Consider the following 144,179-nt stretch of genomic DNA (forward strand, 5'->3'; position numbering starts at 1 on the left):
CGGTCCAGCACTCTGGTGAGGGGACTTCAAGGAGTGGAATCTTGCCTCTGGAGGCCCTGGAGGAGTCAATCAAAGTTTGGGGGGGATTAGAACTTCGGAAAATTATACACTGCATAGTGCCCACAGGTCCCAGGGTGTTGGCGGTTTGCAGCTTGTGAAGGTTACAGCTTGTGGTGGGATGGCTCAAAATGCAGGTTATCTCAAGACTGATTAGTCCCAGTAGTCTAAGGGAGAGAGTCGCCTGCTTCAGCGTTCTCTTGATGCTTTGAAGGAGGGGTCGCACAGCAGCAGTTACTCAGAAAGAATCTCTAGTCATCTGGAAGTTGCTGCGGGCATCTTTCCTCTTCTTCCTTGTCGTTTCTTCCGTTCCAGGGGTCAGCTTGTCTTCAGCCTCAGAATCCATGCCTTTTATGCAGGAACTCAGCCAATCAGCACCCATGCACCATTCAGACTATGGGTGGTGGCTGTCCTGCTGGGCCTAGAAACCCCAGCTACTCCTCACTGATGAGGCCCAACAAGGCCGAAACATGTTTGGGGATGCTTGCGGTCTCGTGCAGAAGGGATGTGACAAAGCAGTTCGGGCTGTACTGCCCCTTTTGGGATGGGACCAGGCCTGATTTGCATATGGTCTTTCCCCTTTTGTAATGGCTTGGCAGGCGAAGAACGATGGTGTGGAGGGTTGTCCAGAGCAATGCCAGAGCTTAGGATTAATTCCAAACCTTCCAGCCATCACCTATGTTGTTTTGGGTATGTCCTTTCATGACAGACAGCTCACCAGTTGGAACTGGTACCGGGCAGGCACATCAGAAGACAAAGAACAGCAAAGTTTCAGACTTCTCCTGAGTTTCCTGTCCTTACAGACATGCTGGAGCCTTGGCAGGCTTCACAAAGGATTCCCGCCGAAGACAAAAGTCAAACAAGGACCTCCCCCATCCAGTACGGCAGAAGAAGGACCAAGAAGGGAAAAGCAAAGGAGAAATGTTGAAAAAAGAATACAGCCACCATTTTGGGTCAATGGTGACCTTTCTGTGCACTGCCGCGGCTGTGAGTACAGCCTGGAAGTAAAACTTGCACAAAAGTAGGCAGGATAAACCACTGCCACCAGCCATTCAGATATGCTTGCCACTGTAACCAAAAGGTCACAGGAGCAGTGAGAAAGGGGATACAGTGTAACGGGTTGCGTGCATTTCCATGCAGAGGGGACCTGGTTTAGCAGTTTGGGCAGGGCTGCTCCCATTGGTGGCAGTTCCTGACTGATCAGCATATGGCTGGACCCCATTTGCAATGGCGCATGTGTGCTAAAAAACAGTGGTGTGGAGGGTTGCCTGAGATTAATTCGAAACCTTCCACCCATCACTTTTTTGGTTTTAGTTTGTTGCCCTATGTGAGAAAGGGTATGCCCAGACGTGGGACCCTTGCGCGCTGCGCCATAGGGACCCAAGCTGCACCTCACTGAGGAGGCCCAACAAGGCCGAAAAAAATGTATGGCGTTGCTTGTGTTTCCGTGCAGCAGGGACCTGGCCTAGCAATACAGGCAGGGCTGCTCACATTGGTGGCAGTACCTGGCTGATTTGAATATGGCTGGACCCCATTTGCAATGGCGAAGACGGGTTTAAAAAACAGTGTTGTGGAAGGTTGCCCAGAGTAATGCCAGTGGTTCAGATTGATATTGATATTTAATTTCTATCGCGCTCATACCAAGTGTTTCAGAGCACGACAAGACAAGGGAAGGGGAACAGGGGAGAACAAAAACAACGATCTTACTAGGTCCAGTGACATTGAGAACGTGCAAGTGCGCAGTAGAGGGAGAAGGGGGAGAAGTGGATGGAAGGGGGAACAAAAGGAGAGTGCGGAATGAGAAGGAAAAAACAAAAATAATAATAAAATAATAAATAAAAAGGCAACAAATAATGGGAGTGCAGCCAGCAAGTGGCAAGTGCTGGGTTTATGGCAGCAGGCCATGTAGGTCTGAAAGTGCAGGAAGGCAAGGGGAGGGCTTTATGGGTACAGATACAGACACCAGTGCAGGGGATGGCCCAGAGGCAGTGCGTGAGGGTGGCAAGATGAGCAGGTACCTGGGCCCGGAGGACAGAGGGTGGCCAGGTGCATGGTGCCGAGGGAGAGTAGAATCAACAGGGGAGAGGGGAGGAGAAGACAGAAGCAAAGAGAAGGCAGATTAATTCAAAACCTTCCACCCGTCACTTTTTTGGTTTTAGTTTTCACCCCTTAGCACTCCACATAAGGTGGTGTGTGCTGATCTCACAATATAAAAATTAGGAAGGATACTAAATATCCCCCTGCCCATGGGAACATTAATTCTCGCAAGGAAAATAACAGAAAATAAAAAAGGAAGCCCAAGGGCTCCCCGCCACACCGCACAGAGTGCTGTGTGTGTAGCAAAGTTAAATGACAGGTGCGACAGAACTTGGAGGAAAGTATTTCTCCAAGAGAGTTACAAAAAGATTTTTTTAATTTTGTTATTATCAATGTTTTAGTTTGCATACAAACTTTTAAGTTACATTTTTTATCATCAGATATAGCATTCATTAGGTTTCATTAAAATTTGGGGTGTTTCTCTTATTTACAATTTTGATTTGTTGTGATAAAATTCCAAAATTGGATTATAATGATTAGTCTCTTGTTTTTGCCTGATATTATCTGAAGCCACATTTTGTTTTCTCTGTAGCTTGTTCTTTGTTGGTTCGTCACATTATTGAATTGGATCCTGCGCTCGATGAGGGTGGGACATTTCATTAGAATGTGGTAAATCATTTCTTTTTGGTTGCTTTGTTTGCCAAATCTGCAGAAACTTTCTTAGTCAGATATCGATTTAATTGCTTCCAGGTATTCTCTTGTGGGCAAGATGTTGAGACGAAGTCTTAAGTACAGATCTCCGATTGTTCTGGATGGAAATCTTGTCAGATAAGATGGTAGCTCGTTGAGAGCTCTAGTTTCCAGCTCAGAGATTATGTTCATTATATACAAAGCCTTATCTTGTGTTGTTTTTATCCAATCGTTGTCTTTGATTCTTTTTTTCACTTCCAGAGGTCTGTCAATCAATGTCTCAATTGTCGTTTTGGTTAAGTAGAGATAGGCAGGCGTCTTTCCATGTATCTAGGATGGAAGTGTTTGATGTTGTCTCTGCTTGTGTCAATATATTAATTGCTGCAATATCATCAATGTTGATGATCTTTTGGTAGATGTCTAGCTGTTTCCAATTTCTGATGGAATCAAGCAATTGAAGGGCCAGTTCATGTTGTATTCTAGGCATCGTAAAAGATGGAGCTAAAGAAAGAACCTTGCACCACAATAGGCCTTCCAACACGGTCCAGACATTATGTGGTATGTTAAGTAACGTTTCACTGCCGTACAATAATAATGCGACAACTTTCTGCCTGTAAAAGGCTATTGACCATATCTCCTATGGATGATCACACCTTGTCTGGCTAGGGTGCATGCTTTGTTCTTCAAATGGATGGACCAGTTCAGCTCGACGTGAGAGTTGTTGAGCAAGATGCCGAGATATTCATTTAATTTCCTGGACTACCTTGAGTTTTTTTCCCCTTGAGGTATAGGCATTAGGAAGCATTTTGCTTGTTAGTGCAGTCGCCTAAGGACATTACTTGAGTTTTGTTAGGATTTATTTTCATGTAATTTCCCTTGATGTGGTTGTAGAGGATGTTCAGTCTTTTTTGGAGGCCGACCCTGGTCTTGTCCATTACTACAATGCTGTCCGCATGAAGTATGTAGGGAACAGGTGTCGCATTCAGTCTCGGAGGATTAGTGGCCGGGATTATTTGATTCTCGCAAATGTCAAGAAGATAGAAATTGAATAAAGTGGCAGCCAGTGGGCACCCTTCTTTAAGTCCATTGGTAGTTTGACTCGCTACAGAAAGAGTTCCGTAATAGGTGAACCGAACTCGGATGGTGGTGTTTTACTGTATAGAGCTTTTATGGGTTCCAACAGCTTGCTGGGACAGTTATGTTGTTGGAGTTTCTTCCACAGATTATTTCTGCTGATGCTATCGAACGCCATTTGAAGGTCGACAAAAATGGCGTGGATGTTGGACCGAGTTCTGAGAGATTCTTGTTTCAATAAGTTGAGAATCAGTAGGTTGATATTGGTGCCTACATTACTGGCAAACCCGGTCTGGCGAGGATCTTGCTTTTTATTTTTCTTGCTCCATTCGTTGAATCTCTTGACCACGATGGAATCACAAATCATGTGGTCGAGCATTGCCAACGGGCGATAGATTTTTGGTGGATTTCGTTTGCCTTTTTTGAAAACCGGTATTATAATCACTGTTTTCCATGTGTCGGGTATACATTTGTTTTCCGAGATTAGGGTGAAGATTATCATGCATAATTGGGCCCAAGCTTTTGACTGGTTTTTCATGGTGTTGTTGCTTAAGCCATCAGGGCCAGGAGCTCTCGAGGTGTTTAATCCTCTGATGTATAGAAGAATTTCTTCATAATCCCATTGTTTGTACCAGTCTTTATTATTGTAGTTTGTGTTATTATTGGGGCTTTCGTGGTCCAGGTTGGTGTTGTATAACAGTCTGAAATGGTCGACCCATTCGCTCTCATTCACATCAATGATCAGTCGATGTTGGAGGGCATGGTTTTGATTGAGCAAAGTCCAGAGATCCTGAGTATTTCGCTTGTTTAAGGCTTTCATCATGGATCCTGCATCATTTGGAGCAATCATGGCTCTAGTGTTTTTGAGCCAATTTCTATATTTTTGTTTTAAACTGTGAAGTTTTAGCATTTCATCTAGATAATCAATTTTCTTGACTGTTCTTATACTCTTCCTTAATTGTTTTTGCACGGGCGATTTCTTCGTAATAAGCATGCAAATGGTCTGTATTGTACAAGAATACATGGTTTTTCTTGCGCTGTTAGGGTATCAGGAGCCATTCATAGTTGATTTTTTATTGTCATCTTTGTTGGAAATCTTGAACACTTCTTCTAATACTTTCACCTGGTGGTCGGATATGCGTAGTCTATTAAGACCAGTGTTAATTGTTATTTTTGGGAACATCATTTTGTCCATGCACTGACGTGGAGTGGTCCAAGTCATTATATGTTTAGTATGATCGCTGTGTGTATCGATCCTGACTTCTATTTCTAAGATGTTAGAGATCATGTTAGGTGAGGTGTAGATATAATGAAGGTGTCTCTTGGAGTTCCCTCTGTGCCAGGTTGGTATGGCTGGTTTGTCCCCTTTGGTGTTCCCGTTAAGGAGTGTAAGGTTTCGTCTGAGTGAAGCAGCTGACCATAGTTTTGCTTTAGAGGTCAGCTTGGTGTCAAGTATTTTAATGCCACCTTCCTGGAATAAATGAAGATTAAAGTCGCCACAGATGATAAGTTGCACCTGTTTGTATTTTGTATAGAGGATATCGATGTTGGTCAGTATCTCATCTAGGAATTCTTCATGCAATGGTAAAGACGGGCTCCAATAGATGTTCATTATGGCCATCGGGCATTATTCTTTTGTTTGGGGGTTTTCCGGCTTCTCCAAGTGTCTCTGTTTGAGAATGGTTATTTGAGACCAGTAATTTGGGGCCAGAGCTTCAATTAATTGAAAGTTGCCTTGGACTTTCCAAAATGTCAGAAGGCCTGAGCAGGGACATCCCTTTGTACCTGTTATAGCGGGGGTTATTTGAATCGTGTATCCATCACAAAGTAGTTGTTTAGAGAGCCAAGTCTCCTGGAGACATATTATTTCATAGTTAGCAAGATAATTGTTTACTTTTTCGAATAAGTGCGTGGAACCCCGGGTGTCTTCATGTTCCCTATCTGTTGGCATTATAGGTAAGTGGTTGTTTCCTTTCCCCTGGAGCCCTCTTGAGTTGTGTTCTTGGATGGGGCTGGTGGATAAACTCTCTGGATACTGCTTTGGTTGTGATTATTGATCTGTGTTCTTTTTTGTTCCCAAGAAGTCTTCTTTGGTGCTTCATGATGATCAAAAGATGGATGGTGTTTCCATCTTCTATTTTTGTTCATTAGTGTGGGAAGAGGTTCCTCATTTCCACTTCTAGTGGATAAGTTGTTTGGCGTGTTTAAAGTGGCAGAGCATTTGAACACAAGTCTTTCCAGGTGTTTTGTTTGCTCCATAATTTTGTCCATCAAGTTACGTGAGTTGAATTGAATTATTATGGGGTCTGTTTGTTCGTCGTGTGGAAACTCTACCACTTTTATGTCGTCTGAATTGATTTTGTGAGCGGAGGAATGACATGGAGCAATCTCAGGAGGTTTGTCCTGTTCAAGATTAGACCATCGTCTAGCGGTTTTAGTCTTTGAATCTCGATCATGTTCTTGACTAATTGTGCTCATGGATCGATGAAGATAGGAAGTTTCATTGAATTGTTCGGATTCACAAAGTTATGAACTGAGGCGTCTGGGTTCTCTTCCCTTATCCGCGCTTGTCGAGCTTCATTTGCTTCATAGCTTTCTGTGTGTGTTTGTGTTGATTCATGGTCCGTAATGTTTATACAATCATCATGTTCAACTGTAAATCTTGACCAATCAGCTTCAGTGTTGGAGACTTTATCACAAGTAAGTATTCTGTTGTTGCTCGTCATTGTGTTGTGTTCTGTGTATTCATCGACAATATATAGTGATGAAGTGTCACTGGAAAAGTCTGACAGCTGGTTGATCGTCCTTTCCATGGGGGGCTTGAGTTATTTGTTGCTTTAGGTTCGGAGGGACTCTCTTCATATGTTGATAGGTTCATCAACAATTCCAAGTTTCTCTCATCCTCTCAAATCTGTTCGTTTGAATTGGTGAATTTTTCTGTGGACTTGTGTTGAGTTGTGGAAGGCTCTGTTTTCTTGGGAGCAGCCAGTTTACTTTCCTTTGGTGTAGCTGCTTTGGTCGTTATTTGGGGCAATGTCAGATTTCTTAGGAATGCTTCTGAGCCTTTCCTAGATATTTTGGCAACGATTTTTGTTTTCCCATGACTGTTGTTAATTTTCTTTTCAATGTTACTCATAGTTTTTTTTGTCTGGTCGAACATTGGGAAAGTATCCATCAGTTCCGAATGCTGATGGTATTTTCTTGTTCTATGTTTCTCGAAGGGGTATTGGCTGTTTTGGCAATCTTATTATCGATGTGCATAGGGGTCTTCTGTGGAATGGACAGTACTGGGTGCGGCAAAGTTTGTTCATTTGTCGAGGACACAATGTTGACATTCACCGTGGTGTCTTTGTGCTTTTCCTTTGTGGATAATTTACTAGAAGTGGGATTTCCTGTAGTAGATTCTTGGTTGTGTGATTTTTCTTGTTGTTTTACAGCAAGTAATCTGATTAAGGTGTTAGTGATTTGTTCCTTTTCCACACGGTCGTGTCTGGCAATATCAAAGAGACGGTTTTGCCATGTATTGCTAATTTACGCTTCTGTATCGAAATTGTATTTTGTTGGCCAACGTTTCCATATATATCTGTTTCGTATGCATCATTGCGATCAGAGTTGCTTGGTCGCGCATGACCTCATTAATGGACTTGTATAATTTGATGAATGGAATAAGAGCCAAGTTTGAGGCTGCTATCATGGAACTCTGTAGTTCGGCCATCGATGTTGGTATTGGATTGATATGTTCTTCATTCAGGGTGTCACAATGACATTTGAGATTCGTCTCTTCGTTCTTGTTCACGTCCAGTGGATTTTGCAAGTCCCTGTTTTTCTCATATTGCGAGGTCGGGGTGGTGGTGCCATGTGAAATGGGACTGTCTAGTGCTTTTTCTGGTCGAGGAGTAGAGGTCTTTTTTTTTCCGATTCTCTTAGTTTGAATTTGGTAGATGGCAAACTTCCAAAGATTTCATTTCCCTTTTCCTGGTCATTCATGATCATCTCAATTTCAGTAATGTCAAGAAATAGCCTAGCAAAGCGATTTCGAAATTGGTCAGCAGACGGCCGCAGTTTGTGCTTTCCATTTGTAATTTGTCGTAATTTTGTTGCCAGGTTTTTTTTGCCAAGAGCACATTTTTTTGTATCGTGAGTGGTTCCTGTGTTGGGTCGTTTGCATCATGAATTGTGTCTTTATTGCAGGCAGACCTCACATTTTTGTCAGGATCCTCAAAGGACTCCTTCTAATTTCCTTTGATGTTTTGGTTGTGGCAGGAGAGATAAGTCTGGTCATTAAGGTCTTTTCGTTGGAACTCTTCAGTAGAGGGCTTATGCTGAGGTGGAAATTCCCACATTTCGTAGCTTGTGCTTTGTTTCCTTTCCACAGCTTTTTTGTTATTCTGGTTTAAAATGGGACGAAGAGTCCAGATTTCAGTTTCTTTCTGGGGGTAGCATCAAGTGAGGTACAATGATGAGTAGAAACGTCCTGCGTTAATTCACGGTTGGAAATCAAGAAGTGTTCACAGCACAATAGTGGGTTTATCTGTGTTTTCTCGATGTCTTTAGGGGACAAGGTTTCCGAAGCGTGATCAGTGCTACTGTTTTTTTTACGTCTATACGGAAGCCAGGAGGGGAGACTGGTGTTGAGCTTGCAGCAGATTAGTTGATTTCGACATCAATCAATTGGCTCTGTGATGTGCACATTTCGCAGTTTACGCTTTCTGATCTGAGGTTGATGGCGCTCGAAGGTTCCGGTTGTTTGGCGGTTGATGAAAGCAAATTACAGCACGAGCAGGGGAGTTTGTTAGTGGGCAAGACAGTTTCGCATTTTGGGGTTTCTGTGAGCGGAAGAAGTTTCGCTCGTAGCCTGGTGTGTGGGCCGGTTGTAACAACCATGCTGCAGCGTGGAAGGTGGGAAGGAGCAGGGGTTTACCGGGGCAGGCAGAAAGTTTCCGTGGTCGCCAGGTCAAGGGGCTCCCCGCCACACCGCACAGAGTGCTGTGTGTGTAGCAAAATTAAACGACAGGTGGGACAGAACTTGGAGGAAAGCATTTCTCCAAGAGTTACAAAAATAAATACAAAGTATCCCAAAAGATAGGGTAAAAGACTCATGACCCTTTTCACCACTTTTCACAGTTGTGCAAATCGGGCGGGCATTTTTGCGCATTTAAAATCACATCCGAATTTACAAACTGGACACACTTTTAAATGTGAAGAAAACTAAGGCAACCCCATAGGTCTGCCTTGAAGAGGTGCATGGGGTGCACACTGCATGACACAGACTTTCCTCACGCTGCCATGCAACTTAATTGTTTAAGTGTGACAGCAGAGGTATGAACCACTGATGCCTCACTTGCATTTCTGCTCCTCAAACGGGATAGAAATGTTTTTTTAATTGTATTTTGCAGTGATAGGCTCCTGAGCGGCTTTTCGCAGTGAAATGTGCTAGTAGCCTGCAGAACGCTGTCGGGAGAGCGATTCTTTTCAAGGCAGCTGGCCAGTGCATCATTTGCGCTACAGCTCAGCCCCGTGGGAATGTACATGTCATCTTTGAGAATAAGGGGACCTGCTAATTTCCAAAAATGTATTATCTAAATAAAGCACATCCTCTGCTCTATTTTTTAGATGCCCCATTTTTTGAGGATATGGGCCAAATAGTCACAATATCCGAGGACGGGGAAGAGGAATGGGAGTGATGGGCCAGATGGGGAGTGATAGGCAAAAAAGCAAAGGGAGAGCAGTGGGCCAAAGGGGGAAGCAGTGGGACAGAGGGGCAGCGGTGGGCCAGAGGTGCAGCAGTGGACCAGGAAGCAGAGACGTGGCGCAGGCTTCAGGGGGAGTGGTGAGCCAGGAAGCAGAGACCGAGCAGTTGGTCGGAAAGAGGCAGCGACCCGCAAATTGGAAGAAAGGATGAGGGAAGTGTGCGGTAGAATGGGAGAAAGGATGTAAGATGTAGAAGTAGGAAGAAGGAATGAAGGACTGTAGAGGGAATTGGGGAGAGTAAGGTGTGAGTTGGTAGTAAGGATTGGAGTGTGGCAGAGACTGGGGGAATGTGAGTTGTGACTTGGTAATGTAATAGAGCATGTGGGTATGCACATGAGTGAAAAAGTGGGAGTGTAAATTGTGATGAGAAATTGGCAAGTGTGAGGAGTGTTGGTGGGAGACGTGTTTCGGGGATTCGAGACCCTGGAAGGGGAATATTTTCACCATTACAACTGATAATGATCGTAGGTATGCACATTAAACCAAAAATGTAGAGCAAAACAAATACTGTTCTGCCACGCCAGGAAGATCAGGGACTCTTCCTATTCAATTCATCCAAAAGGTACAAATACTGACATCCTGGCTCTATTGTAGCCTCACACACTGCCTCTTTCCTGCAAAGTGCCAATCTTACACCCTCAAGTCATTAATAAATGTCCCGCCAAAATGCGCCATGAGTAATATTTTGTGCCACAAAATGTGCTTTTTTGTGCCATAAAATGTTCCATTTCATGCCGCAATATCCTGGAGGGTCTGGGTGGGGGGCACTGAAAGAGATGGAAGTTGCAGGTGACAGATAGGGAGTGAGAGATGTAATCAGGCACAGGCTGCTGATGTCAGTTCCAGAAACTGCCCATCCGTCACATGCCCAACGGGGTGTCTTTTAACTGTAAGTGTTTGTTGTAGCGGAGCGAAGTTCTTTACAACTGGGCTACAATGTATACACAGCACTGAGACCGGCCTTTGCATTTCAGACATTTTGGCAAGCTCACTTTTTTTTTTTTTACTTTATTTTTATTGACATTGTACATACAAGGTAGGGTGCGACGGCAATCCCCACCGACCATACAATAGGCTTACAGACAAGGATGCCAACGTTTTTATCTTTTAATCTCATTCCCTCACCCCCACCCTCCCCACCCCCCCCAACTTTGCAACATACCAAGTTTTGAGGTTTTTTGCGAGTTATAGAAGCTGCAGAGAGAACTTTCAAACATCGTTATATGCCTTTGTTATACAATTTGACATCGTGGGATCAGCGTGGTTCAGAGCTAAATGAGGGTCAAGCTCCATTTCTAGGGCGGGTGCTGGGAAAAGCCCGGAGGATTCATCATGAAACATATCTTTACAGACGCATTGAGACACATTCGTCATGGAGGAGAACTGCGGTCCATTCCTGTGTGAAATCCGAAACTTTGTCATTTTTCACTGCTGTAAGCTTTTCATACGTAAAAATCACCCTTAGTTTACAAAGCCATTCCTCCTTGGTTGGTGCTAAGGCGCTTTTCCAGTTTTGGGCCAATGCTAGCCTCCCCGCCCTCAGCATGGCCCCGATGACCCTCGGGAATGCACTCTGTTCCGTTTCCGGCATGGGGGTCCCCAGGAGGATTTCTAAGGGGAGTAGCGATGGACTGAACCCCTCTATATCCTTAATCCAGCTGAGAAGCTCCGACCAGTACACCTGAATAACCGGACATCCCCACCACATATGGAACCATGTGCCCCTTTGGTGACATAACCTAGGACAGTAGGGGGATACTTCTGCGAACATTCTGGACAGGGTGGCCGGGGGGCGATGCCAGGAGTGGAGAATCTTGAAGCTGTGCTCCATGGCTGCGGTGTACAGAGTACCGGTAAATATAGTTTTGAAAATTGCCCTCCATGTATGGTCATCCAACGTCATGCCCAGCCTTTCTTCCCATATTCGTTTGAAAGGTTGCCTACCCTCCAAGTTAGCCGTTATCAGAGTACTATAAAACTTGGACAGAGAGCCCTTTCGAGAGACTCTTTTAGCTATTACTTCTTCAAAGGGGGTGAGGGGGCGATTTAAGTTGTCAGCCCACTGAGGGTGAGTCAGAATTCCCTTCAAACGCAAATACTCAAAGATCGAGGGTGGTTTGTCACCCAGTGCTTCGGTCAATTGTTCGTAATCTATGAAGCCCTCCTCGCGGGAGAGTTGGGAAACCCTCTCCAAACCCATGTCCGACCAAGCTTGAGTGTCGCGGAAGCCTCTGGTGTCTAGGTTGATAGGGGGACCCCATAACGATGTTAGAGGGGACGGCCAGGATGACAGCATTTTGTTATCTTTATTCGGTTTCCAGACTGCCCATAAGACTGCTAGTGTGGGGTGCACTCTAAGGTGGGAGGGGATGGTTTTAGGGGAGGCCCATAGTAGATCTCTAACTTTTTTCGGGTGGGTATGGTTATCCTCAATGTATGTCCAATATGTCCTCATATCCTCTCTCATGTGCTCCAACATCACCCGGAGCTGAGCTGCTTTATAGTATAGTCTGAGGTCAGGGAGGGCGAATCCACCGTGTGACTTCGGAAGGGTCAAGGTGGAGAATTTGACTCTTGCTCTCTTCCCGTCCCATATAAACTGGAGGACTCGGGCATGTAGAACCTCGAAGAAGGATTCAGGAATGACCACAGGGAGGGCTGCAAAAAGATACAATAAGCGAGGTAAGATGTTCATTTTAACCGTTACTATACGCCCAAACCAAGAGAGTGTAAGAGGCGCCCAGCGTTTGAGATCGCTGCTAATCTTGGCCAAAATCTCCGGGAAGTTACACTGATATAGTAGCGAAAGGTCCCTATGAACGCAGGTGCCTAGATACCTAGTGGACACTCGTTCTATTCTCACTCCCAATAATTCCGAGCGATCCCCAATGTCTTGGTCCCCGGGACCCATAGGCATAATACTAGACTTGGAGGCGTTTATCTTAAGCCCCGAGAAGGCCCCATAGAGGTTTATAAGATCGAATAATCTAGGTAGTGAGACCTGGAGATTGGTTAGATACCCCAAATATCGTCGGCAAATAGAGAGATTTTAAAGTCGCAATCGCCACAACGTATCCCTGTAATTTCCTGGTCTGCTCTGATCGCTATGGCCAGGGGCTCCATTGCCAGAGCGTATAGAAGGGGGGGAAAGAGGACAGCCTTGCAGGGTTCCTCTAGATAAGGCCAGGGGTTCCGACGTGCCACCATTGACCAAGACTCTTGCCGTGGGGCTATTATATAGTGTCGAGACCCACCTACAAAAATTCTCCCCGAGGCCCATTTTCTGGAGAACTCTACCCATATAAGGCCACTCGACTCGGTCAAAGGCCTTTTCAGAGTCTAAAGCGAGCAAGTAGCCTTCTACCCCCTGCCTCGAGGCCTCATGCATGAGGCCTAGGGTCTTCCATATGTTATCGGAACACTGGCATCCCGGAATGAACCCTACCTGGTCTCCATGTATTAGTGAGGGGAGGAGCTTCGCCAGTCTGTTCGCCAGAAGTATGGCCAGGATCTTAACATCCACGTTAAGAAGGGAAATGGGGCGATACGATTGACACTGGGAAGGGTCCTTCCCCTCTTTGGGGATTACTACTATCAATGCTGACATCATCGAGGGTGGGAGGGTGCCCTGATCAAGTGCTGAGTTAAACATTTTGGCCATAAACGGGGCTAGCGTTGACCGATAGGTCTTATAAAACTTGACTGTGAACTCATCGTCGCCTGGGGCTGTTCCACTCTTCAGGGAGGATATGGTATCTATTATCTCCTCTGGGGATACGGGAAGATACAGTATGTCTGCCTTTTCGGGTGAGAGGCCGGGAATCGGGAGGGAGTCCAAGAAGTTGTCGATCTCGGTTCCGTCTCCTGCGTATTCTGAGCCGTACAGGCGTTCATAATACTGCCGAAAGTGTTCAGCTATTTTATTATCTCTTACAGTAGACTCCCCTCCCGGTGGCCGGATGGAATTAACCCTCCTACTATTTCTGAGCTCCCGGAACCTCCAAGCTAATATTTTATCTGCCTTTTCCCCCTTTTCCATGTACTTCTGTTTCAGGAAGGACAGCTTCCTTTCTGTTTGTCCCACATGGAGGTCTGCCAGGCTTGAGCACAACCTTTGGAGTTCCTCCCACTTTCCGGGGAACATTTGTGTTTTTAGTTTCCCACCCGGTTGGATAGCCTCTATCTTTTTCCTCAATAATTTCTCCTCTTGGCCCCTTTTCCTCTTTTTTCTTGAACCTGTCTCCATGAGAATGCCCCTAATGGTCGCCTTGAATGCCTCCCATACACCCATAACTCCGACCTCCCCATTATCGTTGATAGAGAAGTATTCTGTAATAGCTGTAAGGAGGGATTCCCGTACCTCTTTGTCGTGCAGAAGGAGGTTGTTACATCTCCATAGGGACCCAGGTGGCGAGGCCGGGGGCATACCCATTTTTATTCTAACCATGTCATGGTCTGTCCAGGGAACCACCTCTACCCCTGATTCCGTGACCTCGCCCCGGAGCGTGGCGTCAACCAAGATATAATCAATACGGGAAAAAGTAGCATGGGGTTTCGAGAAAAATGTGAAGTCGGGGTCTCAATCTTGTTTTGTGTGGTGTGTGTCGCTCAAGCCCAGATCTTCATTAACTGTTTGAAATGCCTCAGCCAATTTTTTTTTTGAGGCGTTGATTAAGACATGGGTTGGGCGAGCTCCTGTCTCTGTCAGGGCAAAGAACCATGTTAAAATCCCCCCCAACCAGTAAAGTACCCTCAGAAAATGCTACAATTTTCTCTCTCATCCCCATCCAGAAGCCATCTTGCGCCTCATTTGGAGCATAAATACAGACCAGGGTGAACAGCCGACCCCTCACCTCCCCTTTAACCATGATATATCGTCCTTCTGGGTCTGACCTCTGGGCTTTGAGAACGAAGTGTGCCCCAGGAGAAACCAATAGGGCAACTCCTTGTTTCTTGGCCTGGAAGGACGCTGCATACACTTGTTCAATAGCTTTAGCTCTCAGCTTTGGTTCCTTGTCCCTAACCCAATGTGTTTCTTGTACAAATAACAATTGGAGCCGGAGCCTTGAAAATTCCCTCACCAGCAACGATCTTTTAGTGGGCGAGTTGAGCCCCGGCACATTTAATGAACCCACTGTCAAAAATTGAAAGGAATCATCCATCATAGCGATCGTAAAAGCTTATGTCTCCCTTCTCGGGACGGCTAGTTCCAGTGCTCCCGCAGTACTTCCGCCCCCCGCTATAGTCAAATAACAAACTTGCAGTTACAAAACAGACCAGAAAACTTGGCTTGACCCAACTAAAATCCTTTTGAACAAACCCCAACTTTTCCCTCCCCACTCCCTCCTCCCCCTGAACGCCTGGTGGACCAGCGGCTTCATCCTGTCGCTGAGCCAGGCCACCAGGGTCTCCCTCCTCTGGGCTCTTGAACTCTTCAATAACCAATAACCACAACTTTAGCCCCCCCTCCCCCCTGTCATATTCGGATTACAAATAATTACAGTGCTTCCCCCAATGGCATGAAAAACAAACTAGACAGTGAAGCTTCCTGGGGTTCCTCAAGTGTCAGGTTGACCAGGGGATGTCGGAGCCACTCTTCTGAACTTCCTGTGGCCTCGGACTTTACGTCTCTCCTGTGAAGCCTTAATTCTCCCGGGTCCAACAGGCTCCCTTCCGCGCTCTTGCTCTTCCACTTCCATGTTTGGTTCTCCGAGAAGTTTGCCCGACACCCTACGAATGTCATCCTCCGTGACCAGGGCATATTTGTACCCTTCCAGTTCAAAGGAAAGTGAAAAAGGGTATCCCCATCTGTATCTGACCCCCTTGGTTTGGAGCATTTTCGTGAGCGGGGAGCAAAGTCGACGTCTTGCCAGGGTGAAGGCGGACAGATCCTGGTACAGCGAAATCCGGGCCCCCTCCCAGTCCACCGGGCCCTTCTTACATGCCAGTTCCAGAATTTTGTTCTTCTCCGCGAAGTAGTGGAAACGTACGAGAATGGACCTGGGGCCTCTGTTGACCGCTCCCGCCCTGTGAGCTCTATCAATAGTGGGTTCATTCGTGTTCGCCCCCTCAAAGAGAGATCCCACCACCGCGTTTACAGCTTTGATTATGTCAATTTGCGTTTCACCTTCCCGCTCCGGGAACCCCAAAAAGCGAAGATTACAGCGTCGTTCTCTATTCTCTAAGTCATCAAGCTTTAGGGAGCATTTATCTTCTCTACTCTCGAGTTCCGATAGGCGCATGTCGAATTGCGTCTCGAATATGTCGTTCGAGGCTGTGTTGTTTTCAAGCGCTTGGACCCTGTCGTCTATATTGTCCACTTTTTTATCCAGGGTATCCAGCCGTAGCGTTATGTCTGCTCTGAAGCCTCTTATTTCCTCCAGGAGGGCAGCCATACCTTTGGTGACTGTGCTAGTAACAGACATATCCAGGTGTGTCGGTGCCGCCATCTCAGGGCAGGTTGTTGATCTTGGGGGCAGGCGCCGAAATTTCTGTAGGTCCTCTTTCCAGGTCATAGGCTCTCCCCTATCATCTCCACAAGGGCTCCCCCCGGACTCCACAGACCAGGCGGGCTGCGCCGTTGGACCCCCCCCCAACACTGGGGTGCGCGCACCGGGGGGAAATCTCTGTATACGGCCTTAACTTTACACTCTCCGTTGAGGCGGGGGGGGGGTTACTCGAGGCAAATCGTGAAGGTTGACTTGGGGTGCTCTCATGCCACGTGGGACTCGCCGAACTTTCGTCTCACCCCACCTGTGAAAAGCAACGTCCGGGGAAGGCCGGACGCGGAGGGGGCTAAGGGACCGCTGCGGGCCCCTCTTGCTTGATTCGATGTAAGTTGCCCAGGAAATTGTTCTGTTACCCTTTCTGTTGTTTTCAGCTGCAAAGTACTGTGCCGAGGAAGATGGAGACCTGTGGATTGAGGGTTACTATCCGTGGACGGCTGACGCTTCTCGGGTATTTTCCTCAAGCTGCCCTAGAGCGTAGGAGACGGGCCGCTTCTCCACGCGGAGGCGGAGGCATGCGTTTCGGCCCTCTTTGCCAGCGCAGCCCCGGTAAAAATGCTCTTCCTGTCGGGTCGCGTACGCCGCCGGGGTCGCAGCCTGTCTTGCCCGGGCTCTCGCTGTGTCGGGGTCCCCATGTCTCTCCACCGACTCTACTTCCCCAGCGATCTCCAGGTCGAAGTGCAGGCAATGAGATTTGTACGCTCGACGGAGTTAACAGCGACTTTAAGGTAGTCGCAGGCCGCCTTCCTGGCCAGAGATGTCGCAGGGTACAGGCCCCAGTCGCTTCACTCCTCCGGGCTCTTCTTTGGGCCCCTAGCAGCCGTCGGGATTCCGGGATTCCAGGAAGCCGCAGGCCTCAACCCCTACGCGGCTCTCCGTTAGTTCCTGCGGAGCCGCGGCGCGCGGGAAGGCGGAGCTCCCTCTCCCTCCTCTCTCGAAGGGCCCGATCTAGGCGAATTCTCCACTCCGGAAGATCGGAGTTGGGGTCCGCGGGGGCTCCGCTGCGACAGCAATCCGTGGGGGGGTCGGCACTGTACTCCTGGCGCTCTGGGGGGGGGGCTCAAGTCCCTCTTACGGCGCCCTTTGGAGGAGACCAGTGGGGATGCGTCAGTGCATCTCGGCGCCCCCTGGTGGATCCTCCAAGCTCACTTTTTACATTTAGATGTTGAAAGGATGCGTACAATTTTTTTTTTTGCACTTATGCAGCATTGCCTGCCATTACATGTACAATGCAATGAAAACACAGGGAACGAATTTCAAAGTAAAATGCAGTGCGTGCTGTAGGAACGTTCCAGAACACGTTCTGCAGAGAACGAGTTTGGTGCCGTTTTAGGCCAGTTTTAAAATCAACCCAAATCCAATGTATACTTTTTGCTGGACTAACCGGAAATATGATAGTGAGATGGCAGATGCAATAGCTTTCGAAGTCCCTGACTCTTACTCAGATGGTGGTCGCACGATAAATGAACAACAAAGAACATTTTCCACAGAGCTGGACTTTGCTTTCACATAGAAAGAAAAAAGAACTAAAGACTAGGGGTTTTCCCACTTAAAACTCCATTGGCTGCACTAAGAATTATGCAAGGAATTCAGTCCTGAATTAAAGGGCCATAAATTAGAAATACACATAAATAAATACTCATATACTGAAAGCATTGCAAAGCAGCAGTGACGGGGGGGGTTCGCGCTAAACGTCCAGTAAACCTCAATGATTCGGGTCACTGTCCTGTGCAGCCATTCATAAACCCAGATTAGGGGGGTTGGGAGTGATTCCTAGGCACTCCCTCGCCCACCGCCTGGCCTGGAGGCATGAAGCCCCGGCCCCGTGCTCACTCCTGCTGCATGCGGTCGTGCGGCACGTGGGCAAGGGAGGGAGGCAAAGCAGCCCTTGCTCGCTGCCCCAGCCGCGCTGGGACCGCAGGCTGTGCTAAAAAAGGGAAGCGGCCCGCCATCCTTGGAATGAAGAGTTTCTAATCTGGGAATGCGGTGACCTTTGGCGCTGCCTGCATCACCACCTGTTATCCGCGGCAGCCAATGGCAAGGGGGCTCGCAGAGCTGATATAAAGCCCCCCGTACAACGGATCCCTTTCACCAGATTTGAGAGCAGCCAGCGCCGGGCACCGAGGGTCAGCGAACTCTGCACCAGCAGCCCGAAAACATTCCCCCCACCAGCCAGACGGAGCCGCCATGCTGCGCGTGAGATGCGTGAGAGGGGGGAGCCGGGGAGCCGAAGCCGTGCACTACATAGGCTCAATGGTGCGTGCCGCGACGTGGCGACTGGCGCTGCATGGTTCCGCGCATTAACAACGCCCCATTTGCCCAGTGGGTGCGATATCTATTGATGAAATCCGCTCCTGATCGTCCTTGACCATCCTGGGGGATAGGAGCAGCCTGGCCGGTGGCAACCCTCCTTTACTAACCACGCATGGCTGCTTATCTACCCTGCGCCACCGCGGTTCCCCTGCAAACTCTCCCCTCCCCCCCCCCCCAAACCTCGCCATTTCTCTGTTAACCACCCAGCAACTGGCCACACCACCCTGCTTCAAATGAAACACACCCAACTTGCTGCTTTTCTTCAAATTCATGCTGCCACTTTTCTGCAAACCCACACCGCCGCATTTCTGCAAACGCCCTGGAGCCTTTTTGCGATTCAGTCGCCCCGCACCCTCTGCAAACGACACCCGACAAATAATGCTCTTGCGCGCGCCCTGCTGCTTCTCTGCACACCCGCCTGATCCTGGGCAACATGCACTCCACTCGTTTCTGTGTTTTCAAGCCGTTGCTCCGCTGCAAACCCTCCCTGTCAGTTAACAGTTAAGCACGGGCTGTCCATGCACAGGTTCTGACCCAGGGGAGCTGTTCGGGCAGCACCTACTGGGATCTGGGTGTGTGGTATACCCACAGCCTGCTTGGTTTGTGTAACATGCCAATGTGCGCCTTAGAAATGTGGTTTTGGGTCCCAGCTGTGTGGTAGCATGCGGAGGGGTTGTGGTTTCTCGCCGTGGCAGTGCATTTACGAGTGGGGCGGTAACGCTTGCACTTCCTGCAGGTTTTTTTTATGCGTGAGATGTCTCCATATTTTGTGCATCTATCAGCCGGCCCGCCCCTCCCCCCGTGTCTGTTATCCCACTCCCCATGCAAGGATCGGCGTGAGAGAGCATTCCACTGCGCACCTTCTCATTTCAAGTACGGTGTTTTGGTGCCTGAATGCGAAGCCCTGGTGGCTGGCTCGCTGGTCTTAAAGCGGCAGGCCATCTCTCTGCCCCTCCCCCACCCGCTCCGGAACTCCCGCAGCGGGTGTCCCCCTCGTGTGCATGATGACCTCGGAGCTCAAAATGGCAGGGCCTTGGGAAGAGGCGGCGAAAGAAGGCGGGAAACCCCTCACAGCACCTCTGCCTCAAATGTGGGCACCGCATTTCCGCATCCCACAGGGGTGTCACCGGTGGCGCGTGCTTTTAAAAACATATTTTGCGTGCTGGCGTGTTTATGCGCTCGCTCATGTGCCTTTCAATCAATCAAAGTTTAGCCAGAAGCCTCGTTATCACACCAAGTTGACCCCCGAGCCAGGGAAGGCTGTGTGTGGTTGTTGAGCACAGGGGTGTATGGTTTATGCTGAAAACTTGTTTTACCAAAAATGTGCAGTGACTAGGGGTGTTGCTAGGTCTGGAAAAGACACGGTTGATGTTGGGACTGTCGAGACTCTGGGCTAGCTAGCCTTTTGGTTGTAGCTCCTGAGATTCTATCGGGGCTACAACCAAAAGATCACGGGCTATAGCTCCCTTAGCCCCCCCCCCACCTAGCAACGCATCTGGCTGTGACAAAATGCATGACCTTGTCAGAAAAATGCAATAGAACATTCCCACGTGTGTTCTGTGAGCCTTTGGGCGTGGGTTACTTGACCATGCCACTTCCTGCTGTTTCACTAGATCAAACAGTACTTAGGGGGAGCCTCTCAAAAGAGTGAGCATTTTGTAATATATTCAAGTGCTGCCATGAGTGACGGCAATGACAGCCAGTTCATAAGGAGAATAAAAGTGATTACTGTTGGCCTCCTACCAGAAAGGGAATCCTTTCAGAAAAAAGAAGCGTTCTCCTGGTTATGTCCACTAGTGGAAATGTAAACAATTGAAAGGGGGATCCCACAAGGGCTGAGGTGGGGGTGAAGTTTGGAGGAGGAGTCAGGGTTCCAAGGGGGCAGAGTTCAGAGGGGGCGGAGCAGGCTGTTGGACGCTGCTCAAAGGATATGTTCAAAATAATAGTTTTAAAATGGTGCCATTTCTTTCATGCTGCTTCTTTCCAGTAACTATGCTGGCAAAATATAAAAGGTGCTTGCCTTTTAAATCCAGCAATCTATAGTGTAATATTCCCTGGAAAACAAAAGATCCAAATATGAGACCTGCTTTCATGACAGTTTTGTGTGGTCTTGTGGGTAAGCGGCAACACTGGGAACACGCAACCTGGGTGAAATCCTGGTACCCAAACACTGCCTGCTGAAAAAAGTGACACTGTCCACCCACATGTATCCTTTCTTGTGCCCTGAAAAGCAGCACAGGGCCATAACCAGGGAAAATAACTGCCCCAGTCTCCAGACCTGTAAACTCCCTTGCCACATGACATTCTGGGCAAAAATTCACAACTCGCTTGCACGCTCATCTCCCCTGACCCCTGTTTAGCTTTCAGCTTTCAACAATGCTCTGCTTTATAAAAGATGGCCTGAAAAGTACACAAACCATTGTAAGGTACCAACCAAATATACTTAAGGAATTATATATGTGTGCGTACCTTACCATGCTTTCTGTACCCTCAAGTCATCTTTTATAAACATTAGGAGAAATATGGTAGGCAAAACATGTACAATTGTGAAATTCCCCCCATTTTGACTGAGACTACAAATGCTAGAATCTTTACTGGCATATTTCACTGAGCCTCGACGAAACTGGCGACTTGGTAAAGTAATCTCTCTGTGTGCGCTTGCACAGAGCAGATTAGATCACTGAGCCGCCAGGCCCAGCCTGAGGCAGGCCGGGTCCCGTGATCCAGTCAGATATCCGATGTCGGACCCGGCAAGAGCCCAGTCCATTGGCCAGTGCTGGTTATGTTCATCACCTCTGCAACAGCCAAAACGCTAGGGGTATACCTAGACTCCACTCTCTCCATTTCTCGTCAAGTGAACGCCATTGCTCCCTCTGCTGCTCTAACAACTAAGATCATTAACGCTGTTAAACCCTACCTCTCCCCCAAAAACTGCCTATCTATAGCCAGACCTACGGTGTGGGCAAAGTTAGACTATTGCGACGTCCTATTCCTAGGCACCACAGGCAAAAACATGAAGAAACTACAAACCATACAAAACAACGCACTCTGAACATCCCTCAGCATCCCCAAGAGAGAGCACATTTCCCAAGCTAGACAGGACACACAATGGTTCCCTCTGAAAGAGCGCATCCTCCTTAAAACCCTCTCCATTACACAAACCAGCCCGTCCCAAACAGCACCGTCCTACCTATAGGAATCTATTCACTGAGCCACCTCTAACAGACCTAGGTGGACCCAACACTGCAACCAACTCGCAGTCCATTCCTTCAAAAGACAAATAGCTGGAGGCTTCAGCTTTCTCGTCCTAGCTCCTAAAATCTGGAATGCATTACCACCCGCCATCAGGAAAGAGACATCCCTCATTTCATTCTGGAAGGCCCTCAAAACACAACTTTTCCACTAAACTTCACTGCCTAATGCGTACATAACTGTCACTTCTACTGTACTACACTATTGTACTGCACACCGTAGACCACTCTGTAAGCTGCTGAAATACTGCTGATATGTAAATTATGTAAATCATGTCAACTGTTTTTCTCTGTAACCATCAATACGTCTAATTTGTTGTGCTCCTAAGCAAGTATCCTGTAACAGCACAGCGATGCCCGAGGGCTGTTAGAGCTTTATGAATCCAAATAAATGTTGCATAAAATCAAATAATCTTTCTGGAAGGAAAGACTGTCCCCATGCCTTTATATTTCAAAAGTGTGTTTGCCTTTTTGACATGTGGGCGGATCTATGTGCAGGTGGGCAGTCTTGTGTGGCTATGGGCGGGGAATACATCTCAGGATTTCTGATTTTCAAATGTAGGCAGGTCTGTGCTTAGGTAAGTTCAGAGTATCCACACTGAGTAGAGATGGACCAGAAATAATATTGACACATGGCCATAAAGTAAGAGCATAAGAAAGATACACTAAAAGGAGAGGCCCTTTTATCATCTGTACATAAAGTCCATTGTCTTTAAATTAACTGGAAGCACCCTCATGACTAAGTCAAGATGGCTGCCGAAACAAGAAAGGGAAGATGCTGGTCTGCATTATAAAAGAACCTATCTTGTAGTGTGCGAAAACTCATCCCTGGATCAAAGACTGAAACACTAACAAGAACGCAAGTGCAATCCAACCATCACGTAGGCTATCCTTAGCACCAGTTCTGCTCTAAGCAGCCCAGAGCTGCATAACAGATTTCATTACATATCAGTATAACACTGACTGTGCATGCACGAGTAGTCTCGAGACAATGTCGCAGACTACCTTCTTTCACAGGCCCACACACACACACACAGCAAAAGTCCGACATCAGTCAGATCAGCTGCAGCGGCCTAGCCTGTGCTGCCGCCGGATGATGATGGGTGGATCTCGGCTCGGGGGCGTCAGCCAAGTCCTGAGGGCAGCCAGGGCCGGCGATGCCGTTTGCACAGATGGGCCAGCAACTGTCTCCAACAAGAGACACTGAAGTCGCAAAGTTAGTCACTGCGACCAGCTGTAACTTACTGAGCTCGGGCCGTCACAGGAATCCAAATTTGTGCCATTCCTGGGTCTCACCGCTCAGGCCTCCACCCGAATGGCAACTAATGATCTTTTGTAGCCAATTGGATAGAGGCATTGGCGGAGCCACAGCAACTATGGGCCAGTCGCCGGAAAACCTGTAGACTCCAAGCTCTTCCCCGGAGACGAGCATAAAACCCAGAGCCTTCAGGCTAAATCCGGAGGTCTGTTTACACACACACACAAACTCTCTCCCTCTCTCTCTCTTCCTCTTTCTCTCGCTCTCTCTCTCAGGGCATACGTGTGTTTATTGGATACAACTCTGCGAAAAAAACCAGCACCTGTTTTAAAAGCACAAATAGCTACATAAATGTCCTTAATTAAGAAGACCAGTACCATTTAATGTGCTATTCTGCCCCGCCCCCTCTAACCCCAAATAAACAGGTCCGATCGCCCCCTCCCCTGAGCAGGGATTCTTCCTCTGCATGTTTGCACATTAGTGGGCTGCCCTGTGTTTTGGTCTTCAGCACTCTTTCGCCCTAGCTTGCATAGTCAACGGTGAAGGATCATGGGAGTTGTATATCAAAATATCTGGCCCATACAATGATTATTCGTGCTGGATATTTGCACCCACTAACTCACCCCCCTTTTTCGGATCCACCAAAGCCTTAATGGCCACATAAATGGCAGCGGAGCACTACATGAATCCTCTTAACGTAATGAAATTAGATGTGGTGTCCACCCCTCTTAACTGCGGCCTACAGAGAGGGTCAACCCAGGGGAATGCCCAGATGACCCACTTGCAACTGGCAAGACTTGGCGTTGTTATTATTTGTAATTCTTTCTATAGAAAAAGTGGGCACAAGCCGGGCTTACAAAGCACATGCATCTCTGGCCCTTCCCCATCCCACTGCAAATAATGATTTGCAACACCACAACATGTCCACTCTAATACACAGTATATCACCTTGTGTGTGCCACTGCCAAAGAGCTCATAGTCATTGTGAGCACAAGTAACACAAAAAAACAATGAATATCATTATGAAAACAGAATTGATGAATTGCAGACAAAGGAGAAGGTCAGTAGTGGCACATGACTTGTTAACATGTGTGTCTCCCACCAACACTCTCGAGCAGGTCTTCAAACATTAACCGCAAACACACAATTATTAATATTCAAGAGTATTTGGTATAAATGTGGGTGACCCCTGAGATTGGACCCAAGAGTGGGGGGGAGGGGGGTCAACCCCTGAGAGTTTACAGGTGTGATAAATATTCGCTGTCTATTTGTGGTCATTGGACCAAAAGGAAAATTGACAGGCAAAATGGAAACGGCCTCAAGTCAAGAGACCCTACATGGTTAAAAATTGAGATTCGATGAGCAGGATCTAAAACCAGGCACCTGGGTGTCGGGCATCACCCTGTAGGCAGGAGCTACTGCAGGGGAACCAGGAGCTACCAGAGATGCTCCTTTAACATTGTGTCCATTTTGTAGGAACCATTGTGTTTAAATGTGTATTAGATGTGTTCTAATTCTTCTTTATTAACATTCTTAAATACTCAAAGTTAATGTCACATTTGCATGTTTGGAAAGCACTAGTTGCCCATAGGAGCCAAACTTAGCTCCTGGGAGATGTTGGTTTCAAGCTAAGTAGGCTCTACAATGCCAGAAGCAGAAGCTAACTATAACATTGAGCTCCACTCAATTTCGAACCCTGTGCCAGCTCGATTCATGGAATCTTTTTTCCCGGTTCAAAGTGACTTTGCACTGCTGAAAAGTGACATTGCACTGTCGACACAAACCCTGATTCATGGAACTGTGCAAAGTGTATTTTTGCAGTGCAAAGCCAGTGCAGTCATTTTTGCAGTACAACATGACTGCACCGACGTTGCACTGCAAAAATACACTTTGCACAGTTCCACGAATCAAGGTTTGTGTCAGAAGTGCAATGTCACTTTTCAGCAGTGCAAAGTCACTTTGAACCGGGCAAAAAAATTCCATGTATCCGGCCCTAAACAACTAGCTCCAAGATGCACTTGCAATCTTCTCCAGAACTAGGGGCTGGTATTTGCAAAAACAAAATTGGTCTTATGTTTTGCCTTAGAAAAACCTATTTGGCCCCAGGATGTTTAGCGGGGGAATGCTTCAGTTCTTGTTGAATTGATCATGTTTTTTTATCATCGTGCATTATAGTGACTGAATCATAGCGGGGCAGCTTGCTAAATGTAGTTTGCAGAGCTTGTGAGTGAAAGGAGTCTGACGGGCCTGCTCTCAGTAATCCCCGCCCATTAATGCAACTTTACAATGCATGTCATTGTTTTTATTTCATTTATGGGGCTTCTAGCGCAAAAACTGCACACACCTGCAGGCCGATTCATGGAATAATTAGCGCGGCGCAAGTGGGCAAAAACGTGCGAATCGCAGTGGAATAGCGAAAATCGCAGTGCAATTGCGAAAATCGCACGAAAAGCAGCGCACGTCGATTCATGGAAGGCCGTGCGCGAGAAAACCAGCGGATGTGCAAAAAAAAGTGCGCGGCGCACGTTGGCGCACAGGCCATCTAACAGCGTGCGCCAGGTCCCTGCGAAAATCGCACAGGCCACAGCGAAAATCGCACATAGCGCGGCGCACGCAACAAAAGTAGGCGGAACACGGGCGTAACACTCGGAATGGGGAACAACTTGCCAAAACGTGGGCGACACGGGGGAAGTACAGGGCACAAGTGCGCGGAACGCCCACACGCTCGCCTACAACACGTATTCATGGAATAGAATAGGGGAAAAAAGCGCACGCTCAAACCAGCGCACAGGCACAAACACGACCGCCACAAGAAAGCAGGCGGTAGCGTCTCTGCGGCTGTAAGAAATGTGCGCCAAAAGGTGCGCCAACAAATCGCACCTATATACTGCCATGATGAATGTCCCATACTGTGGCCCTCCAGGAAAAATGACGTGCAAAGGGGTACCCACAAACACGGACACCCGCTGACAAAAAATACGTGTGCGTGTATACCGGGGTGCGCGGGAAGTCTAACACGCGATTTCAGCAGGGTACGTGCATCACAGGGGTTCACGTGAAGTTTCACACGCGATCGGGTCTGGGGGAGCGGGCTACGTGTATATCAGGGGTTCGCGTGAAGTTCCACACGCGAACAGCCTGGGCGCGTGTATTTCAGGGGTGCGCGGGAAGTTCCACACGCGAACAGCCTGGGCGCGTGTATTTCAGGGGTGCGCGGGAAGTCCCACACGCGAATAGCCTGGGCGCGTGTATTTCAGGGGTGCGCGGGAAGTTCCACACGCGAATAGCCTGGGTGCGTGTATTTCAGGGGTGCGCGGGAAGTTCCACACGCGAATAGCCTAGGCGCGTGTATTTCAGGGGTGCGGGGGAAGTTCCACACGCGAATAGCCTGGGGGCGCGTGTATTTCAGGGGTGCGCGGGAAGTTCCACACGCGAACAGCCTGGGCGCGTGTATTTCAGGGGTGCGCGGGAAGTTCCACACGCGAACAGCCTGGGCGCGTGTATTTCAGGGGTGCGCGGGAAGTCCCACACGCGAATAGCCTGGGCGCGTGTATTTCAGGGGTGCGCGGGAAGTTCCACACGCGAATAGCCTGGGTGCGTGTATTTCAGGGGTGCGCGGGAAGTTCCACACGCGAATAGCCTAGGCGCGTGTATTTCAGGGGTGCGGGGGAAGTTCCACACGCGAATAGCCTGGGGGCGCGTGTATTTCAGGGGTGCGCGGGAAGTTCCACACGCGAACAGCCTGGGCGCGTGTATTTCAGGGGTGCGCGGGAAGTTCCACACGCGAATAGCCTGGGCGCGTGTATTTCAGGGGTGCGCGGGAAGTTCCACACGCGAATAGCCTGGGTGCGTGTATTTCAGGGGTGCGCGGGAAGTTCCACACGCGAATAGCCTAGGCGCGTGTATTCCAGGGGTGCGGGGGAAGTTCCACACGCGAATAGCCTGGGGGCGCGTGTATTTCAGGGGTGCGCGGGAAGTTCCACACGCGAACAGCCTGGGCGCGTGTATTTCAGGGGTGCGCGGGAAGTTCCACACGCGAACAGCCTGGGCGCGTGTATTTCAGGGGTGCGCGGGAAGTTCCACACGCGAATAGCCTGGGCGCGTGTATTTCAGGGGTGCGCGTGAAGTTCCACACGTGAATAGCCTGGGCGCGTGTATTTCAGGGGTGCGCGGGAAGTTCCACACGCGAATAGCCTGGGCGCGTGTATTTCAGGGGTGCGCGGGAAGTTCCACACGCGAATAGCCTGGGCGCGTGTATTCCAGGGGTGCGCGGGAAGTTCCACACGCGAATAGCCTGGGCGCGTGTATATCAGGGGTGCGCGTGAAGTTCCACATGTGATTTGACAGTGTGGGTCCTCCCAGGTGTACCCTGTACACCCTCCACGGCCCCTGCAGGCAGCCCACACCACAGGGGACTACCCTGCATCCCTGGTCATGTCCCGCAGGCAGCCCACCCACCATGGGCATGCCCCCCAGCAAAGGCACATGTCTCCTTGAACTAATGAACACCAACTCATGTCCCCTTGCACCCCCACCCCCCAGCACTGTGGGGCACCTGCCAGCAGGCCCCCACCCATGTCCAACTCATGTCCCCCACCACCCCCACCCCCCAGCACTGTGGGGCACCTGCCAGCAGGCCCCCACCCATGTCCAACTCATGTCTCCCACCACCCCCACCCCCCAGCCACCAGGGTCAGCCTCCACCAGGCCCCCACTCATGTCTCCCACCACCCCCAGCCACCAGGGGCACCCTCCACCAGGCCCCCACTCATGTCACCCACCACCCCCACACCCCAGCAGTGCAGGGTCACCCTCCACCAGGCCCCCACTCATGTCTCCCACCACCCCCAAACCCCAGCCACCAGGGGCACCCTCCACCAGGCCCCCACTCATGTCACCCACCACCCCCACACCCCAGCAGTGCAGGGGCACCCTCCACCAGGCCCCCACTCATGTCACCCACCACCCCCACACCCCAGCAGTGCAGGGTCACCCTCCACCAGGCCCCCACTCATGTCTACCACCACCCCCACACCCCAGCAGTGCAGGGGCACCCTCCACCAGGCCCCCACTCATGTCACCCACCACCCCCACACCCCAGCAGTGCAGGGTCACCCTCCACCAGGCCCCCACTCATGTCCCCCACCACCCCCACCCCCCAGCACTGTGGGGCACCTGCCAGCAGGCCCCCACCCATGTCCAACTCATGTCTCCCACCACCCCCACCCCCCAGCCACCAGGGTCAGCCTCCACCAGGCCCCCACTCATGTCTCCCACCACCCCCAGCCACCAGGGGCACCCTCCACCAGGCCCCCACTCATGTCACCCACCACCCCCACACCCCAGCAGTGCAGGGTCACCCTCCACCAGGCCCCCACTCATGTCACCCACCACCCCCACACCCCAGCAGTGCAGGGTCACCCTCCACCAGGCCCCCACTCATGTCTACCACCACCCCCAGCCACCAGGGGCACCCTCCACCAGGCCCCCACTCATGTCACCCACCACCCCCAGCCACCAGGGGCACCCTCCACCAGGCCCCCACTCATGTCACCCACCACCCCCACACCCCAGCAGTGCAGGGTCACCCTCCACCAGGCCCCCACTCATGTCACCCACCACCCCCACACCCCAGCAGTGCAGGGTCACCCTCCACCAGGCCCCCACTCATGTCTCCCACCACCCCCAAACCCCAGCCACCAGGGGCACCCTCCACCAGGCCCCCACTCATGTCTACCACCACCCCCACCCCCCAGCCACCAGGGGCACCCTCCACCAGGCCCCCACTCATGTCACCCCCCACCCCCCAGCCACCAGGGGCACCCTCCACCAGGCCCCCACTCATGTCACCCACCACCCCCACACCCCAGCAGTGCAGGGTCACCCTCCACCAGGCCCCCACTCATGTCACCCACCACCCCCACACCCCAGCAGTGCAGGGTCACCCTCCACCAGGCCCCCACTCATGTCTCCCACCACCCCCAAACCCCAGCCACCAGGGGCACCCTCCACCAGGCCCCCACTCATGTCACCCACCACCCCCACACCCCAGCAGTGCAGGGTCACCCTCCACCAGGCCCCCACTCATGTCACCCACCACCCCCACACCCCAGCAGTGCAGGGTCACCCTCCACCAGGCCCCCACTCATGTCACCCACCACCCCCACACCCCAGCAGTGCAGGGGCACCCTCCACCAGGCCCCCACTCATGTCACCCACCACCCCCACACCCCAGCAGTGCAGGGTCACCCTCCACCAGGCCCCCACTCATGTCTACCACCACCCCCACACCCCAGCAGTGCAGGGGCACCCTCCACCAGGCCCCCACTCATGTCACCCACCACCCCCACACCCCAGCAGTGCAGGGTCACCCTCCACCAGGCCCCCACTCATGTCCCCCACCACCCCCACCCCCCAGCACTGTGGGGCACCTGCCAGCAGGCCCCCACCCATGTCCAATCCATGCCCCCCTGCACCTGGGTCCCAACATTCCCCAATCATGTCCGTAATGCCCATCCTCCCCTGCCAAAAGGCCCAACCAACTATCACACCCACCCACATATCAAAGGCAATTACATGTTACACCCCCAATTTAAATAATGCAATTTAACACATGTCTGTCACACACAATGGCTGCAAGTGAATGACAAAACACCCAACATGACATGCCTGAAAGCAATGAGATGATACGACACATTGAAGATTAAAAAAATAATATGTATTTAACAGCAAGTAGAATGGAAATGAAATAAGAAAAAACACAAAGCAAATCAAACAAAACAAGATGAATGTCCAAGAAAATAATCTGAAAAATTAAAATAAGCCAATGAAGAAGATCATCCTGGGTCCATGAGCCCTACCAAATTAAACCTAACTGACTACTAACTAAAAAGTGAACTATATACAAAAAAGTGGTGCATTGTCCAATCGCAACCAAAAAAAAATCAAAAAAACAAAGGAAACCTAACCCTAACTATACAACTATATACAAAGGCAGCGGGCTATTCGGACGGCTCACTGGTTGTTGTCATCGGCCAGGGCATCATCGAACTCCTGGTCAATGGCTTGGAGGCGGGCATGTTCCCTGGCCCCGAGGTCCCGCAGGGATAACGCAGTGTCAAGCTCAAACTCCCTGCGAAGACCCTCGAGGCACTCAGCCCGCCTCAGCGCCCTCCGCATGGAGTCCTCCGCCCTGACCATCGTGAGCCGTTCCTCCTCTGCCCGCTGCCGCTCCGCACCTATCCGCTGGCCAAACTCCTCCCACACGGAACACACCACCATCCCAGGGTTGCCCTGCCCTCCGGCCGATGCCTGCCCCTCTGATCTTGATGGCCCCGAGCCATGATGCCTCCCACGTCGAGCCCGCTGCTGCCTCCGACGCCACTGCCTCTGCCAGCACGACGGCATCCAGGCTGATGGAAACCACCGACGCCGTCGTGCACGTGCCCTGCCCGATGATGCCGTCACATCTTCCATCTGCTGGGGTCCACTTGCTGTGTTGTCCACCCCTGCTGGACCTCCGACTCCCAACTGTGGCAGGGATGGGATCCCCACCGAGCTGGCTGCATTGGTCGGGGCAGGTCCACAGGGGGCCCTGGTGGCATCTGGGCCGGAAGACGGCAAGGAGAACGACCGGTGGATAGCCTGCACAGAGGAGGAGAGGGCCGTCAGATTGGCCAACACATGCAGGAAACCCCCGAACATGGCCGATCCCAATTGGGCCACGTCGGCACGGTGCACTTCGTGATGACGTGCGTGCTCCTCCCGGGAAGCACGCACGTCATCACGAATCACAGCCGTGCGCATCGCGACCCCAATCAGGACCTTCTCCACGCGGCCAGGGGTTACACCACGTCCGCAGGTGGAGGGGAGTCAGGTGACATGGACATCCCCTCTACCTGCGGACGGGCCTGGGACGGGGCATCCCTGCTGGTGCATGGTGGTGCACTCACAGGGTCAGGGACAGTGACATGCACAGGCCCCTCCACGGTGACCTGTGCTGCCTCCTGCCCCTGGCCCTGGACTGCACCACTTGCACCAGCAGGGATGCTCCCACCAGGCCCCATGTGTGCACCAGTGTCGGCCTCCTCCTCCTCTGTGCAAACCACCAACCTGGATGGCTCCTCACCGTCTCCCGCCGTAGCAGGCCCCTGTGGGGGCTCACCCACCCCTTCCGCTGCAGCCGTGGGGGCATCCCCGCCGCCTTGCTCCACAGCGCCGTCTCCGCCCTCTTCTTCACTAGCCGCTGCGTAGAGGGAGACAAAGGACACAAGCATCAGGCTACTGTACAATGGTCCCCTAGACAGGAAGCAATAGCAGATGAGCACCACTGTCAAAGTACACTTCCATCATGTCCCTCCACAACACATGGGTCAGTCCAGGCAAAACACACACAGTAACAGGCATGGTGCATGCCATGGACATTTCCATGCATGTCCAATGGACTCTAGAAACATTCAATGATATGTAACTCACATGCATCATGGCTCATGCATATCACATGCACACACTTCACCTCAGTCACATCCATCTGGCCCCAAACACACCGAACACAGGCGAAACAAGGGTAAGTTGGGTGCGCCACTGAATCTGTGCATTGTCACACACATGTGTCATGCATCCATGGCATGCACAAGTCACAGACACGCAGGTCAGGCACACAGACATGGCTACCATATATGTACCTGGCATCAGCACCCATCCTTCACCCCCATCCATGTCCAGGTACAGAGACTGGCATGCTCTCATGTCCAAAATCTGCATAGGGCTCCCCATGCCGCATTTCAACACATGCAACAACCATGTGGGTCACACATCACTGGTCGCACATGCATTACCATGATGTCCCTGCACACATACATGCATACATGGCCCATGGCACACATACAGGCAAGTATCATAGAACCAGCACACCGCAACATGCCCTGTCTCACACAGTAATGCTTGGACACATACCGCTCAACTCCAGACGGGCCTCCCTCTCAAGGACCTGGGCGTGGAGCGCTGGGCGTACGCGTTCCAGGACCCTCTTCTGGATGGAACTCATGCGGCCCCGGCCCCCCTCCACGAGGCGCCGGGCCTTCACAAGGGTCCTGGCCCTCAAGTCCTCCCAGCGCTTCTTGATCTTCTGGACGTTGCGGGTTGCCACCCCCTCCGCGTTGATGGCAACCACACAGTCGGCCCAGATCCTCTCCCGTCCTTCCTTGCTGGCGCGGGACGATCCAAAGAGGGCATCATACTGCCCCAGGACATGCTCCACCAGGACACCAACTTCGGTGGCAGTGAAGCTGGTGCCCCTCTGCCCCTCTGGCCTGGGGTTGCCACTGGTGCCAGATGTGGAAGTGCCCGACATGGCAACCCCAGAGGCAGGTGTGGGTGGGCAACTGGGTCCTGGGGCTGGGCTGTGGAGCGATGTAATCCCAGTTGGGAGTCTTCAGTTCCAGCAGGGGGGGACACAGCAACTGGACCCCTGCAGATGGCTGATGTGCAGGCACCAAATGGCAGGGCACGGTGGCAGCAGGCAGGCAGGCAGGCAGCAGCAGATAGCACGTGGGAGGCTGCTCGGGGCACTGGGGGGCAGTAACTCGGCCTTCTGGGCAGGTGCGTGGTGTTCCGTGTGTTTTCGGGTGGCCAGCTTGATACGGAGTGATTTGGCACGTGAAAATCCTGCACGTCAGCGTGAAATCCGAGGAAAGGCCCTTAGCGCGTAAGCGCGTCAGCACGCATACGCGATTCTATTGGACCAGAGTCCCTCAGCGCGTAAGCGCGTCTGACGTGACCCGCACGGGCGTTCCCCACTCAGCACGTGATGACGGAACACACGTGGAAATACTGCACGTCAGAGTGTCATCGCGTGATTGGCCTATGTACGTGTATTTAATGGGTGCGCGGCCACTTACACACGCAAGTACGTCAGCGAACCTGTATCCCGTGGTGCGTGTGAATTTCCACACGCTATTGGACTGGGAACTGGATTCCAGGGGTGCGCGGGTCACACGCTGTATCCCGTGGTGCGTGTGAATTTCCACACGCTATTGGACTGGGAACTGGATTCCAGGGGTGCGCGGGTCACACGCTGTATCCCGTGGTGCGTGTGAATTTCCACACGCTATTGGACTGGGAACTGGATTCCAGGGGTGCGCGGGTCACACGCTGTATCCCGTGGTGCGTGTGAATTTCCACACGCTATTGGACTGGGAACTGGATTCCAGGGGTGCGCGGGTCACACGCTGTATCCCGTGGTGCGTGTGAATTTCCACACGCTATTGGACTGGGAACTGGATTCCAGGGGTGCGCGGGTCACACGCTGTATCCCGTGGTGCGTGTGAATTTCCACACGCTATTGGACTGGGAACTGGATTCCAGGGGTGCGCGGGTCACACGCTGTATCCCGTGGTGCGTGTGAATTTCCACACGCTATTGGACTGGGAACTGGATTCCAGGGGTGCGCGGGTCACACGCTGTATCCCGTGGTGCGTGTGAATTTCCACACGCTATTGGACTGGGAACTGGATTCCAGGGGTGCGCGGGTCACACGCTCGCCTAGAACACGCGCAAAGCATAAAATTGCGGACTTTAACAATTACAAGCTCAGACGCCAGGATGAACATACCGTTCCTAGCAGCAGTGGCAGTGGGCTACCAAAGGAGGAGGAGGAGGATAGTCAGGGCCAGAATATTCACACCCAGAACCAGCCTTTTCGGGATGCCTGATGACCAGGTGTATGGGAGGTACAGGTTTCCACCACACATCATACTGGACCTGGTGAGTGAGTGGGAGGATGACCTCACATCACCCACCCTGTGCTCCCAAGCACTCAGCCCCCTGGAGAAGGTCCTCAATGTACTGCACTTCTTAGCCACTGGATCATTTCAGCGGACAAGTGCCATAGTGGGTGGGGTGTCACAGGCCACCCAGTCACGCTGCCTACACCAGGTCTTGAACATCATGACTGCACGCCCATCAGTCCGCAGGCACATATACCTGCCCAGAACACCTGCAGAAAGGCATGCTGCCGCCCTGGATTTTTACGCAGTGGCACGATTCCCCAAAGTGCTAGGTGCCATCGACTGCACCCATGTGGCTCTACGTCCCCCCAGGGCATCTGAGCACATCTATAGGAACCGCAAGCACTGGCATTCCATCAACGTGCAGGTAGCATGTAATGCCAAGGGAATCATCACCTCAGTATATGCCAACTATCCCGGCTCCACCCACGACAGCTTCATTTACCGAATGTCCACCCTAAGCCGGGACCTAGAAGCTGGGCGGCATGGCGATACATGGCTGCTTGGTGAGTATGTATGCCACTGCACATGCATGCATGTTGGATACTGAGCAAGGTCACAACCTCACCAATGATACCAATCCCCACCTCCACAGGGGACAGTGCCTACCCTCTCAGCCCCCACATGATGACGCCAATTCGGAACCCCACCACGCCACCCCAGGTAAGATATAACACAGCCCACATTACAACCAGGGGCATAGTGGAGCGCACATTCGGAGTGCTAAAGTCACGCTTTCGCTCCCTTGACCGTTCTGGCGGGCAGCTGTTATACGCTCCCCCAGTAGTGTGCAGGATCATAGTGGCAGCATGTGTCCTGCACAACGTTGCAACACGCCGGGGCCTGGCCGTGGACATGGTGGTGGCCCCACATCCCCAACCACATGCACAGCCGCTGCGCATGGGAGGGGAAAGGGCACGGGGGGAGGCAGCCCGTACACAGCTAGTGGCTAATTACTTCACATAGAAATCACACCCCTGTGGAGTGCACACTGCCCTGGCACATTCCATCTGACAATCAATGAAGACTCAACCTGACACTGATCATGAATGTCTGGAGAATGAACCGGGAATACCATGTCAGCCTGAGATTGTTCACCTGGAAGTGTCACAATGTGTGCATCCCTACCCACACAGACACCACCAATGCAGTTTTGTGAAGTTACACATTCAAGCAGCTAAAATGAATACCCACTTGCAAAATGCAACAAGAGGACAGTGCCATGTCAGCCAACCCAACACCAGCACTGCCACACGACACACCGTGCCATGTCATGCTAATTGCAGGTAAACAAAGTAATCCCCACAACATGACATCACTCTCACTATGTACAGTGGCACTATTAGAAACCTGCAACACCTGATATGCTCACAGCAATGCCGGACCAACAACATACTTGAGCACGTAGTACCATTAACATGACATCACAAATGTTACATATTAGTAGTCTCACCACCTGGAAATGCCTGCACTCCCACCACTACCAACTGTGCAGTGTTGGCGCCATGTAGAGTTGTAGGTGCACTGCTGCCAACATGGTCCCCATCTCCAGACTAGAGGTCCTTGTGTGGACTTGAGGAAGGGACCTGCAAATTGGGAGGTAGACACAGAAGAAGAGTTACACATCAATGCAACATGCAGTGTACAACACAACAGCAATATGCACTATGAATGTATACACAGTATTGACTACAGACTGGCCACACAGCTCATGGGAGTCCAACGTCACTGTGTAATTCACTGTCACTTGGGCACACCCTTTGCAAGCCCATGGAAACGGGAAGCAGGAGGGGTGTGTGTGACTCAAACCCAAGCATCTGAACCAAATACATTACAAGCCTGCATGTGCCCAGCCACAATGCAGCGTATGCCCACAGGAACAACGGAAGCCAACAGATCGAAGCCAACAGATCGAAGCCAACAGATCGAAGCCAACACATCGAAGCCAACACATCGGAGCCAACACATCGAAGCCAACACATCGAAGCCAACAGATCGGAGCCAACACATCGGAGCCAACACATCGAAGCCAACACATCGAAGCCAACAGATCGGAGCCAACAGATCGGAGCCAACAGATCGAAGCCAACAGATCGTCCCAAAAGAAATTGGGAATAAAAGAAATCAAAATAAAAATAAAAAAAAGAAACAATCAAAAATGGCCATTGATGGGCCCCGGGGGGTTGGGGAGGCCACCCAGGAGGTCCGAGGACAGGATGCACACCAGAACCCACCTGCGTGGATCCTGGGAAGATAAAACACCTCCATGGGCTCATGGCCCACACGGCTACCCTATTGTGGGAGTATCACTGCTGTCGCTATTATCACCCTGTGCAGCTGCATCCGGAGGTGGTTGCACTATGGGAGGCAGCCCACGCAAGGCCCTAGTCTGCTCCTCCATGGCTGCAAGCATGCGGGTGTGGTAGGTCTGGTTCTGGAGGATGAGTGTGCGGAGGTCCCCATGCAACAACTCACGGGATGCCCGGACCTCCGCCCTCGTTGCCTGCATCTCAGCTGAGAGCGTACGGGTGAGACGCTCCAGCTGCTGTTCTGTCCTTTGGTGTGTTGAAGCCTCAAGCTCAACAAGAGTCGTCCTGAGGTGTAGGAGCTCCTGCCTCAGGGCTTCCCTGTGGCCCTGGGACTCAATGGAGATGGCCTCCTGCAGAGTCGCCAGTGCCGCCCGCCTGTCCCTGTTGGACCCCAACATGTCCTCCCTGTGTGACTGGCAGATGGAGTCGGTTGCCTGCTCTAGTCGCTCCATCAGCCTTTCTGGGGGGACAATGGAAGTGGCCACCCTATCCATGGCCTGAGCCATCATCTCGGATGATGCAGCCTGTTGGGTAGCCATACCGTAAATGGATTGCTCCCATGCGGTATTGCCGGGTGGCGTACGGCCACCACGTCGGCGGCCACCACACCTGTCTGGGGCAAGGCGAACTGCGCCTTGCTGTGCCGGCACTGCCTGAGGCTGCAGGACTGCATTCCCCCTCTGATCTGCTGGCCCAGGAACAGGATCAGATGTCGCGGAGTGTGACCCTGCATCCGTAACCACCTAAGGCGTAGCTGCCAACACTGACATCCCCATGGAGGGTACTGACCCTGGTGCAGGTGGGTGAGACAGAACAGAATCCCTCCCTGGAACACTCACCTGCGACGGCACGTAGGTCTCATCCGAATCAACACCTGAGTACAGCTCGGGGGAGGTGCAGCCAGAGACACCCCTTGAGAGCACGACCTGCAGCACTTGTGGGTTCTCCCCCACCACCACACCACGTCCCTCACTGGTGGTTGGTCGGCCCTGGGACACCTCCTGGGTCTGCACCATCTCCACAACCCCAGCAGTATCAGGTGCGTCTTCCCCTGCAAAGACATGAAAACAAAGAAATGGAAACAGGCATTAGCACCATGGCACACATTGAGGGCTGAGAAGCAAGAGAACCAGTACTTGATTGACACATGTCCCACATGACTAAAACCCTCCCATGCATGCACCCCCACTGCGTATGAAGTGCAGGCAAATGGCACACACTGATGACACCAAGATGGAAGATGAACAAATTTACTGCATGCTGCCTGGCAGTGGCATCACACATTGGCCTGTGATTGGCAGGTGAGACACACATGCCATCACACAGATGGCATGTACCATTGCTATTGAGTGAAGATGGAGAGGAGGGCAGCACCTATTCATTCAGTCCATTTCCCGCATGTAATAGCTTTTCTAATTCTAACAGGTCAGATTTTTCACCTGGAGCTGCCAGTCTGAAATGGTCAAATTGCACAGGGACATGTGTGTACAAATGATATCCAGGTAACAAAGTCACTCCACTTTACCATACCCATGTCAGACATGTGACTAGTGGACAGCGACATGCCTAGTGAAAGTGGTGGAATGCAAACAAACAGACTGAATGAACAGTGAAAAAGAAGCAAATATGTTGTGTCAAGGTGACACTTCAAGGGCAACTGGCGTGCAGTTGTGCTAGATGTCTACTGTTGGCAGAAGGGATACTGCTATGGCCAAATGCAGCTGCGCAGGAAGGATTGCATGAAGCACATGGCTGACCCATACGACTCAGGCGCACACACTCTCACCTGGCACCCGAACAGAAGCCCTCACACACACACCATGCACATGGATGACACACACATGCATGTGCACTCACCGGACAATGCCTCGTAATCAGCCAGATCTCCCACGCCTTGGATCTGTTCCTCCGTGACGTAGGTCCCAGCGACTGACTCATGTGGAGTGAGTTCCATGTCTACTACTGGAGACCCACCTCCAGTCACTAGAGTTGCGGCATGACTTGAGGCCAGCTTACTCTTTGCCCTGCGCTTTAGGTCATTCCAGCGCTTATAGCAATCATTGGCTGTGCGCCTCACGATTCCAAGGGCACTTACGATGTCCGCAACGGTCTGCCAGTGTGCCTGGCGTTGTGCAGGTGTGGTCTTGGATCCTGCAACAATGACCATCTCGTTGTCATGTCCGGACACATACTCGACAAGTGCATTCAGTTCGTCATCCGTGAAGCTGGGCTTCCTGGACGGGCCGGACTGTGTAGCCGTGTCTGGGGCATCAGCCTGTGCCGGACGAGCACTCTTCCTCTTCCGCTTGGAAGGTGGTGGTGATCCTGAGTGTCCTGCGCCGCTCTGGACACTAGGGGCAGGAGCCCTGGTGGACTCTGTATCAGGAGTGTGGGATTGCACACTCAGCATGGGAGTTGGTGCAGGCATTGGCTCTAGTGTGATGGTGTCAGGGGGAATGTCAGCAGCATGGACTAGGACCAACACTGTCCTGGCTGGGTGTGTGAGGGCTGGGGTGGATGGAGCCGCAGCTGCCCCTGCAGCCTCTCCGCCCTGCCTCCTTGGTGCAGCAGATGACCTTGCTGCCCCAGATCCACGTGGCATGATGGCATCAACGTGCACCAGCGCACGTGTCGTAGCCCTGCTGACCTGGAAGTCAGCCATGGAGTCAGCCAGGTCTGGTGCCACAATGGGCTGGTCCAACAAGGGCTGAGCATGGATGGTGTCAGCCACTTCAGCCTCAACGGGAGGGGGGGAGGGGGGGGATGATGGGTGCCCTTGACTGGTCCTCCACACATGGGGGGACAGGCTCACCCTGCAAGTTACGACCACGTCCCCTACCGGATCCACCACGGCCACCACTTGTGGCTCTTCCACCTTTGCCACCCTTACGGAATCCTCGCCTCCCAGCCATGGCACTGATGTTAATGTGCGTATGGGAGTGGATGTAGACTATTGTCCTGGGCAATTGGGGGTCAAAGGGGTTGGGTACCAGATGGTAATTGTACCCTAGTGCTCTAGCAAGGCTGAATGTAACCCCTAGGGAAAGATGACGGGTCACGCAACGCACAGGAGGCCCAAAAAAGGGAGATGACGTGCACGCAACCCCTCCTAGACCACGTGTGCAGAAAGAAAAACCTGCACTACGCTGTGGCACCCAGAAACACAAGAATGAACGTATGCGTGTCACACGCAGCCTAGAATGACCTCTGAAGGGGTAGGCTACACACAGGGCAAGCACAGATGTTAGATACGTGCGTGACTCACCGTCTGCCTGGTAAACGAGCGTGTAAAAGGAGCACGTTTGGTTGGCAACACCCCCGCCAAAAGAAGATTTGTACGCTGTCTGAGGAGACAGGACAACAGTAGAAGGGAACACTGTTTGAGGGAACAGGCCCAGGTAAACCAGTAAAAGAGAAAAAAGAGAAAAAGCTGTCAGAGGTAACAGGGAATACGAACTAGAAACGCCGTGAAGTAAATCGCGTGTGAAACGACAAGAAGTACAGAATTCACCCACTCGCTCTCCACGAAAAGCACGTACAAGGAAAACGTGTTCTACACGTACCTTTTATACAGGCCCACACGTCCAGCGTCACTTACGCGGCGTGTACGCGCTAGGGCCATTTCCACCTATTACATGCTTTGTCACTTCTGCGTGTAGGGCTATTTCCACCAATTACACGCTTTGTCACTTCTGCGTGTAGGGCCATTTCCACCAATCACACGCTTTGTCACTTCTGCGTGTAGGGCCATTTCCACCAATCACACGCGATTACACTCTGACGTGCAGTCTTTCCACGTGTGCTCTGTCATCACGTGCTGTGTGGGAAACACCTGTGCGGGTCACGTCACAGAAGCGCTTACGCGCTGAGGGCCTTTCCTCAGTTTTCACGCTGACGTGCAGGATTTTCACGTGCAAAATCACTCCGTACCAAGCTGGCCACGCGTACGCACACGGAATACCACGCTCCTGCCCGGAAGGCCGAACTACTGCCCCCCAGAGCCCGAGCACGCTCCCACCTGCTGCTGCCTGACTGCCCCTGCACTGCTGGGGGGTGGGGGTGATAGGGGACATGAGTGGGGGCCTGGTGGAGGCTGCCCCTGCACTGCTGGGGGGTGGGGGTGGTGGGAGACATGAGTGGGGGCCTGGTGGAGGCTGCCCCTGGTGGCTGGGGGGTGGGGGTGCAGGGGGACATGAGCAGGTGTGCAGGGTAGTCCCCTGTTTTGTGGGCTGCCTGCAGGGGAGCGTGGAGGGTGTACAGGGAACACCTGTGAGGACCCACCCAGCCTAATCGCGTGTGTAACTTCCCACGCACCCCTGTAATACACGTACCAAGCCAAATCGCGTGTGGGAATTCCCGCGCATACCTGAAATACACGTACCCTGCTGAAGTCGCGTGTAAAACTTCCCGCGCACCCCTGAAATGCATGCGCCCAGACTATTCGCGTGTGGAACTTCCCGCGCACCCCTGAAATACACGCGCCCAGGCTATTCGCGAGTGGGACTTCCCGCGCACCCCTGAAATACACGTAGCACGCTGGGAGACATGAGTGGGGGCCTGGTGGAGGGTGCCCCTGCACTGCTGGGGGGTGGGAAGGGTGGTAGACATGGGTGGGGGCCTGGTGGAGGCTTCCCCTGGTGGCTGGGGGGTGGGGGTGCAGGGGGACATGGGTGGGCGCCTGGTGGAGGCTTCCCCTGGTGGCTGGGGGGTGGGGGTGGGGTGGTAGACATGAGTGGGGGCCTGGTGGAGGCTGCCCCTGGTGGCTGGGGGGTGGGGGTGATAGGGGACATGAGTGGGGGCCTGGTGGAGGGTGCCCCTGCACTGCTGGGGGGTGGGGGTGGGGTGGTAGACATGAGTGGGGGCCTGGTGGAGGCTGCCCCTGGTGGCTGGGGGGTGGGGGTGGTGGTAGACATGGGTGGGGGCCTGGTGGAGGCTGCCCCTGGTGGCTGGGGGGTGGGGGTGCAGGGGGACATGAGCAGGTGTGCAGGGTAGTCCCCTGTTTTGTGGGCTGCCTGCAGGGGAGCGTGGAGGGTGTACAGGGAACACCTGTGAGGACCCACCCAGCCTAATCGCGTGTGTAACTTCCCACGCACCCCTGTAATACACGTACCCAGCCAAATCGCGTGTGATAATTCCCGCGCACCCCTGTAATACACGTACCTGGCCAAATCGCGTGTGATAATTCCAGCGCACCCCTGTAATACACGTACCCAGCCAAATCGCGTGTAAAACTTCCTGTGTACCCCTGTAATACACCTACCCAGCCAAATCGCGTGTGATAATTCCCGCGTACCCCTGTAATACACGTGCCCTGGCTAATCGCGTGTTAAACTTCCCGCGTACCCCTGTAATACACGTACCCTGGCTAATCGCGTGTAAAACTTCACGCGTACCCCTCTAATACACGTACCCTGGCCAATCGCGTGTTAAACTTCCCGCGTACCCCTGTAATACACGTACCCTGGCTAATCGCGTGTAAAACTTCCCGCGTACCCCTGATATGAACGTTACCCGCTTTGCGTTCCTTGTTTGGCAGCCCTGTAAACTGGTCCAGGGTTAGCGCAGCCCTTTGCGATGATTTAGCGATTTTGATGGCTTTTCCTTGCGCGAGGGCGTTCTTGGGGGCGTTACTGGCGCTGCTGCAGGGTCGCTGCGATACTCTGCGCCACGGCTGGTTTGGGAGCCTAAAATCCATGAATACGCTGTGCGCGGAAATCGGTTTTAGCGCACGTGCCTGGCGCAGACAATCGCACGCGGACACTCTGCGCCAGCCGCTTGCGACACTTTTCTGCGAAATTCTATGAATTACCCTGCTGGTGTTTGTCCCCTGCTACAGCGCTTAGACGTGGTCCATACATTAAAGTGCGCTATACCAGTGTACTCTTGTGCTTCATTCACACGTTATAATGTATTTGCTTCTATCGATGTAGCCTTTGCTTTTTGCACCATAGACACGAACAGACACGCAGTCTGGGCTGAAGGCGGTCAGAACATGGGGGTGGGCGGAATTCCGTTTCTCACTGCTTTTCTAGTTTTCTGTAGTGTGGTACAATTTTCTTGCCTTCCATGGGGATACCGTCTGCCAGCCGATGCGTATTTTTCCACAGTAAAGTAGATTTTCGCAGGACTTCCCCCCAACCCCCCATCCCCCACTACGCCAAATTGCTGTTTTAGCTGCTATGACAATTGGTTACGAATGCCGACACGACGTAATGGTTTTGAGTATTCAGTCGCGCAGCGCGCTGCACAATATGGGTTCGAATGTATTGGCTGTGGGGACGCGCAAAAGTCCACGCGTACGCATTCATGCAGCGAATTGCGCAACGAGTCAGCGAAAACACGCGCAAAGATCGCGGTAATTCCCAGCGCGGTATCTTGGTGGTTTCGAATAATCATAAATGCAGCACCCACAAACATTTATTAGAAGGTTGACCACGATGCTTGGAGGAACCACCATCAACAATTGTATGTTTTGCGGGTGTTTTAAGAGATAATATGGGAAATCCTGTGAGGTACACTCCTGTCCCCAAGAGCATATGGTAGGGCCCAAAGTCCGGGATATCCGATCTGAATCCCACAGCACCATACCCTCCCGCAAAACGCGAGGTACGCAGTTGCTCCACTGCGCACGTGTCCACGGCTGCTCTGTCAAGCATAGCAGCCGTTCCTGGCCTTTTAGAGGCGCTAGCCTTTTGGGAAATCATGACCTGCCTGCCTGCCCGGGGAGTGTGTGGGGGGGGGGGGGGCTGGGGAGCACGCCGGGGCCTCCTAGATTTGAGCAGTGCTGTCCCACGTGGACTGGCCTACGCCTCATGGCCTCTTTAGTGGGGTTACTTATTTTATTTTCACATTTCCTTATGGGAAAGGGGGTGGGCTTGTTCACACTGTACAATATGGCGCCCCTTTGCGAAATATTTCCAGGCCCTCTTTTGGTTCCCAGCCCCCTCTATGTCCCAGCAAGCCGAGGTCTCCGGTTGGAGAGTCTCAGCGCACGTCACTCCTCCAAGCAGCTGTGAACACATGCCCTGTGGTGCAGCTGCCTTCCACGTGCTCCATGGGAGCTGCGACGCCTCCAGGCATGTGTTCACAGCTGCTTGGAGAAGTTAGGCCCTGTAACCCCAGCCTTTACTTCTTTCCCGGAACCGCTCTGCAAATAGGCGCCCAGAAGAGTCGGCTTCCTTATGGCAGGCCCTGGTCACGTGTCACCCCTCGGCAGCGAGGAGACCGACGTGCTCTGCAGCACTGTGCCTGTGGCGTCCAAGGGTCAGAGTATTGACGCAGAAGATAAGCAGTGCTAACCAATGCAAAGACTGGCCAGGCTTCTAGAATCTGCAACAAGGCTGGGCTCCTAGGCCCACTGACTAGTGCAAGCTAGCCAGGCCTTCAGCAATTCCACGTGGCATGCGTATGATACAAATGTACATCTGTTGAACTGCAGTGGAGATTATTAGCGTATGCCTTTACATGCGCCCAATGGGCGAGCCCAGGACTAATCTGTACACCCGGGGCATAGTTACACCAACACACCTTTAGCGACATTCCTTAAACACACCTATATAGACATTCAGTAACAGGCACATTCAGTGAACACACCTATAGAGACAGTCAGTAGCTACACCTACAGACACATCCAGTGAACACACCTATGGAGACATTACGTAATTACACCTACATGCACATTCACTGAACACACCTATAGAGACAGTCAGTAGCTACACCTACAGACACATCCAGTGAACACACCTATAGAGACATTACGTAATTACACCTACATGCACATTCACTGAAGACACCTATAGAGACATTACATAACTACACCCACATGCACATTCACTGAACACACCTATAGAGACAGTCAGTAGCTACACCTACAGACACATCCTGTGAACACACCTATAGAGACATTACGTAATTACACCTACATGCACATTCACTGAAGACACCTATAGAGACATTACATAACTACACCACATGCACATTCACTGAACACACCTATAGAGACAGTCAGTAGTTACACCTACAGACACATCCTGTGAACACACCTATAGAGACATTACGTAATTACACCCACATGCACATTCACAGAAGACACCTATAGAGACATTACATAACTACACCCACATGCACATTCACTGAACACACCTATAGAGACAGTCAGTAGCTACACCTACAGACACATCCTGTGAACACACCTATAGAGACATTACGTAATTACACCTACATGCACATTCACGGAAGACACCTATAGAGACATTACATAACTACACCCACATGCACATTCACTGAACACACCTATAGAGACAGTCAGTAGCTACACCTACAGACACATCCTGTGAACACACCTATAGAGACATTACGTAATTACACCTACATGCACATTCACTGAAGACACCTATAGAGACATTACATAACTACACCCACATGCACATTCACTGAACACACCTATAGAGACAGTCAGTAGCTACACCTACAGACACATCCTGTGAACACACCTATAGAGACATTACGTAATTACACTTACATGCACATTCACTGAAGACACCTATAGAGACATTACATAACTACACCCACATGCACATTCACTGAACACACCTATAGAGACAGTCAGTAGCTACACCTACAGACACATCCAGTGAACACACCTATAGAGAAATTACGTAATTACACCTACATGCACATTCACTGAAGACACCTATAGAGACATTACATAACTACACCCACATGCACATTCACTGAACACACCTATAGAGACAGTCAGTAGCTACACCTACAGACACATCCTGTGAACACACCTATAGAGACATTACGTAATTACACCTACATGCACATTCACTGAAGACACCTATAGAGACATTACATAACTACACCACATGCACATTCACTGAACACACCTATAGAGACAGTCAGTAGTTACACCTACAGACACATCCTGTGAACACACCTATAGTGACATTACGTAATTACACCTACATGCACATTCACTGAAGACACCTATAGAGACATTACATAACTACACCACATGCACATTCACTGAACACACCTATAGAGACAGTCAGTAGTTACACCTACAGACACATCCTGTGAACACACCTATAGAGACATTACATAATTACACCTACATGCACATTCACAGAAGACACCTATAGAGACATTACATAACTACAACCACATGCACATTCACTGAACACACCTATAGAGACAGTCAGTAGCTACACCTACAGACACATCCTGTGAACACACCTATAGAGACATTACGTAATTACACCTACATGCACATTCACGGAAGACACCTATAGAGACATTACATAACTACACCCACATGCACATTCACTGAACACACCTATAGAGACAGTCAGTAGCTACACCTACAGACACATCCTGTGAACACACCTATAGAGACATTACGTAATTACACCTACATGCACATTCACTGAAGACACCTATAGAGACATTACATAACTACACCCACATGCACATTCACTGAACACACCTATAGAGACAGTCAGTAGCTACACCTACAGACACATCCTGTGAACACACCTATAGAGACATTACGTAATTACACTTACATGCACATTCACTGAAGACACCTATAGAGACATTACATAACTACACCCACATGCACATTCACTGAACACACCTATAGAGACAGTCAGTAGCTACACCTACAGACACATCCTGTGAACACACCTATAGAGACATTACGTAATTACACCTACATGCACATTCACGGAAGACACCTATAGAGACATTACATAACTACACCCACATGCACATTCACTGAACACACCTATAGAGACAGTCAGTAGCTACATCTACAGACACATCCTGTGAACACACCTATAGAGACATTACATAACTACACCCACATGCACATTCACTGAACACACCTATAGAGACAGTCAGTAGCTACACCTACAGACACATCCTGTGAACACACCTATAGAGACATTACATAATTACACCTACATGCACATTCACTGAAGACACCTATAGAGACATTACATAACTACACCCACATGCACATTCACTGAACACACCTATAGAGACAGTCAGTAGCTACACCTACAGACACATCCTGTGAACACACCTATAGAGACATTATGTAATTACACCTACATGCACATTCACTGAAGACACCTGTAGAGACATTACATAACTACACCCACATGCACATTCACTGAACACACCTATAGAGACAGTCAGTAGCTACATCTACAGACACATCCTGTGAACACACCTATAGAGACATTACGTAATTACACCTACATGCACATTCACTGAAGACACCTGTAGAGACATTACATAACTACACCCACATGCACATTCACTGAACACACCTATAGAGACAGTCAGTAGCTACACCTACAGACACATCCTGTGAACACACCTATAGAGACATTACATAACTACACCCACATGCACATTCACTGAACACACCTATAGAGACAGTCAGTAGCTACACCTACAGCCACATCCTGTGAACACACCTATAGAGACATTACGTAATTACACCTACATGCACATTCACTGAAGACACCTATAGAGACATCACATAACTACACCCACATGCACATTCACTGAACACACCTATAGAGACACTCAGTAGCTACACCTACAGACACATCCTGTGAACACACCTATAGAGACATTACATAATTACACCTACATGCACATTCACTGAAGACACCTGTAGAGACATTACATAACTACACCCACATGCACATTCACTGAACACACCTATAGAGACAGTCAGTAGCTACACCTACAGACACATCCTGTGAACACACCTCTAGAGACATTACGTAATTACACCTACATGCACATTCACTGAAGACACCTGTAGAGACATTACATAACTACACCCACATGCACATTCACTGAACACACCTATAGAGACAGTCAGTAGCTACACCTACAGACACATCCTGTGAACACACCTATAGAGACATTACATAACTACACCCACATGCACATTCACTGAACACACCTATAGAGACAGTCAGTAGCTACACCTACAGACACATCCTGTGAACACACCTATAGAGACATTATGTAATTACACCTACATGCATTCACTGAACACACCTATAGAGACAGTCAGTAGCTACACCTACAGACACATCCTGTGAACACACCTATAGAGACATTACATAACTACACCCACATGCACATTCACTGAACACACCTATAGAGACAGTCAGTAGCTACACCTACAGCCACATCCTGTGAACACACCTATAGAGATATTACGTAATTACACCTACATGCACATTCACTGAAGACACCTATAGAGACATCACATAACTACACCCACATGCACATTCACTGAACACACCTATAGAGACACTCAGTAGCTACACCTACAGACACATCCTGTGAACACACCTATAGAGACATTACATAATTACACCTACATGCACATTCACTGAAGACACCTGTAGAGACATTACATAACTACACCCACATGCACATTCACTGAACACACCTATAGAGACAGTCAGTAGCTACACCTACAGACACATCCTGTGAACACACCTATAGAGACATTACGTAATTACACCTACATGCACATTCACTGAAGACACCTATAGGGACATTATATAACTACACCTACATGCACATTCACTGAACACACCTATAGAGACAGTCAGTAGCTACACCTACAGACACATCCTGTGAACACACCTATAGAGACATTACGTAATTACACCTACATGCACATTCACTGAAGACACCGATAGAGACATTACATAACTACACCCACATGCACATTCACTGAACACACCTATAGAGACAGTGAGTAGCTACACCTACAGACACATCCTGTGAACACACCTATAGAGACATTGCATAACTACACCCACATGCACATTCACTGAACACACCTATAGAGACAGTCAGTAGCTACACCTACAGACACATCCTGTGAACACGCCTATAGAGACATTATGTAATTACACCTACATGCACATTCACTGAAGACACCTATAGAGACATTACATAACTACACCTACAGACACATCCTGTGAACGCACCTATAGAGACATTATGTAATTACACCTACATGCACATTCATTGAAGACACCTATAGGGACATTACATAACTACACCTACAGACACATCCTGTGAACACACCTATAGAGACATTACGTAATTACACCTACAGACACATTCAGTGAACCCACCTAGAGGCGCATTCAGAGAAGACCCCTATAGACACATGTAGTGACACACCTATAGACAGTCAATGAGTACCTTAAATGAACATGCATATAGAGACAGCCAAACAACTCATCTATAAGATGCATTGATTATGAAGCCATTATAGACACATTTGAACAGCCGAAGGATCGAGGCATAGGCCTGCAAAGGCAATCACATTAAGACTTCTGTTTACTGTGTGACGAGTGACCAAAAGGTCATGAGATGGGCGCATTCTGAGGACACACCTACAGGCATGTTCCATCACAACATCTACAGACAGGTGCAGTGGTCACAGCAACAGCCACATCCAATAAATGCTGTGATTGAAACAGCCCATGAACACACTGGGAGATATCATACAATGAGCATTCCTATTGACAAAATCAGGGAACACCCATAGAGGGGCGTGGGTCTTCAAGGACACCCCTAGAGACCTTCAAATGACACCCCTAGAGAGGCCTTCAAATGACTCTACTAGAAAGGCCTTCAAAGGGCACCCCTAAAGAGGCCTTTAATGAACACCCCCAGAGATGGCTCCAATAGACACCCCCCGAAAGGTCTTTAAAGGACACCACTAGAGAGGCCTTGAAAGGACACCCCTAGAGAGGCCTTGAAAGGACACCACTAGAGAGGCCTTGAAAGGACACCTCTAGAGAGGCCTTGAAAGGGCACCCCTATAGAGGCCTTGAAAGGGCACCCCTAGAGAGGCCTTGAAAGGGCACCCCTAGAGAGGCCTTCAAATGACACCCCTAAAGAGGCCTTGAAAGGACACCCCTAGAGAGGCCTTGAAAGGACACCCCTAGAGAGGCCCTGAAAGGACACCCCTAGAGAGGCCTTGAAAGGACACCCCTAGAGAGGCCCTGAAAGGACACCCCTAGAGAGGCCTTCAAATGACACCCCTAAAGAGGCCTTGAAAGGACACCCCTAGAGAGGCCTTCAAATGACACCCCTAAAGAGGCCTTTAGTGAACACCCCCCAGAGATTGCTTCTATGGACACCCCCAGAGAGGCCTTGAAAGGACACCCCTAGAGAGGCCTTGAAAGGACACCCCTAAAGAGGCCTTGAAAGGACACCCCTAGAGAGGCCCTGAAAGGACACCCCTAGAGAGGCCATGAAAGGACACCCCTAGAGAGGCCCTGAAAGACACTACACCCCTAGAGAGGCCTTGAAAGGGCACCCCAAGCCCCCATAGAGGGCTTGAAAGGACACCCGTAGAGAGGCCTTGAAAGTGCACCCCAAGCGAGGCCTTGAAAGGGCACCCCAAACCCTCATAGAGGGCTTGAAAGGACACCCGTAGAGAGGCCTTGAAAGTGCACCACAAGAGAGGCCTTCAATGGACAACCCTGGAGAGGCCGTCAAAGGACAACCCCTGAGAGGCCTTCAAAGGACACCCTCTGGCTTCAATGAACACCCCTACAGACGGCTTCAATGAACACCCCTTCAAGCATATTTATTGCATACACATATAGAGACACCCAATTATTACATTTATAGAGATTGACTGAACACACTACAGGCACATGTTCATAGTATGTGTGCAAAAGCAGTCACAACAAGACTTTTTTTTACTGGGGAATGAGTGATCAAAGACACTTCAATGAATGCAGCTGCAGGTGCATTCCCTGAGCACACCTGCGGGCGCATTCCCTGAACACACCTGCGGGCGCATTCCCTGAACACACCTGCGGGCGCATTCCCTGAACACACCTGCGGCGCATTCACTGAACACACCTGCGGGCGCATTCCCTGAACACACCTGCGGGCGCATTCCCTGAACACACCTGCGGCGCATTCACTGAACACACCTGCAGGCGCAGTCACTGACACACCTGCAGGCGCATTCACTGACACACCTGCGGGCGCATTCCCTGAACACACCTGCGGCGCATTCCCTGAACACACCTGTGGGCGCATTCACTGACACACCTGCGGGCGCATTCCCTGAACACACCTGCAGGCGCATTCACTGACACACCTGCGGGCGCATTCCCTGAACACACCTGCGGCGCATTCCCTGAACACACCTGCAGGCGCATTCACTGACAACCTGCAGGCGCATTCACTGACACACCTGCGGGAGCATTCCCTGAACACACCTGCGGCGCATTCCCTGAACACACCTGCAGGCGCATTCACTGACACACCTGCGGGCGCATTCTCTGAACACACCTGCGGGCGCATTCCCTGAACACACCTGTGGGCGCATTCCCTGAACACACCTGCGGCGCATTCACTGAACACACCTACAGGCGCATTCACTGACACACCTGCAGGCGCATTCACTGAGACACCTGCGGGCGCATTCCCTGAACACACCTGCGGTGCATTCCCTGAACACACCTGTGGGCGCATTCACTGACACACCTGTGGGCGCATTCACTGACACACCTGCGGGCGCATTCCCTGAACACACCTGCGGGCGCATTCCCTGAACACACCTGCGGCGCATTCACTGACACACCTGCGGGCGCATTCCCTGAACACACCTGCAGGCGCATTCACTGACACACCTGCGGGCGCATTCCCTGAACACACCTGCGGGCGCATTCATCAGGCATTTATTGAAAGAGTCATAAACATGCCTTTTAGCAGTGAAATGATTGAGGTTATGATTTTATCATGGCATTTATTTTTTGGGCATGAGTGACTAATAGTTCTTTCAGGGATACACATTTCAAGCTGCAAACTGCCCAGCGGCAACGCGCTCTCCTTGGAAGCAAGACGGCACAGAGCACCACGGGATCGATCCATGGGTCCGCGCTTAGAAACCTCTGGGTATTAAACAGTAAGTGCGTTATAACTGACCAATCACAATCATAAAGAGTTATTTGCTTCCTAAGGTATCCACATGCACACATCACCCCATATCTTACTCGCCAGGGGTTTATAGTCACTAGCCAATGGCCAGTGGCAAGTGTCAATTTGAAAGGCCTGGCTCCATCACGAAAGACTTTCCAGTTGTGGGTGACATTTGTAACTTGGCCAACCCAGCACAGCATGGAGCTTAGGGGTTTATGGATGTTACTATCACCCAACTAAATAGTACTTATTTTATCAATTGGTTAAAGATGAAAGGCAGAACGTGCCGTGCCAGAATTTTAACATATGCATGCACGTTCCACAAAGATATCTGTCCTTCTACATAATCATTAGCCTTTTTAGTTGTGCCACCCCTCCCTGGCTCTCCCCGGTATTCGCCTCTGGAGCCCTCATGCCAGTCATGTCTTTTCTGCGTTCTCTTTCCGGTGTCTTTTTAATGGCACATGTCTTAAGTGTTTTTTTCCCTTTTCTGCACACCGATTCCTTAGCTCGAAAGGGGATCACACCGCCCCAACCATGCTTCTCTTTGAAACGCGACCCCCCCCTTTACTTAGCTTCTCTGCCCGTGCCCCGCTCAACTTGTTTCCTGGTGCCCGCCTCCTGCCCCTTCCTCCCTGACATTCCTCTGTACCTGCACTGCCATTGCACCACGGTAAAGACCCATGCGGCAAAGCCGTGGAGGTAAACAAGGAAACTGGTAATGGCAGTGCGGGAAAGACATGCCAGCAGTGAACAGATGTAGACCAAGACCCAGGAATAGAATCCATCCTGGCCGGGCTCGCTCTGTGAAGAGTTGATCGTGTGGTCCCGGCTATGATTGCCTTGCACTGGTTCCCAGTTGCAGAAGCAGATTGTGTCCAAATCTTTGTACCTGGCACACAAAGAGCCTACTTCACAGAAGTGTTTTATAATGGCAGAACCCCCATTGGAAAACGCTCTGAATGAGGGCCAAAGTGTTCCATGGTAGCAAATTCACATCATGACAATGGCATAGGTTGTTAATGGCCATGACATTCGTGGGTTCTGTGAAGAGGTGCTGTGTTTTAATGGCCTGCCCTGGGGCCATGCCCCCAAATCCCCACGCCCCCGCCCCTCCAACGAGGAGAGGGTTCCCCCTTGGATTTGTTTCCATTTCCAGCACTGACCTACACCACTGCTCGTGGAACCAGAACAGACTTACCTTCAGAAATAAGCTGAAAATTCAGCTTCGCTGATCCAAACTAAGAGATCGTATGCAATTATCCAACAGCACAAAGATACTGCACTGTAGCGGCCGTACACACCCTGCAAAACACCAACATAACAGTGTGCCTATTCTCTCTTCTGCTGCGGAATATAGATCTGCCTGCAAAGTGCTGGGGGTAAAAGGTCTGACGCTAACTACTGCAACACCCACTTTTCTCACCCCATTGCCTCATTCACACCCTTGTTTCATACACGTATGATGAACCAGAACTCACACATGACATTCTGTTGGTTCTGGCATTGTTGGCTAATATCATTTTGCATTCCTGCACAGTTTATAAATACAGTACCTGAATGTAATATTATGTGAGCCTAAAGGCTAAGACTAGTTTATTATTTCACACCTGGCACGGACCAACGTGAGGCCCTTTCCAATTAGATGTACTACTTTCAATACTTCGACACATGCCAGTTCCTGTGTGCTACAGTGACATGCTCATAGTCATTATTTGACACCGGCATGCTGCAGCTTGTTTATTGCTAACATGTGTAACATTTCCAGTTCCACAATAAAGTTGAATAGGGTTTTCTGTATTAAAAAAAATCTCGTATGCGCCCTTTTAATCTAGCAGCACCACTTTGAACACAGCCGAGCTGTGGCCAGAATTGCAGATTTGGCATTTGGCCAATAAGGGTGGACCTTGCCATGTCTACGTCACTGGTGTTTGCCTTTCTGGACTTTTCAGCAAAGTCTTTTAATTCTGAGACATTAAGAAGAAAACTGAAGTGAAATGCCACGAAAGTGCATAACTTCCTTTAAAGAGCAGGGATATTGCGAGAATTACATCAGCCTCTAATCCCGAGCCATTAGGAAGGAAATCCAACGGGATGCCACCTCCAGGCCTGAAATTAAACACCAAGTCTACAGCCGCCTCTAATCCCGAGCCATTAGGCAGGAAACCACAGAGGCATTCTTGAAGGTCTACAGAAGCCTGTAATACTCAGCCATTAGGCAAGGAAACGAGGGGTCCTAGCACAAGCAAAAAAGTAGCCTTTACTTCAGAGCCATTAGGCAAGACATTGAGGGGGCGTATCAAGGGTGTGCGCCACCAGGCCTACAGCAGCCTTTACTCCAGAGCCATTAGCCAAGACACTGAAGGGGCTGTGCCACAAGGCCTACAGCAGCCTTTACTCCTGAGCCATTAGCCAAGACACTGAAGGGGCTGTACCACAAGGCCTACAGCAGCCTTTACTCAGGCGTCATTAGGTAAGGCACGAGGCCTGCAGTAGCCTTTACTCCAAAGTCATTAGGTAAGGCACTAAAGGGTGTGTGCCACGAGGCCTACACCAGCCTTTACTCCAGAGCCATTAGACAAGACACTGAGGGGGTGTGTGCCACGAGGCCTACAGCAGCCTTTACTCCGGAGTCATTAGGTAAAGCACTAAAGGGCGTGGGTCACGAGGCCTACAGCAGCCTTTACTCCAGCGTCATTAGGTAAGGCACGAGGCCTGCAGCAGCCTTTACTCCGGAGCCATTAGGTAAGGCACTAAAGGGCGTGTGCCACGAGGCCTACGGCAGCCTTTACTCCAGAGCCATTAGCCAAGACACTGAAGGGGCTGTGCCACAAGGCCTACAGCAGCCTTTACTCCAGAGCCATTAGCCAAGACACTGAAGGGGCTGTGCCACAAGGCCTACAGCAGCCTTTACTCCAGAGCCATTAGCCAAGACACTGAAGGGGCTGTACCACAAGGCCTACAGCAGCCTTTACTCCAGAGCCATTAGCCAAGACACTGAAGGGGCTGTGCCACAAGGCCTACAGCAGCCTTTACTCCTGAGCCGTTAGGCAAGACACTGAGGGGTGTACCACAAGGCCTACAGCAGCCTTTACTCCTGAGCCGTTAGGCAAGACACTGAGGGGTGTACCACAAGGCCTACAGCAGCCTTTACTCCTGAGCCATTAGCCAAGACACTGAAGGGGCTGTGCCACAAGGCCTACAGCAGCCTTTACTCCTGAGCAGTTAGGCAAGACACTGAGGGGTGTACCACAAGGCCTACAGCAGCCTTTACTCCTGAGCCGTTAGGCAAGACACTGAGGGGTGTACCACAAGGCCTACAGCAGCCTTTACTCCTGAGCCATTAGCCAAGACACTGAAGGGGCTGTGCCACAAGGCCTACAGCAGCCTTTACTCCTGAGCCATTAGCCAAGACACTGAAGGGGCTGTACCACAAGGCCTACAGCAGCCTTTACTCAGGCGTCATTAGGTAAGGCACGAGGCCTGCAGTAGCCTTTACTCCAAAGTCATTAGGTAAGGCACTAAAGGGTGTGTGCCACGAGGCCTACACCAGCCTTTACTCCAGAGCCATTAGACAAGACACTGAGGGTGTGTGTGCCACGAGGCCTACAGCAGCCTTTACTCCAGCGTCATTAGGTAAGGCACGAGGCCTGCAGCAGCCTTTACTCCGGAGCCATTAGGTAAGGCACTAAAGGGCGTGTGCCACGAGGCCTACGGCAGCCTTTACTCCGGAGTCATTAGGTAAAGCACTAAAGGGCGTGCGCCATGAGGCCTACAGCAGCCTTTACTCCAGAGCCATTAGCCAAGACACTGAGGGTGGGGGGGGTGCCACGAGGCCTACAGCAGCCTTTACTCCAGAGCCATTAGCCAAGACACTGAGGGTGGGGGGTGCCACGAGGCCTACAGCAGCCTTTACTCCAGAGCCATTAGGTAAGGCACTAAAGGGCGTGTGCCACGAGGCCTAAAGCAGCCTTTACTCATGAGCCATTAAGCAAGGCACTGAGGGGGCGGCCCCGAGGCGTCCAGCAGCCTTTAAGCAAGGCACTGAGGGGGGCGGCCCCGAGGCGTCCAGCAGCCTTTAATCCTGAGCCACTAGGCAACAAACCTCTGACGTCCATATGTCCCTTGTTTTTCCGGAAAGGTGCGCTTGCCAGCGCTCATGTGCCCTGTGAGTGGTTCCTTTTTATTTTGTTTATGTATAATGTCAGCTGTCCAAACACTGCCCCCCCCTCCATCCCCCTCCCACCCTGTCTGCCTGTAGCAGATCTACTCGCGGATCCCAGTAACCCACACTGTGATCTGTCCGCTTAGGTTAATGCTAGCCATCTGCTTTTTATTAAAAGTAGTTCAAAATGTTGGGTCCTAAACGTTTTTGAGGCTGGGAGCCTATATCAGATTTGAAAGATCTTGAATTGTCTCTGCACTACTTGCAAACCTAGTGCTTTGAGGCGCAAATGAGAAAATGGCACATTGAAATGCGCCTGTCTGTGGAAAAGACGCTACAGCTGGGAACGCTTTCGCCATTTTGATCTTTAGCTCATGCAGTAGGGTCGTGTTAATCACAGCTCTCTTTTCCGTGTGTCCATCTGCTCCTCCTAGTTGCACTGCTGCCCATGTTAGGGGTAAGGTGTCTGTCTTCTGTAGTGTGCGCCATGTCGAGCCAGGGGGACAGATGAGATCCTGTGGCAGCAGAGGCAGTGAGGGACCATTGCCATGATTTCTCTGGGAATAATGACACCGAAGGTTGTTGCTTCATGTGGCACCATGCCCTTGCCAGGACAAGGCATGGTGGTTTGAAAAGAGATCCCGACACTCGAATGAAACCCAAAAGGAGCAGCACTGTCAGAAGGGTATAAAGTACTGCATTCCATGGAATGTTGGCAAAGTTCTCTCATTAGCAAGTTCTCTCATTAGGACCCGTGTGGGGGGGAGCCAGCCAATCAGGTGGCTAGGAATGCGGGCTTGAACCGCCCGTGTAAGCCCACGTCCCAAACCGCCTGACGGCCGGCTCCCCTGCCGCCATTTTCCTCTCGTCCCCCTTTTTACATTTTTATTCGCTCTGCCCCAAACTTACCTAATTGAGTCGCACTCACCACCACAGCCGCAACTTCCTCTCTGCTCAGAACGGCCGCCGTGGAAAGGGAAGAGGGGCTCTGCTTCCCTTTCCATGGCGGCCATGTTGGTAAAGCATTTTCCTTCATACAACGGGACGCTGCAGGAAGGAAACTTAATTAGTACACTGCAGGAAGGAGAGTGGTTGGTGTGGTGGCCTCTCAGTCATTCAGGGCGGTCAGATCGGTCGCCATACCACAAGGTAAAACCCCTTCTCCGAACCGCCTCGGACGCAGGAGGCCAACATCTTTGCAGCAGAGAATCAGGCAGAGCGCCCCTTCCCCTCCTCCTCACCCCCCAACTCCAATTTCCACATCTCACTCTCTCCCCACTTAATTTGCGCCTTGTCAATCACTGGTGCCAGGAACACTGTGTTCCCGTCACGATAATGTAAAGGGAGTGTAGTGTGGTTCCCTTCTCCCTGATCAATGGCGGCCATCTTGCATTGTACTTTTTTTTTCAAGTTGAGAAATGGCAAACATGCAGTTTCTCGACTTGAAAAATACCTATTAGCATCTGGGTACAAGTACCGGGATACTAATAGCAATAAACCCCTCTGGGCGTGGCCTTTAGCATGGCAGGTAATGCCCTGGGCTAACGTTAAAGCCCTCGCTTCGCTCAGGCTTCTCAGTGGCCTGGGGCATTACTTGGCCCGGTAAAGCCCCGCTGGCCAGGGTTTATTGCTGAATTATAACACTTGCATTGTTTACTTAGCATTCCCCATTCTCAATGGAAATGCACGGGCTATCTGAAACAGTAAACTACAGGAAGCGCAGAGGGTATCATTCTGTAGCCAATTCCCAGAGACTGCCCAGGCAGATTTGTTTTAACAATTTACATATACTATATACCAGGGGTCTGAAACCTTTGGCGTGCCAGATGTTGTGGACTACAACTCCCATAAATCCTTGCCACAACAGTTCATGGAGAGAGATCATGGAAGTCGTAGTTCAAGAAAGTGTGGCACAGGTTATTATAGCTTTATAGACCCCACCCTCTGGCCATAACCACACTAAACACCCCTTCTGCGCTCATGTTTTTAATTTGGTCTTCAGGGCCCATAACAATTGGTACAGCCCTTTAACCGGGTCTGTAAAGCTTAAGTATGAAATTCGACTCATGGGCAGAGTTGCCAACAGGCCGACATCACCAGCTGCAAACTTGGGCGTTTTTAGCTATCTATCAGCCATTTGCTTGCTGCTGGCCCTTGATCATTGTAGGCACCAACGCATCCCATGTTGTGTTGGCTACAAGGCCAGGACTGAAGAAGGGGTCTCCGATGACATGTTGCAAATGCAAGCTTCCCTTTTTTCAAGCATATCATGTTGAGCGTGGGTTAAATGTGACCTGTTAACAAACCACAGTCCCACTCACCCGCCCCCTGTCAACGAATGCATTTGTCTTAATATCAGTTCACACTTATTTCTACTGTTGATCAAGGTTGGATGGGACCATGGGCAACGGGTCAGAAGAGCAGAGGGCCGTCCTCGTTTTACAGCATAGCTTATTTCAGCCATGTTGAAGGGCCTTGGTTGAGCGAGGGGAGGCTGCGGTAGTACTGAGCAAGCACCTGAACAATGGGTATTCCTAACCGAAGGGGCCTTATCTCTTATAAAGTCGAAGGCGCCGATAACCAAAGCTCCCTGCAACTCCCCTCTGCGCCTGTGATGTTTCTCTTCGATTGTAAAACAATGGCTGCCATGCCAGTGCCCTTTGAACCAACAGCCTCTTAAGTAGTGTTTATGCAGAGATAATGTAAATAGTCCCAACGATACCTTGGTTCCAAGAACAGCCTTGGGTGCACTGGGGGGACATCAATAAAGGGGACACTGTGGGAACGGAAGGCAAGTACTTATTTGTTTAATAAAATAACTCCGAGGTGCCATACAGAGACTTCACAGCGTTGCCCTAACAGTACGTCATTTCCTTTTTCAGAGATAATCCACTAGTGCCTCCAAGGTTGCCCTGTGGGGGGATCCTAAATGGAAGGTCTTCAGAAAAAAACCTTCACTGAACAAGGTGCACCGAATGTGGCCACGAGGATGTGCACATTCTGAAAACGAGTCAATGTTTTGCCCTTTTTGTGTAATCGCTACTGGAAGCCGTGTCAACCAAGAGGCCCTCGTGCATGGTGGACTGGAAACGGGAAAAACGTGGTATTTTAAATACTCCCCACTTTAAAACTACTACTCAGTTACCATAAGTGTGACTGGCATGGAATATTTATCGGACGGTGACCATATAAAGTACTGCACTATTTACCCTGTGCAGTACTTTCTATGTACCTCATGCTGTAACTAGCCATGCAATGCCACCTCGTAAATAAGAAGTATTTAAAATACAACGTTTTTACTGTTACTAGCATAATATTTATTTATTTACGTTATTTATTGTGCGTTTGTAAGGAGCTATACATCAAGTAAATTGTGTTTCAAAGCGCGCACAGGGCTACGGGGAGGGAACATGGGAATTAAAGCAAATATAATCAGAGGCGGTCCTCTCTTTCATGATTATATTAATCCGATTAAATATGCACCTATCCTCGGATTAAATATCCGAGGATAGGTGCAACACCCTCCAATCATTAATAATGAAAATACATGCGCGTGGACGCAACATAATCCCTTCCAACGAACAACCCTACTTTAAGGGTATGAGTTCTAAACAGAAGACGGTGTATGTAGGAATTCATTTATTTTATTCATTAATCAAACATAGTCATAAAAAAACATTTACAGAAAATTGCATAAAACACGTTAATACACATCTATAAAAAAGTTATCATAAACAAATCAATGATTCAAAAACACATATCACACCAACAAAAAAACTCACATCTCACATATCATTTCTCACATACTCTTTCATCCCCATTCATACAACACACCACTCGTACTTGTGCAAAGGTCGCAGTTTTGATAACTTTGTTCTGTAATCAGAAAGCCCATACAGTTGGGTTTGTACCTTGTTTACTCAAAAAGGGGCCTAATTGGCAATGTTTTTTGAAAGCCAAAGACAGGGTAAATGTTACAAAATGGTTGCTCTTGAACATATGTCGATTTACCACATTTTTTCTGTGTGAACCCAAGTTAGAGCCAACCCTGGGAGGAGCGGGCTCTATGGTGATGTTAGCATTCAGAGCGTGCAAGAGCAGAGAGAGAGCAGTGGGGGGGGGGGGTAAGTGCTAGGATTACCACAGAGGGGAGTACTAGGGAGTAAGTTGCAAGCAGCTGTTAAGTGACTGGAGAGATCACTTGGTAAGAGTGGTCAGCTGCCAATAAATACGTGCAGGCCTGTGATGGCATAGGCCAGTGGGCGCCAAGGCAAGTGCTGGGAGTGGACGGAGGCTGAAGGTGATAATCACAGAGAAGAAACCGCTAAATGGCTCCAAAGCACCCTGTATTTACGCTCTGGCAGCACCTTTATTTAGCTATTCGGGCCTGTCTGTCGCAGACTCCCTTTCATAATGGTAAAGGGCTGGTGCTCGTCCTGCCGCTGCATCAGTGCTTGCGTTTCCAGGGCACAAAACTGCACAATTCAGGTATATCTCCCCCCTCATTCAGGCCTGCAGAACCTCACCACAACGTTCAAGATTCTTTATTCTAAAAGATTTGTTAATAACCAGGATGGAGGGGATTTAATCTAATTCCCTACTTTTAATCAGTTCTGCCAAGCGACGGATACCGACCGGATACCACACCAAAAAGCTCAGTTAACGGTGTTAACCGAATTGCTACTGCCAACAGCAAATCACAGCTCTCTTGCTCTTTGTCCAAACATTGTCCTACTAACGTACCCCAGGGTACCGGGGACCACTCCAGTGGTGATAGTGCGCGGTATAAATATCCTTTACCATAAACATTAACAAGCATCGTACAATGACGATTTCAAGAAAGAAGCCTTAATCCCAAGCAAATCACCACAGATACTTCTCACTTTCTTTCCTCAGACTTGCACCAGCAATCCCCTTCTCAAAAGCGTGTTTAGTACTACGAGTACTAGCATGGGGCTGTGCTGCTGGGCCACAGCCATCTTTCTCTTCACGCCGCCTTCCTGTGCACCTTGATGGCACAGACTAATTTCCAAGCCACGGTATCAGCCCCAGACTGGGAAAATCTTTCTCAATTCCGTCTCCTGAAATAGGCGTACAATCGGAGATCACAGCACCACTACACACTCATTTTGCCACTCTAAAACTTGAGGAGAACCATCTCCAGTTCCGGAAGCACCTCAACACCTTCCCCTTTGCTTCTGCCTTTGCTCCCGCTCTCCCCTGCTGATCTGTTCTCTCTTGGCACTGTGCACCTGGCCACCCTCTGTCCTTTTGGCCCAGGTACCTGCTGACCCTGCCACCCTCCTGCACTGCCCCCGGGCCACCCATTGCACTTGCGTCTGTATCTGTACCCATACAGCCTCCCCCCTTTTTTCTTCCTGCACTTAGCAGACTTACCCTGTCTGCTGCCTTAATCCCAGCACTTGCCAATTGCTGGCTGCACTACCACTGTTTGTTGCCATTATTATTTATTTATTATTATTATTTATCTGTTTCTCCTTTTGTCCGCACTCTCCACTTCTCCCCCTTCCCCACTCCCATGCACTTGCGCGTTCTCAACGTCACTGGGCCTAGTAAGATCGTTGTTTTGTTCTCCCCTGTTCCCCTTCCTTGCCTTGTCGTGCTCTGAAACACTTGTGTACTAGCGCGATACAAATAAAATGTCAATATCAATTCATAAACGTGCCATTTTCCATTTTACAGCGGCCAGCTGCTAGGCGAGGGCGTAAGACTGCATTGCACAATTATGGTCTCATACAGGCGCGTCTCAACAGTGCGCCTTCAGTGAAGGCTATACTTGCGCCTCATGGGGAGTCTTAAAACGCAAGGTGAAAGTCCTTAATGGCAGCTTCAGGACCCAGCCACATACAGTAGCCTTTACGTCCTACATAAGGTGACTCATAGGGCCTTATCCCGAGTAGGGCGCAAAGGGATACCGGGCACCGTTAAGGACATCGGTGCTCCCTACTACGAGGTCCCTTAGCGGGAGCCGCAAAGGGACCCTATGGGGGCTCAAATGGCAATGGGGATTGCCTTTTTCAATGGGGACTTACCGGTCCCGCAAAGGTTGGACTAGACCGGTATATCCCCATTGAACCAGGTCGGAGTCGGTACCGGTATTGGAGGCAGCCATGGTGCTCATGGCACCATGGCTGCCTCCAATCTCGGAATGAGGCCCATAGATTCAGATCAACTTGCTCTCCTGCAGCAAATGTGAGGGGTGGGGCCATCTAGGCCTGCACAATCAGCCGGGCCCCTCCTCCCTCACATTGAATTTCATCTGACGTGACTAATCTGCAGCTTACACACTATGAACATATCATGCTGGAAGTCCACGCTTTTAGAACTTCTTTAAACAAAAAAAAAAGGATATTCAGCTTTTAAAAAAAATTCCAGAGAATGTAAAAATTAAATTAGGCGCCCGGTGGTGGTGATAACTATATTTAGCTCACATTAGTCTTTCCATTCCAGAATCCCTGTCGCAAATGCTAAACATGCCAAGGTCACATTTTCAGCATGCTGGCAGAGAGCATCGATTGGAAGACAGCAGGGCGGACTCTGATAAGCAGCTGCCAATTTCTACGACGCAACATGGCCCTGTTACTGCACTCAAAAGAGAGCAAGTCGTGCGGGGCGTGCACTGCCTGTGTGCCATGTCTTTATGTGAAGAGCAGCATATATACCACCTTTGCTTTGCCGTCATGGCCCTTCTCCCCGCCACTGGGACAAAATGGCCTTGAAATTCCTGCGCTTTCAGTCCACTTGACGGGAGACCTCAAGAACTCGCCACAAGTAAATGGAGAAAAGTCGCCATCTTGCATCGCTAATTAAACCTGGCGTGCTGTTTTACATCTAAAACCTCACGTTCATGAGGGTTTGAAATAGTGCAGATGTGTGTGTTTCTGGGAGTATTATCACATCTGCACCATTCTGGATCGCCTTATGGTGCGGGGACCAGGACAGTAAATCCACCCTGTGCATTTTTCACGTTCAATGCGGGGACTCTGGATGCATCGCTGTCCGAATCAGTGCTCTGGCGCTGTGGCGGAAGCCGAAATCCCTACGGGTTCTCCTTGCTCTTAGAATGTGTAAGAGAGCAGGCAGCATCCATAGAGATCCTCTGTCATGGAGATCCGCCTTGAAGATCAGACTGGATTTTCTGCATGGGTGTTAAAAAAAGCAGTGCAACTCGGTATTGGATCTATTGCTCGACGCCCAACTACATAGATTAATTTGGCTCCAATTTATATCGATTTCACCACCAAAATGTAGGTGGTGTGCTAAGGATAAGAAGCATTGGTGTGGTGGGGGTGGGGGAGAGGGCAGTCTGGGGAGTGTGGGGGGACTCCACAGCATTCTGTGGTAAAAAGCTATAAAAATACATCCGTAACCCGCAGTCTGCCTCGGTTCACGTCCCAGTTTCCACCCAACGCGCAAAGAGATTGGAACTCGGCACAGGGGCTTCTTTGGGGAAGTTGTAGTTCACTCTTGTCGGATTCTCATACTCCTACAAAACTAGCCCTTTAGTGTCTAATGCACAGTCCTTTATGTATGAAGCAGGGAATGCTGATGACTGACTTCATTTGGAAACCTGAGGATTGTAGTTACTGTATTTAGTGCAGAAGTGTGGACTGTTGCCAGGCACGTGATCTCTAACCATTACCTGTTCTTCTTATCCTGGATTGGAAGCCGTGATGCCCCCTTTTTGCTTACAGATCTTATAGGATTTGACCAGCGGCGTGCATATTTCTTAACAATTTTCTGAAACTGTAAAACCTGTGAACCTCGAATTTCTGCAGTGATGTATATCAGTTCTGTTTGGAAAACATGCTTTGGCCTGATCAGTGCATGTCATATTTGAAAGAAATACAAATCCTGTAGATTTTCCTCTCCTGAAAACTTTCGGTGTATCTCTTGAATCTGTTTTCTGCCCAAAATAGATTCCAACCGATACATTGAAAAGAGCAAATTGCTTACCTTTGCTTAGAATAAAATGTGAATATCATACATGCACACCTCGTGCAGGATTGCACATTTCATACTTACTTAAAGACTGATAATCATAACGATGGTTATTCTAGATGCAGAGACAGTGTTTCATGGTTGTCTTGGTGCTTTCTCGGGACTTCCAAAATTGATCTTGTCCAAACTGTTCCAAGACTGTTTCTTAGTGGCCCTGTTGGTCAACAAGAATAATTAAGATAAGTAAAACATTTTGGGGTCTTATTTCATGATTATCAGAGAAGGATGTTTTAAATGTGAAATCCAGCTTGAACTGTGAATATGCTATTTTTGCATTTTATCTATAGATCTTACAGCTGTATATCCCTGACATTGCGTGGAAAAGAATGTTCAGGGAACAAGGATTGCTGCAACCTCTTCTCATAAACAGGCCGTCCATCACTGCTGTTTACTAAGATGAGGTTGCAACGGTCTGTGTTAACTAAGACTCGAAACGCGGGTTCTTCAGAAAGTGCCCGCTCACAAGATGCACAGTGAACAGAAAGTTCTAGAAGGGGCAGCATGCTCTGCTATTTACGCTGTTACATAGTTTCCTTTCTTTCTGGTTTCAGCTAAGTCGTGGATTAACAGGATGGGTGCAGCGAACTTTCCAGAGCACCCAGGCAGCCGCAGCCTCCCAGAACGCCTGCGCTGCTGATGATAAGGTCACGGATCCTATTCCAGAGGACTCTCCTGTGTGCTCGTACAACGAATGGGATCCACTGGAGGAGGTCATTGTGGGGCGAGCAGAGAATGCCTACGTGCCTCCTTTTTCAGTAGAAGTCAAGGTACATTACCTGAATTGCTTTCCAAAAAATACAACTCTGCTCTCATTGCAAGTGGGTCTTATCAATGGAATCCTGTTGAGTTGATAATTTCATGAGGTCAACTGGGCCAGTTTCAGGTTTTCTAAAGTTTTTGAACCATTTGATACTTTAGTGATGAAAATAAGGTTGTCATATTATACCAAGTTTATGGACATTTGTTTCCACACAACTACAACAAAAATAAGAGTTTGACCTCTCTCCAGTACTCACAAGGAACACTCACTCTCCTTTAGTGTAATCCTGTTGGGGTGTCTACCAAGATGAAGAGTGACTGAGGATTGAAAGGGAAATAAATTGACATCAATAAATTGCCAGGAGGTTTCTGTTATTGGTTCCAGCATAATCAATCCGAGGTCAAGTTCATTACAGAAACCGAGCGGAGAACAGTAAGGTACAAGCTCTAAATGTAATTATTGGAGCCTGAACGCGGTCCACCACTTACCCATTGTACGCTCCACAAATTCTGTAAAGTGGCGTCTTTTCTGCAGCAAGCCTATAGCGCACCCAGAATCTCCAGCTGCACTCCTGCCGTCAGCTCTGTTGCACCTGTATGTATACCCCCCGCCTCCTGGTCGCATGCCAGCCTATATACCTCCACTTTGTCTGCTCCCTGCATCTTAAATGCCAGGACGATGGCTTTTAGAACCCTCGCAACTTGTCCAAGATCCATTCCAAATCTGGATGCCAGGAGCTACACCATTGGGGATGGACCTCTGCAAACACCTTATAATGCCCTGGTCTTATGCCACGTGCTCTAGGACTCGGAACCTGGGGCCTAACTGGACCACCTGGTGTTCAATCTGGCTCAAATAAGGTGATACAATCTACACATCACTGCCTATGCCTAGGTAAACACACCATGCACTACTTGTTCCTGTCTCATAAGCACTCTACAGTGAGAGGAGCTGCCCACTCGCGTTGTGTTCAATGCATTAAGTTGTATCTTGGACTGTCTCATATGCCCATGAAATGTCCCCCGATGTCACAGTGCTGCCTGCCACGTTCTCGGCCTCGGAAGTGCCAATCATATTCAGGCGACCTTGTGGTACTGCCACTGGTGCCATCCAGTGCCAAATTGATTTTTATAACTCTAGGCATTCTGTAAACAGCCTCCTGGGGCCTCGACCTCCACCTATACTACAAGGATTACCAAACGACTACAAAGCCACACTCTGAGAATACACCATAATCACACACTGAACAACCCCACAGTTCAAGAGACTGCAAGGGTGCACATCCTCCCCCCTGTAAAAGTCTTTCTACAGCGGAATGACCCCTTACTCTGCTCAGGGCATACCCAGGCTTTACCAGATGATGCCCTTTTTCATTCCTGCGCAGACCACGGCCAGGATACTCCTGCAGCGTGCACAACACACCACTCTCCAGACAATCCTTGGGACACTTAGACCACAGAGCTGATGAGTGGCGCAGTGTAAAGAAATGATTGACATACCATATACTGATGTTGGAGCGCTTTAGAAAATCTTGCTATATTCCTGGGCCATGGTTGACCCTAGTAGCCACCAACATGGCCTCACCAGACCTCTTTTCTAACCAGTCCAAGCATCTCTGTACCTGGTAGAAGCTTCAGGTCGGGCCGGCAGGCGATACATGGCAGGCACTCAAAACACGTAGGATAGCATAGCATAAAGTGGTCAGCTTTGCTATATATACCTCCCGCTTCTGTATTTCCAGCCTACGTGAGTAGCTAAGGTTAATGTTGGTCTACATTGCGCCGTGAGAGGAAGTAGCATCACTCATACAACCAGGGGGAGCAGAGCAGGGCACATTCGGCAAAGACCTACTTTTCATGAACAGTTTAGCATCAAACATTTTTCTTTAATTTGGGAGGTGACGTCCTTTTGCTCCCGAGACACCGCTGTAAACCCATCCATTGCCCTTCACAGTAAATCAATTTACAAGGCCAGATTTGCAGTATCGGGACCTTGCACCACTCGCTTTGCAGAAAAAAAATGTAGACTATTGTACAGGTGGTTCCTATTTCTCGATGTTGGTCATTAGAAGTTCACCAGAGAGAGATTACTGGTCTGATGGGTGAGATTTGGGTGAGGGTCAAGGCATTTTGCGGCAGCAATTAACATGAGCTCTTTCCTTTCAGGCAAACACTTATGAAAAATACTGGTCATTTTACCAGAAGCACGGGGGGCAGAGCTTCCCCAAGGAACATGTCTTAAAGGCCGTCGGGGAAATTGAGGAAATGTGCAATATTTTGAAACTGGAAGGGGTGACTGTCAGGAGACCAGAGGTGATCGACTGGTCCGTCCAGTATAAAACCCCCGACTTTGAGTCTTCAGGTAAGTCCTGCTGAGATAATGTAGAAATGTCAGAAAGTACTAAGGGCAAGTAGTAACAGAATGCTCACAGTTATTAATCTTAACCTGTAAAGATCTCACTCAAAGGAGATTGTTCAAGGAGAGAATTTATGCTCCCGCTTTCTTCATTTCGAAAGGAAAGAGAGAGACCACCCTAACGCCATATGACACCTTGGCCTTTAGAATTGCCCTGAGCATTTTCCAATGCAGCCGGTTTATTAAAGCAATCCACATAATCTCTCAAAAAAACCTTTTTGTCCTACTTTTTTTTTTCTCACTGATGTTAGCAGAGTTGATCAATTGCTCCTGCTTCTGTGCTGAATTTTTTTCACTTAATTTTCCATTTTGGCCTCCCGTTACTACACGTCAACGTTTTATTTTCCTTGTTCTACAAGTTTTCTTCAACTCTGGCAACTCGCAGAAAATTAGAAACACCATAAATTGGATTTTCAAACACAGTAGCCTTAAGATCAGCTACGGTAGCCATTTTTTAAAATTAAAAATTATTTTTTGCATGCATTGGTGAACCGATGCCTAGAACATGATATAAATACAGATACTTTCTGCACGTAACAGTTATTTCTTATAAGTGCTTGTTTATGCATAAAGTAAAGCATTTGAATGGCCGAAGGACATTTTAAGGCGAGCAGAGGGAGATAAAAGTCCTTTAAAATTATACAGTGGGTAGGCTTGACCAAACATGGAATGGTAGAAGATTGTTTCGGGAATAAATTGAATTTTAAACCTTCCAGACACGTTAAATCACTTACAGCCACAAGCAATGTTGCAGAGGAGGCCGTGAACGGAAGTATAGGGAAGCCTCGCGTTCTGATCCCGGCTTTACTTATTTGAATGGTAATCGTGGGAAAACCCCGTTTCCCCCCATGCCCCAGTTCTCCTCTCTGTCAAAAATTCAGAGTGCTTAAAAGAAAGTTTCCCCCAGTATGAAACGCCTTTTTAAAAACTTGAACCTTTATAGTTATAATTTTTTCCACCGCATCTAAAATGAGACAACATAAGTTTGGATTTATTTACTAAGATCCAATTTGCAATTCATTGGAGCTCTAACAAAGAACGAAATGCAGCATAGTGGACGGTAAATATTGCTGTAGCGCAGTAATTGCTTGAACGAAGGGGGTTTGCAGTCGGTACAAATTTCACTCTGCTTGAATCAGCAGAACAAATGTGGTAAAAAGGATAGCTGGCCCCTAAACCTCTGGTTCCGGCCATGCTCACTGGATCATGCCCTAAACCTCTGGTTCCGGCCATGCTCACTCGATCATGCCCTAAACCTCTGGTTCTGGCCATGCTCACTGGATCATGCCCCTAAACCTCTGGTTCCGGCCATGCTCACTGGATCATGCCCCTAAACCTCTGGTTCCGGCCATGCTCACTGGATCATGCCCTAAACCTCTGGTTCCGGCCATGCTCACTGGATCATGCCCTAAACCTCTGGTTCCGGCCATGCTCACTGGATCATGGATTGAAATCTATCCCCACTCAGCACAGGGGCCACTATCCCCACTCAGCACAGGGGCCATGTGGTATGAATCCCGGGTCTCGCCCAGACTGTTTCAGACCCTACACATTCTGCAAATCACACCGTCGATCTTCTTTTTGCCACATATTACCTTACCGCAGTTAACCAAATCTTACCCATAGGGTGGTCTGATAACTATGCAAATCAGTCCTCATTTCTCCTACCTTCACCTGTCATGCTGACCCCCCATCTACCAAAGCACTTGCCCGTCCCATGGAAAAACAATATATTGTCACTCCGATCTCTGCTCCTCAGAACGAGATCCCTCACATCTCAACCCCTCAGCTGCTTTTGACAGTTGGGTCTCATCTGACCTGGACATAGAAACTCCAATGAAATCCTCGAGTCGTTTTTCCAAAACTAAACATTTTCTATGGTTCACCCCTTCCTTTCCCTCAGAGAAACAGACTAAAGCCGCAGAATGTCGCTAGTGCCTCTTAATCGTCAGTCTGCTAAAGTCGCCCACAGAGCCCATCTCGGTGGTCATAGGGAAGTTGTACGCGCCGCTAAAAAAGTTCCATGCCATTTTGCCAACGATAATTAATTCGAAGTAATTTACTTTTAAGTAATTACTTCAAAAATGTATTTCTATTTATTTTATATATTTTATTTTAGGTTTGCCCCCCAAACCCTGTTTTCTCTGCGCTAGTACCCCTATGCCAATCCCCTCCGCACACCTTTTAATCCCTTAAACCAGAACCCCTATATAAATCAAACTGTTTTCAAAGTAATACTAAGAAGTAATTACTGTCGGAAAAACCACAGGATATCGCTAAAACCACCTACTTTGCTGATCGCATTGAAAACTGATAAACACAAAGGAGTCTTTTCAGTCCATAAAGATCACTCCTCTCCTCTTTTGCTTCCTACGCTCTCCCTCTTCATTAGACTTTTCTGATGATCTAGCTGCTTACTTCTGGGAGTATAATCCATACGCCAACATCTTGCTTTTATCAACGGATAGTGCGTCTTCAGATCCTCACTTTCCTCACCCATCGTGCACGAAAAACCGTCACCTCACTCACGCATTCAATCTCAGTTAGATTATTGCAACTCTTTATCTTGGACGTCCCTCTTATCAGATCATTGTCTCCAAAAAAATGCAAAATTTGACAGCTGCAGCCATCAATAACACAAGTAACCATCACCACGTCACCCATCAATTCTTCACGTGCTCCACTGGCCCCCCTCTGCTCGAAAACACTTTTTAAGATTCTTTGTTTGGCTTACAGATGCCTATATCATCCAGCATTCTTGACATCCTTAAAAAAAAACACTACATCCGATTCCCTCCACTTCTCGTAGCTTCTGCTTTTTCAGGAGCCTACATTTTGCCAAAATATTTTTGTGTGCAGGCCAGGAATAAACAAGCTTCGATTCTACCTCCTTTCTCTTGCTCATCGTCTGCGTTCCATGGCCATCTCAAAATCAGATCCATTCTCCTGCGCTTCCTAGACATTCCCTACACTTTGTCTGTCAGTTTGACGGAGCACCAAGCGACCTCCTTGTGAATGTACTCCCTACAAGATTTTTTAATAACATAAAATAACCCAATTTTTAGTGGGTCTGTGGGAAACCATCCGGTGCGGCCCAAGAGAAAAAAGATTTGAGTAAGAGGAGCAGAAGGGTTCTCTTATCCTGCCCAGTCTTCTCCCATCAATGCCGGCTTAATAAGATCGGTTGGTGAGAGCGGGAGGGATCGATGTTGGTTGGTGTACGTCCCCAGGTAAAACTGGCACCAACACCTGATGTCCGTCGGTGGTGTAGCGTAGTCGCTCTCACTAATGTGGTTTTCCACCAGTGGAAGTCACTGCTAGTTACTGCTCGGCATTTTGTGGTGGGCGCTAAAAGAGGCAGGTGTTTGCCCAACACCATGTACGTTTCCTTAATGTAGCTTCTAGAATTTAATTGACTTCCTGTAGCCTGCTGCACAAAGTAGAGCATTACCTTGGTTCACCTTAACTCTATTAGTGTATTACGCCTGCACGAGAAGGCCAACGATTTCACCATCTGTTAATATCCGCTATTAATTGCGCACCATTTCTCTCTCGTCACCTATAATTGTGATGTTACCTGAAAACTCACAGCATTCTGATTCCTTAGCGCATGGCTCTTTTCTGAAGCTATGCACTATTTAATCTATTCAGAGTACTTTTCAAAGGGATTTACTATGCATTCGACATCATTCAAATAGTGTAAATCATCCAGTAGGACATCGGAATATATGCAGATCGCCCGAACATCCCAACACCTGAGCTCACAAGCCATCATATTTCATCTTTAATGCATGAAGTTCTCTTTGGCTCAAGGCACACCTATCGGTAAAAACATATTACTGTGTGGTTTGACTTTAGTCCCAATGTTCCTCTAACACAGGGTTGCTGGAGAACCTTTACTCAGAAAATCCCACTACGGTTAAGGGGGACGTTGGAGTACAATGACCAGAGGGCTGCAATTGCCTACCAAACTGTTGAGACTTGAGGGGCGCACCAAGTCTGTACCATGTCCTGCACAGGGCAGACTGCCCCTGAACATTGGCCTCACATATTACCCTCTCCGTTGCATAACACGTAGTACTAGATTGTTCCGTAAGTCATGTAATGAATAGATGTACCCACTCGCTCACTCAGTCTTTACGTATTAGTCACTAACTACTCACTACTCAATCGCTCACTCGCCTACTTACATAGAGGAGCACCTCTAAGATGTTTTAAGGGGCCACCTTATTTTCTGTGAAACCTGACAAAGTCCATTGGAACAGTCAAAGCATTCCAGCAAAGCCATAACTGTTGGCACGTGCTGTCCCCGGCCTCTGTTTTGTAGCTATCCCCCTGTTCATCACTGCTTTGTAAACCCTGCATGATTGCAGCATCACTGACCATTTTGGCCGGTATCGACCCAAAAGGTAATTTCCAGAAGACCATACACATGGTTTTCCCGCATTAGCCATATATATAAAATCACAAATCTGAAAATACAGAGTTAGGCGTGCAGGGGTGTCCCCTGCACTCCTATTTCAGTATTTTCGATTTCAATGTCCCCCGCATTCGGGCAGTGAATGCGGGGGACATTTAGACAAGTCAGATCTATGAAAGCCTCGTCAAAACAGGTTCATCCCTGTTCCTCTAAAACCATCAAGGACCAGATTGACACCTTTGCTCCAGCCCTTACTTACGTTTGCAACCACTCCTTTGCCTCAGTATTCTTCCCCTCCCCTCTGAAGCACTCCCTTGTCCATCCCCTTCTCAAGAAACCCACAGCTGATCCTTCTTGTCCGGCTAGCTATTGCCCAATTTCCATTACTCTCTTTCTGGGCAAACTCCTGGAAAAGCTGGCCATCTCTCATCATAACCTTAATTCCAATTTTGTTGGCTGTCTGCATGACCACCAGTCCGGCTTCAGAGCTGCCAAAGCACAGAAACTGCTCTCCTGAACATCTGTGAAGATCTGCTCTCCAACCTTGACTCTAACATTCCCTCTGTCCTCATCCTCCTCGATCTCTCTTCTGCTTTCGGCATGGTCAACCATACCATCCTGCTCAACCGTCTCTGTGATAACCTGGGCATCACTGATCAGGCTCTGGCCTGGCTGACCTCTTTCGTCTCTGATAGACCCTCCCAGGTCCAACCTGGGTCCTTCCTATCATCTATCTTCCTCTCTACCTGTGGTGTTCCCCAGGGGTCTAACCTCTCGCCCTGGCTTTTCAACCAATACCTGGAAACTCTCGCCCACTGCATTGCCATTTTCTCCTCCAAATGTACAGTGCTACGCTGACGACACTCAACTCATTTTCAGGCTGCCCTCGGCCACCTCCTCTCCCTCTCTCATCTCTGATTGCCTAACTGCCATTCATGATTGGTGTGCCGCCAATGATCTTTGTCTGAAGGCCAGCAAGACAGAGATCCTCCTCATCGGCACATCTTCACCATCCTTTCCCCTCACTCTCTGGCCAGCCTCCCTTGGCCCTCCTTCTACCGGGCCTGCAAAGCTAAGAACCTCGGGGTCATCTTTGACTCCACACTTTCGTTCTGTGCCTACATCTCTAAAAAGTCAAACTTCCTACTGCACCTCCTCAGAGGTACTCTGCCTTTCCTCTCCTTCCCCCAGAAGCTCATGGTCTCCTAAGCTTTGGTTCTCTCTAGATAGGACTATTGTAACAGCCTCTTTCTAAATCTACCTGCCTCTACTCGCTGCCCTCTAGAACTAATCCAGAACAGGACTGCGAGACTTGTCCTTGGCCTCAAGCCCTGGTATTGTATCTCTCCAGCTCTGAAATCTCTCCATTGGCTCCCAGTGGATGCAAGGATTACATTCAAAACCCTCTGCATTGTCCACAAGGCTTTCTGGGTCCAAAATACCTTCAGCTATCCCTCCGCAAATACCTCCCCTCTCGAGCTCTTCGCTCCTCTACCCCTAACTCCCTCAGGGTCATTCGTTTTTCAAAGAAACAAGCTAGGGGTAGATCTCTGTCTTCGGCTGGGGCCTCCCTCTGGAACAGCCTCCCTGCCACTCTAAAACTTGAGGAGAACCATCTCCGGTTCCGGAAGCACCTCAAGACCTTCCTCTTTGCTTCTGCCTTCGCTCCCTCTCTCCCCTGCTGATCTGTTCTCTGTTGGCACTGTGCACCTGGCCACCCTCTGTCCTCCGAGCCCAGGTACCTGCTCACCCTGCCACCCTCCCGCACTGCCTCCGGGCCACCCCTTGCACTGGGGTCTGTATATGTACCCATACAGCCCCCATTTTTCTTCCTGCACTTATCAGAACTAACCTGTCTGCTGCCTTGAACCCAGCACTTGGCAATTGCTGGCTGCACTACCACTGTTTGTTGCCTTTATTATTTATTTATTATTATTTATCTGTTTCTCCTTTTCTCCGCACTTTCCACTTCTCCCCCCTTCCATGCACTTTTCCCCTCCCCCATGCATTTGCGTGTTTTCAATGTCACTGGGCCTAGTAAGAGTGTTGTTTTGTTCTCCCCTGTTCCCCTCCGTTGCCTTGTCGCGCTCTGAAACACTTGTGTACGAGCACGATAGAAATAAAATATCAATATCCATTTTTAAAAAAAAGGCAAGATCGAATTGCAAAATGCTGCATTTTGTAATTCGATCTTTTCGTCCTACGTTATTTTAACGTCCATCCTTTTGCCCATCCCTTTTCTCCGTCTAGTGAACTTACATATCGCCCTTTGTTTCCTGTTCTACCTCATCTCGTTCCCACTGCTATGGCTTTGTAATTGGGACTCCCCATAGTGCACCCAGGCTTCAGACAAGGCCCTTCACTTGGTGCTGGTAATATAGTTCTTCACCTGCCGCCCTCGCCACCCCACCCACCTCTCCCAGCAGGATCCTTACTGTGCCTTCATCTGCCAGCGTAGCACCTTTCTCCCGCCTTTCTGCATCCCCGGTCACAGTGCTCTGTACATTGGCATCCGCTGACAGAAAGGAGAGACTGCACGCATGGGGATGTCTACAGGGAAGTCGGGTTACACGCAGGCTGATTGTGTCCAGCCATTCTCCCTGACAAAGAGGTGGTGGCACAAGCGGAGGGCTGTGCAACCAACACGAATGAGTAACAACATCATTTACAAAAAGGTTCCTTCCCACATTTCAGGATCTTTACGTGTAACTTTGTTCGATGGTGTGTTGAGTGCGGTCTTAAAGAAAGTAAATTCCATTCGGATCATGCATTTGCAGCAGGCAGTGTACTGCCACGCACAGAAGTGACTTCATAGTACTTGAATATCACTGCCACTATAGCATGGCACTAAACTCCCTTTGTTAGTCAACTGTTTATTTAGGTTAGTTGCAGGAACCAATTAATTCATTCTCAACTAAAGACACCATTTGAATTTCAGAGGGACTGACTATAGTTTTAATATGGCAGCCGTCTGTGGCGTATTCAACTATGATATAGCGCTTAATACCCAGAGATTACTAAGCACGGACCCAGGGATCAAACCCGTGGTGCTCTGTGTCGTCTTGCTTTCAAGGCGTGCACGTTGCCCCAGAGCTATTCTCCCGAGACTATGAGCGACAATAGTTGAGCTTGAGACACAAGAGAATTACCAATCCCATTAACCTGCCACTGAGAATTCCTCAATTGCAGAGGTCTTTGGCAGTCAGTGGAGGCTAAACCTCAAGGTCCACCTAATAAATGATCAGATCCTTATTAGTACACAAAGAAAGGGAGTAAGAGAAATACCCACTGGTTGATCGCTGCCGTCCACCTTGGCGACTCCACTGCGGGCACATCTGGTTCTCGGCTAAGGCCTCACCTGCCCAGTCAACAACAGTTATGCGTTTAGTGCCTTTCCAAAGTAAGGCTTGTGTTTACCAAAATGTAAACTCATCCTGTTCACTATGAGCTTAATTACTGGGCTAAAGGGCGGATGCTAAACTTGAGCGTCATCACTCCAAGAGGCCTTAACAAGATTGCCCGATAAGGTGTATGCAGCGAGACATGGTTACTCTTTCTTCCATATGACCTACATATTTCAGGACACCTGTTACTCTGAATTTTGAACTCCTCGAGAATTTTCCTACAATCATAAAAATAACCCGAAAAGTGTTTTCCACAGACTTCTCATTTCAGCACAAAGAAGACAATGGTTCAGGGAGAATTGTGCAGCATTGTATGTGTTGGCCAGCTGTGCCCTCCTTTACTATTGCTTTTCAAAGATGGTGTGGCTTTTGCTGTCATGCACTCACTGCACTCCTTCAACCTTTGGCATTCAGCGCTGCTTTTGCGGTCTTACCCATATCCCTGATCCCTGGAGAGAACACAAGTTTGGTTCCATCATTCACCGCTTTGGCATTCATTGCGGCACTTAGTGAAAATAGGCCAAGATCATTGCATTCACAGCCACTTGAACACAAGCACAATGCATACTGGTGTGGCCCAGTTCCATACAGTGAATTTTAATTCCTTTTTTTTTACGCTTAGATTTTTTTTCTATGTAAATTGTGCTCGATTTATGTCCCATATGGTATAAAAACAAAACTGCTTCCCTTCGGCTAATTTGCTGATCTGTTATTACCCCACTAATACGACAGCCTGTGGAAATATATCTGTATTGGGTGGAATATGAGGTGAAGCTAGTGCTTTAACCTTAATTCAATTTTTCAGACACCGTCTATTTAGCTTTCAAGCAAACTAATCCCATAAACCCCAAATCCCTCTGTTGCCCACCCTGATGAACAGCAGGTGGAGTGAACACGCTAACAAGAGGTGACTTTACGTACAGATTGTAACCTTGAATGTGGCCTGCATGAGCTCCAGTGCACATCCATCTTGTCCCTTTGCAGGCCTGGGGCACTGAATGAAAGAGACCGCTTCCCCTTCAACACTGAGGAAGCTGAAGCGTCAATGGCAACCTGTGGACGACAAGATGGCGGCGCGTTGCGGCTCGCGCTTGCCGTCGTCAAGGTAACATACCACTGCTAACCTTGATTTATTTTTCAAAGCGTCCAGGCAGCTGGTTCCATAAAATGGTCTTGTTTTTAGGGGTGAACATAACGTCAGCAGATTTATATATGCGCTCATCGATAAGCATCTGGTTAATGGAACTTACACAGTGTAGGAAACCAGGATCTACTAGGAAATGAATGTACCTATTGTAATTACTCCAACTGAAAGGGGCATTATAAGACCACTAAAATAGCATTAATTAAATGTTAATTGCAAAACTAAGCAAAGCAATATTCTAACAAACAAGACAGCAGATCATGTGACATTGTTTGTCGTTGCCCTTCCTTCCATCCGTCCTCCCCCCTCCCCTTCCTCATCCTCATCTCTTTCTTTCTTTCTTTCTTTCTTTCTTTCTTTCTTTCTTTCTTTCTTTCTTTCTTTCTTTCTTTCTTTCTTTCTTTCTTTCTTTCTTTCTTTCTTTCTTTCTTTCTTTCTTTCTTTCTTCCTTCCTTCCTTCCTTCCTTCCTTCCTCAGTGGAGGCTGGCTATACCGAGCAAAGGGAACAGCGTTTAGGTTCTATTTAATGGTCTTCAAGGCATAGTGGGCTAGACCCAGGTAAGGGCTGTTGTTGGAGTCCAACCTGCTGAAGACTAGTGCATCAATCACAGTCTCGCTACAGTGAAACGCGATCTTGAAGATGCGAGCAGATGGCTTTGAATGATTGTTGAGTTTACGAAGGGGGAGAGAACCATTTTGCGGTCAGAAGTGGAAAATTGAATGGCGGCGAACAGGAGAGAATTGGAAGATGGGCTGTTTTGGTCACAATGGAGGTGCAAACGATTATTGAGGTCCTGGCATGGTTGACCCTAAGCGACAAGTGACCATCCAGTGCTGGATAGCAGTGATGCAGATGGTTACATGACTATGAAGTGAATGTGGAAGAGTGGCACATGAATATTTGGGTGGTGGGAGACGTTTTGCAGATGTTTCGTAAAGGAAAAACAGGGACGAGCAACAGACGGGAGACGTGTAAAGATTTTCGCATCTTGAGGAGCACCAAGACATTGAGGCAAATGAGTCCGCTAGGAAGTAGAAAGTCTGAGAAGGGAGCGCCATTGATGCCAAGAGCCCTACATTGTCTCTCTTGATCTGAAACTTATAGTTGGGGCTCAGAGGTGTCACACTGGCCAAGAAAGGAGACACTACAAACAAAAAAGCTCACTGCGTCTCGCACTTCATTGAAAGCCACAGACCTCTCACTCCTCCCTGATTCCTCACTGAACTCAGTGCCTCATCAAAGACAACAGACATACACGCATTTCACCTTCATCCTGGTCAACCCTCATTCACTCCCAATGCATGCAGGCATTCTCTTCAAAACCTGCCAATGTACACACAAGCCCTAGCCACAGTGAAAGCCACCTGCCTCACCAATGTGTTTGCAGTGCCAAGTGGGTGCCACCCAACCCGTAGCCAAGGTATTTCTATGCTGAAGATCCCAAGATCAAAGAGGGAACAGTTCTCACCCACACTCCAGGACTTTTGGCAAGAGCATCTCCTCAGTCAGACGCTGGTACTTTGTGTGACTATGGAAACATAGTGTGGCTCTGAAAGAGCCCTCCACCCACACATAAACTCTGTAGCCAACCTAAGCCAAGCATCCAATGTCTGTACTGTGTAGCTCTTTGATCTCCAATGACTTCAGCTTCTGTAAGTAAATCTTGTGTGCGTCAACTCCTATGATGTGACCGACTGATGAAAGCTGGCAATATAGCTTAGGGAGCTAAGTACTCAAAGTCTTTGTGGGTCCTCCAGGCCACGAGGTTGATTCTTGGCCGGCAGACGTAGTCTCTCCTCCATTCAAAGGTAGTTCATTTGAGTACCATTAAGTTGCTCTACAGCAACATCTGTTATTTGTAGCGCAGCGAAACAGAAAAACTGTGATAGCAAGCACTATATCAAAGTTACTATTCTCATTATCTCTTCATATTGGTTTTATTTCTCCATTTGGTAGGAATAGGGCTTTGCCTCTCCACCAAAGATAGGGTCGTGCACTATAAGCGCCCTTAATAAAGTTAATTATTGAGTCTCAGGCTTGAAGTAGTGGTCAAGAGTGTGTCATGATCGACTGTATTAAAGGCGAAAGAGGTTGGCTAGGATAAGGATGGGGGAAGAGATGGTTAACATTTGCATTGGTTACAATGGTCGTGGGCGAGAGCAGACTTGATGGAGTTTATTTGGCAAAGCCAATTTCTAGTCAGTTGCAGAGGCTTTAGGTGGCAAGCCCATTAAGCCCAAGCCTTGAATGAGGTGTAAAGACTAAAGGGAGAGAGATGCAGTGATAGGTACCTGGAGTTTGAAGCTGTGCATGTTTTTTTCTTACTAGGAGGATGACTGTGGGAGTGAGAAGAAAAAAAGGGCAAAATTCCTCCAATGATGCTAACAGAGCGGTCAGTGCTGATGACCACTCATGTTATGGCCGAGGTAATTGAAATTGGTTATTTATAACGCGCTTAATACCCAGAGGTTTCTAAGCCTGGACCCGGGGGTCGAACCTGTGTTGCTCTGTGTCGTCTTGCTTCCAAGCTATCCTCCCGAGGTGTCAAAGTGTGGGCATGAAAAGTAAGGATTCTGCTCTAGACAAAGCCTCAGCAGGTAGCAGATGCCCTCTGGTTTGAGCCTTTGTTTTACCCTTTTACCCAGCCCCCATACTTGCGACTGCTTCCCTACTAGGGACACGGATGCAAAGCAGTGGGGAGAGGAGGGCCTCAAGGAGAATGTGGCCCGGTTGAAACCAGTCACTGATCTTTCTGGAATTGGCCTGTCCTCCCAACCTTCCCTTATAATGTGGCAATAGCATTAGTGATGGTCATAGCTAGGCAGACTCAAGCTAGGATGCCCATTCCATCACTGTAGATAATAGCGGCTCTCTGAATCTCTGCACTACTATTTCGAGACACCTGCTTATGGAGAAGAGTAGGAGATGCAATTCAAACGTACCTGGGAATTAATGTCAACTTGTATATTAATGTATTAAAGCGCGGTAGCTAATGGGTAAAGGTTCAGTGCCCCAGATCAAATCATTTTGTTACTTTTGATTTTTCTGTTAAGAGCATTTAGCAAGCATGTTGTGTTACTTGGTATTTTAAAGCGTAATGTCTATCATTAATATGGCATCCAATCACTCTCCGGGATACATCAGACTTGAAGGTCTTAGGTTAGGATGTGCCTCGTGTGGGTCGCCCAACATCCATGTGGTGATCTCAGTGTGGGTGTGTGTCACCTGTAAGGGCTCAGTGGTAATGATTGCCTGTCTCGGGTCTGAGCGGTGTCCCCTGACTAGAGATCTGTGTGTGTGTGTGTGTGTTCCAGTGTGGCTGTTGTGTTTTGTGAGGCAATCGGTATGAGTTTCTTGAGGACTGTGTTTCATGCAGAGTGGTGTGCAGGTAGTATAGTAGGCGGCATGCCCGTGGGAGCGCCCTTATGTCAGCTTAGTTATTTCTTTGTTGTTATGGATGTGAATGTATTGTCCCTGGTGTATGCTGTTGCTGGACTGTGTAGCTTGAACCTTAGAGGTATGGGTAATTCATATTTTGGTTGAGGTTGTGTTTGGGTTGTGTTGGGTTTTGTCGAGAAGCTTTTGGCCATGGCTCGTTTCCGTCAAAGAGATCAGCAGTATTTTGAGACCTGTGTTTCACTGCCCCCAATTATCTTTTCATTGGCCGTGATCTGGGGTTGTATGGAGTTATGAGTTTGGGGATTCTGATGCTTTCCCTGAAGACTGCAAAAACCATGGCACGACTACCTCACTATCAATGGTCTTTTGTTTGTGCATGTATGTGGTCTGTTATTAGGGCAAAAAGCTCAGTGGATGCACTTTGTTTATTTGTTAGTTTGACATGCGCACATCTCATCTTATTCTCAAAGGTGGCCTGCACATTTCAGGAGGCTGGGCAGCAGTGCAAATGAGGCATTGGCCAGCCCCTTTGAAAACATTAATGTGGGACAGGCTAAAGGTGCATTTCACGTTCACAGTCCCTTAAAAGGCTCATAATTGCGAAATGGGCAGACAAAACATTTCTATCCCTGTTTGAGGGATAGAAATGCAAGTGGGGCAGCAGTGGTTCATACCACGCCTGTTCCACCTGAATAAAAGCATGAGAGGGCCAGGAATGAAATGCCATGACATGCATTCCGCATGTCCCTGCGTCTGTTCCAAACAGGAGCAAGGGAATGACTATGCTTTCTATGCATTATGAAGCACATCCAATTTGTCAATATGGGATGCACTTCAAAATGCATAGAAATGCTGCCTCTCGTGTATCTCCTTCCAGTATAATATGGAGGAGCCAGGCTTGGCTTTTATGGGAACCTTATTGCCACCTTTCACAACAAAAGGGAGGTAATGGGAGTCCTTCCTATAACACACAGAGGAACACACAAAATACAGGGCAGCACACGCACAGGAAAGATGGAGAAGGGATAGAAGGCGCAGGGGTACCCCGCAAAAAGAATCTTGCACGGAGATATCCCTGATCAGTAGGGGTGTTGGGAAAGCAAGAGGGTACGGCACTAACAATGATTTTATACAAACCTATTTCATGAGTGTTTACATGGACTACAAAATGTTAAATGTTGAGACTTTAGGTGAGCCGGAGAAGATCATGGGGGGCCTGTGATTGCTGGGAGCGTGGCCTTGTTGTATATTGGTTCAAGGGATCCCTTTTTGACAGTGTGTGCAGTGAGTGTGGATGCCCTGTCGTTTAGAATACGGTATTTTATACAAGCTGATCTAGAGGGATAGCTCTTTGGTGTGGTGAGTGGTTTGCTTGCACGCTGCTCGTTGCACATTGTTTGATTCATTGAATGTGTTCTCTTTTTCTGCAGGCCTGTATGCTGCTATGCCAAGAGACATTCTGCTGGTGGTTGGAAATGAAATCATTGAGGCACCGATGGCTTGGCGTGCTCGCTTCTTTGAATACAGAGCCTATAGGCCACTCATCAAGGAGTACTTTCGCCGCGGTGCAAAATGGACCACTGCACCAAAACCCACAATGGCTGATGAACTTTATGACCAGGTGTTTAATGCTTTGCCTTTTTCAGTTATAATTATTGACAAACGCACAGGCAACAGTTTGGAGAATGTAGAATGTTGTTAGGGTCCAGCTGCTAGGAAGTCCAGTCCAGGATTTGAAGCGAGGTGGTGTGGGATTGTATATCCTGGAATGCTTTGTAGTGGAGTAACAGACTATTCTCTCCTTGGAAGCCTAGAACTAAAGATCAGCTGGGTTTAAAGCTCCTTACATTATCACTTACAAAAGACGCTATAGGTCAAACTGACTTGCTTTGTGTTCATGTGTTATAGCAGACTAGTGAAAAAAACAGTGTACACGGCTAATGTGCGTAAAAGAAGACATGTTCAGAGTGTAAATATATTATGTGGTGTACTTTTAACATAATTTATGGTAATAGGAAACATAATGTTTTGTAAAGGATCTTCAAGTCTTATTGTTGTATGCGTAAGGCAACAGCTTCCTTTAGCCGTGATAACGGGCAAAGCGGGCAGGATGACTTCGGGCAAACATACATATGGCCTTTTATTATATAGTATGATATGATGTTTAAAATACTAGATTTCCAGGCAACACGACTAAAGCCCCTCAGGAGCTCAGAAGTGATGTTGAAATCCTTCTCAATCTAGCATCCGGCATTCACATACATTAGAAGACCCGTCTTCATTTCTTCTACTCTAAGCTATACTTGACTTCCAAACAATTTCACGATACACATTTCAAAACGTCCTTAGATGTAATATTGTCCACAAATGAAAATATGCAATTTCACTGTTTTTTTGTTCCATGAATTTGACACCCTTTGGGCCAGATGAGTCCAGATGAGAAGCATTTATAAAGTTGCTGGATAGTTACTTAACAGCCCCTGTTGCAATATCCAGGCTGCGCCCGGTCTGCAAGCGAGAAGGATCTAATCTGATGTACTGGGAACATCAAATCTGAGATACCCATGACCCAGGCACTGGCTCCACAATGACAAAATAATACCATTCATCAACTGGAGTCTATGAAAAACTATGTTCTCCCTTGCCTTCATTTACAGACTCTAAGTTAGGTTTATCTGAAGCTTACATTGATATCAATATTCCTTTCCAGTTCGGTTTTTGTTCAGGAGAAACATTTTGCTGCTCTAGTAAAAATGTCGGTGACGAGGCTACGTTTTCCCCAAAAACTAATAGTCATGACCGATGTAAAGCAGATCACTATGTCCAACAAATATTATACTCTTATTTTACACTGAAAACATTGCATGTAAACTGGAGCACTTTTCATGACCATACTCTTGTTTCTCTGTAACCCAACGACTATACTTCCATCAACCGCCTTGTTGACAGATCCTGGCCTGGAATAGTGACTAAAAGGCTGGGAGGATAGCACAGGAGGGGGCACGCTTAGCTTTGAAAGCAGAGGCGTTGCTAGGGGGGGGGCTAAGGGGGCTATAGCCCCTGACCTTTTGGTTGTAGCCCCGGATAGAATCTCAGGAGCTACATCCAAAAGGCTAGCTAGCCCCCAGTCCCGACAGTTCCGACATCAGCGTAGCCCCGGGTCTTTTCCAGACCTAGCAACACCCCTGCTTGAAAGAAAACAACGCCATGTAGGATGGATGGGTTTGACCCCTGCTTAGCCGCTAAGCGTGATATAGTATTAATCGACCTACTGCGCCCCGTTCCTTATTGGGCGCGTGTCGTCCTTCACTGCCCTGAGTTCACTGACTGTGTTTGACCTGTTCCTTCTTTCAGGATTATCCAATCCGTTCTGTAGAAGACCGACACAAGCTGGCCGCTCAGGGAAAATTTGTGACAACTGAGTATGAACCTTGTTTCGATGCTGCTGATTTCATGAGAGCCGGAAGAGATATTTTTGCACAAAGGAGCCAGGTAGAAATCTTTTTTTTCTTTTTTCTTTAATGAAAACTATCCAGTCTATTTCTGTCATGACTAGTGGTGCGCAACAAAAGACAATGGAAGGGATTAGGGGAAAAAATATGGGAAGAACGGGTTATTATTGCTAAATGGTACTGGCATGGGAACCCCATAGAAGGCAGCACTCAACATGTGATAGTCTGCACATCTCTCACACACTAGCTGGCCCCTGTGGAGGGAGTTGTACAATCCCCCAGAGCACATGGCTTCTGGGGGATTTGAATATCATTTTTCAGTCAAGGTGGTAAACTGATTCAGCGGTCCAGGTGCTTTCTGTGCCTTTTGACCGTCACAACTGGGAAATGTGCAGTTTTGCCAGCTGCCACACCCATGCCTGGCAATTTCTAAGATTCCCTATGGATTCTGGCAGCTTTTTGCATCCCACAGCTTGCCCTGTTGAGCATGCGGACACTCGTGGCCGCAGTGAGGCTGGAAGGAGGCTCGTCCTTAGGGTGGATCCTTCAACCTTAATTACAAGAACCCGAGTTGCCATGTCCATCGCCCGAGAACCCCATCCACGCCAGGTTTTCAGGATAACCACGGATTATGGAATTAGCTCCCCATTAAATTCACTGTATGTCAACGTATTTGGATAACCTGAAACAATGGAGTTGGGGCGTGTGCACTCTCTCCCCCACCCGATAGCGACATGCTCCCTGGATGCCCATGTTCTGGGTGTGGGAACTGAAAAGGTCACAAGTAAGCAATCAGGCACCGAGTCCTTGTGTGTTATACTAAGTTTATTCATTAAAAAGTTTTCATGGTAGATTTCATTCAATGGGCTGCGTTCATTTTAGGCCATGTTATGTTAAAAAACGGGTTAAAGTGGTATAAGAAAATTATGAAAAAAACACTGCAGCTTTGTTTAAAATTGTGGTTTGGGCTCATGCGAAAAGCGAAAGCTTCAATGGCCAATTTTTTCATTCTTGGGAAGCCCTAAACTGCTTGCATCGTTACAAGTGTAACGAGGGACGACACTCCCAGAGTCTGCCAAAGAATTATTCTTAGGGTCTTGGACCATCAATTATAAATGAGCAGATAACCTACCTCAGTGCGCTAATAATAATGTCTTTAACCTCAAACATATTGCAGAATTGTAACTGACATACCATCTTCTTTCAGGTCACTAATTATCAGGGTATTGAGTGGATGCGGAGACACCTGGCTCCGGACTACAGAGTTCATGTCATCTCCTTTAAGGATCCGAACCCAATGCACATTGATGCCACGTTCAACATCATCGGGCCCGGCCTTGTGCTCTCGAACCCAGACCGTCCTTGCCACCAGGTACAGTGTGGACCAGGAAAGGGTTTTGAAGCCCCGTCTACTAACAATGATTGCTTTCTTATCTTATTTTATAAATTCTCTTCTCCCTGATCACATTCTTATGTCCTGTTTTCAGATTGACCTCTTCAAGAAGGCAGGTTGGACTGTAGTCAATCCACCGACACCAATTATTCCCGATGGTGGGTTTTGCTTCCTTTTGAAAGTTGCAGACAAACACTGAGGCTGTCTAGCGCCTCCCTCTGACGTCACTAACAATGTCCCCCCTTTCTCTAGATCACCCACTCTGGATGTCATCCAAATGGCTCTCCATGAACGTCTTAATGCTAGACGAGAAGCGGGTGATGGTGGATGCGAACGAGCACTCGATTCATCAGATGTTTGAAAAATTAGGTAATTATCAGCCCTGATTGCGCTCTCAGATGCAGAGGGCATGTGAAATGGTTACAACTTGCCACAACTATACGCTTATGCGTCATACTATTGAATGCATGACTAGATTAAAAGTGTTGTCCCTTCAAATCAGGTTCACAAAGGAAGGGTTCAGAAAGGCATGGAAATTCATGAGTGAGAAACAACATATGTTATTACTATATACGCGATGGAAGAATACATATATCCGGGGCCTGCAACCTGAGGCTCTCCAGATGTTTTGCAATGAGCCTTCCATGACCTCGGAAAATTGACTGTATTGGCTAGGGCTGATGGGTGTTGTAGTCCAAAACATCTCACCAGCAAAGGACGAAGATCACTGACCTATACAAATTTGAAGAAAGTGAATGTTGGAAATGCCAACGTTAAGGTACAAACACTCTGTCCATTTCCACTTTCTGTAATACAAAGTCCATTCCACTACAAATGAAAGCATAGCTCGCCCCTTCATCACTGTTTCACAATGCATGCTTCAAACATCAAGTAGAATCAGGTTACATCAATGCTATAGTTGAAGTGAGTCGTAAAGCAGCCATGTTGTGTGCGTTCATGTTTTATTTGTAGTCTCATTGACTTGTTTGAGGGATACAGTTCATATGAACTGAGTTTTTATATCTCAACAAAAACGTGCCCAATGCTTTCAGAATTCTTTTAGTCTAAAGCCCGGAGCTCTTTTTCTAATTACTTCTGTTGTATATATTAGAAATGGAAAAACGTGCCCAATGCTTTCAGAATTCTTTTAGTCTAAAGCCCGGAGCTCTTTTTCTAATTACTTCTGTTGTATATATTAGAAATGGAAGCGAGATATCACTCTCCAAATCCACCTACAGCACGCCCCCCCCTCCCACGTGCCTGACTGTGGGGCTGATTATTGGAGCCTAGCCAGCCCTCCTAAACCCTAACCTGACACAATGTACACACGCATCTTAAAGTTAACTCTTAGAATCTCCCATACATGAACTTCGGTCCCCGAGGGCGTTCCAGCCACAAAGCGCTTTGAGGCCATACAGATGGGGAAAGGCCGCCATATAAATGACAATTACAATAAACACCACTATGGCCTTTCTTCTGCATATGGACTTAAGCGATCAGTGATCCACTTTTCTTAGCGCTTTGCATTTCCCGTCTTCAATATTACTCCCAAGTTATGTCCTAAAATATCCTTATGCCTTTTTATAAGCGACTCAGAGATTTCATCTTTTGCTTGTCAAGACATGTAGTTTACTCACTTGTGCACCGCGATACCTGAACATTTTCTCCATTCCCTTACCCTGGGTATTAGCTGTACCATCTTGGCATGAATTGGCCATTGTCAAGTTATTTTTACATATCACTTCAATGTAAGATTGAATACTCATTGTAAAATGTTTGCAGAAGTTACAGGTCTATAACTAATAGCTACCCTAATGTTTTGGACTACAACTACATCGGCCCTGGCCAGACCAGTTAATGGTGAGGGGTCACGATAAACCCCAAAACATCTGGAGAGCAACAGCTTGCAGATCCCTGCCTTAAGTTGGAAACTCAATTAGACGAATGGGGGAATTTCCTACCCTGACCTCATCTGCTACGCTAATGGCTCGCTTGTAGTACAAAGAGTAGGGCAGGGAGGCGACCTCACTATATTGCTCCCTTTTGAAATATTAATGACCTATAGATAATAGCTTGCATAGAAATCCTTTCATGATGCTGAAATTCCCCCTTTTGTAAATTTATTTGAAATATTATAATGCGCTGCTTGTACACGTGACTTCGGAGCGCATGCTCAAAACGTACACCTCAAGGCGCACGTACTTGTGTATCGCTGCATTAAGCCTCTAACTTGTGTATCGCTGCATTAAGCCTCTGCCTGTGCGCTCACCCATATTCTCTTTTATGATTCGTAGGAATATCCACCATCAAAGTGAACATCCGTCATGCCAATTCGCTGGGAGGAGGCTTCCACTGCTGGACTTGCGACATCCGTCGCCGGGGCACCCTGGAGTCCTATTTTAACTAGGCTTTGGCCAATGGAGCCATGGCGATTTCAGCCTGTGTCAATCCGCTTGGGAAAAGAAAGCGAGTTTCCTTTCATCAGATGCATGAACTGTAAAGCTTGAACAATGCTGCCCTTCCAGTGGTCTCAAACTCATTCTCCAGCTGTCTATCATCGTATGCAGATGGCACGATTGTATTGAAAGTGTTCTCATGCCAGCAGTGAGGGTCCTCTGGCTGGTTTCTTGAAAAACTTCCCTATTGCCCACGAAGCTGCTTTAAAGCTACAACAAAAACATGGCTACAGCGAGCTTCAGGGCTGTTGGTGGCTAGGATAGCGTGGCCGCCAACCTAATCCGCCTACCTCTATTTAATCGCAAAACGGCAGCTAAAGATGGTGGACTTTTCCTCTAACAATTTTTTGTTGGGGCTATTCTACTTATCAGGTTTTTTTGTTTTTGTTTTAAGAAAAAACAAATCTTAAGTGCAGACATTTTATACAAAGTTTCTCATCTGTGAAAGACACATTTTTTTGGATCATCAGGACCATGAAAACCCTATTTCGGGGTTAACACCTCAAGGACGTCTTTTATTTTATTTCCTCATGACGGCTTTCGGGATCTTTTTCTGTATGGATGAGATCATTTTTAAATGAATTTCTTTGTAATAATGTTTTTATATGACATTACTCTTTTCTTTCAGGACATTCTGTGCACATGTTTTACATAATTTGGCAATTTTCTTTTTAACCTATTATCAATTTGTTATGACCGATTCCCCGTAACTTCTGGGAGTGCTATAGAAAAGAAAAACGTGTAAATGATCACAAATAAATTCTCAATTTTTTTTTTACATTATATCAGAAAGATACACAAATTTGTTAGCTATACAGAGAGGAGAATCTTTTCCATGATTGTGAAGCTAAATTGTCAATGTGAGTATTTCTATTTGATAAGGGGACATTTGTTTATGCGCTAATAAACCTGTTTTTTTTTTCGATTTTGGCAAAGATTTCTATGGCACCGATTCGCAGTTGATTATTAATATTTTATTTGCGCACACATTAATGCGTTGGAGCAATTCTGCAGAGGCACCCTAGAGGTGGAGGTGACAGCTAAAATACTACATAGGGGGGATCCCCTCCCCCCTCAAGCAGTGGAGACAATGAGAAGTGGTTTTGGAAATCCTGAGTGGTAAAGAAAGAGGACCATTTTGATTCAAATTGACAGTTTGCAGATTTGTGCCATTTTTAGTGATGAAGGCCAGGCAGCGCTACACGATGGTGCTTATGCGCTCCACGTCAACAAATAATACTGCAATATTGGGCGTTCTTAACTAGTCTTTATCATTAGCAAACAACTGGGCAAAGCATTGAATAAAGATGTTGCCTAAGGGAGTGTAGAAAGAGTAAGTAGACGCACAGGACAATGGCGAGGCTGTTTGAAGGTTACTGTAATTTTTCTAAACGCCTTCCCTCTAGATACCATAAAACCAGATCATGGAAAACCCAACGGAACGGAAGCCGCTATTCTGCAGGATAGCAGTAAGAGCTGAGGGGTAAAGACGATTTAGCCTATTGTGGCAGTGGTGTACTAAGAGAACATAATGGAAGGCCTAGGGGTGACATAATGTGCAGGTGGGGGATGCGTGGCACCAGAAACTGACATTCAATCCATACAAAACAAGTAAGTACTCAAGCAGAAGCTCCCACGTGTGCCTCTACGCACACAAGGCATGTACCCATGCTTACGTGGGCTCGTCACACATTTCCGCCTGGTGTTTCCTGTCCGACTGTGTAGACGTTAGACTCGTTTCTGCAGCTTTCATGCATACTCTTGCACATTGGTCCGTGCCTTGGATTTTCTTTATGCTCACACAGGCTTATGCCAATCACTTCTGCGTTTTCTTCAACATCTTATGTCTGTGATCTCTTTACGTCAACTTACACGACTCCAAACGAGATTCTGGACTTGCATTATCTGCATCAGACAATTTGCAACACCCGCGTCTCTGCAGTTGGCAGGAATTCACAACATGGTGGTTGCTGAAGAATTGAGGTTTTACTGAGCTCCTTCCAATTGTGTGGTTAAGCGAAGAGTGTATCTTGAAACACTGCAAGGTAGAAATATGAAGGCAGGATTCCGGTCCTAGCCCCAACATGGTACTCGAAACCTGAGCCTTCTTTTGGCCGTACAGTGGGGATATTCATGGGTCTTAAGTAGCTGCAGGTAGTTACTACAAAATGCCAAGATAGCGGGCTGTTCTCAGTGCTGTTTCCGTTACTATTAGCTATTGCCCATACAGTACCAGTGGGCCTTCTGATGGCTCCAGCCCCATGTTGAGAGTCGGACCATGGCCAAAATTCGCAAAAATGTTGATCGGCACTAGCCAACACTCACTGCTAGTATTTGTCAGAATCCTAGCATGTTTAGTGAACAAATAGAATCCACTTATCATTGTTATTTGTACACTTCCAATGCCAGGGAAACTGCACTTTTTCCAGAAAAAAAACTTTAATTTCATGTGGATGCATATTTGTATTTAATGGGATATAGTTTATATTTAAACTTTTCACATAGTTGGAACAAAGACATTAAATATTTATCCAAATCCAGTAAAATATTTTTTTTATTTAATGTGATTTAGTTTATATTTAATCTTTTCACATAGTTGTAACGAAGACATCAAATATGTAAACAATTCCAGTAAAATACATATTCGACTTTTACATTACATAATTGCATAAGACAATAATTAATATACATTTCATACCATATTTCCATAGTATCATCTAAAAACCTTCCAAACTATCACAATCACGATTCATATTTTATACAATTGGAATTAAAACAGATAAAACATAAAAACGCATAGAAAGCCTTTCAGTTACTTTCATTATATATACATATATTACCCCATAATTCACTATTTGTGAAGTCTTTTAGTGGCCTCTAGACAAGCCCGGTATAGTGCTAATTGTAGTGCATTGTTTTAGGAATTTAGACAGTATATCCAAAAGTCTTCACGTCGGCTAGATTCCAAATTATATATACCTTTCCCTACATTCCGGATATAAATCGGGGCAAGTTCATAGCACCCAGTTAACACGTTTCCCAGTTTCAAGGGGCGGTGGCGTATTTACTTTACAGGTTCTTTGTCCTTAGCTAATTTTAATGCGGGTCCCACTATTGTCAAAACAGGAAGACTATTTATGAGCATCAATAGCAAAAACCTGCACGGCAACAGGCAGAGTAACAAGTAACCCTGGGCAGTTTTAAAATTGTAGGATCTTTATGACATACAGGCATAATTATTCAAGGTGGACAAGTGCTAGAAATTCTGTATCCAATCCCATCTCTCCGCCTGCTTGATAAACAGTCTCTTCTACATATCGAAATCCTCGTGTCAATTTGGACACCAATTGACTTTTTTTAAAGAAGTCCCAATATCCCAGTTACGTATTTTTCTTTATTATTTGTTTTCATGGTATCCCCAAGTAGCGCCAGCAAACCGCAGCTAGGATTTCATGTCCAAAATTCCACGTTTCATCATTACGATACATTCAAATGAAATAAGTACCAATTCCAATCAGAGGACAGCCATTGGGACACAGGTTGCCGTCCCACAATATTTCTCCACAGCATACCTTCAAGGATGCCCAGCCAGGTAGTGTCCTTCAAGGTTAGTGCCTGCAAACCATAATAGAGTGTTGGAACAAAACATTGTTAATAAAGTCGAAGTATGCCGCCCATTCTGTAATCAGCTGTTTCTTTCGAGAATTCTCATATGGACCGATCAAGCACTTTTGCATTTTTTTCTCTTTCTGACTAAACAGTCAGAATAAATATGCTTGGCATTTTTATTCCACCCGAAGATATCTATAACTCTGCATAATCAATGGGGCCCTCCGGAGATACACATTTCAGCCTTTTCATCTTTTTATTTGAGAAAAACATAACTCTGGTTTTCTCTCTATTAATTACCAGGGTGTTCTCAGCAGCATATTGCCCCATCGTTCTATTTAAAGCGGAACAAGTCTGGTCAAGAATAACAAGGCCATTGGCATAGAGCAAACTATTAACATGGCAAATACCAATCTGTTGAGGGCAACACAATACCTGCCCAAGAGAGACCGGTACATTAGCAATATACAGGTTGAACAGCAGGGGGGCCAGAACACAATCCTGTGCAACTCCCCTATTAGTATTTACAGGGGATGAGATGCCCCCCTGCTGTGAAACCTCACCTGTGCACTTGTACTCTCATAGTATTGTTTATAAAAATGCAGCAAATAATCGGTACACCCATACCCTGCCAATTGTGTCCAAAGTTTTTCCCTACTAATCGAGTCGAAAGCGGCTATGAAGTCGACAAGGAGTGCGTACATGGCTGGCTCATCACTCAGTGTCTGTTGCATCAAGAGATCAAACAATCTCATATTATAAGTAGTGATGGGTCAACTCTGAAACCTGTCTGGAATATATCGAGCATTTCAACACTCTGTCCATTCAGTTAATGCCTCCAACAAATAGGAGGCAAAGAATTTCCCAGTGCTGTCCAACATTGATATCAATCTATAGATGGAGACGTCGGTCCTCTGATCCTTTTAAAAAAAGTAGGTTTATTGCTCTTTTCCATTACAATGGAATTTGTCCAGTAGCTATTACTTTTCTGAACAGTTCCTCAAGCATTGTACACAAGATTTCGCGGTCACTTTTAAAAACAAATGTTTTATGATTCTTGTAAAAGTGTTATAAGGTTTATGTAACCATAACAACACTAAATAACAAAAAAATGATTTCCAAGACTGTTAAATACAGGTGCTCTCGAGGATTTTAATTATTCAATTTTCACCAGGATGCCATCTCTGGTTATATAGATGGCTTAAGCTCTCGTGATAAGAGGACTTGCTTATAGCAATACCACAGGTTTCATAGAAATGATGTTCAATATGATTCCTCCATTGCTTTTCATTGATTGGGGATTAACATTGTGCCAGTCCTAGCGCCATTAGCTGCACCGAGCAATTGCCAGATTCCCTTTATATTCTTACTATTTAATGTCACTGTCATCTTTTGCCTTTTAGCATTTTTACCCGATAGCCACCACAACTTAATACTATTACGATATCAGTTTTTGATCCTTTTTATGAGTTTCTTGGACCATATGACAGACATCGGAATGACTGTTCTTAATGTGGCGGATTTCTTCATGCATGTTTCTTTCCGTCTTGGACTTTACAGTCAAATAAAACTCCTGCCTTAGTTTCGTGACTAGGGCTAGCATTGCAAAAGTTTGCTTTTTGCAATGCTAGCCCTTCAGAAAAGTGGAAAATCCAAGATTCAATGCCCTCTATAGTCATTTGTCTTAAATGTTTCACAATGTGTTTGCCTTGCTCCCTCATACAGTCAATAGCCTTAGCGAGGTTCTTGCAAGTCCAACTAATTCGAGATCCTGCATAGTTAACTTTCGTATCGCCGATCCTTTCTGTTATTTTCAATTGGGGTATCATAAAACAATGCACAATAGTGCCGCGTGGTCACTAAAGTTGTTTTCACAGACTTACATCTCCAGTAATGGGATCATGTTATGACTGACAAATATATAGTCCAGTGTTTATTTTCTGACAACTTGACCAGGTGACTATGCGGGGTGTGTCTCCTTTTGCACGCCCATTTAACATTACAAGATCCCAACCACATAGAAAATCTAGCCAGAATTTGCCCTGGTGATTAGGTTTGTTCATTCATTTGTGTTAGGTATGAACAAACCTAATCACCAGGGCACATTTTGGCTAGAATTTCTATGTGGTTGGGATCTTGCAATGTTAAATGGGCGTGCAAAAGGAGACACACCCCGCATAGTCACCTGGCATATTACCAATATGGGAGTACTTTGTGTTACATTCACAATGGGCATTCAAGTCTCCACCCCGTATTATCGAATCTCCATCTATCCATTCGACTTCTGCCAAGCTTCAAATATAGCTTCAGTATAAACTCCACCTGGTGGGTCATAAACATTTACAGCACATTTCTAGATGGAGAAACTCGGTCAGGATTCTTTATTTCTACGGCAAGAATATGATCTACTTGTGCGGGGGTCGCAATTCTATTAACACACAGGTCATGCTTGACCCTAATGGTTCCTTTTTTAGCATACAATTGGAAAATGCTGTAACCGTCAACACAGAGGGTTGACAATAGCCAACTTTCTTGAAGTAGAACAATTTTGTGGCCTACAAACGATCTCAAGAGATCCAGCCTGATTAAGTAAATGGCTAAAACCGCTGATGTTCCACATTAATATGGAACCATTGCACAATGCAACAGTTGATTTAGGTGGAAGGGACTCTAATACCCATGTCAGTATGGATTGTGCATCTTCTCTCGCCACGTGCAATAATTTTTCCTTCAGTCTCTGTGGGTTTTTGTAGGTTACCCCCAAGTGTTCCCACCCTCATTACCGTTTATTGTATAGATTAGGCCCTCATCGACATCTACTTCATTCCCCAACTTTAAAATAAATTCTGAATGGGCACATGTCATGTCGGTGGTATCTGAACTATGGCAGTGAATACAGGACACATTTGGATTAGAACAGTCAAGCGGCTCTACAAATTTGAAATTGTCTTTGTCCAATACTATTAAAAATGGATTTGTTTCAGCTTAGTTAACAAATTGGATCGGTTGATCCTTTTGTCTCTATTCCATTGATGTAGCCACTTCCATTTTCATTTATTATTATCAAGTTTATAGGTGTCATTAATTCTTCCGGTGTCTATTGCAGGGACCAAACTTATGACTGCTGGAGTCTCTAATTGGCGTTCAGGAGTAGAGCAGTGGTCATCGCACTTATTCCCAATTACTTTGACCTCTGCAGAGTGGAACTCTGGATCGTCATCTTGGGAAGTACTTGTTTCAGACAAGTTATCACGGTTCAGCCAAGTGTTTTGGGTTCTTGCTCTTGTTAGTCCTCCTTTTTTGTTTACGATTAGCCTTTTTTTTGCCCTTTTAGACACCTTCACATTGGAGACAGATATTTCATTTGTTCGAATTTCGCCATAAATTTGTTTAGAACGAGGCACAGAGTTAGTGCATTTAGCATTCAGGCATTCAACTAGTCTCCTTTGCTTTCTAGTGAGGTATATGGACGAGCAATCAGTGTCTTGGGAAGCATTGTCGTCCTGTGGTACCGGGTTGCGCTGTTCCCTACCTGGCATGAGTGGTATGTGAATTGATGCTGAGCCCGTTGGTCCTCAGGACTTTCACCTTCAACTAGACTAACATGGGGATCCACTGTGTCCCTGTAGAGGTGGCTGAGATATAACGCCACGGTCTCTCTCATGAATATTAATAATAAAAACAATTATTTAGCATTTATATAGCGCTACGAACCCTCAGATATCTGAGCGCTGATTATTGTTACCCACAGTGTTTGGTGCTCATTTATCAACCTTGGAAGGATGAAAGGCTGAGTTTGGCTCTGCCACTATTCGAACCTGCGTGTTCTGCATGGATGTCAAAGCGAGCGCTCTACTCGCTGTGCTATCGTTTCAACAGTATTTTCACAGCAAACTGCAATGTGGTCATAAATGTCTATTCATCCAAATGCGTCATTTCCACCACCAACAGAGCTAGTGCCATCTATAAATTCAAATGAGACACATACGTTTGGGGAAGCAGATAGTCTGTGGTTTGATTCTTAAGTTGTTCCTGTGCTACTTCCTGTAGATTCTCTTTAGATCCATGGACTGAACCAGAAGATGTTGGAACTACTTTGACTGCAGCCGCAATACTCTTTTGCAAGGAGTAACACATATCTGGCAGGGAGTTGTTACCAATAGTCCCAGCGCTGGAGTGACCATGATCTACCAGGGTACTATGGCATTCACTAACACTCAGAGCACCTCCCTCCTTACACACAACCGTATGCACAGCCATATTTCAGTCGGGGAACGAAAGCAGTCATTTTGCTCTTCTGATTATTTCCATTTTGATCTTGCACAGGAAACTTTTTACTGAATCTGACTGTCCGTGAGTCTTTGCAATTGGGGAGTTCATGACACTCGAAGTGGATTTGAGAGTTTTTTGTTTGCGAAGATCACACACGTTGCTTATCACTCTTGTTTTTGGAGGCATGTCCCATGTTTTCAGAAGGGAGACGATATGTGCGGTATATGTGATCAAGGTCAGCAACGTTTATGGGTTATAACTAAGGTTCACAGTACCTTATGTTGCAAGTGAGGCGACCCTGGGCCCACCGAGCCACCGACTGCAGGACTGCTCACTTCCGACTCACTACTTTCTGATGCGCTACGGCTGAGGCTTTGATGACGGAGCAGCCGGTAACAAAGTTAATCCCAGTCCGCTCGAACAAATTCAGGGTAATTAATGGATCAAAGACTCACTCCGTGTCAAAAAGACCACAATGTTGCAAAAGTCGAGAAACGCTCATCTCTACACCTTAAAGCCAGAGGATGTATTTTACATTTTTATGCATGGAAGTATTTGCGTGTAAAACAGGGATTTGCGTGCCATTCTGCTCGCAAATCCCCATTCCTCAAACAGGGATTTGCGTGCCATTCCCTGTTTGATGAATGGGGATTTGCGAGCAGAATTGCACACACATCTCTGTTTTACACGCAAATAATTCCATGAAACAGGGCATTAGTCTCTGATGTTGAAAACGTTAATTATTATATACTGGATAAGATAATGTTCTGCTTTCTATGCAACTAGGCTTGTAACCTAAATCTAGTTACCACAAAAGCATTCTTTCCTTTAAACCTCGGAGCCCCCAAAACAAAAGCTCATGTTTAACCTCAAAACACGTGCCTGGTTCCAATCCCCTCTGATGTCTCATTCGGTCTTTAACGGGTCTGTTCTGGGTGGAGAAGGGTCACAGGTGGTTTCATTAGTAAAAACTCTGTCCTCCTATCTCAAAAATAATATTCCTCACAAAATGACTTGAATCTTTGTGGTATTAAGCAACCCAGCCTACACTTACCTGCTGATAAAGCTGTCCATTATCTCATTTACAGGGTTCGAAATTCAGGGGAGCTGGGAGATATTTAGCTCCTGCTTCTAGCCGAGGCGAGCAGCCTGGTTAGCTTAAAGACAACAGCTACCAGGAGCGACTTTTGGCTCCTACGGCCAATTGATGCCTTACAAACAGGCATGTTTGACATTAACTTTGAGTATTTTAGAATGCTAATAAAAAAGAATTGGGACACATCTAGTACACATTTAAAACATGAGTCGTACATAATGGACAAAAAGGTAAAGGGTGTATCTCAAGTGGAAGTTAGTTGCAATGCGCTGGGTACCCGCTCCTGGTTGCCCAGCTGTAGCTATTGCCTACTGGGTGATGCTCGACACCCAGGAGCTGGTTTTAGCACCTGCTCATCTAATCTTAATTTTGAACCCTGCATTTAATTTAACTTAGTTCTTATTTTCAGTTTCAAAAGAAAAATCTGTGAAAATGAGAATCACATTGCCATTACAGTCTAGGTGCCTCTTTATTCTGTCCCGCTGTTAAATACTCCTCGTCTCTTTTATTCACTTATGACCCTGTATACTGCCTGTCCAGTAACTCTTGTCACATTAATTCTCTTGCACTTTACTAGGTAAAACTGGTAAACTCGCCTTTATTCATGCCCCTCTTAAAGACATTTTGAAATAAAGTAGGTTAGAGCTTGTCCATGCGTCATGTAAACAAGAGAACGCTAATGTCATAGCATTTGACATTTGCTCCAAGACCTTCTGTTTGCTCGGCCAACAATTTGTCGCCCCGGACCATTGTGTGCATCGCTTTTCCTCCTAAATCTATCTGCCTATTAGATTTTATGAGCTGTTCATGTCCACTTCTTTTATTTCTTTTTCTAGTAATTTTGTTAATTCTTTGAACTGTGCCGCCCATTAAGTTGATCAAGCTTTCCCTCAGGTATGGAGAAGCGCTTTTCTATGCTTGCTTGTACCTCCATGATTGGGTTGTCGGAGGATGAGGCCCTCCCAGAAATCACTGGATCCTCTTGGCTCGGTTTAGATTTTGCCCCTCATTGCTGCAAAAATCCCAGTTATTACTCTTCCTTACAGAGTACTACTGTTGTCCTATTTCTGTCAAGTTCTTTATGTAATATCTGATTGTGTCTCAACCGAATCTGTGTGATTTTTCCACAACGAGAATGTTCGAGGGAGAAATGACTGAACATTATTTGCTCAAAATAATCTTCGGTCATTTCTCCCCTGAACACACGATGTGTGCAAACCCCTACACAAACCCCCACCCACACCCATACCCCACCTCATCACACCTCCACCCCCTTACTTACCTTATCTTCCGTCTCGCTGGACCCTGAGACGCCTGTTCCCTTTCACTTCTGTGATCGGGAACCGGCGCCACCGGGTCCTTTTCTTTTCTTCTTTTTATTATTATTATTTTTTTGTCGGGCAGCTACGGGGGTGTCCCCCGCAACTCCTGCTGACTATACTGTATAGTATGGTGAGAGGGGTATTGCGGCGGGGGATACCCCCGCAGTCCCTGCAGCCTTTGTTTTTCTTTTTTTTTTTAAAGGTTCGAACTTTTGGTGGTATGTATTTTAGGTCTTTTGGTGGGGTCGGTAATTTGTATACAGTAATTTTGTCCTATTCCGTCTCAACCACGTCTACAGGAACTCTTCTCTCTCCATTCAATATACCTCAAATTAAATATGTTGTAATATTACTTCTTTGTTTCTCCTTCCTACAAGTCTCATAATGTCACGTTGAGGTTTAGGAGGAGACACACATGAGGAATTATGACCTTCTCTACTGCATGCGTTACCTTGCAGATTGGGAATGTCTCCATCTTCATCCCCTAATGATATTTTCATAGAAAGTGTGCACATAATATATTCGTGTGTAGTTTCTTCTCGGGGAACTTGTGACTTATACTAATCCCTATTTTTTATTTTTTTATCGTGCACAATAGTTAATTACTAACTTAAAAAAAAAATGTAATTGTGTTTTATAATTTCGCTTCATTCCGGACCCCAGCATCTAAACACTGCAGACGGTATCAGAATTGAACTGTGCTGCTCGGAGCGGTCTTGTTTTAAAACAAGCACGTAGCCCCTTAGCTAGCCTCCTGCGATAGTCTGGCTATAGGGAGAGGACAAGCATCAACGTTCCCCCCCGCCCCCTTTGAAGGACCAAGGTAGCCACTGCTGCGTACACGAGAAGAGGAAACAGCTATCTTCGGGTCTAGTACTGTGTGGCCCTGTCAGAGTTCCAGTATCTTTTGGTGTTTTCCACTTATAGAGTTCCAGTATCTTTTGGTGTTTTCCACTTATTTTAGACACTTAATTAAGACTGATAGAACTCAGATTTTGAAGAAGAATAGTACGTGGGTTTCCAGGGCAGGCGCATGTCGAAAGTGCCTTTTCGTCTCTGAAAAGGGCATTTACTGCAGGCTCTTTTTTGATCTTCTCTAGAGACTTCTCAAATCATTTAATGTGGACATGAATGCTTCTGATAGAGCATTTGGAGTCGCCATTTTGCAGGTTCAGAATCTTGATGAAACTGAGCACTCTCTTTGTTATGCATCTCATGCCTGCCTCTCGAGTGCACCTTTTTCTAGAATGTAGCAAGGGTTGATGCCAATGAAGCATGCTTCCTCTGAATGGTGGCATTCGCTGTTAGGAGGCATTCAGGAATACATCTGGGCTATTGCCCTCAGTTCCTAGGGGGGAACCAGGTTAATAGAGGTTTACCCTTATCTGTTCACAGTCAGGAATGACAAACATTTATTGGCACTGCCCCAGTGGGTTACAAGAAGTGAAGACAACTCCTAAAATTGGCGTAACTTTTTTTTTCTGGTGGCAGACACTAATGCCAGTGGAAAATCTTCACATACATCTAAGTTTTAGCTCAGAGTAAATCCTCCCTCAACATGCTTTGGGGTTGTTGAGGTCTCTGGCGGCAGCTCCTAACCAAAGCAATGGATTTTATTGTTGCGTTCCCAGTTTCCTAAGGTTCTGAGATTCTGCTGATGCGGGATACGTTTGTCAAAATGGTCTCTTTCACACCCTTGGACAAAGTGCCTCCCCATGTGAGATTTTGGGTGACCTTGTTTATCTCTATGGGCTCACGAGGAAGGCCATTTCCGAATATCTGCCAATGCATTTCTAGATTTTGGAAGCCATGCGTAGAGAATTGAGCATGAACTAGATTTCCTCCTCTTGTTGCAATATCAAGGCTAAGAGGCGGCCGAAGAGGATTAATCACACACTGGAGTAGTATTTACACTGTTTTGTTAATGGAGCTCAGACTAATTGAAAGGGGCTTCCTTGAACCGTGGAATTTGCATCTCACAATTGTGTACATTCTGCATTTGATTTCTTTGTATGCTAAGTATCCATAAAGCCTTTCTGAAGTGGTTTTGGCATCTGTTTCCTTTTTGGAAGAACTTCGTATTTGCTTGCTGAGAGTTTACTGGCACTTAAGAGGTAGGGAGGTAAGAAGGGTGCTGACATGTTGCAACGTTTCTACCCGTGATCAAGGGCTGGACTGGCCTATAGGCAACTCTAGCGATTTTCTGGTCGGAAAAGGATTGGGCTTGCTGAAAATGTGTAATATGGGGCCCCTTTGAACACTATTTCCAGGACCTCTTTTGGTTCCAAGTCCTCCCCTGCTCTGATCATGCTGTGGGTTACGAGTGTGGTTATCCTTTCGATTTCTCCTACACATGCCCTACTGTTGGAATGGGGTTCTTGGTTTATTAGGGTCCTTTTCAGTGGGGTATCTCATAAACCCAGAAGTGTTTTATTTATTTATTCCAGCCAGGTCCTCCACATTTTCCATTTTTCTCTGGTGACTGCTGTTGGTCCCAATATTTTTGGTTGCTTTCAGTGCCCCCTTCCACAGTCAATACTGGTAGATGGCCGTGAGGGGTTTATAGTTTTGAAGAGTTATGATGATTGAAATTCCCGGGGGTTGCGTATAGTAGCTGTTTCGTTGGAATGGATGCAGCATGGTCGTGATTGGTCTGCTTCCTTTTTCTATTCCCCCAGATCATTTTCTGTTTTTATTGAAAGTTTCCTAATAAAGCTGGGGCGCTGGGAGGGATATACTCTCTTGTCGTGTCATCAGGTCCTGTGAGGATTCTGGGCTCTTGGGGGCAGAGTAGTGGTTTGGGGCTTTGTATGCCTGTGGTCCACTCAGATTACGGGGTTAGGATTGCAGTCACAGAGTGGTGCACTGAGGGCATAGGAATTGCCTGCAAGTCGTGGTCGTCGCCACATGTCGGGTTCAGTGCTAAGTGTAACTGTAGATGGAATTAAATGTTCTAGGATGTCTGCCATTTAACCATCCCTTACTATTAAGTAGGAACGCGGCTGTACTGTTTGTACTTCCATCACTAAATTTGTTGCGCATTTCGCTGCACCTGTCATTGGAAGGTGATTATTATTAAAGAGCCTGGCGTTGAAAGAGGATGAGTTATAGCCCAAATCTTTGTCCTGGATTCCTCCAAATAAGGATCTTCTGAGGGAGCTTACTGCCATCACGTATTTTCACTAATGGCGACTTTTCACTGTGTGCGCCTGTTCTAAGGCAAGAAACTGGAGCATTATGGTATTGATAGTATGCAACAGAAAGTGCTACTTTTCATTTCTTGACCCCCACTTAAAACTGTCCCCGCAGAAATTGTTCGACAAAGTGGTGTCAGACTTGCATGCTTACCTGCACGTCTCCAAATGTGAGGGATTGGGGAGTTGATGCTTTTTGGAGAAAGTCCACTACCCACTGGCTGAAATAAAGCTGCTGGAACAGGGCAGTCAGTGAGAGAGATGCCATGGGCTCAGAGACATAGAAGAGCCAAATCAGAAAGGTGGTCCCCACTTATAATACCTATGATGATTATTCACCACTTGGCAGAGCAACATTTTAAAGTATCAATCCATACCAACAGAATGGATAGATGGCCAATTGAAAAGAGAGGAATGAATAAAGGGACAGACCTGTGTGCAATAAAAAGGACCCAAATAGCTTATGCCAACAGTTGACGTCATGTCAAGTAGCAAGAGCAGTGGCAGATTGAATTGTCTGAGACATTGAGAGAGTGAACTAAATCTTAAGAAGTGCTGAAAGAGAGGTCAGTTGAATCCTCAGAGGTGCTGAGAATGAGCACGGCTGGCAGGTCAGAAGAACGCTGGAGCCAGTATATCAACCTCTCACTGATTGGTGGGATGCAGTTAACAAATCATTCAGGCAATCGCAGTCGGGACATCCAAAATGAAAGACAGACATTGTTGAAAATCTGAGGCTGGATGGAGGAGCCGCAGGGATAAAATATCAAGCTATCTAACTCCAATTCATAGGCCCTCATTAGGACCCCGGCGTTCACCAATGGCGCTATTAGCGCCATTGGTGAACGCCGGTAACTTACCGACTCCGCCATGGTTAAATGGGGAATTACCACCCCATTCCAAGGTTGGCTGGGCGGTAATTCCTCATTTACCATTGGCCCTTCCCCATTCCCATTTTTGCCCCATAGGGCTGAATGGGAATGGGGAAGGTGGTAATTACGGTACTGCAAATTGCGGTACCATAATTACCTTCAAAGTCCCTTTGCGGGTCCCTACTTTAACGGCTGTTCCAAACCAGCCGTTAAGGTCGGGGGCTGCAAAGGGACCTCGTAGTAAGGCGTTAAGGGGTTAACGGAATGGGCCATAGATTCAGAGAGACCGTTATATCAATGAGTAAAATATATTGCTGCCAAGTGTCTTCAGTGTCTGAACACTACCTCGGAAAGGTTTGCCTTCAAACAATTCTCAGAAACCTTGCCTATGTCCATACAACATTGTGTCCATTAGCACCATTAACTATCCCTTGAAGAAGCCATCAATATTTTATTGGTAGAGCCCATAGATCCTCAAATGCAAGCATGGTGCCCCAGAGACCTGCAGGAACAACATTTCCTGAAATACCGGCACAGAGTAAATCTCCCGGTACAGACAGCAGCCCTGAGGAAAAACCTTTGGATACAGTTTGAAAGGGGCAAGATGTGTGTACCTTTGTATCCCTCACTTCAGTATTCAGTGAATGAGTCACCTGACCTGAATTTCCACACATAATCAAAAGCTAGAATCCCTGCAAATGTCAATCTGTTCTTGTATAGTCTATGGTGGGAGAAGGGCTATGCAAATGGGCGGCAGAGAGACAAAAGGATTTGGCTTGATCTGAGAAGCAGCCAAAGGATACAGACAACCGTGTAAATTCAATCCTTTTAAGCCTCTAATAGTTGACACGCCAAGAGGTTGTAGAGCCAGCTGCATTATTTCTGGCCTAGAATTAGCCAAAGCACAGGGTTCTATTATAAGTTACTTCACACTAAAAGAAGGGCTACAGAGAGGCTGCAGCTGTCATGTTGAAACTGAGGTCTGGAACACTGAGGAGGACAGTAAGATACACTTTCTAAAACAACGAAAGAATTCATGAGTACATCAAGGGACGTGTTCTGCAGTGTTGGGCTACACTACAACAACAAAACAGCCTACCGCCTTTATCTTAACATGGCATCAGTGTTATGACTTACAACCACTGTACGGTTATTTACCAGCTTGACTTGCTGACCTTTCTGCTCCAAGGCTTGGAATCAGTGGGTAAAGCAGACAAAAACGTGTTTCTCTAGCGCAGGACAGGAGTACACAACTGCTTAACTGAACGGGTTACCAGAGAACTAAATACAAACTCCCAAATCATTTATACCCAAACTCAAAAAGGGACCTGAAGCTGCTAGCTAAATGCAAGCAAAAGTGCTCTCTACTCTAGCACATGAAAACTACTGAAATAGCTGACACACAGGGGCGTTGCTAGGGAGGGGCTAAGAGGGCTATAGCCCCTGATCTTTTGGTTGTAGCCCCGGATAGAATCTCAGGAGCTACAGCCAAAAGACTAGCTAGCCCCCAGTCCCAACATTTCCGATATCAGCTTAGCTCCGGGTCTTTTCCAGACCTAGCAACTCCCCTGCTGACACAGGACAACAGACGGTCAAGAAAGATTGGGTTCACCCTAATTTCTGGTTCTCGGGGGATCAATCTTGCAAACAGGCAGGGACATCTGGCACAGAACGAATGTCAAGATTGATTACCCCTCTCTTTATCCCAAATTTGTAGGACAGGACAATGCACGTAGACCGCTAGAACAAAGACTCCACAAAAGCTACTGCTAGATTCACACAAAAAATCAATCATTTTATTAATACATTAGAAGTCATCTAAAACACATGACAAAACAATGGACCGTTAATGCAACAAATGAGAGCAGATAAGTGACTAACAGTCATAGAGCAAATCAATATGTTAACAATTAATCACTAAACATTCATATTGGACATTACTCTAAACAATATGACTAAACACAGTTATTGCTGTCCGTATTTTGAGGTGTAACAGGTGTCTGTCTAACACCTAAAGTAAGTCACACATTATTTTCTAGAAGACCCTTCATAGGGTTTTCAACACAGATACATGAAGCATGATCTTAAAGGACAACAGACGGCCGACAGTGGCCAACAAAGATGGCAACCTAGCTGGGATGCAGCAATGGGGGGGGGTATTAAGGCAAGACAGCCCACTGGCAAGGAATAAGGACAGGTGGACACTGCTGGCAATACTAGGACACAAACGCATTGACCAAAGTTAAACCAGCCCAGAGAAGACACATGCATGAACAGAATAACTTGACAACCAAGCAATACAACACAGATGGCCAGGCCCGACCCAATGCCGATATGTATGACAACCAAAGTGGTTGTCATACAGAACCATGCCAAACGTCTAAACAGCGCGTTTTCTTCCATTAGGGGGATGCAGGAGGCACACGCTGTCAATGGACAGCGGGGAGTTAAGTAGCTGCGAGGTGGCTGCCTTACTGGCCAGGTAGCTGGGCTTAACGCTTGCACGTGTTACCTTTGCTGTCACTGCAGTTTGTGATAATGCATGGGACCCGGACAGTGGTCGAATAGAGCGGTCGGGGGCGGTGCTCCTGTACTTTTTAAAATTACCTTTTACAGCTCCTATACTTTTATTTGAAAAAGTAACCGTTCCGGAATGATTTCGTTTTAAAATAAAAGTGTAGGAAGAAGTTGAAACTTACACTTTCAGTGCACTGCACTGGACGTACCCATAAACAGCAGGTGCAAATGTTTGGGGGTGTGTATTGTGTGTGGGATATGATGATGGGTGAGGGGGTATGTGGGGAGCTGAGCAGGCCAGCAGGGAACATAGTTCCCTTACTTCTTTTCGTACACTTCGGCCACTGGACCCAGACCGCTGTAAAGAAGGCATACACCCCATGCACTTCTGAAAACTGCAATGCAACGCCCAGGACGCAGCTTGCTTCTCTTCCCTTTCAGTCACTCCAGCCTGAGCTCGGATTGGGAACTTGCATAGGAAAGGGCAGGGCCTGGCCAGCCCATACTCTGCAAAGCGAGCTTGGTGTTGCTTGGCAACATAGCTATAATGTATCTATTTTCTGGAACTTCTGTGTGATGTGGTCTGACACCAGGCTGCCTATCATTGTTTTAGTTGAAGTTCTGCAGCAAGGAGGTAAAACGTTAGGGACATCAAATGGGGTTCTGTGTGAATTGTATAGCGAGGGGTGCCGAGAGCTTGGAGACCGATTCCCTCAGACCATGGCAATATATGGCAAAGCCTTTTATTAATGAGGAATCCCTTTTTTATTTGTTTTCAGCAACGTCTTTTATTCTCTGATAGTCCAGTCAGCTAAACGCTCTCAAGAGACATCTGGTGCACTCTGTAATGGCAGTTTGATTCCTGGGAGGTCAGACTCAGCCTTTCATCCGGAATAGGTTGATACATTGATCTTAACATATATATTGACGCCTACATACGCAACTATGTTAGTCTTTCTCATGTGCTACACAAAGCTGCATTTGTTCCACTTGCAGAGCTTTGATTGGAGTAGATTTCACAATACGTTCTGTGTTCATGTGTGCACCCTAAATAGTTGTGCCACTGCCCCGGGCCACGCCCTCTCTGATTCTCCACTGTGAACGGTGACCTCCCAGTGGAAAGCCCTGTCATCGAGGATAAGTATTTTACTAAATTCTCGAGTCTAGTGTGGGTTTGCGTTCTTCAGTGGTCACAAATCCCTCTGTTTGCCTGTGAGGGCCTACCCCTCGGCAAACGTGCTTCCGGCGCCATTTCCCATCTTGGCGTGCAGGTAAGCACTTCTTCGGGGTGCCTCTGCCCCTCTCGGAGCATGTGTGCATTTTTTTTCTCTCTCTCTTTCACCCATGGTGGCTCTGCGGTCTGAGATTCCCCAATGCTGCCTCCTATTCCCGCCTCCCTTACCCTCCCACCGGCCCTATTGGCCAAATCCCTCTGTTTGCCTGTGAGGGCCTACCCCTCGGCAAACGTGCTTCCTGCGCCATTTCCCATCTTGGCATGCAGGTAAGCACTTCTTCGGGGTGCCTCTGCCCCTCTCGGAGCATGTGTGCATTTAAATTTCTTTTTTCTCTCTCTCTATCACCCATGGTGGCCCCGCGGTCCGAGATTCCCCAATGCTGCCTCCTATTCCCGCCTCCCATGCCCTCCCAACGGCCCCTATTGGCCAATTCCACCTTTATCCCCGGCCTATCTTGGGCAACCCACTGCCCGGCAGCCTCCTCGGCTAAGGGCCTCAAGGCAAAGGGCGGCTCCTGCATTGGGGGCTCCAGGATGTGTCTGCAGGTGTCCGAAAGGGGAATCCAGTGAAGCCAGCAGTCAACAGACACCAACAAAAACTGTGAGTGTGGCATGGGTGAGGAGTAGAGCAATCACTCTGCTCCAGAAAACCACTGCCACTCTATTTTACCTCCCAATAACATAGAGTGCCATAATATTACCATGTCCACACTTAGCTAGAATTGTGATTATTAGCATGTCCACACTTAGCCAGAATTGTGAATATTAGCTTGTCCACACTTAGCTAGAATTGTGAAAATTAGCATGTCCACACTCAGATAGAATTGTGAATATTAGCATGTCCACACTTAGCCAGAATTGTGAATATTAGCACGTCCACACTTAGATAGAATTGTGAACACTAGACTGCGTCGCATCTGGATAGAGTTGTGAATGCTAGCATGTCCACACTTGGAAAGAATGGTGAATATTGGCATGTCCACACCTAGCTAGAATTGTGAATATTAGCATGTCCACACCTAGCTAGAATTGTGATTATTAGCATGTCCACACTTAGCCAGAATTGTGAATATTAGCATGTCCACACTTAGCTAGGATTGTGAATATTAGCATGTCCACACTTAGATAGAATTGTGAACACTAGACTGCGTCGCGTCTGGATAGAGTTGTGAATGCTAGCATGTCCACACTTGGATAGAATGGTGAATATTGGCATGTCCACACCTAGCTAGAATTGTGAATATTAGCATGTCCACACCTAGCTAGAATTGTGATTATTAGCATGTCCACACTTAGCCAGATTTGTGAATATTAGCATGTCCACACTTAGCTAGAATTGTGATTATTAGCATGTCCACACTTAGCCAGAATTGTGAATATTAGCATGTCCACACTTAGCTAGAATTGTGAATATTAGCATGTCCACACTTAGATAGAATTGTGATTATTAGCATGTCCACACTTAGCCAAAATTGTGAATATTAGAATGTCCACACTTAGATAGAATTGTGAACACTAGACTGTGTCACGTCTGGATAGAGTTGTGAATGCTAGCATGTCCACACTTGGATAGAATGGTGAATAATGGCATGTCCACACCTAGCTAGAATTGTGAATATTAGCATGTTCACACCCAGCTAGAATTGTGATTATTAGCATGTCCACACTTAGCCAGAATTGTGAATATTAGCATGTCCACACTTAGCTAGGATTGTGAATATTAGCATGTCCACACTTAGATATAATTGTGAACACTAGACTGCGTCGCGTCTGGATAGAGTTGTGAATGCTAGCATGTCCACACTTGGATAGAATGGTGAATATTGGCATGTCCACACCTAGCTAGAATTGTGAATATTAGCATGTCCACACCTAGCTAGAATTGTGAATATTAGCATGTCCACACTTAGCTAGAATTGTGATTATTAGCATGTCCACACTTAGCCAGAATTGTGAATATTAGCATGTCCACACTTAGCTAGAATTGTGAATATTAGCATGTCCACACTTAGATAGAATTGTGATTATTAGCATGTCCACACTTAGCCAGAATTGTGAATATTAGAATGTCCACACTTAGCTAGTATTGTGAATATTAGCATGTCCACACTTAGCCAGAATTGTGAATATTAGCATGTCCACACTTAGATAGAATTGTGAACACTAGACTGTGTCACGTCTGGATAGAGTTGTGAATGCTAGCATGTCCACACTTGGATAGAATGGTGAATTTTGGCATGTCCACACCTAGCTAGAATTGTGAATATTAGCATGTCCATACCTAGCCAGAATTGTGAATATTAGCATGTCCACACTTAGATAGAATTGTGATTATTAGCATGTCCACACTTAGCCAGAATTGTGAATATTAGCAGATCCACACTTAGATAGAATTGTGAACACTAGACTGTGTTGCGTCTGGATAGAGTTGTGAATGCTAGCATGTCCACACTTAGATAGAATTGTGATTATTAGCATTTCCACACCTAGCTAGAATTGTGAATATTAGCATGTCCACACTTAGCCAGAATTGTGAATATTAGCATGTTCACACTTAGCTAGAATTGTGAATATTAGCATGTCCACACTTAGATAGAATTGTGATTATTAGCATGTCCACACTTAGCCAGAATTGTGAATATTAGCATGTCCACACTTAGCTGGAATTGTGAATATTAGCATGTCCACACTTAGATAGAATTGTGATTATTAGCATGTCCACACTTAGCCAGAATTGTGAATTGCATGTCCACACTTAGAAAGAATTATGAACATTGGACTGCGTCGCGTCTGGATAGAGTTGTAAATGCTAGCATGTCCACACTTGGATAGAATTGTGAATATTGGCATGTCCACACTTAGCTAGAATTGTGAATATTAGCATGCCCACACTTAGCTAGAATTGTGAATATTAGCATGTCCACACTTAGATAGAGTTGTGATTATTAGCATGTACACACTTAGCCAGAATTGTGAATATTAGCATGTCTACACTTAGCTAGAACTGTGAATATTAGCATGTCCACACTTAGCCAGAATTGTGAATATTAGCATGTCCACACTTAGATAGAATTGTGATTATTAGCATGTCCACACTTAGCCGGAATTGTGAATATTAGCATGTCCACACTTAGCTAGAATTGTGAATGTTAGCATGTCCACACTTAGATAGAATTGTGATTATTAGCATGTCCACACTTAGCCAGAATTGTGAATATTAGAATGTCCACACTTAGCTAGTATTGTGAATATTAGCATGTCCACACTTAGCCAGAATTGTGAATATTAGCATGTCCACACTTAGATAGAATTGTGAACACTAGACTGTGTCACGTCTGGATAGAGTTGTGAATGCTAGCATGTCCACACTTGGATAGAATGGTGAATTTTGGCATGTCCACACCTAGCTAGAATTGTGAATATTAGCATGTCCATACCTAGCCAGAATTGTGAATATTAGCATGTCCACACTTAGATAGAATTGTGATTATTAGCATGTCCACACTTAGCCAGAATTGTGAATATTAGCAGATCCACACTTAGATAGAATTGTGATTATTAGCATGTCCACACTTACCAAGAATTGTGAATATTAGCATGTCCACACTTAGCCAGAATTGTGAATATTAGCATGTCCACACTTAGATAGAATTGTGAACACTAGACTGTGTCGCGTCTGGATAGAGTTGTGAATGCTAGCATGTCCACACTTAGATAGAATTGTGATTATTAGCATTTCCACACCTAGCTAGAATTGTGATTATTAGCATGTCCACACTTAGCCAGAATTGTGACTATTAGCATGTTCACACTTAGCTAGAATTGTGAATATTAGCATGTCCACACTTAGATAGAATTGTGATTATTAGCATGTCCACACTTAGCCAGAATTGTGAATATTAGCATGTCCACACTTAGCTAGAATTGTGAATATTAGCATGTCCACACTTAGATAGAATTGTGATTATTAGCATGTCCACACTTAGCCAGAATTGTGAATTGCATGTCCACACTTAGAAAGAATTATGAACATTGGACTGCGTCGCGTCTGGATAGAGTTGTAAATGCTAGCATGTCCACACTTGGATAGAATTGTGAATATTGGCATGTCCACACTTAGCCAGAATTGTGAATATTAGCATGTACACACTTAGCTAGAATTGTGAATATTAGCATGCCCACACTTAGCTAGAATTGTGAATATTAGCATGTCCACACTTAGATAGAGTTGTGATTATTAGCATGTACACACTTAGCCAGAATTGTGAATATTAGCATGTCTACACTTAGCTAGAACTGTGAATATTAGCATGTCCACACTTAGCCAGAATTGTGAATATTAGCATGTCCACACTTAGATAGAATTGTGATTATTAGCATGTCCACACTTAGCCGGAATTGTGAATATTAGCATGTCCACACTTAGCTAGAATTGTGAATATTAGCATGTCCACACTTAGATAGAATTGTGATTATTAGCATGTCCACACTTAGCCAGAATTGTGAATATTAGCATGTCCACACTTAGATAGAATTATGAACATTGGACTGTGTCGCGTCTGGATAGAGTTGTGAATGCTAGCATGTCCACACTTGGATAGAACTGCAAATATTGGCATGTCCACACCTAGCTAGAATTGTGAATATTAGCATGTCCACACTTGGATAGCATCACAAATATTAGCATGTCCACACCTAGCTAGAATTGTGATTATTAGCATGGCCACAGTTAGCCAGAATTGTGAATATTAGCATGTCCACACTTAGATAGAATTGTGAACACTAGACTGCGTCACGTCTGGATAGAGTTGTGAATGCTAGCATGTCCACACTTGGATAGAATGGTGAATATTGGCATGTCCACACCTAGCTAGAATTGTGAATATTAGCATGTCCACACCTAGCTAGACTTGTGATTATTAGCATGTCCACACTTAGCCAGAATTGTGAATATTAGCATGTCCACACTTAGCTAGAATTGTGAATATTAGCATGTCCACACTTAGATAGAATTGTGAATATTAGCATGTCCACACTTAGCCAGAATTGTGAATATTAGCATGTCCACACTTATATAGAATTGTGAACAATAGACTGCGTTGCGTCTGGATAGAGTTGTGAATGCTAGCATGTCCACACTTGGATAGAATGGTGAATATTGGCATGTCCACACCTAGCTAGAATTGTGCATATTAGCATGTCCACACCTAGCTAGAATTGTGATTATTAGCATGTCCACACTTAGCTAGAATTGTGATTATTAGCATATCCACACTTAGCCAGAATTGTGAATATTAGCATGTCCACACTTAGCCAGAATTGTGAATATTAGCATGTCCACACTTATATAGAATTGTGAACAATAGACTGCGTCACGTCTGGATAGAGTTGTGAATGCTAGCATGTCCACACTTGCATAGAATGGTGAATATTGGCATGTCCACACCTAGCTAGAATTGTGAATATTAGCATGTCCACACCTAGCTAGAATTGTGATTATTAGCATATCCACACTTAGCCAGAATTGTGAATATTAGCATGTCCACACTTAGCCAGAATTGTGAATATTAGCATGTCCACACTTATATAGAATTGTGAACAATAGACTGCGTTGCGTCTGGATAGAGTTGTGAATGCTAGCATGTCCACACTTGGATAGAATGGTGAATATTGGCATGTCCACACCTAGCTAGAATTGTGCATATTAGCATGTCCACACCTAGCTAGAATTGTGATTATTAGCATGTCCACACTTAGCTAGAATTGTGAATATTAGCATGTCCACACGTATATAGAATTGTGATTATTAGCATGTCCACACTTAGCCAGAATTGTGAATATTAGCATGTCCACACTTAGCTAGAATTGTGAATATTAGCATGCCCACACTTAGCTAGAATTGTGAATATTAGCATGTCCACACTTAGATAGAGTTGTGATTATTAGGATGTACACACTTAGCCAGAATTGTGAATATTAGCATGTCCACACTTAGCCAGAATTGTGAATATTAGCATGTTCACACCCAGCTAGAATTGTGATTATTAGCATGTCCACACTTAGCCAGAATTGTGAATATTAGCATGTCCACACTTAGCTAGGATTGTGAATATTAGCATGTCCACACTTAGATATAATTGTGAACACTAGACTGCGTCGCGTCTGGATAGAGTTGTGAATGCTAGCATGTCCACACTTGGATAGAATGGTGAATATTGGCATGTCCACACCTAGCTAGAATTGTGAATATTAGCATGTCCACACCTAGCTAGAATTGTGAATATTAGCATGTCCACACGTAGCTAGAATTGTGATTATTAGCATGTCCACACTTAGCCAGAATTGTGAATATTAGCATGTCCACACTTAGCTAGAATTGTGAATATTAGCATGTCCACACTTAGATAGAATTGTGATTATTAGCATGTCCACACTTAGCCAGAATTGTGAATATTAGAATGTCCACACTTAGCTAGTATTGTGAATATTAGCATGTCCACACTTAGCCAGAATTGTGAATATTAGCATGTCCACACTTAGATAGAATTGTGAACACTAGACTGTGTCACGTCTGGATAGAGTTGTGAATGCTAGCATGTCCACACTTGGATAGAATGGTGAATTTTGGCATGTCCACACCTAGCTAGAATTGTGAATATTAGCATGTCCATACCTAGCCAGAATTGTGAATATTAGCATGTCCACACTTAGATAGAATTGTGATTATTAGCATGTCCACACTTAGCCAGAATTGTGAATATTAGCAGATCCACACTTAGATAGAATTGTGAACACTAGACTGTGTTGCGTCTGGATAGAGTTGTGAATGCTAGCATGTCCACACTTAGATAGAATTGTGATTATTAGCATTTCCACACCTAGCTAGAATTGTGAATATTAGCATGTCCACACTTAGCCAGAATTGTGAATATTAGCATGTTCACACTTAGCTAGAATTGTGAATATTAGCATGTCCACACTTAGATAGAATTGTGATTATTAGCATGTCCACACTTAGCCAGAATTGTGAATATTAGCATGTCCACACTTAGCTGGAATTGTGAATATTAGCATGTCCACACTTAGATAGAATTGTGATTATTAGCATGTCCACACTTAGCCAGAATTGTGAATTGCATGTCCACACTTAGAAAGAATTATGAACATTGGACTGCGTCGCGTCTGGATAGAGTTGTAAATGCTAGCATGTCCACACTTGGATAGAATTGTGAATATTGGCATGTCCACACTTAGCTAGAATTGTGAATATTAGCATGCCCACACTTAGCTAGAATTGTGAATATTAGCATGTCCACACTTAGATAGAGTTGTGATTATTAGCATGTACACACTTAGCCAGAATTGTGAATATTAGCATGTCTACACTTAGCTAGAACTGTGAATATTAGCATGTCCACACTTAGCCAGAATTGTGAATATTAGCATGTCCACACTTAGATAGAATTGTGATTATTAGCATGTCCACACTTAGCCGGAATTGTGAATATTAGCATGTCCACACTTAGCTAGAATTGTGAATGTTAGCATGTCCACACTTAGATAGAATTGTGATTATTAGCATGTCCACACTTAGCCAGAATTGTGAATATTAGAATGTCCACACTTAGCTAGTATTGTGAATATTAGCATGTCCACACTTAGCCAGAATTGTGAATATTAGCATGTCCACACTTAGATAGAATTGTGAACACTAGACTGTGTCACGTCTGGATAGAGTTGTGAATGCTAGCATGTCCACACTTGGATAGAATGGTGAATTTTGGCATGTCCACACCTAGCTAGAATTGTGAATATTAGCATGTCCATACCTAGCCAGAATTGTGAATATTAGCATGTCCACACTTAGATAGAATTGTGATTATTAGCATGTCCACACTTAGCCAGAATTGTGAATATTAGCAGATCCACACTTAGATAGAATTGTGATTATTAGCATGTCCACACTTACCAAGAATTGTGAATATTAGCATGTCCACACTTAGCCAGAATTGTGAATATTAGCATGTCCACACTTAGATAGAATTGTGAACACTAGACTGTGTCGCGTCTGGATAGAGTTGTGAATGCTAGCATGTCCACACTTAGATAGAATTGTGATTATTAGCATTTCCACACCTAGCTAGAATTGTGATTATTAGCATGTCCACACTTAGCCAGAATTGTGACTATTAGCATGTTCACACTTAGCTAGAATTGTGAATATTAGCATGTCCACACTTAGATAGAATTGTGATTATTAGCATGTCCACACTTAGCCAGAATTGTGAATATTAGCATGTCCACACTTAGCTAGAATTGTGAATATTAGCATGTCCACACTTAGATAGAATTGTGATTATTAGCATTTCCACACTTAGCCAGAATTGTGAATTGCATGTCCACACTTAGAAAGAATTATGAACATTGGACTGCGTCGCGTCTGGATAGAGTTGTAAATGCTAGCATGTCCACACTTGGATAGAATTGTGAATATTGGCATGTCCACACTTAGCCAGAATTGTGAATATTAGCATGTACACACTTAGCTAGAATTGTGAATATTAGCATGCCCACACTTAGCTAGAATTGTGAATATTAGCATGTCCACACTTAGATAGAGTTGTGATTATTAGCATGTACACACTTAGCCAGAATTGTGAATATTAGCATGTCTACACTTAGCTAGAACTGTGAATATTAGCATGTCCACAGTTAGCCAGAATTGTGAATATTAGCATGTCCACACTTAGATAGAATTGTGATTATTAGCATGTCCACACTTAGCCGGAATTGTGAATATTAGCATGTCCACACTTAGCTAGAATTGTGAATATTAGCATGTCCACACTTAGATAGAATTGTGATTATTAGCATGTCCACACTTAGCCAGAATTGTGAATATTAGCATGTCCACACTTAGATAGAATTATGAACATTGGACTGTGTCGCGTCTGGATAGAGTTGTGAATGCTAGCATGTCCACACTTGGATAGAACTGCAAATATTGGCATGTCCACACCTAGCTAGAATTGTGAATATTAGCATGTCCACACTTGGATAGCATCACAAATATTAGCATGTCCACACCTAGCTAGAATTGTGATTATTAGCATGGCCACAGTTAGCCAGAATTGTGAATATTAGCATGTCCACACTTAGATAGAATTGTGAACACTAGACTGCGTCACGTCTGGATAGAGTTGTGAATGCTAGCATGTCCACACTTGGATAGAATGGTGAATATTGGCATGTCCACACCTAGCTAGAATTGTGAATATTAGCATGTCCACACCTAGCTAGACTTGTGATTATTAGCATGTCCACACTTAGCCAGAATTGTGAATATTAGCATGTCCACACTTAGCTAGAATTGTGAATATTAGCATGTCCACACTTAGATAGAATTGTGAAAATTAGCATGTCCACACTTAGCCAGAATTGTGAATATTAGCATGTCCACACTTATATAGAATTGTGAACAATAGACTGCGTTGCGTCTGGATAGAGTTGTGAATGCTAGCATGTCCACACTTGGATAGAATGGTGAATATTGGCATGTCCACACCTAGCTAGAATTGTGCATATTAGCATGTCCACACCTAGCTAGAATTGTGATTATTAGCATGTCCACACTTAGCTAGGATTGTGAATATTAGCATGTCCACACTTAGATATAATTGTGAACACTAGACTGCGTCGCGTCTGGATAGAGTTGTGAATGCTAGCATGTCCACACTTGGATAGAATGGTGAATATTGGCATGTCCACACCTAGCTAGAATTGTGAATATTAGCATGTCCACACCTAGCTAGAATTGTGAATATTAGCATGTCCACACTTAGCTAGAATTGTGATTATTAGCATGTCCACACTTAGCCAGAATTGTGAATATTAGCATGTCCACACTTAGCTAGAATTGTGAATATTAGCATGTCCACACTTAGATAGAATTGTGATTATTAGCATGTCCACACTTAGCCAGAATTGTGAATATTAGAATGTCCACACTTAGCTAGTATTGTGAATATTAGCATGTCCACACTTAGCCAGAATTGTGAATATTAGCATGTCCACACTTAGATAGAATTGTGAACACTAGACTGTGTCACGTCTGGATAGAGTTGTGAATGCTAGCATGTCCACACTTGGATAGAATGGTGAATTTTGGCATGTCCACACCTAGCTAGAATTGTGAATATTAGCATGTCCATACCTAGCCAGAATTGTGAATATTAGCATGTCCACACTTAGATAGAATTGTGATTATTAGCATGTCCACACTTAGCCAGAATTGTGAATATTAGCAGATCCACACTTAGATAGAATTGTGAACACTAGACTGTGTTGCGTCTGGATAGAGTTGTGAATGCTAGCATGTCCACACTTAGATAGAATTGTGATTATTAGCATTTCCACACCTAGCTAGAATTGTGAATATTAGCATGTCCACACTTAGCCAGAATTGTGAATATTAGCATGTTCACACTTAGCTAGAATTGTGAATATTAGCATGTCCACACTTAGATAGAATTGTGATTATTAGCATGTCCACACTTAGCCAGAATTGTGAATATTAGCATGTCCACACTTAGCTGGAATTGTGAATATTAGCATGTCCACACTTAGATAGAATTGTGATTATTAGCATGTCCACACTTAGCCAGAATTGTGAATTGCATGTCCACACTTAGAAAGAATTATGAACATTGGACTGCGTCGCGTCTGGATAGAGTTGTAAATGCTAGCATGTCCACACTTGGATAGAATTGTGAATATTGGCATGTCCACACTTAGCTAGAATTGTGAATATTAGCATGCCCACACTTAGCTAGAATTGTGAATATTAGCATGTCCACACTTAGATAGAGTTGTGATTATTAGCATGTACACACTTAGCCAGAATTGTGAATATTAGCATGTCTACACTTAGCTAGAACTGTGAATATTAGCATGTCCACACTTAGCCAGAATTGTGAATATTAGCATGTCCACACTTAGATAGAATTGTGATTATTAGCATGTCCACACTTAGCCGGAATTGTGAATATTAGCATGTCCACACTTAGCTAGAATTGTGAATGTTAGCATGTCCACACTTAGATAGAATTGTGATTATTAGCATGTCCACACTTAGCCAGAATTGTGAATATTAGAATGTCCACACTTAGCTAGTATTGTGAATATTAGCATGTCCACACTTAGCCAGAATTGTGAATATTAGCATGTCCACACTTAGATAGAATTGTGAACACTAGACTGTGTCACGTCTGGATAGAGTTGTGAATGCTAGCATGTCCACACTTGGATAGAATGGTGAATTTTGGCATGTCCACACCTAGCTAGAATTGTGAATATTAGCATGTCCATACCTAGCCAGAATTGTGAATATTAGCATGTCCACACTTAGATAGAATTGTGATTATTAGCATGTCCACACTTAGCCAGAATTGTGAATATTAGCAGATCCACACTTAGATAGAATTGTGATTATTAGCATGTCCACACTTACCAAGAATTGTGAATATTAGCATGTCCACACTTAGCCAGAATTGTGAATATTAGCATGTCCACACTTAGATAGAATTGTGAACACTAGACTGTGTCGCGTCTGGATAGAGTTGTGAATGCTAGCATGTCCACACTTAGATAGAATTGTGATTATTAGCATTTCCACACCTAGCTAGAATTGTGATTATTAGCATGTCCACACTTAGCCAGAATTGTGACTATTAGCATGTTCACACTTAGCTAGAATTGTGAATATTAGCATGTCCACACTTAGATAGAATTGTGATTATTAGCATGTCCACACTTAGCCAGAATTGTGAATATTAGCATGTCCACACTTAGCTAGAATTGTGAATATTAGCATGTCCACACTTAGATAGAATTGTGATTATTAGCATGTCCACACTTAGCCAGAATTGTGAATTGCATGTCCACACTTAGAAAGAATTATGAACATTGGACTGCGTCGCGTCTGGATAGAGTTGTAAATGCTAGCATGTCCACACTTGGATAGAATTGTGAATATTGGCATGTCCACACTTAGCCAGAATTGTGAATATTAGCATGTACACACTTAGCTAGAATTGTGAATATTAGCATGCCCACACTTAGCTAGAATTGTGAATATTAGCATGTCCACACTTAGATAGAGTTGTGATTATTAGCATGTACACACTTAGCCAGAATTGTGAATATTAGCATGTCTGCACTTAGCTAGAACTGTGAATATTAGCATGTCCACACTTAGCCAGAATTGTGAATATTAGCATGTCCACACTTAGATAGAATTGTGATTATTAGCATGTCCACACTTAGCCGGAATTGTGAATATTAGCATGTCCACACTTAGCTAGAATTGTGAATATTAGCATGTCCACACTTAGATAGAATTGTGATTATTAGCATGTCCACACTTAGCCAGAATTGTGAATATTAGCATGTCCACACTTAGATAGAATTATGAACATTGGACTGTGTCGCGTCTGGATAGAGTTGTGAATGCTAGCATGTCCACACTTGGATAGAACTGCAAATATTGGCATGTCCACACCTAGCTAGAATTGTGAATATTAGCATGTCCACACTTGGATAGCATCACAAATATTAGCATGTCCACACCTAGCTAGAATTGTGATTATTAGCATGGCCACAGTTAGCCAGAATTGTGAATATTAGCATGTCCACACTTAGATAGAATTGTGAACACTAGACTGCGTCACGTCTGGATAGAGTTGTGAATGCTAGCATGTCCACACTTGGATAGAATGGTGAATATTGGCATGTCCACACCTAGCTAGAATTGTGAATATTAGCATGTCCACACCTAGCTAGACTTGTGATTATTAGCATGTCCACACTTAGCCAGAATTGTGAATATTAGCATGTCCACACTTAGCTAGAATTGTGAATATTAGCATGTCCACACTTAGATAGAATTGTGAATATTAGCATGTCCACACTTAGCCAGAATTGTGAATATTAGCATGTCCACACTTATATAGAATTGTGAACAATAGACTGCGTTGCGTCTGGATAGAGTTGTGAATGCTAGCATGTCCACACTTGGATAGAATGGTGAATATTGGCATGTCCACACCTAGCTAGAATTGTGCATATTAGCATGTCCACACCTAGCTAGAATTGTGATTATTAGCATGTCCACACTTAGCTAGAATTGTGATTATTAGCATATCCACACTTAGCCAGAATTGTGAATATTAGCATGTCCACACTTAGCCAGAATTGTGAATATTAGCATGTCCACACTTATATAGAATTGTGAACAATAGACTGCGTCACGTCTGGATAGAGTTGTGAATGCTAGCATGTCCACACTTGCATAGAATGGTGAATATTGGCATGTCCACACCTAGCTAGAATTGTGAATATTAGCATGTCCACACCTAGCTAGAATTGTGATTATTAGCATATCCACACTTAGCCAGAATTGTGAATATTAGCATGTCCACACTTAGCCAGAATTGTGAATATTAGCATGTCCACACTTATATAGAATTGTGAACAATAGACTGCGTTGCGTCTGGATAGAGTTGTGAATGCTAGCATGTCCACACTTGGATAGAATGGTGAATATTGGCATGTCCACACCTAGCTAGAATTGTGCATATTAGCATGTCCACACCTAGCTAGAATTGTGATTATTAGCATGTCCACACTTAGCTAGAATTGTGAATATTAGCATGTCCACACGTATATAGAATTGTGATTATTAGCATGTCCACACTTAGCCAGAATTGTGAATATTAGCATGTCCACACTTAGCTAGAATTGTGAATATTAGCATGCCCACACTTAGCTAGAATTGTGAATATTAGCATGTCCACACTTAGATAGAGTTGTGATTATTAGGATGTACACACTTAGCCAGAATTGTGAATATTAGCATGTCCACACTTAGCCAGAATTGTGAATATTAGCATGTTCACACCCAGCTAGAATTGTGATTATTAGCATGTCCACACTTAGCCAGAATTGTGAATATTAGCATGTCCACACTTAGCTAGGATTGTGAATATTAGCATGTCCACACTTAGATATAATTGTGAACACTAGACTGCGTCGCGTCTGGATAGAGTTGTGAATGCTAGCATGTCCACACTTGGATAGAATGGTGAATATTGGCATGTCCACACCTAGCTAGAATTGTGAATATTAGCATGTCCACACCTAGCTAGAATTGTGAATATTAGCATGTCCACACGTAGCTAGAATTGTGATTATTAGCATGTCCACACTTAGCCAGAATTGTGAATATTAGCATGTCCACACTTAGCTAGAATTGTGAATATTAGCATGTCCACACTTAGATAGAATTGTGATTATTAGCATGTCCACACTTAGCCAGAATTGTGAATATTAGAATGTCCACACTTAGCTAGTATTGTGAATATTAGCATGTCCACACTTAGCCAGAATTGTGAATATTAGCATGTCCACACTTAGATAGAATTGTGAACACTAGACTGTGTCACGTCTGGATAGAGTTGTGAATGCTAGCATGTCCACACTTGGATAGAATGGTGAATTTTGGCATGTCCACACCTAGCTAGAATTGTGAATATTAGCATGTCCATACCTAGCCAGAATTGTGAATATTAGCATGTCCACACTTAGATAGAATTGTGATTATTAGCATGTCCACACTTAGCCAGAATTGTGAATATTAGCAGATCCACACTTAGATAGAATTGTGAACACTAGACTGTGTTGCGTCTGGATAGAGTTGTGAATGCTAGCATGTCCACACTTAGATAGAATTGTGATTATTAGCATTTCCACACCTAGCTAGAATTGTGAATATTAGCATGTCCACACTTAGCCAGAATTGTGAATATTAGCATGTTCACACTTAGCTAGAATTGTGAATATTAGCATGTCCACACTTAGATAGAATTGTGATTATTAGCATGTCCACACTTAGCCAGAATTGTGAATATTAGCATGTCCACACTTAGCTGGAATTGTGAATATTAGCATGTCCACACTTAGATAGAATTGTGATTATTAGCATGTCCACACTTAGCCAGAATTGTGAATTGCATGTCCACACTTAGAAAGAATTATGAACATTGGACTGCGTCGCGTCTGGATAGAGTTGTAAATGCTAGCATGTCCACACTTGGATAGAATTGTGAATATTGGCATGTCCACACTTAGCTAGAATTGTGAATATTAGCATGCCCACACTTAGCTAGAATTGTGAATATTAGCATGTCCACACTTAGATAGAGTTGTGATTATTAGCATGTACACACTTAGCCAGAATTGTGAATATTAGCATGTCTACACTTAGCTAGAACTGTGAATATTAGCATGTCCACACTTAGCCAGAATTGTGAATATTAGCATGTCCACACTTAGATAGAATTGTGATTATTAGCATGTCCACACTTAGCCGGAATTGTGAATATTAGCATGTCCACACTTAGCTAGAATTGTGAATGTTAGCATGTCCACACTTAGATAGAATTGTGATTATTAGCATGTCCACACTTAGCCAGAATTGTGAATATTAGAATGTCCACACTTAGCTAGTATTGTGAATATTAGCATGTCCACACTTAGCCAGAATTGTGAATATTAGCATGTCCACACTTAGATAGAATTGTGAACACTAGACTGTGTCACGTCTGGATAGAGTTGTGAATGCTAGCATGTCCACACTTGGATAGAATGGTGAATTTTGGCATGTCCACACCTAGCTAGAATTGTGAATATTAGCATGTCCATACCTAGCCAGAATTGTGAATATTAGCATGTCCACACTTAGATAGAATTGTGATTATTAGCATGTCCACACTTAGCCAGAATTGTGAATATTAGCAGATCCACACTTAGATAGAATTGTGATTATTAGCATGTCCACACTTACCAAGAATTGTGAATATTAGCATGTCCACACTTAGCCAGAATTGTGAATATTAGCATGTCCACACTTAGATAGAATTGTGAACACTAGACTGTGTCGCGTCTGGATAGAGTTGTGAATGCTAGCATGTCCACACTTAGATAGAATTGTGATTATTAGCATTTCCACACCTAGCTAGAATTGTGATTATTAGCATGTCCACACTTAGCCAGAATTGTGACTATTAGCATGTTCACACTTAGCTAGAATTGTGAATATTAGCATGTCCACACTTAGATAGAATTGTGATTATTAGCATGTCCACACTTAGCCAGAATTGTGAATATTAGCATGTCCACACTTAGCTAGAATTGTGAATATTAGCATGTCCACACTTAGATAGAATTGTGATTATTAGCATTTCCACACTTAGCCAGAATTGTGAATTGCATGTCCACACTTAGAAAGAATTATGAACATTGGACTGCGTCGCGTCTGGATAGAGTTGTAAATGCTAGCATGTCCACACTTGGATAGAATTGTGAATATTGGCATGTCCACACTTAGCCAGAATTGTGAATATTAGCATGTACACACTTAGCTAGAATTGTGAATATTAGCATGCCCACACTTAGCTAGAATTGTGAATATTAGCATGTCCACACTTAGATAGAGTTGTGATTATTAGCATGTACACACTTAGCCAGAATTGTGAATATTAGCATGTCTACACTTAGCTAGAACTGTGAATATTAGCATGTCCACAGTTAGCCAGAATTGTGAATATTAGCATGTCCACACTTAGATAGAATTGTGATTATTAGCATGTCCACACTTAGCCGGAATTGTGAATATTAGCATGTCCACACTTAGCTAGAATTGTGAATATTAGCATGTCCACACTTAGATAGAATTGTGATTATTAGCATGTCCACACTTAGCCAGAATTGTGAATATTAGCATGTCCACACTTAGATAGAATTATGAACATTGGACTGTGTCGCGTCTGGATAGAGTTGTGAATGCTAGCATGTCCACACTTGGATAGAACTGCAAATATTGGCATGTCCACACCTAGCTAGAATTGTGAATATTAGCATGTCCACACTTGGATAGCATCACAAATATTAGCATGTCCACACCTAGCTAGAATTGTGATTATTAGCATGGCCACAGTTAGCCAGAATTGTGAATATTAGCATGTCCACACTTAGATAGAATTGTGAACACTAGACTGCGTCACGTCTGGATAGAGTTGTGAATGCTAGCATGTCCACACTTGGATAGAATGGTGAATATTGGCATGTCCACACCTAGCTAGAATTGTGAATATTAGCATGTCCACACCTAGCTAGACTTGTGATTATTAGCATGTCCACACTTAGCCAGAATTGTGAATATTAGCATGTCCACACTTAGCTAGAATTGTGAATATTAGCATGTCCACACTTAGATAGAATTGTGAAAATTAGCATGTCCACACTTAGCCAGAATTGTGAATATTAGCATGTCCACACTTATATAGAATTGTGAACAATAGACTGCGTTGCGTCTGGATAGAGTTGTGAATGCTAGCATGTCCACACTTGGATAGAATGGTGAATATTGGCATGTCCACACCTAGCTAGAATTGTGCATATTAGCATGTCCACACCTAGCTAGAATTGTGATTATTAGCATGTCCACACTTAGCTAGGATTGTGAATATTAGCATGTCCACACTTAGATATAATTGTGAACACTAGACTGCGTCGCGTCTGGATAGAGTTGTGAATGCTAGCATGTCCACACTTGGATAGAATGGTGAATATTGGCATGTCCACACCTAGCTAGAATTGTGAATATTAGCATGTCCACACCTAGCTAGAATTGTGAATATTAGCATGTCCACACTTAGCTAGAATTGTGATTATTAGCATGTCCACACTTAGCCAGAATTGTGAATATTAGCATGTCCACACTTAGCTAGAATTGTGAATATTAGCATGTCCACACTTAGATAGAATTGTGATTATTAGCATGTCCACACTTAGCCAGAATTGTGAATATTAGAATGTCCACACTTAGCTAGTATTGTGAATATTAGCATGTCCACACTTAGCCAGAATTGTGAATATTAGCATGTCCACACTTAGATAGAATTGTGAACACTAGACTGTGTCACGTCTGGATAGAGTTGTGAATGCTAGCATGTCCACACTTGGATAGAATGGTGAATTTTGGCATGTCCACACCTAGCTAGAATTGTGAATATTAGCATGTCCATACCTAGCCAGAATTGTGAATATTAGCATGTCCACACTTAGATAGAATTGTGATTATTAGCATGTCCACACTTAGCCAGAATTGTGAATATTAGCAGATCCACACTTAGATAGAATTGTGAACACTAGACTGTGTTGCGTCTGGATAGAGTTGTGAATGCTAGCATGTCCACACTTAGATAGAATTGTGATTATTAGCATTTCCACACCTAGCTAGAATTGTGAATATTAGCATGTCCACACTTAGCCAGAATTGTGAATATTAGCATGTTCACACTTAGCTAGAATTGTGAATATTAGCATGTCCACACTTAGATAGAATTGTGATTATTAGCATGTCCACACTTAGCCAGAATTGTGAATATTAGCATGTCCACACTTAGCTGGAATTGTGAATATTAGCATGTCCACACTTAGATAGAATTGTGATTATTAGCATGTCCACACTTAGCCAGAATTGTGAATTGCATGTCCACACTTAGAAAGAATTATGAACATTGGACTGCGTCGCGTCTGGATAGAGTTGTAAATGCTAGCATGTCCACACTTGGATAGAATTGTGAATATTGGCATGTCCACACTTAGCTAGAATTGTGAATATTAGCATGCCCACACTTAGCTAGAATTGTGAATATTAGCATGTCCACACTTAGATAGAGTTGTGATTATTAGCATGTACACACTTAGCCAGAATTGTGAATATTAGCATGTCTACACTTAGCTAGAACTGTGAATATTAGCATGTCCACACTTAGCCAGAATTGTGAATATTAGCATGTCCACACTTAGATAGAATTGTGATTATTAGCATGTCCACACTTAGCCGGAATTGTGAATATTAGCATGTCCACACTTAGCTAGAATTGTGAATGTTAGCATGTCCACACTTAGATAGAATTGTGATTATTAGCATGTCCACACTTAGCCAGAATTGTGAATATTAGAATGTCCACACTTAGCTAGTATTGTGAATATTAGCATGTCCACACTTAGCCAGAATTGTGAATATTAGCATGTCCACACTTAGATAGAATTGTGAACACTAGACTGTGTCACGTCTGGATAGAGTTGTGAATGCTAGCATGTCCACACTTGGATAGAATGGTGAATTTTGGCATGTCCACACCTAGCTAGAATTGTGAATATTAGCATGTCCATACCTAGCCAGAATTGTGAATATTAGCATGTCCACACTTAGATAGAATTGTGATTATTAGCATGTCCACACTTAGCCAGAATTGTGAATATTAGCAGATCCACACTTAGATAGAATTGTGATTATTAGCATGTCCACACTTACCAAGAATTGTGAATATTAGCATGTCCACACTTAGCCAGAATTGTGAATATTAGCATGTCCACACTTAGATAGAATTGTGAACACTAGACTGTGTCGCGTCTGGATAGAGTTGTGAATGCTAGCATGTCCACACTTAGATAGAATTGTGATTATTAGCATTTCCACACCTAGCTAGAATTGTGATTATTAGCATGTCCACACTTAGCCAGAATTGTGACTATTAGCATGTTCACACTTAGCTAGAATTGTGAATATTAGCATGTCCACACTTAGATAGAATTGTGATTATTAGCATGTCCACACTTAGCCAGAATTGTGAATATTAGCATGTCCACACTTAGCTAGAATTGTGAATATTAGCATGTCCACACTTAGATAGAATTGTGATTATTAGCATGTCCACACTTAGCCAGAATTGTGAATTGCATGTCCACACTTAGAAAGAATTATGAACATTGGACTGCGTCGCGTCTGGATAGAGTTGTAAATGCTAGCATGTCCACACTTGGATAGAATTGTGAATATTGGCATGTCCACACTTAGCCAGAATTGTGAATATTAGCATGTACACACTTAGCTAGAATTGTGAATATTAGCATGCCCACACTTAGCTAGAATTGTGAATATTAGCATGTCCACACTTAGATAGAGTTGTGATTATTAGCATGTACACACTTAGCCAGAATTGTGAATATTAGCATGTCTGCACTTAGCTAGAACTGTGAATATTAGCATGTCCACACTTAGCCAGAATTGTGAATATTAGCATGTCCACACTTAGATAGAATTGTGATTATTAGCATGTCCACACTTAGCCGGAATTGTGAATATTAGCATGTCCACACTTAGCTAGAATTGTGAATATTAGCATGTCCACACTTAGATAGAATTGTGATTATTAGCATGTCCACACTTAGCCAGAATTGTGAATATTAGCATGTCCACACTTAGATAGAATTATGAACATTGGACTGTGTCGCGTCTGGATAGAGTTGTGAATGCTAGCATGTCCACACTTGGATAGAACTGCAAATATTGGCATGTCCACACCTAGCTAGAATTGTGAATATTAGCATGTCCACACTTGGATAGCATCACAAATATTAGCATGTCCACACCTAGCTAGAATTGTGATTATTAGCATGGCCACAGTTAGCCAGAATTGTGAATATTAGCATGTCCACACTTAGATAGAATTGTGAACACTAGACTGCGTCACGTCTGGATAGAGTTGTGAATGCTAGCATGTCCACACTTGGATAGAATGGTGAATATTGGCATGTCCACACCTAGCTAGAATTGTGAATATTAGCATGTCCACACCTAGCTAGACTTGTGATTATTAGCATGTCCACACTTAGCCAGAATTGTGAATATTAGCATGTCCACACTTAGCTAGAATTGTGAATATTAGCATGTCCACACTTAGATAGAATTGTGAATATTAGCATGTCCACACTTAGCCAGAATTGTGAATATTAGCATGTCCACACTTATATAGAATTGTGAACAATAGACTGCGTTGCGTCTGGATAGAGTTGTGAATGCTAGCATGTCCACACTTGGATAGAATGGTGAATATTGGCATGTCCACACCTAGCTAGAATTGTGCATATTAGCATGTCCACACCTAGCTAGAATTGTGATTATTAGCATGTCCACACTTAGCTAGAATTGTGATTATTAGCATATCCACACTTAGCCAGAATTGTGAATATTAGCATGTCCACACTTAGCCAGAATTGTGAATATTAGCATGTCCACACTTATATAGAATTGTGAACAATAGACTGCGTCACGTCTGGATAGAGTTGTGAATGCTAGCATGTCCACACTTGCATAGAATGGTGAATATTGGCATGTCCACACCTAGCTAGAATTGTGAATATTAGCATGTCCACACCTAGCTAGAATTGTGATTATTAGCATATCCACACTTAGCCAGAATTGTGAATATTAGCATGTCCACACTTAGCCAGAATTGTGAATATTAGCATGTCCACACTTATATAGAATTGTGAACAATAGACTGCGTTGCGTCTGGATAGAGTTGTGAATGCTAGCATGTCCACACTTGGATAGAATGGTGAATATTGGCATGTCCACACCTAGCTAGAATTGTGCATATTAGCATGTCCACACCTAGCTAGAATTGTGATTATTAGCATGTCCACACTTAGCTAGAATTGTGAATATTAGCATGTCCACACGTATATAGAATTGTGATTATTAGCATGTCCACACTTAGCCAGAATTGTGAATATTAGCATGTCCACACTTAGCTAGAATTGTGAATATTAGCATGCCCACACTTAGCTAGAATTGTGAATATTAGCATGTCCACACTTAGATAGAGTTGTGATTATTAGGATGTACACACTTAGCCAGAATTGTGAATATTAGCATGTCCACACTTAGCCAGAATTGTGAATATTAGCATGTCCACACTTAGATAGAGTTGTGATTATTAGCATGTCCACACTTAGCTAGAACTGTGAATATTAGCATGTCCACACCTAGCTAGAATTGTGAATATTAGCATGTCCACACTTAGATAGAATTATGAACATTGGACTGTGTTGCGTCTGGATAGAGTTGTGAATGCTAGCATGTCCACACTTGGATAGAATTGTGAATATTGGCATGTCCACACCTAGCTAGAATTATGAATATTAGCATGTCCACACTTGCATAGCATTGTAAATATTAGCATGTCCTCACTTAGATAGATTTGTGAATATTAGCATGTCCACCCCTAGCTAGAATTGTGAATGTTAGCATGCGCCACACTTAGAACTGTGAACACCAGCCTGCACCACTCCTAGATAACATTATGAATGTCAGCATGCCCACACCTAGATAGAACTGTGAACATTGGCCTGCGCTGCTTCTATATAGGACTGTGATCACTAAGAGACAACTGTGAATATAGCTTGCTAAAGGTCAAGTAACCCACTAACCAATATATCCTCAAACTCTGCATACTTATCTCACTCAAAACTCACACAACCATCTCTCGCACCACAAGCCGCACGCACTTCACAACACTGCAACAACACATAAACCGGAGCAACAGCACACGCGGACTAACACCGATCCAATACCTGCACCAAAGCTCTGTACCTGGTGTATAACGAGCTGAAGCTGCCAACAGAACACCACTCCTCTCACTATCCTACTCCCTCTTCACCTTATTAACCCATCCCACCTTATCTTTTACATATCCGCTGGAGCGCCTGGGGACCAATCCCGTTGGTGACGGTGCTCGGTACAAATACCTTTAACATTTAACATTTAACATTTAACATGTCATGCCCAAACTGGTTGGATTGCCTATTTGCCCTGTCAACCAATTGCAGAACAGAACACTGAAAGGTGACTTAATATGTCACGTTGCTTATTTTTGTTTCACTGCGGCTTGTATATTCCTTTATGTTTGTACCCATAAATATGATTTCTTGGCTTTTTATCGCTGGCAATGAAACGAGAGATAATTAAGCAATAAGCCCGAGCCGGGGACATTACTGCGTCAGATAATGCCCTGGGGCCCATAGTTACAGGTCCTCTTTTCGCTTGGGCCTTAGCGAAGGTCCCGGGGCAGCATTACCTGACATGGTAATGCCCCCCGCCGGTGAGGGGCGCATTGATATTAGTACCCCAGCCCGTTAGACCGGGGTACTAATAGTGACTTGTGTAAAGTTGTGTGCTGCCTTTGGTGCTGCGCAGCTGAAAAAATGAAATAGCTGCCATGGAACAGGGAAAAGGGACTATACGTAGTCCCTTCTCTCTTTCCATCGTGGGCAATGAAAAACAAAAAAGTAAGTAAACAAAAAAGATGTCCGCCTGCAACAAGGAGAAGGGAGTCCCTTCTGTCTTTCCACGGTAGCCATGACAGGTCTGTGAGTGGTGCCACGACAAAGGCTTTGTTTGACTGGTAACGACCTGGCAAGGGCCAATGAGCTCTCTTGTTACAAGCTCATTGTCCCTCGCCGGATACTAATAAGAAATAACATTTATAACTTTAAGCAAAGCTTTAGAGGTGTTTTGCGACTCCCCTTCATTTCTCACCTCAATCGCTCAGCCACCACTCTAAAAACCTTCCAGCAAACCTACCCACTGTCCCTTATTTGACATTCTGATCTCACCTTTCGTATCACCTGCCTCCTTTGTGTTTCTCTCCTGTTATGTCCATTCTCTCTGATAATCTTGGGCTTTCTTTCAGGCTCTCCCTGGTTTCCCTCTCCGTGGTCACCTTTCTTTTTACAGTGTAGCCCGTCTCTCTATACCTGCCCTCAAGCCCGTCACTCCTACGCATCCATCAGTGGTGTCACTAGAAATCCGTATTAGGAGGGGGAAACCGTGAGGGCAAAAATACAACATGGTAGGGCACGGTAGTGGCACACCAAAAAAGAGGCATCGGGCCAAATTGGTTTAAGTATTCCTATATTTTATCAATTTGGTTTAAAAAAGAATAATTAAGCATGCTCAGAGTAGGTTTAATGCAATACATGATTTGCATCAAGTTAGTATACATCCTAAAAAGTGAACTCATGTTCAACAGTTGCAAAAATTCCCTAGCAGTCAGCAAGAGACTGCATTCTTTTACTTCAAGCAGACATCACCCCCAGCTCAACTTCAAATAATGTGTAGTTCAAGGTGGTATTTAGCAGAAGAGATATCACTTCCAGCTCAGCTTTAAATAATAGCCAGTGAAAAATAGTTTAACAGAAGAGATATCCCTCATAGCTCAGTTTCAAATGATAGTCGAGGACAGTCTGTTTAACAGATGAAATATCACATAAAGGCACTAAGTACAGGGGGAAAGGAGGCAACTTCTCCCTTGGTTCTTTAGCAATGGTTGCAAGAATCTCACTTTGCTCCCGCAGAATTGTTCACAGTTTTCATTTTCTGGCTGCACATGCCAGTGGCGGCCGGTGCATTTTTTAATTGGAGGGGCATAAATATTTCCCCCAAATATGCCAGTTTGATGGAGCGTAGCGAGGGAGCCTGAACCAATTAAGAGGTGTTTGGGGGCTTCTGACAAAGAGAATTCTTTAAAATAATGGCTTAAAATGGCACAAAAATTGGCTAAAAAGCCAAACAGTTTGCAATTGGTTCTGTACGGTAATGCATGAAAAAGTCCAATAGATGCAAGTCACCAACAGTGCAGAGGAGCATTTTGCCAACACATTTCCAGGTTTTGATCTCAACATATGCCAGTATAAAAACATTTTCACTCTGGCTGCACCCATACATTTCCATGCTGGCTGCACCAATATATGCCAGTATTCCCATTTAAGCACATATTCAGGTTTGCTTCATGAATTATGCCAGTAATTATACTATAGGAAATCATTTCCATGCTTGTTCTGCCAAAATATGGCAGCATCCACGCGTAAGAATATACTCCAGTTGGCTTTACCATTAAAAATGCCCTGCAACCGTATGAAAATATGTCCACACTGGCTGCATTAAAAGGCCCTTCTAGCTATATAATAAAACGTATCATGCTTGCTTTACCAAAGATACCCAATACAACATATCATGCAACAGTAAGAAATGGCTAGACTGGCTGCAGCAAAATGCCTACTTTATCAAAGATGCACAATACAAAATATCATGCCTCAGAAAGAAATGGCTAGACTTGGTGCATTCAATTGCCAGTTTAGCAACATTATAACACTAACCATGCTTGCTTTATCATAAATGCCCAGTAAAAATGCTATGTCTGCCCTCTGGGTTCCCCAGTACCTCACACACACACAATTATATGTACGTGCGAAGTGCTGGGGGGAGGAGTAGGCGTGGTATTTTATACTAGGCCTGTATAATAGATGGGCAGTAAAAAAAAATACTCCGCCCTGGGAGCTGATTTTGGCTGATGCACAACCCCCTTTATGTCAAAATAAGATCCACCTCCCAGTACAAACACATGTGTATACACATTCACACAACCTTCACACACGGCATGCAGTCACTCATTCACACGCACACACATCCTCATACACTCACTAATTACCCAAAACACAAACATACAGACATACATACACATGTTTAAATGAACATACATTCTTCCCCCGCCCTGATGTTCCCTCCCAGCACTCCAGCTTCCGCATAGCATGAACAGGAGCCATGAAGCAAAGTGCTCTTGCTGGCTCATGCAAATGCATGCAAGAGACGGAGCACTGATGACGAAGTGGCCCGCTCTGTTTGTATTTGCGAGGAGGCACAATTGCACTTCTCATCGCACATACAAACATTCAGTTCCTGAGTTAGCATCCCCTATGGCCCATGCAATGTTGGGGAAGCAAAATGCCCCCAGCTTTGCATGGCTCATTGCATATGCATGGCTGGGGAATAGAACTGTCAAACGGAAATCGCGTTTTCCTTTAACAGTTCAAGCCGGGCGAGGAGTGCTCCCTCAGCTGCAAAAAGCAGCTGAGGGAGTGCTCAGTGTTTACACTGGGCTGGCTCCATGGCTCTTCCATAATGGGAGAGGGTGCCCGTGTGTCAGCACCCTTCGACCATTGTGGAGAAGCCACCACTGGTACACTGTCAATGAAGCTGTGCACAGGGTCATTGTAGCTGGGAATTAAATACTGTTGACTTTGAAGTCATGCACATGAACTGCACTGTTGCTAATGCAGCGATTTTTAACACATTAAGGGATCCATAGACATGTCCTACAGTAGAAGGCTACCAGGGTAGCTCGGCAAGTTGAGTGACTGTTGCTAAGATGTTATATATTTAAAACTGGCTGCAAATGTTACGAATTTTTGAAATGTCTTTAAAAAAACAAGTGCTATAAAATGTGTTCGGTCAGGGGTTGGGTTGGGGTGGTAGTTTGCTTATATTCAGGGTGGGGTAATTCCTGCCCCCTTAGTGAAAATCAAAAGCTGGCACCCATGAAACCACAGTTTAATGTCCTAATAACTGCTGTCAGTACAATATAAGCATTAATGTGTAATTAAGCAGGTTGAAAAGCATATAACAGTTTTAGAAATATATCATGTGATAAAATACAAGGGAAGGGGCACAGAAATCACATGGTATTTGTGTGGTAGTCTGACAAAAAATGAACACATTTTAAAGAAAACTGGTGAATGTAAGTTTTAGAGCATGTTTCAGTTTGGAAACATCTTTTTTGTTTTTTTCTAGACAAGTGTAAGATGCACATTTGGAAAACAATATTATGCCAGCATGTAGAAATCCTGCTTTTATCAGTGATGGCCCCTACCCCAGTGATAGTCATGGCCTGTTGATTCCCGTGGTGCACTTTCAGACCAGAAGAAAGAACTCAGGCAAAGCAAACGTAGCTGCAAACACAGTAATGATGGCTGCGGAAAGGAGCACCTCTAAGGCTCCTGTAAAGAGTTATTGGACGGGAGGGGGTGGGGTTAGACAGGCCACCAATGAGGGGAAGCAAAGCAGCCAATGGGAGGGCAATTGCCCCCCTATACCTCCCTCTAGGGACGCCTATGGCATCCATCCTCATGCTGAACCACCTTTGCTTCTCCTTCCCCTCACTCTCTCCCTCCTCTCACTCATCTTCCGTGTCTCTGCTTCGTTCCGTCCTCTCTCACTTGCCAATCCATGGCTTAATTTGCAAGAAAATGAGTGCCAGGGCCCAAATATTTTCTAGCACGCCTGTGACACGTCGGGGCATGCAGCTCCCCGCCGACTGTTGACACTGCTTAAAGTTGCATCTCTCACCGTTTCATTGAGGGTAATGGATGCACTTTGCAATTTACAGATACCAATCGACACAACATATTTTTGTTTTGAAAAATAAAATAAATGTTTGAGGGTTTCTTTAAAACACATCACCGTTAACATTTTGCTCTGATCCTAACCGTGGCAGGTAGAACATGTTAACCAACTATTCACAGAACAAAAAACAAAAAAATATTTTCTCCTTTGGTAAATTGATGGGCACATGCAGGCAAGGTAATTACTGTCAAAGACTGCAGCAGGACCTTCTTGTATATGTTGGCAGTCAAGGCAGGCATTCCCTCTTTGATATTGGCCTTTTCACTGACTTTACCCCCGTGTTGGGGATGTTGGCTGGTGATTTCTCTGTTGTTGTCAGCCCACTCCACTGGGTATTAGAGTAGAGCAGGTGCTTCAGTGCCATGCCGGCTGAGTGCAGCAGTGCAGCAGTGTGCAGACATGGTCAGCATCAGTGCCCAGCATTGTCACCTTCCATCTAATGGTTATAAATGAAAATGAATAAGTAGCCCTGCCCTGCTTACCAGGGTCATGCAAAAGACTCTGGCCAATGCACACTGTTATTGATTGTCATATTAGTATGACTGACTGACAGTTAAAATGATAAAGTTGGCACAGCACCACAAAAGAATTTATCTGGGGTCAAAAATAAGTTCCAGGACTCAAAAATAAGTGACAGTCTATCTGTGCCCCCAGGGTCCTAAAAAACTATTCAGATGGCCTGCTGCGGGTCACCCAAGTGGGGCTTTCAGGCCTTGACGTCTTTAGACAATTCTGCATTTCAGAATCCAGGGCTTTCCATTATAGGGCTGCTTTCCTTAAAGGAGAGTTCCGGGACTTTTTTTTTATTGTCCCTACGGTTCGGCCATGTGTTTTTAAGCATAACTCGGTAGATCGTGGAAAACTTTCCTATGGACCTTACCCGACTTTTCGTCCATTAACGCACTCGAAATCAGCCGCCATTTTATGATAATCCTATCACTTGCCGCATCGCCCTGGCTCACCTGCTTTTGCGGCACTAAATCAAATCCCCCGCCCCTGAAACAGACTTGATCAAAACATTCATATTCCCCGCCTCTATCCGTGACGTGACTGAGCTGCGTAGGCAAACGCGCCCAGGCGTCTTATACGCGACTCCACACAGAACCAGGAAATCAACACAGATGAGCTCAAACAACACAGCGCGCCACAATTGGGAATATGAAACTGTACTTTTAAATTAAACCGCAAGATTGTAAATTTGGTAAAGTAAATTTATTTGACATCAAATGTTTTGAGAATATTCAGCGATTTGCATTTTTATTTGTTCACGTTCCGAAAAGTTCGTTTCGAGGCACACGATGTTCCTTTGCTGTACACAGGGTCTTAGATAAATGAATTTTTATTTGCTCTCGATCCAAAATATTTCGTCTTGAGGCAAGCGATGTTCGTGTGCAGTAGACATGGTGTTGGTTTACGATAAAATAAGCTCTTCGGTCGCACTGATAATCGCATGGCTATTCCAACAACGAGGCACTAGGGCACCACAACGGTCTGTATGTTGCATCTAGCCGTTAGTACCGCGTAAGGGCATACTTGTACTTGGCGATCGTCCCACAAAATGGTCAGGGTGCTAACGTTGTTCACGTGGAGAAGCAACTGGCGGTTAAAAAACCCATCCGCCGGTGTCTGGTACTCGTGACACAGACAATAATGGACGATGTATCTATTTGAAAAACATAAAAAAAGGAAATTAGTCTCACCATCAGATCTTTATTAAAATTATTCATTTTATATATTAGGTCTGGAAATTATTTCATAGCTAGGACAGTGCAACTGGGTTTTATACGTCAAGGGGGGCTGTAGGATACTGAGACAGTCCCCCAGTGCAGGGGTTGACAGGGAGTGCAGGTGGAGAGTGGAAGGGCCCAGGACCGAGATCGCAGACAGTGGACCAGTTGTAGCAGGGGAGAGGGAGAGAGAAAGCAGAAGCAAAGGTTTTGAGGTGCTTCCGTAAAAGTATGATATGATATGATATGGTATTTGTAACGCGCCTATACACAAGTGTTTCAAGGCGCGACGAGGCAGGGAGGGAGGGGAACAAGGGGAAGACAGACAAACGATCCTACTAGGCCAGGTGTCATTCAGATCGCGCAAGTGCAGAGGTAAGGGGAAAAGGAGAAAGTGCAAGGAGAGGAGGTGGGGGGGAAGTGCAGTACAAGGTAAGTAGCGTAATAAAATAATAAATAATAAATAATAAATAAAAAGGGCCCGCTTCAGGCCAAGGACAAGTCTCGCAGTTCTGTTCTGGATAAGTTGCAGAGGGCGGAGAGTGGAGGCAGGCAGATTAAAGGAGAGTTCCGGGACTTTTTTTTTATTGTCCCTACGGTTCGGCCATGTATTTTTAAGCATAACTCGGTAGATCGTGGAAAACTTTCCTATGGACCTTACCCGACTTTTCGTCCATTAACGCACTCGAAATCAGCCGCCATTTTATGATAATCCTATCACTTGCCGCATCGCCCTGGCTCACCTGCTTTTGCGGCACTAAATCAAATCCCCCGCCCCCGAGCCTGACATCAGCAGACGCGTACCGCCCATTTCCCAACGCCAAAGCACGTTTCGTGTCAACAATCGCTGCGCCTCAGCTAATGAAGTGTCGCCATGGAAACGGCAGGACGCCTCTTTCCTCAATAAGTATAAACACACCGTTTCACAACACACAGCAGCAGATTTTCGATTCCATTACTCTCGCTGTGTTACTTTGAGTATTCTGTGACTCGTTTCTGTGCTCTGGTCAAATACCTTCGTTGATTGTAGCCCGTGTGAACAGATACCAGTACCACCGCTATAAATTATTTTACTTTCTTTACCACACAATGGCTACAATAATGCCGTATATGTACGAGCCCGAGTACACCGAGGAAGAACTACTGGAAAGGCAAGCACGCGAAAACGATGGGGATTCGGACGGCAGTTGGGAGGACCAGTCAACGGATGAAGAGCCTGGACCATGTCGCATGGACGGCGTCTCCACCTGGTGCACGTGCAATCGTTGCGAGCTAATGCCAACTGAGGAGGAGAACTGCTGCTGCCGTGAAAATTCCGGGTGCTTGGCCTACATTTCGGAAGGCGAGCCAAGTCCGCAATGCATCACCGAGCTGCCAGAGTTCAGGGAAGCCTGCCTCTCACGGACAGTGTTGAGGATGATGATGGTGCTTATGCACGAACTTTGCGGCACTGTTCGTCCGCGTAATCCGAGTAACGAGTAAGTATACTCTGGTTGTGATGTCAGTGATGCCACTACTATTTCATGGTCGTCTCCCACATATAAAACTACATCTACATATCATTCGAATGCATGTAAATTGGTTCCATGTTGTGCATTTTCTAGATAGAATTTTTTTCAAAGCAGAATGACATTTTTGTACCTGAATCGACAGTGATAAGAAAGTTGTCATTTTAATACAGTTTGCATCTTTCATTTTCACAGGTGGTACAGGCTGGTGGCCTATCGTTGCTTCACTTGGTGGCTTCACGGGAGGCTCGGACACCGCGTTCGGAGAGTAATACCTGCCTGTGCGGTACTTGCCATTAGACAACATTTCCCCAGCGACAGTGGACAATACCGCGGCTTTTCCCGGGATGTGCTGCAACCGCAACTTTACAATGTGTAATGTTTATTATTTATGTTCAATTGAAATTAAGATCTAAAATAAAACCCAACATATATTTTAACAATGGTTGTTTTGATTTTTTAAATGAATCTAGTGTGTCTCCATTGAATAGTCTTCCTGTGCCTTGTCTTGTCACACCACATGTCTCCGGCCAGCATCCTCCCTCACGCTGGCCGCCCACCTTCAATCCACATAACCGTTGAACCCATATGCAGCAGACATACATATGTTATTTTGTGGGTTGGCATCAAGCCTCCCGGCCTTGCCTCCTCCCCCAAAAATACTTACCACACCACTTTGTTCAGGGTCTCCAGGGTGAACTGCACCCATATATTCTCCTGGGAGGCTGAGGTATTTATAAACTCACCCCCCTGCCTTCCATGTACTAGATCCTGCAGCCTGCCTCTTACATGCAGTTAGATGGCCTCTCCTTGGTGAGGCCCTACGGCAAACGAGTCTTGTCTGCACGACCACCGCCCGCACCGGGGTACTTGCGCTGGCAAGTGGAGCTGTCAGGGAGCGATAAAGGCCAAGAGGTGCCAAAGACCATGTACACTTCAAAGTGGTCTATAGAGCATGGGTTGTTGTTCCCATGTCTACCGCCAGACCCCGTGTCTCCTGCCAAGCATCTCCCCTCACGCTGGACGGCCCCCTGCAATCCACATAAGTGTGTCTCCATTCACGAGTCTTCCTGTGTCTTGTCTGCACGACCACCGCCCCAATCCACCCCCCGCCCTATCAAAGGCAGTTCGCACCGGGGTACTTGTGCTGGCAAGTGGAGCTGTCAGGGAGCGATAAAGGCCAAGAGGTGCCAAAGACCATGTACACTTCAAAGTGGTCTATAGAGCATGGGTTGTTGTTCCCATGTCTACCGCCAGACCCCGTGTCTCCTGCCAAGCATCTCCCCTCACGCTGGACGGCCCCCTGCAATCCACATAAGTGTGTCTCCATTCACGAGTCTTCCTGTGTCTTGTCTGCACGACCACCGCCCCAATCCACCCCCCGCCCTATCAAAGGCAGTTCGCACCGGGGTACTTGTGCTGGCAAGTGGAGCTGTCAGGGAGCGATAAAGGCCAAGAGGTGCCAAAGACCATGTACACTTCAAAGTGGTCTATAGAGCATGGGTTGTTGTTCCCATGTCTACCGCCAGACCCCGTGTCTCCTGCCAAGCATCTCCCCTCACGCGGGACGCCCCCCTGCAAACCGCATAATGCCACGACATATACACGTCATTCATTCACAAACACACCCCTGTTTCGAATTCTTTATAACCCACTTCATATTTCTAATGAGAACTTCTTTGCGCTTTGCTAGTCAACCCGTGAAGGTGCTGGTTGTCTGCTCTTCGTCTCTGTGAACTTCCGTGACCACTTTGAGCAAACTCATCAGTTTGCAACCTGTGAACTGCTCCCTGTTCTACGACAAGAAACTACTCTGATCCCTGCATCTAACTGTTTGCTCGTCAAGGTAAGGCCATGTACCATACTCATTTTGCGTCCAATTTCTTTTCGTTCAAGACAGTACATGCAAGGAACTAGTCACATGTTCTGAGTTTAGTGAAATTATTTTTGTATTTTTTTAAAGTTATTCAAATACTTATCCGCATGTGAATAACGTGTATAGTTCCAAGAACCAAAACATACCTTGCATTGAACCTTTTATGTATTTAATTTTTTAACACAATGGTATTCATAGAGAATTGTTGATCTTTACTTTTCAGAACTTTCCACAATGCCTGCCTGTTCCATTGGCGGTTGTCCTTCGAAGACCCATAATAAATCTGAAGGTACTATAATGCATGTTTTCCCTAAGACAATAGATCAGATAAGAGAATGGGTCCGATATTGCGGATATCCACCCTCTGAGCTTGAAAGTAGAGTCCTAGAAGTCTTTGCGGACAAGAGGGGTGATCGATACCGCATCTGCAGCAGGCACTTTACCTCTGACATGTACTCCACATCATTGCTAATAAAGAAGAACACACCGCGAGCGAGGCGAAAATTGCTCTCAACCGCTATTCCCACTCTATTCGTCCACATCCCTCCACTGGTGAGTCAAGTTTACGTATTTATCTCTCGGCCTTGCGGTAGTGTGTAGCATTAGCTAACAATAATTTCCCCATTTATGTATCCACTCAATATGAAGGCGGAAGATTCTCCATCCGTGTCGTTATTGCAGTCATCAGCCACTTCAAGCGCCTATCGGGTAATCTTACTTGGCTATTCTGCCACTGACTTGTTTTAGGCATGTAAATCAATAGTTTTAATTTATCGTGTAATTATTTTACCTAATGGTACACCCTTGTACTCGTCCTCTAGTCTTTGCTTTCAGTTATAATTATTGTTATCCAAAATAATTCAAGTACTGTCTTTCAGGGAGATGCTGAGGAGTCCAACGTATTGACGACTACCGTTGATGTCACTCAGATGCTCGAGGTACGTTTCAGGACAGTTCCATCGATGGAGATCATCAGATCTTGCATTCTTGTAGCGTGATTGTTACACACAATGTTTCTATCATTTTTAGCCATTGATATGTCCTTCTGTCGTCGCCCTCCTATGTGTCTTCTTTTTTCAATATTGTGTTCATTACTAATGAAAGTCCTATGTTTCAGGGAGTCGATGGAGCATTAGTCCAAGAAGAAGGGGGAGCGTGCAGTTACGGGTCGGCGCAACAGCTTGCAGAAGTGTGCACCGCAGTCACATCGTCCCTTGATGTTCTTATGCATTTCGAGGTATGGATACTGACAGCTCGATCAAGCGAGATCATATGACTTGATTACATCCGCTATACTTCCTTCTTTATTAACGCAAGTACTATGTTTCAGGGAGATGACGGAGCTTCTTCTACAAGAACATCACCCCTAGTAGTTGATGCAGATTTCTGGGTGGTGACACTTCCAACGATCGAGCAAATCGAATCATATTTAGATATCCATTATTTATTTTAGACAACTGATCATTTGTGCAGGTCTATTTAGATGAGCCGTTGACGCCTGCACAAACTTTATGTTCTTTTTATCAAAATAGAAAACCATACTAATGCAATTACTGTGTTTCAGGGAGTCACTGAAGCATCATCTTCAATAATATCATCAATGGAAGTCTATGAGGAGCCCGAGGTATGGATCTTGACAGTTCCATCTAACTAGATCAACAATGCGTGAATAATTGTCGTTTGAATGTTCTACACAAAGCGTTCATTCGTGTTTTGCTATTGAGATGTACGTGGGTATTGGTCCCCAAGTACATTTTGTGTTTTCAATATTATTATACATACTAATGAAAGTTCTATGTTTCAGGGAGTCGATGGAGCGTCAGTGCGTGATGGATGTGCTTATCATGAAAATATAGTCGTTGCAGCGCAAGAGGAAGTGGAGACATGCACACACGAGTCGGAGCAACAGCGTCCTGATGTTGAAGTTCGAGGCAAGAAAGTTTCAAAGAAAAGAAAGCAAAAGAAGGTTAGTGTCCTGGTCACTATATTATGTTGTTTTTCACTGTTAATAGTTCAATACTGTAAGTTGTGTTTAAACTGAACACCCCTTTTCCAATCTGTCCTCTAGTTGCGAGTGGGTGTACGAACTAGATCTACACAGACAGTGAAGCGAACGAGAGATGTTGCTTGTCAAACCTTTTGGCAGGGACTTGAGACTGGAGAAGCATCGTGCCAATGGGAAGAATATGAAGTGATTGACAACGGAGCTATACCACCACCAGCCATTGATAGTGAATGTCCTCCTGGTAGTTCGGATGCAGTCGGAGATCAATTCACAGAATCCACACCCGCAAAAACTAAGACCGCGAGAAAGTTGAAGAAATTGTTTTATTCACCCATCGCCGGAGAAGGAACAGATGTTGCAATGGAAGAGAATGAAGTAGACGACAATGAAACACCATCAATATCACTGAACATAGCGGAAGACGATATCAGAGATTCTACCTTTCATGTGAGTGACATGTCCTCAACGTTACAGGCCGAACCAGCTGGGATGCAGAGTGACAGTATAAGGAAAGAGGCCAAATTCATTGTATTCGATAGTTGTTTGATTGATATTATTATTCGGATGAAATGTGGGCATTTGGTTGGTGGGGAAGTATGTGGGGAGCCATTGATTAATGTGACTCGTGCAATTCGAGGCACTAACCTTAAAATACATGCCACCTGTACAAAATATCATCCTTTCACATGGTCTGCACAACCTATGCTGGGACAACTGCCAGCAGGCAATCTACTTTGTGCAGCGGCTGCACTTTTTAGTGGTTCAAGTTTTAAAAAATTAGAGTCGTTCTTTCAGTTTGTGGGAATCCATTTCATTGCGAAAACTCAGTTCTACAAATACCAAACCGATTATCTATTTCCAGCCATTAGCGAAGCTTGGAGAATGGAAAAAATGTCTATTGATAGTACATTCGCGGGCAAACGGTTCAGGCTAGCCGGTGATGGACAGTGCGACAGCCCAGGATTTTCAGCCAAGTACTGCACCTACCACTTTCAGGACATGGAAAGTAAGAAAATTGTGAGTTCGGTGGTCGTGCAGGTGTCACAAAGTACATCCTCAGTGGCCATGGAGAAAGTTGGCTTTGTAGCATCATTGCAAGAACTACAATCGCGGGGAATGGTGATCGACCTGATAGCCACGGACAGACACGTTTCAATTGCCAAGACAATGAGAGAACAGTACAAAAATATAAATCACCAATTTGACGTTTGGCATCTTGCAAAATCAATCAATAAAAAATTGTCGGCTGCAGGTAAAAAAAAAGAATTGCAAGGTATTTCACAGTGGTCCAAGTCAATCAGCAACCATCTTTGGTGGAGCTCAAAAACATGTGGAGGGTCGTTGGAAATTCTACTGGAAAAATGGCGGTCAGTAATGCCACACTGTACAAATGTTCACCGATGGAACACGAACCAACATTTCCACAATTGTGAACATGGCCATTTGTCCACAGAGGAGGCACGGAAGAAGAAGTGGTTGATTCCTTCATCACCCACTCACAAAGCCATTGAAAAGATTGTATTTGATAAAACTATAACAAAAGCTTTGAGTGGACTCACGGAATTCTGCCACACAGGAGATTTGGAGGTGTTCCACAATATGTGCCTAAAGTACAGGCCAAAACGATTGCATTTTGGCATGGAGGGCATGATAAATCGGACTCTTTTAGCGGTCTTGGCACATAACCATAATGTTGGCCGTCAACAAAGTAGGACGACCGGAACTTTAGGGACGCTTCGCTACAATAAGGCCTTCACTAAAAGAAGTAAACAATGGGTGATCAAACCAGTGTTTGAGGATATGCAATATGAGTTTATTGAGAAACTTATTGTTGACGTCCTAGATATGCACATAAATGGAGCTGTGAACGAACCTGTGCAGGGGACAACTGCATTGCCACCCAACATTGCATCTGTTCCATGTCCACCTAAAGAAGAACTCATTGAGAAATACACATCACGGTTTAAATGATTGTAATTTGATTGTCTGTTCTCTCAAGTCTCCTCATGTCGCAGGCCCATTGAATATGTGTATCTATGTATTGTGTAAATAAAAGTGATTCTAATATAAATCATTTTTCAATAAATATAGAATCTCTCCGTATTTATGGTTCTGTGTGGCTGCAAAGCACGCAGACAAAATGCAAAGATGGAGTGTAAATTTCAAGTCCTGTGAGAATGCCTTACACTGAATGTAGCTAACTTGGAATGTGTGCTCGTTCGAAGTGAAGGTCAGCTGCTTTGATTTTTTCTCGGGTGCCAGAATGGCCCACGACTCAGAATAAGGTTCTATTGTATTTTGACCTTGACAGGCCTGGACCACGTAAGAAACGATAATGAATATAATTTCAGAAACGAAAGCCATTTCATGTTCGTTCATTAGAAGAAATAACGTCGGCATAGAAGGAGTGGTATTTCGGGGCTGCCCTACGCACAGACGCAATGGAAAATGCAAATATAATGTAAGTAACTCTTTAGATGAGTTTATACCGCAATTTAATTACTATACAGTTGCTTTAAAGACGGGTTAAGTTGTACTTGTTCGTTCTATGTGGCATGTTGTTTTGTACCGCGCACTATCTTGGGGAGAACCGTCTACTTGGCCCCCTTCCCGCCCCTACCTGCAAGGCTAAAAACCTCGGGGTCATCTTCGACTCCACACTCTCCTTCTCTCCTCATATATCTGACGTCTCTAAGAAGTCACACTACCAGCTGCACCTCCTCAGAGGTATTCTTCCCTTCCTCTCCTTCCCCCAGAAGCTCACTGTCTCCCGAGCCCTGGTTCTCTCTAGGCTGGACTACTGTAACAGCCTCTATCTTAATCTGCCTGCCTCCACTCTCCGCCCTCTGCAACTTATCCAGAACAGAACTGCGAGACTTGTCCTTGGCCTCAAGCGGGCCCTTTTTATTTATTATTTATTATTTATTATTTTATTACGCTACTTACCTTGTACTGCACTTCCCCCCCACCTCCTCTCCTTGCACTTTCTCCTTTTCCCCTTACCTCTGCACTTGCGCGATCTGAATGACACCTGGCCTAGTAGGATCGTTTGTCTGTCTTCCCCTTGTTCCCCTCCCTCCCTGCCTCGTCGCGCCTTGAAACACTTGTGTATAGGCGCGTTACAAATACCATATCATATCATATCATACTTTTACGGAAGCACCTCAAAACCTTTGCTTCTGCTTTCTCTCTCCCTCTCCCCTGCTACAACTGGTCCACTGTCTGCGATCTCGGTCCTGGGCCCTTCCACTCTCCACCTGCACTCCCTGTCAACCCCTGCACTGGGGGACTGTCTCAGTATCCTACAGCCCCCCTTGACGTATAAAACCCAGTTGCACTGTCCTAGCTATGAAATAATTTCCAGACCTAATATATAAAATGAATAATTTTAATAAAGATCTGATGGTGAGACTAATTTCCTTTTTTTATGTTTTTCAAATAGATACATCGTCCATTATTGTCTGTGTCACGAGTACCAGACACCGGCGGATGGGTTTTTTAACCGCCAGTTGCTTCTCCACGTGAACAACATTAGCACCCTGACCATTTTGTGGGACGATCGCCAAGTACAAGTATGCCCTTACGCGGTACTAACGGCTAGATGCAACATACAGACCGTTGTGGTGCCCTAGTGCCTCGTTGTTGGAATAGCCATGCGATTATCAGTGCGACCGAAGAGCTTATTTTATCGTAAACCAACACCATGTCTACTGCACACGAACATCGCTTGCCTCAAGACGAAATATTTTGGATCGAGAGCAAATAAAAATTCATTTATCTAAGACCCTGTGTACAGCAAAGGAACATCGTGTGCCTCGAAACGAACTTTTCGGAACGTAAACAAATAAAAATGCAAATCGCTGAATATTCTCAAAACATTTGATGTCAAATAAATTTACTTTACCAAATTTACAATCTTGCGGTTTAATTTAAAAGTACAGTTTCATATTCCCAATTGTGGCGCGCTGTGTTGTTTGAGCTCATCTGTGTTGATTTCCTGGTTCTGTGTGGAGTCGCGTATAAGACGCCTGGGCGCGTTTGCCTACGCAGCTCAGTCACGTCACGGATAGAGGCGGGGAATATGAATGTTTTGATCAAGTCTGTTTCAGGGGCGGGGGATTTGATTTAGTGCCGCAAAAGCAGGTGAGCCAGGGCGATGCGGCAAGTGATAGGATTATCATAAAATGGCGGCTGATTTCGAGTGCGTTAATGGACGAAAAGTCGGGTAAGGTCCATAGGAAAGTTTTCCACGATCTACCGAGTTATGCTTAAAAACACATGGCCGAACCGTAGGGACAATAAAAAAAAAGTCCCGGAACTCTCCTTTAAGATAGAGGCTGTTACAGTAGTCCAGCCTAGAGAGAACCAGGGCTCGGGAGACAGTGAGCTTCTGGGGGAAGGAGAGGAAGGGAAGAATACCTCTGAGGAGGTGCAGCTGGTAGTGTGACTTCTTAGAGACGTCAGATATATGAGGAGAGAAGGAGAGTGTGGAGTCGAAGATGACCCCGAGGTTTTTAGCCTTGCATGTAGGGGCGGGAAGGGGGCCAAGTAGACGGTTCTCCCCAAGATAGTGCGCGGTACAAAACAACATGCCACATAGAACGAACAAGTACAACTTAACCCGTCTTTAAAGCAACTGTATAGTAATTAAATTGCGGTATAAACTCATCTAAAGAGTTACTTACATTATATTTGCATTTTCCATTGCGTCTGTGCGTAGGGCAGCCCCGAAATACCACTCCTTCTATGCCGACGTTATTTCTTCTAATGAACGAACATGAAATGGCTTTCGTTTCTGAAATTATATTCATTATCGTTTCTTACGTGGTCCAGGCCTGTCAAGGTCAAAATACAATAGAACCTTATTCTGAGTCGTGGGCCATTCTGGCACCCGAGAAAAAATCAAAGCAGCTGACCTTCACTTCGAACGAGCACACATTCCAAGTTAGCTACATTCAGTGTAAGGCATTCTCACAGGACTTGAAATTTACACTCCATCTTTGCATTTTGTCTGCGTGCTTTGCAGCCACACAGAACCATAAATACGGAGAGATTCTATATTTATTGAAAAATGATTTATATTAGAATCACTTTTATTTACACAATACATAGATACACATATTCAATGGGCCTGCGACATGAGGAGACTTGAGAGAACAGACAATCAAATTACAATCATTTAAACCGTGATGTGTATTTCTCAATGAGTTCTTCTTTAGGTGGACATGGAACAGATGCAATGTTGGGTGGCAATGCAGTTGTCCCCTGCACAGGTTCGTTCACAGCTCCATTTATGTGCCTATCTAGGACGTCAACAATAAGTTTCTCAATAAACTCATATTGCATATCCTCAAACACTGGTTTGATCACCCATTGTTTACTTCTTTTAGTGAAGGCCTTATTGTAGCGAAGCGTCCCTAAAGTTCCGGTCGTCCTACTTTGTTGACGGCCAACATTATGGTTATGTGCCAAGACCGCTAAAAGAGTCCGATTTATCATGCCCTCCATGCCAAAATGCAATCGTTTTGGCCTGTACTTTAGGCACATATTGTGGAACACCTCCAAATCTCCTGTGTGGCAGAATTCCGTGAGTCCACTCAAAGCTTTTGTTATAGTTTTATCAAATACAATCTTTTCAATGGCTTTGTGAGTGGGTGATGAAGGAA

The 144,179-nt window shown here is 46.0% G+C and overlaps 1 protein-coding gene across 1 annotated transcript; it reads left to right on the top strand.

Moving 5' to 3' along the window:
• The first annotated feature begins 18,191 nt into the window (after window positions 1-18,191).
• GATM (glycine amidinotransferase) lies at window positions 18,192-86,995 on the top strand. The gene is made up of 9 exons (XM_069624976.1): window positions 18,192-18,371; window positions 63,778-63,993; window positions 66,152-66,347; window positions 80,200-80,390; window positions 82,124-82,261; window positions 83,429-83,593; window positions 83,709-83,772; window positions 83,867-83,983; window positions 85,909-86,995. The coding sequence occupies exons 1-9, from the start codon at window positions 18,303-18,305 to the stop codon at window positions 86,019-86,021; spliced, it is 1,269 nt and encodes a 422-aa protein (XP_069481077.1). The 5' UTR covers window positions 18,192-18,302; the 3' UTR covers window positions 86,022-86,995.
• Window positions 86,996-144,179: the final 57,184 nt, after the last annotated feature.

The sequence above is a fragment of the Ambystoma mexicanum genome, chromosome 11 (genome assembly GCF_040938575.1).
Source record: "Ambystoma mexicanum isolate Mex_15411 chromosome 11, UKY_AmexF1_1, whole genome shotgun sequence".
Lineage (NCBI taxonomy): Eukaryota > Metazoa > Chordata > Amphibia > Caudata > Ambystomatidae > Ambystoma > Ambystoma mexicanum.

Coding starts and splice junctions, on each gene's coding strand:
- GATM (XM_069624976.1), top strand. CDS start 18,303: ATGCTGCGCGTGAGATGCGTGAGAGGGGGGAGCCGGGGAGCCGAAGCC. Junction 63,994..66,151: donor CTTTTTCAGTAGAAGTCAAG/GTACATTACCTG, acceptor CTTTCCTTTCAG/GCAAACACTTATGAAAAATA. Junction 83,984..85,908: donor TCAGATGTTTGAAAAATTAG/GTAATTATCAGC, acceptor TATGATTCGTAG/GAATATCCACCATCAAAGTG.